Source organism: Letharia lupina (genome assembly GCF_014066315.1).
Source record: "Letharia lupina isolate WasteWater1 chromosome Unknown contig_4, whole genome shotgun sequence".
In the NCBI taxonomy this organism is placed as follows: domain Eukaryota; kingdom Fungi; phylum Ascomycota; class Lecanoromycetes; order Lecanorales; family Parmeliaceae; genus Letharia; species Letharia lupina.
The window spans coordinates 39,044-145,826 of record NW_023502973.1 but is presented as its reverse complement, the minus strand read 5'-3'; the positions used below and the strand labels follow the sequence as shown (position 1 = coordinate 145,826).

The window sequence follows — 106,783 nt, the reverse complement described above, 5'->3', positions numbered from 1 at the left end:
ACGATGAGGGGACTAAGGTACCGAGGAGATGTGAAAGTCGACGGTCCGCCGCTTCAAGCGGACATGACACATGATGAAAAGCAAATGCTCACGTTTCTGAAGCTAGAAGCTGACCGCCAAATGGCCTCGCTAGATCCGCACGAGGGATCAGAAAATCGGCAACACTATACAATCGCGTGGTCAACGCTTCACGCCCACCAGGCGGCACTACCTAATGCCAGCAGTTTTCTTCGGGGAAGCTCGCTCTCATCGATATTCATGTCCCTAAACGGTGCATCTTCATCTGATGGTAGGACGAGAGGAGCATGCAGTGTTCCGCCGATCGATAGCCTGTTTGGAGAAGCGTGTTCCAAAACATCCAAGGCTTGTGTTTGAGCAGTGATCTACATCCTAGAGTTGTATATCAGGATCTGTGTGCGAAGATTGGAAAAACCGCTCTCGATTTCTTCTGGCGGGCCAATTTGCTTGCCTTTGTGGCTTGGGGCGCTGTGTGTGATTTGAGGTGAGAGGAGCGATCGAGGTCATAATACAAATTCGGTTGCGCGTCTTTGTTCTCTATATTATATTTGCGGGAGTCTCAGGTGACAGCATATCGATCGATCCCCTCATGACAATACTTAGCTTCGGGTTCAAAATCACACACAGCGAGATGCTATTCTTGGAACCCCTCAGGGGTTTGGAATTCAGGGCTACCAAGTCTCCAACTTGTCCTCGCAGAGACATAGGCGAGATCGAGACTCAATCAGGACGACGCCACAAGAGGCAGTTAAGCGACGAAGAAGTCAAGCTTTCAGACAAGCTATTGTAGCCAAAATTGAACAGACACCTTGATTCATACAAACGAAGTCGGAAAAGTTCAAGAGAGGCGCGAAATGTCCTCAGCTTGTCAAGATCGATGGAATATGCGTCCGAGTATCTCTACCGCGAGATCTCAGCCAGCCACCTAGGGTCTAAGAATCATCTAGATGCAGGCGTTTCCAAGTCGGCGAAAGGTGTTCGCGAAAGAAATACTAAACTTCAGATTTAACAATACTCTGAAAATTTGTTATACGAAGTGCCTGATAAAGCGATGCTACGACCATTTGGTTATCGATCTTACGTAGCTAAGGCGAAGTCTACTGGGAATGGTGCTGTCAGGGGCGGTGTTTACTAGTATGGCAAAGGGATAAACTGCACTTGTCCACACAGGTGTTTAGAAGAACGATATAATACTAGAAGAAATAGGTCGGCATCAAAGACTCAGAGTCAATCATTTCCAGGCTTGGAAGCCTCATTAGTGTTTTCTTCTCCATACACAGTAATCATACATACCAACATCTCAAATCGTCAGACTACCAGCAAAGGTATAACTCCCGGCACTCAACAGCCCCGTACTCGTCTGCGCATTCACCGCGTTCAGAAGTGTCTGCCACATAGCAGAGCCCCTCGTCTTCGGCGTGATCTGCGTCACTGCCGCCGCGACCTGCGCGCTCTTCCACCCTTGCCAGCTCGCGTCGATCTGCTGCAGATACTGCGCTTGCCACGTCTGATAGCTACTTTCCCACTGCACGTTCGCGGCACACGGGCCCCTGGCGCCGCGTCCGCAGGCTCGGTCCAGTTTCGCGTAGAAGGTCTTGACGCGGTCGGAGACGGCTTTGAAGATGGCGGACACGTTGGGGTCTTGGAGGTAGAGGTACAGCGCGGAGGATTCGCCGACGAGGGCCAGTTGGGCGGCGGCCATGGTCATGGTGGAGGGGGTATTGCCGCCGAAGAGTTGAGCTTTGAGGCCGTTCAGGTGGTTTTCTAGATAGACGAGTTCGCTGGTGCGAGTCCCGCCGGACATTTGACTCATGAGCTCGTCGATGGGTCGGCTGCCGGCGGTTTTGATGCTGCCTCCGGCGCCAAAGGTGGTGACGGTCCATTGCTGGCCCTGGCCGAAGAGGATTTGGTTGATGAAGTTGGCGCAAACGTTCCTGTTGTTGACGGCGAGGTAGGCTTGCAGGCCTGCGTTGTTGGCTGCTAACCATCGGAGGAAGATGGCGATGAGTTGGAGCTCGTAGATGTGCTCGGTTGCATAGCTTGCGCTGTCTGGGGCCGTGGGTCCTTGGGTCAGAGCCCAATTGTAGGTAGAACATCGGGGAAGTTGGAACATGTAGCTGTAGTAGGGACTGTAAGAGTTGCCGTTGCCTGTTGTGCTGTAGGAGTTGTAGGATGGGGCGGAGAAATCTTGGCCGCATATTGTGATGTCCCTGGTTGCGGAGTTCGCTCTTGGCTCTATCTCGACAAAGTCGGCGCTATGAAATCTTTTCCTGGGTTTGGTGGTGGTGCTGTTGTCAGTTATGGAGCCTGCGTACTGGGCAAAAGGATCGACTGGACCTGGCGTTGGGATTGGAGCAATTGTAGAATCAGCACAAGCGACACAGGCATCACAGGTCGAGGCTGACGCAGTTGCCGAGGACGTAATGGTAGAAGAGGCGCTTGCAGACATGACGGACGATGTTGCAGCGGAAGAGCTACTCGCGACTGGAGCACTTGATGGAGCGATGGAAGAGCCAGCAGCCGAGCTCGCGGAGATTGTTGGAGACGCCTGTGTCCCGGACGGCTGGTTGGCCGATGGTTGCTGGGCAGTTGGCTCGGGACTATCAGGGCCTGCGTTTTCGATTGCTTGAGCGGTAGCTGCAGCGGCTTCAGCGGCGGCGAGCTCAGGAGCGACGGCCGCAGCGATGTCAGCGAGGGCCTCTGCGGATGCGAGAGTTGCTGCAGCCTCACTCAACGAACTGAGGACTGTTGCCAACTCAGCGCTAAGAGCTGTGAAGGCGGCTGCATCTGCAAGGGCCTTTGCCGCTGTGGCAGCTGGACATGTCTGATTAGCGAGTATTCCGTAAAAAGTTCAATATGCCATTCGGAAAAACAATTATACAAACTACATAGGGCATATCCAGGGGTGCTTACCATCTTGAGCGGCAGAAACTGCCTGTTTTAACGCAGTTTCGGTGTCAGTGGTCGGATTTTGGGAGAATGCTTGTGCTGCACTACTCGCACTTGCAGCACCCGTTACTACACCACCTACTATACCCGGCAAAGCGGAGCTTTGCACAGCGCTTGAGCTCGCTATTGATGAACTTGGAGTCACCGAGCTCGTTGCTGTGAGGATAGGAGACACTAATGCGGATGAAAGTGCGGAGAATGGAGTCGTTGTTGGTGGTACCCCAGCAGACGATAGCGCAGAAGATGCAGAACTCGATGCCATGGTTGTCGCACTGCTTGATGGGAGGACCTGCGCACTTGGCGTAGATGACGGTGGGACCGCACTTGACGAAGGCACGATGGGGGAAGACACTATGCTGCTGGACGTAATTTGCATAATCGACGGGGTGCTGGAGGCCGCGATGCTACTGGGAGTAGCCGTCGCGGTGCAATACAGCTGCGGTACGACATTGTAGCCAGAAGGCACAACGTAACAGCCTGCGGGTATAGTTATACAGGAATCGCCACCTTCCCCAGGGCCATAGCCTTGGCAGAATTCGCCTGTTGTATAATGTCAGCACGGGTGGGATAAGAATCAATCTCCCTATGAAATTGGCTGTCTGACCTGGACCCCAAGAGGTAGTGAGTGTCGGCGCTACCTGAGGAGCACTTGAAGAAGTCGGAGTCGGGGGCAATATATGGCACCCAATCTCTGCTAGTTGTTGTTGGTATGAGGAACACTGGCTCCAGCACGACGCCGATAGGTCCTGATTCCCATTTTTGCAGCAAATCTGTGCAGCACTGTCGATATCGTGGATTAGCGCTCCTCTCTTCACAATGCGTCTGAACTGAGAGGCTAATTAATGGCGCAAATGGAAAGAAGGCAACGTTTCTACAGGTAAATTGATACGAAATAGCAGGACTTGCTCCAATATATACGTACCATTGTTCCTCACTCGCTTGGGCATTGACAAAGGGGGATAAAAGTGCAGCCAGCAGAGCGAATTCTACAATGGTCTTCATGGTCCCGAGAGCTGGCAATGAGGGCCGAATCCAGTGCCTGTCGGGCTGTGAATCCAGGAGCGACAGATTCTAAATGGAGAGGTGCTCATATATCAAATGCCTCGCTTCAGATCTTGCAGATCAAATGCGTAGTGCCTTGAATTCACCCAATTGTCATTCATGTGCGGATCATAAGTGTAAGACTGTAGATGAAACGACGGCACTTGTCATCATATAGCAAACAACATGATGTGAGCTGAGCGGCCAAGTAGGAAGATTTCCACCTCTCCTTTGCGGAAAGCCTAATAAAGTGAGGGTCTTGGACGGAGAGTTCTCTCGCGGCTCAAGCAAGTCCTTCATGCTTTCGGCCCCATGGCATGAAGGACGCCTCGACTGCATTGTCCTCCATCTGAATTCCCAGCACCAATCACATTGCAAAGACGAAAAAGGCTGTTGTTGTTTTGGGGGCGACGAGCCGAAAAATAGCGGGCCGCAAAGGCGCCGGCCTGTTTCATCTTTCCAGCTTCACTATACCTATCGCTTCAATGATGTCGACCCCTCTCGCTGATACCATCATTGCAGTGGAGCAGTCGTCTCAGTGATAATGCTTCACACAGGTCCCGACCGTGTAGTTGCTCGAAGCAGTGACTTCGTACCTCGAAAGTCCTCGCTTCCGGTCGCCGACAACTCGCCGACCAGAAACTTCAGCCCCCACTTCGGTCGCAACCGTGCCACTGTTTGGTGAAACCGCGCTTCTGAAGCGGACCGAATCGCATGACTTCGCCAAGACGATACCCGATATCTGACTGTCTGACGTGATGACGGTGGCACACGACCATATAGGAGTGGGTGGAAGTGCAGGCAGCAGAGTACAAGTAGGTGGGAAAAGAGAATATCTTACTAGTCCAAAGTAGTACTAGCCTTGGTCTGCTGAGCGAAAAAGGGGTTGTTGGCGGTTCATTTCGCTACTCACATCGCTTCCTAGCAAGACGGCCAGTACACCATAGCCCCGTGGAAAATGAGAGCACGCATTAACACGCCAAGCCGGAGTCCAGTCGGAGACGGGTTTCAAGCCCGCACATCTAGCCCGAATCGTCCGCGGAAAGGGTGACTTGGCAGTTATCAATGGCACGCAGTAACTGAGACATTGGCATCAGAGAATGACTTCGAGAATCAGACTGGTTGTTGATGCAATATGAGATGAAGTTTCTTTCGTCCCTCTAAAAGGGATGAGTGCTGAAACTGAGCCTTCTCGAAAGATTTTGACGACATCAGAGGGTGATGCTTTCATCACCGCTGAGGCCCTTCCTAGTTGTGAAACCTGGCTTCGAGGGACTGTCTACTATCGAGTCTTAAGCTAAAGGTGCCTCACGTTGCGCGTGGCCTTTGTGCTCTGGTGAGTCTCATTTATTAATATCTTGCGAGTGAAGGTGTAGCGGTGTTGGGTTTGAGTTCATATTCCGTCGATATTCAACATCGTGGCCATTTCCTAGCAAATATACCATCCAATCATTCACTCGCTCACTCACTCACTCACCCATTCACTCCTTCACTGTGCACATGGATCTTGCTTCTCCTCTTGAAATGAGTCCCTTTTGCTTTGTACGAGCAGCGCATCTCGCCCACTCGGAATGAGTTTTCCTTCGTGTGGCCAGCTGAGCATGCTTGCTTCCCTCGCAACACAAGCCAGAAAGCGTCTCCAGACATGTCAATATCCAATTCTCTTGAGAAACTGCAATGTGTCCTCAGCAATATCCTCCAACCTCGTCTCGAGCGCAAAATGTCCCGTATCCACAAATTTCACCTCTGCCCTCGGCAAGTCCCTCTTGAAAGCCTCCGCACCCGCTGGCACGAATGCAGGGTCGTTCTTGCCCCATACGGCCAGCAGCGGTACCTGTGATTCGCGGAAATAAGCTTGGAATGCAGGATACATTGCTACGTTGTTACGGTAGTCATAAAACAGAGCTAGTTGGCGATCTTGATCGGCTGGGGTCTGGACGTTCTTGAGGTAGTCGTATGTTCATGCGGCCGGGTTGACGAGTGGCAAGTCATCAGATGGGACGCCGGACGTGTATTGGTACACTGTGGCTTCGAGGGTCAGGACGGCGTTGCGGATGATTTCGTGGTTCTGAGGCGAAGGCTCGGCCCAGAGCGCTTCGATCGGGTCCCAGAATGGATGGCCGAGTCCTTCGACGTACGCGTTGCCATTTTGAGAAATTATCGCTTTGATGGATGATGGATTGCTGAGAGCGAGGCGCAGGCCGACTGGGGCACCGTAGTCGAAGATATACAGGGCGTAGGTGCCGATGTCGAGGGCGGTGAGGAATGCGCTGATTGCGAGAGCTAGATTGTCGAAGGTGAAGTCATGTTCTGGGGGGAAAGATTGTTAACCCGAAGCCGGGGAGGTCGGGCGCAAGGACGTGGTAGGTGGTGGATAAGAGGGGGATGAGGTCGTGGAATTAGTTTGAGGATGAGGGAAAGCCGTGGAGGAGGAGCAGAGTGGGGAGAGTGGGAGAGCCGGCGGAGATGTAGGAGGCTGTGGTGTTAGGAGTGATGGCGATGTTGTTGTAGGTGGATGGGTTGGATAAGGGGTTTGTGGGAGCCATTGTGTCTTTGCCTTTCTTGTTTATGGGAACGTCTTAGATATGATTAATGTTGGAAGCAACAGCACTGGACTGAGTATACGTACTCGTAATCATGTTTTACTAAGCTTCTGACGTCTTGTTGTTCTGATGAGATTCCAATGTTTCCTAATCATGACGGGCTCTTGTTCCATGACTCTTTCAGCAGTAAGAATAAAAATCCGTATGGCCCCAGATCTTCTAGGCATTGCAGACTAATGCAATGTCAAAGGATGACGGCAGAGACTGTTTTGTCAGCAGACTATCTCTTCCTGGCAGGAACTTCCGATATCATTGGGAGTCACAAGGGACGTGAGCATGGGAGCGCATTCCCATTGTCAAAGCAGTGGTCTTGCTACTAAGAAACAAGAACTGGAGACGACGCAATCTACGTGTCCAACGGAGTGTTTTCCCTATGTGCAACTTCACTGGCAATTTTGCGCGCAGGCGATGACTACGACGTGCAACTCGCTTATGCGCCGGCCGAATGGCCAAATCATGTCTGGTGGTGGACGAGTGGGACGAAGGAGGCAATTGTTCGGGAGGCGGGGAAATTGGGTCCAAAAGGGTTGGTGCTGCTGACCACGAAGAGCGGAGAGCAGACCCTTGTGGCCGAACGCGGTGGGATGCGCAACTTTGTGCGGGTGGACAGGGTGAAGAGTCCGGTTCTGAGGGTTTGGGGGTGATCGACGAAAAGGTGCGTACTACGAATGTGTTACAGCGAACGGGAACGAGAGAGATGGGTCGGGAAGCAACGGTATCTTGACTTCTCGTAACGATTGCTCGGATCCTGTGGTCTACGGCCATACTGGACGATCGTGATGGCTAGGTCGTTTGTCCTCAAGCTTCTGTGGGAAGTGTGACCCAACATGCTATACGATTAGGATGGAGGCGAGCACAATTGTGTAGTTTAGAAAGTTGTTCCTTTTGTCGTTTCGAACCCTTTTTTCTTTCGATTTTGTTGTTCTTCATTTATCGTTATTATCATGAATACCTTCGTCTCGACCCCTTTTTGCTAGGGGCGCCCCCCTACAAGATGACAACAAATATAAGGGTAAGTTCGACAGAAGTGTCAGAAGCCAATAGAAGCTAGTATAAAGCAAATCACATGAAATTACGTGAAGGACCCAAGATGTCATACACCACATGTGCTTTGTGTGTTTGTCACAGGATCTATTGGCGTAGTAATTGTCGAAATAAGGTTCCCGGCCTCCTCCCAGCCACCTGTTGGAACAACCACCTAATTCGTGAGGGGTATAAATACTGGCCCAGGGGAGTCCTGAGATAGACGAATTCATGCAACCTACACACCACTCTTCCTACCATACCTGAATTCTGACAGTAATGCCTACAACCGTTGATTATGGTGCCTTCCCTGTGGGGTGTTCAAGCTACTACTTAACACAGCCAGCTGTCCTATACGGCCCAGTTCATGTACCCGAAGGAGCTTCAGAGACAGAGGAATGAGCCTGGCCTGCAAAGCGCCATCTGATGACGCCGAATAGGCGGGGAAGCAGACCAGAGAAGATACCCCTGATAGCGTCATTGTCAAGATGAAACACACTCTCATGGTCCAGCTCAACAGAGCCCAGCGTCAGCCTCGTCTTCCTTTGGGCTTATATTCGTCGATGACCGCGGAGATGACATTGCATTTGCGCCTGCAGGTTTATGCAGCTGAACAAGCCATCTCGCGTCGCGGACCAACAGAAAACTCGCCTGCTTTCATGGCCTCCAATAATGGGCCAGACCCTAGACTAAGGAGTAAGGCTTGTGGTTGCCTAATTTCCGCCTTTTCAGAACCCCACTTCAGGCATAAAGGGATAGTTATAGCTCCTGCACTAGCAAGTTCCAGTCTCCTGCAAAAGGAGTGCGAAAGATGGCGACCCTCCCAGGTGCAAACAGTCTGAGAATCCTATCTATTGATGGAGGCGGCGTCAAAGGCTACACTGCACTGCTCATACTGAGAAGAATCTGTCATGCCATGAGGGTAGAGGCCAAGAAGGAGGGTATCGATCTCGCTGATGAACCCAAGCCTTGCGAGGTCTTTGATCTCATTGTGGGCACATCGACTGGGGGTCTAATCGCCGTCATGCTTGGTAGGCTCCACATGACTGTTGACGAATGCATCCAACAGTACGAAGCTCTGAGCTCGCGTATCTTCGGGAAACGGCAGCTGGGTGGTCAGGTCGGAAGACTTGCCAAAGGAATGCTCCACACGCCATTCTATGACACCGATACTCTGCAAGCAGCTATCAAATCAGTGTTAGAGCAGCAAAAAGTGAATGTTCAGGAAGATTTCAAAGAGGAAGCGCCAGTCTGTAGAACGTGAGAACCTTGATGGTCACTACGTGGTTCGAAGAAGGCTGACCAATACAGTATTGTTTGCGTGACTCGGTCAAAGACATCCGCGCATGACGTTCTGCGGAATTACGAATCCGAAAATCCAACGCAGGTGAACTACAAATGCACGATATGGGAAGCGGCAAGCGCCACGGCAGCAGCCCCCTTGTTCTTCAGAGCCGTCAAGTTCAAGACGGGTGGAGAAATCTGGTGCGATGGAGGACTACGCCGCAACAATCCTGTCAACGTAGCCCTCGAACAACTCGGACTCGAGGCTGAGTGGAAGGATAAGCCAATCGGGTGTGTGCTCAGCCTTGGAACCGGCGCTCCCCTTATCAACGAAGTTTCCAATAATCTTGCGAAATGCCTCAAAGGCTGCGTCGCCATGATGACCGACTCCGAGGACACCGCCGACGCATTTGCTAGATCGACCCTCGGTCAAGATCTAGCCAACTCTCAGCGGTACTTCCGTTTCAGTGTCGCCCAAGGCATGGAGTATTTGCAAATGGATGAATTTAAAGAGACAGAGAAGATGAATGCTTTGACAAGTCGTTACCTTAGCAAGATCGGAAACGGTAACGAAGTTCAACGATGTGCAAAATCGTTGGTATGGCCTGATCAACATCGTTAGTGTAGCCTAATAGCGTAGCGTCTGCGGCGATGTTGCTAAGTGTAGTTGCAGGGCAGAAAAAGGTTGAAGATAAGCCGTCGCTTCTGCCGTATCGTCATTGCCTTCACTTTGTCGACCGAGTGACGTACACGGCAGAGCTTCATCGATTTTTCGATAAAAGTGTTGCCGGTCAACAGAAGTTCGTACTCTGGGGTCCTGGGGGTATTGGGTGAGTCAAATGGCTAGGATACGGTGAAGGGCCCTGACAGACATAAAGGAAGACTCAAATCGCCCTACATTTTGCTCAGTCCATGCGATCAAAACTATCGGTCTTTTGGGTCCGAGCTGACAATGTTGCCAATTTCCTCAATGACTTCCCCCGAATAATGGACCAGCTTGAGCCCTCAAAGACCCATGTGAGCAAGAGCCAAGATCGTCCTCTCTTAGCACGAAACGTCACTGGCTCACTGCTAGACTGGAAAGGGACCCAAGTTCGTGGCTTCTTGTACTGGACAATGCCGACGATTACAATCTGTTTGTTGAGAAAACTGGGGCGGGAAATGCGATTAACAGCTACGTTCCTAAAGAAGGTCGAGTCCTCATCACGACACGAGACCCTCGATTCCGTGGTACGGTGGCTGCTGCCAAAGATGGCTTGCATGTCGAAACAATGGACACAAGCGAAGCCAGAGATCTGTTCACGAAATCAATCCCGCCCCATCTTGCCAGCCAAAGCTCCTCAGCTATGGTGGACGAACTGTTGGTATTACTCGGCAACCTGCCGCTAGCTTTAGCTCAAGCTGCCGCCAACGTCACTGACCAGCAGCGTCCAGTGCATGAGTACATCGCTGCTTATCGCGACAAACGAAACAGAATATCGCTAATGGCGCAATCTGTGATGGACGTGGGGACAGAGGACTCCAGGACAAGTCGCCAATCCATACTAGTGACCTACGAAATATCGTTCGAAGACCTTGAACGCGATCACCAGTTATCCGCTCGCTGTCTCAATTACTTCGGATTTTTCCATTGGCAGAAGATACCAGTATCTTTCATCCGCGCTCTGCCCGAACTCGCAGAACTTGACGACCAGTCTTTCCGTGACACGATAAAGCATCTTCTTCATTTGTCTCTGATAGAGGAAATTTCGTATCACGACGGCAGCGAGTACTCTGTTCACCCTATCATCCACGAGAGGATCTCAAATCGACTGTCTCCCGAAGACAAGAGGTCTTATTTGAGCGACAGTGTCGCAGTCATATTGTCTAAATTTCCGGACTGGGGATTGGATGATTGGCGCAAGCATACCGCAACGTTGCGATACTTGCAATCGCACGCATTGCTACAAGTCAACTTCGCCACAGAAAATAATCTGAAGAGTGAAGCTCTAGCTCTTCTAAATGTGCGCTGCGCTGTATTTCTGAGGGTTTCCGGTATGACGTTTGACAGCGTACAACTAGCTACACAAGCTGTCGCGATAGCGCAAGACATTTGCGGCCCTTACCATTGGCTAGCCATTGATGCCTGGGTCGAAAAAATTCAATGTCTAGTTGCGGATAGTCACTTTCGAGAGGGATATAATGAGTCGAAATTTGCTATGGAAAGATTAGACTCTGCCAAATTAAACAATGAAGCCATGAGCGATGAAGAATATCTGGAATTACGCGCGGACGTACTGCAAGTGAAGCGCATCGCTTGCGAGCGCCTCGGTGAGTATAAAGAAGGGGAAGAGACTGCAAATGAGCTTATCGTCTTGAGCCGTGACTTACCAGAAGATACTGAACTTAATCTCGAATACCGGGCTAATTACCAATTCATACCCCGAAACTATGAATCCTTACCGAATCATACCCCTAATTACTGAATCATACCCCTAGGGGTATGATTCAGTAATTTGCCATTACTTGGGGTATGATTCGGTAATTTGCCATTCATAATAAAATCCGCAAAGGAGAAAATTCGCGACCTGGGCTATCCGACCATAGAAAAGAGGAAATATCTCCGACCGTATTCAATGGGTGACCTAGCAGCTTAAATACATCAGACGAAAGCCGAGCGGGTGTTAGCAGCAGCCCCCACGGGGGCCCTATCTAGGTCCAAATAGGGGTGTCTGGCTGTCAAGCGCAAAAAAAGCCTGGTCCCGGGTGTGTCTGCGCTTGACAGCCAGACACCCCTACTTGGACCTAAATAGGGCCCCCGTAGGGCCGTCGCAGGGCCGTCGCAGGGCCCCCGTGGGGGCTGCTGCTAAAAGTGGGCTAAATTTGGCCCCCCCAGCCTGTCTACACCCAGTCTGTGACTCTCACACACACTCTTCACTCCCAATAGCCTACTAGCTATCTCTACAAGTAGGCCATTCAGATAGGCCACTATGGCAAGTTTGGTAAATTACCGAATCATACCCCAAGCAATTAATCCTTACCGAATCATACCCCAAATTTTGGTGTAGGGGTATGATTCAATAATTAGGGGTATGATTCGGTAAGGATTCATAGTTTCGGGGTATGACTCGGTAATTAGCCCCTCGAATACCGTTATAGCCTTAGCGTTTTTCTATTCAAGCAGGGAAAGTTTCAAGAAGCTCAGAAAATGAACAACGAATTGCTCATTTCAATGGATGAGCAACAGCGAACGGCACACAAGACGGTTTTCTTGACTACCTATGCCCTAAAAGCAGGGATTCTGAGCGGTATGCGACGAGGATCAGAGTTCGAGCCAGCTGTGATCTTAGACCATGACAAAGAAAGAGCCATACTTCAAATCTTCCGGCATGTATTCGAAAAACACTGGGATCTATTCCTGATTACAGACCAAGTTGTTTGGACAAGTTGTAACAATCTTCTGGGTGAGCTGAGCCAGAAAGGCGAGACGCCAGAAGCGAAGGGTATCTTGATGAGAATAATGACCGGAGCCGTTGAGTCAGGGTTCCGCTTGGAAGGCCGCATGGTGCAGAAATTCAGCACGACTCTGATGTACGGACTGGAAGTGATAGATTCGCTTCATGGGACTGAAGATGCTCGCCAACAACCGCCAGGACTACCGATCGCAAATCTCTTTGTCCAGATGATAGAGCTGGCCGGCACTGCATTGAGAAGGCACTGGCGTGCTTCCCGTCTAATATACTACTTTGCTATCCTTCTGTCACGCCTTGGCGACTCGCACAGAGCAGAGGAGTTACTCTGCGAAGCATTGCAAGACAACAGGTTGGAGGAAGATAAATCGATGAAAGGACCGATTCACTACAACCTCATGTTGGCGATTGCACTACAGGGACGCATAGACGATGCGAGGCGCTATAAGAATACCCATCTCGGTCTCATTGTCCCCGAAGAGTCTGAACACGGCAACTTGGAGCAGCGATTGCGGGAGTTTAGGGATGAGAAAAAACTTCACGACAAGGCAAAAGGCATACTCGCTGCTCGAAACAGCAAGGTGCCGGAAAGTTGGTGGACTGAGAACAGGGTAGCGCTGAACAGAGCTCAGCTTCACTACGGTCTTCTGGTACCTGCGACGGCTGGAGAGGATCGAGGTCCATATGGAGGTGCGTCGGAAACGGCAGAGAAAAAGCGAAAGCAAAAATCTTGAGGGTTGGGGGGTATCATCGAAAAGCTCCACAGAACTTCTCCTTCCAATCCACATGACTGAACGTCGTGTCTCTGAGAACGATGACATCGGGTGCATGTGCCAACGCAGTCATCAACACCCTAACATACGCACGATGTTGCCTGCTTCCAGACGAATAATGACTGTACGCGTTGATGTTGTGTGACATGCTCCCTACAAGGCACACGCCCTGCGGTGAACTTGGAAAGCGCGAGACTCTTCGAGACTGGACAACATACCCATCTCAGGCACTTTGACTGCGCTCCTTTGGATCGATCCTACACAGGGATGCTTTGGGAGGCCGGAATTGTTTGTTTCCCGTCTGACCTCGAAGCGCGCAACCTATGTAGCCATGATCAAGACTTGTATAGGTACCGAACCCTAAGCGGACTCGGGCTCTGAACATCTCTACAAGCCTGATACCAATTGCAGGTGTGGTCCCTGATGCAACTAAAGTAGTAGCGGCGACCAGCCCAAAATGTGTGTGTTTTCGAAGCCGGAGGGGCGCCCCTCTAGCCATAGAAAATAGAGTGGGACTGTTGTTGCCCACTCGGCCACGCAACCATGTCCGCATTAGGTACAAAACTGGCTAAAGTACACGTGAAAAGCCAGGGAAGACTCCCGCTGCCACCGGAAACCATTACACTCTGCAGCATTACACCAGACCCTCCCCTTTCGTCTTTTGTCCGACAGAGTCCAACTGTGTTGGATTGCACATACCACAGGCGGATCTCGTAGCTGGCCGATCAGCCTACAGTAGATGCTCGGTGACTTCAGCTGTGGGTGTGAGATGGGGACGGGATGAAAGGAAGTACGAAGTTCAAAAGTGGCGGTTTCCAATCTTTTAGTTGTCCCGTTCATGAAAGACACGCACCACATGCATCAGAGTGTAGATAGTGGTTGGGCCGTCTCACGCCGGGGATTGAATTTCAGGCCTAGATAGAGGCCTGAACAGGCATATTTCTCGTACCCCAGCGCAAGAAAACTCCCACGCCTATGGTATAGACCTGGAGTGAGATGATAGCTATATACAGGTGTGGATGAATAGGACGAAAAGTATATAGTGGCTCTGAAAGAGCCGGCATCGCATGAAGAGCCATTGACAGGTGTGAAACAGATGGCTATACAGCTCGTACTGGACACCTGTCTCCCACCCGTTGCAGAGGTACCGACAAGGCCCTGAAACAGGGGCGTATCATGTGACCCACTAACCCCAAGTCCCACTGTGGCGAATAGTTCCTCCCTATCAATAATATCTTCGTTACACACCGCTATTGACTTGGTCTAGCACGGTTCTAACACCATCATCAATGTAAGCGGCCAAGATTATTTCTACTCAGACTTATTTCCGAACAGGTTTCGTCATTCGTTCCGCTTGTGCGGGGGTGCCCACTATGATGGAGTACTATATCCCCTCTCAAACCTCGCAGCACCTGTGGTTTTTACCAATCTTCTGCGTCGGAGCGGCGTCATAATCGCTCGAACTCCGGTATCCCATGCCAGTACCGTCTTTTGTCACCCAGTCAATCGTGTACACATACCGCGCTCGTTTCTGAGGATGCGGTCCTCAAGCTTAGTCATCTTAATATGTATATGTTCCAAAATCTGCGAATCGTTTACAACTTGCCAATCAAAGAACCTATCCCGGTTTTTTGATCCGTGATCAGACGGAATCGCAGGAATGATCCTTTCCAACAATCATGTTACTTTCTCCAGAAGGTATCGATGAACTGTTCCAGATGATGAGGCGAGAGGATTGTCAGGTGTGTGCAGGCTCTACTGTCACCCACGAGGCTGCATCACCGCACCACAAGCAAACGCCGCCCAGTCATGCCGCATGACATCACGGGCCCTCTGATCTCCCTCAGCTCGGCACAGTGCGTCGCAAAGAGGTACACTGCAGCAGATGTAGGGGCGGACGTGGTCAGGTGGCAATCTATGAAGGTTGAGATTCCTGTGGTCCCGTATTCAAAACAGGCAGGTATGCTGGAGACATGCTCAGACGACAGGTCTCTGCAGGCTGTTGAACCTTCGATTCAGCAGTTGAGGCGTGTTTGAATAACCTGCAGGTGGACCAGAGTGCTTTTCAGGATGTACAGTGGCTACGTCAATGCATTGCCATTGATGTTACGTAAAGTTTAATTGATTTTGGCCACCAAGCCTCCTTGATACACCACTGCACCGTTCGCAGCTATTGCCGTTTCTCACACAGAGCCGCGAAGAAATACAAGGCGCACCCTACCGCCACGGCCGCAAGCTGCGAGAGAGCGTTTGCCCCAGTCTATCGGGCTCCACCGTTCATTACTTCATTCCAAGACTTTCCCGCGGCGTAGCCAGGTAGCAGTCAGCTGGGTTCCGATCAGATTGGCCTTTCCGAAGACGAGATTGCATAACCAAGGCGAAGCCTCTGCTGTTGCAATTTCCGAGCAACATGGCTAGCAGGGGCTAGCGCTGATGTGATAGCGAGGCAAGGGAGCTGTGCTGTGCTCTTGCTTGTGCCGTGACCGGTGAAGCACAGCCTAGAGGAATGATCGTTTGATGCTGATAGAGATTAGGAATCGATCCAAGGAGATACGTTGAAGGCCGTTGGTTGCAGACCGGCGGCGGGGTAGAGGTATTGAGAATGGTGGAAGCTGACAGAGACATCTTATGTGTGGGTCGATGATGGTTACGGTTTTCAAGCTCTTCTTTCGGAATAGGGGCTCGTGTTCCTGCGGCGAAGTATGAGAATGAGAGGTTTCCCTAGGGTATAAATAACACGTATGGACCACCTGTCTTGCAATAGACCAGAAAGCATCCACCCTTTCCGTCGAGAAAATCATCACACCTTGTTCATTCCCGAAGCCATTCAAGCTATTCTATCAACAATGTTCTCCTCCGCCATCATTCCCAGTCTTCTTCTCGGCCTTTCACAGATCCACAGCAGTATTGCTCAACCGGTGAATGCTAGTAGCGTCACCGTCACCCTTGCCGCCTCTGATCATTTCCCCCATGCCAAGGGCGACTTGAGCCCGTTCGACGTTGACGTCAACTACGTCGGTTACAACGCTAGTACCCAGTCATGGCTCACGAGCCTCAACCCAGCTTCTGGGGCTAGCGACGAGGAAAAGGCTAGGATCATGACCGAGGCCGCCTACGCGAAGCCATTCGATGCGAACGACCCAGACATGACCGCGGACGTCAACTCCCTGTTGGCCACCATTGCTGGCAATGCCACCGCCCTTGAAAAACGTGACGGCTCCTCCTTCAAGGTCGTTGCAGGCCACGCGGTCAAATGGGCTGCCTGCGCTAAGGTCTTCGGCTGCCTGAGCGGCTCGACTTGTACTTTTACTCTGAATGTTGGCAAGGCACCCCGCAGCCAGTGTCAGTCCCAGGGCGGGTCGAACTGTTGCATCAGCTGGTCCGACTACAATGTCAGGTTCGGCTTCTTCACTACCACGTGGACAACATGCAACGACGAAGTCACGGCCCAGCAAATGAGTACGGCCTCTTGCGAGGGTTACGGCAGCTCGTCTCAAGGCGGTGATGTCTGCCTCAGTAACCGTGCCAATGGATGTACCTAGGTATATCGCGTTGTGACTGAGTAGCTATGGAAGAGTGCGGAAGGGGGTTTCAACAACTCATGTGCAGGGTCGGGGATGGAAAGTGTTTCGGAGGTGGAGAAGTGTTCGCTCATTGCCGGGTATAGAATGATAGACTGTTTGCCATTTGCATGTATCTCGGATATATAGAACCATCGTTTGTGATCGACACTCGCGCACAAGTCCCCATACACATGATTGCTTTCCCAATGTGCGCGTTTCAGAACAATGGTACCCTGTGACTTATGTGAAATCCCCTTGCGCCGACGACATCAACTATGCCTGAACTGGAGATGATAAGCCAACACCGCCCCACCGCTGCTTCCGTTGCTGCACGATGCTTACTGCTTCTTCCATCCCTCCCTTGCTCTCACTCTTTACTCCTAGAGTTTGCGTCGTCGTTCCTAGTCTTTATAATATCAGCACGCCCGCACGACGGGCATTGCTTCGGAGGGATCGCTTTATCGGAAGACCTCGGTGCCAACCACTGTACCATCAGCCATGAAGTAGCGGCGAGCGCGAGCAGGTAAAAGAAGACGAGGACGAGGAAAGTTTGCGATGGAAATGCTTGGAGCGAATCGGTCACGAAACCGAGAGCGTCATGGTTTGTTCGCCGGGTGTCGATGGAAGGCGATGCGGCCATTTTTTCGAGTATCGGTAGGGATCGATGGGAGAAAGGGATGGTGTGGCGGTGTTGGTGAGGTGAGGACTGCGAAAGGCGGAATGCGTAGATGTTTTTATGACGGCGAGGAGCGATTACCGGGACGGTGGGATTGTCCATCATTTAGGCGTATGTGTTACGAGGACAGGTTACCCAACGGAATAACAAAGGGCCGAACAGTGGTACTGCTATGACCATACTTGTAGAGACTCCTTGCCACAGTAGGACTGGGGGTTTGGTGATTCCACATATTCGCATCTTTCAGCCGTTTCAGCGTGACTATTCTAGCGAATATACATTTAGAAAAAAATGTACGTATACTACCTCATCTATAACTGTTATTTATTTAATCTAATTTCTTTTAAAATTATAATAGTCTTTACGGTTGATTAAACAACCACCAACGCTATGGCCTTATAATGGACCCACTAACCTATAGTCCCACTGTTGCGACAATTGAACCTTTTACAATGCTACAATCATATAGCTTGATAATAGCTACTCTAAAGTTTGTTAATGATATGGGGTTTTAAGCGCTCTACAGTTTGCCCCTGAATCTGTGATTCCTCAATTAAGAAATGTTTGGGCTATCTTGGCCGTCAACAAGACATCTAGAAATTGTGAAGAGTGAACACTTTTTGAGGATTTCGACTTGGGAGGTTCAGAACAGTGCGTATAGGATCGAGAACATTTCCAATAGAGAATATACTAGCAAACTCCGAGGTGATGGCCTAATGAGAGGTTTAAGCACGTTAAATAAAAATTATTTATTTATATATTTTTTTTTTTTTATTTTATTGGGGTTATATTTTTTTTTTTTTTTTTTTTATTTTATATAAAAAATTTTTTTTAAAAAAAATATTTTTTTTTTTCCCCCCCCCCTTTGGAAAAAAAATATATATATATTTGGGGGGGGGGGGGGAGAAAAATATTTTTATTTAAAAAAAAAAATATTTAAAAAACCCCCCCCTTGTGTTAATAAAAAAATTTTTTCCCTTTTTTCCCTCCCCCCCCCTTTTTTTTTTTTTATTTTTGAGGAGTGTTAAAAACCCCCCACCCCTCCTTTTTCCCCCTACCCCCCTATCCCACATCCCACTGTTAACAGATGATGCTGTAGTCTTGTCAACCCAAAACAATTATAGCATCTTGTGCACACGCTAATACATAAAGACCAGTGGACCTGCACCAACTCATACCGCAGCTCACAATCTTGATTCACAAGTCGTCATTCCTAGCTCATATGCTTTCCTATAACTCTTTTCATGAGGGTACAGAAGAACATTCCGGCGGATGTAGCGCCGCAGTATGCCTTTGCTATGAAGCGTGACGGAATCCATGCTGCTCTCACAATGCAATGTAATGCTGAACTGACTCGGAGAACGAAAAAGCTCAGCTCCTCGCATTGTCAGTGTAGATTATACCTCAAAGAAGGCAGGTCCGGACGTCCCGGACGGGCGAGATTGTGGCGCAGTGCAGCTTTCATGCGAGTTAACGGATATGATCTGAGGATAGCGAATGGTTCCTTGCTCCTCGATGTACGCCGCTGAAAAGCGGGGAAGGTTATTGTGTTGCCGCCTGAGGAAGCATCGTCTTACATCTTCGTGCAAACTGTCATGGCTCAGCTGAATCTTTTTCCCTAGAGATCAATCTTCTTTTTGATTTTTGCCCAATCCTGCAACTGTGCACTCGACCTTCATCTTGTTCCCATCATGGATCTATATTTGAGTGAAATGATTATCCTTTGCTTCGTACTTGGCCTATGTACGAGCCAACTAGCGTCAAGTGAGTCTCTTCCAGCGGATTCAAATTGTCGGCTAATCACTCCATGTAGCTGCTTCTTGTAGCACTTGTAGTGCAACGCTGATGTGCACCGGCTGCGATGTCAACGCAGATTTGATTACCATGAATAGTACTTCTTGGGATTATGGCAATCCTGCGATAGGGTAGGACTCCGGAAAGACACCGCTACCTTGTGGCTAATACATAGAGTCCACAGGACACCATACCTGAATGCCTACCTTGCCATCACGGCATACTCTATCACCACAACATCATCAACGTCAGGGAATTGTGTCAAACATGCCAACTCACCGATCCCATTGATTACCGCCTACACAGCCAATATCACATCTCCATTTGATTTCTTGAGCTTCTTACCTACGTCTAGTCTAGCAGGGCTAACAGGTGTGGCGGACGATGTACTCCTCTTTTCTGGATGACGTATACTCTTCCTTTTTAGCCACTGAAGGATTGGAAGGTTGTACTGCTTCAATACCGCCGTCACAAAGCATTCCAACGTTCGTGGGAGCTCGAGCAGCAGTCTCAGCGACAGTAGCCTCTCCGGCAACTCCAGCGGAAGGCTCAGCGGCAGTACACTCAGCCGAAAACCTGACTGGGAGCTCAACACCAGGGAGCCGTGGCCATCCTACGCAAATTATCATACTCTCTGTTGTGTTACCAACCGTCGGAATCATGATACTTCTGTTCTGCTTCATCATCGTCCGTAGATACCGGAACAAACGAAGCCAGGCAGCCGACGCGATCCATCCAGAAAAATCATCCGACGCGCAACTCTACGTGGATCAGAAAGCAGAGTTGGAAGATGAAGAACGGAGGAGGCATGAACTAGAAGCCGAAAGAACGAGGCATGAGTTGAACGGGGAAGACACCATATTCGAGATGCCCGATAACGGCCACTCACGCATGCATTCAGCGTCGTCCCATAGACCCCACGAGCTGAGAGGAGCGGAACATTCACAAGAACTCGAAGTCCCAAGCAACGTCTGAGTGCTCAGTAGAAGCCCGTTGACGTTGTCAATCGGAGCCGCGTTTACAGCACTATCCAGGATACTTGGGATCAGACTTTGTGAAGGAGCACGAATAGGAGAACCACTCAATCATTCACACTCTGCATACATCATCAACATCAGCATCATCGAAAATCAACACCTGCTACTCGACTATGGACAGCGTCAGTCCAAAATTTGTCAAAATAAGGTTCCCAGCCTCCTCCCAGCCACCTGTTGGAACAACCACCTATTTTGTGAGGGGTACAAATACTGGCCCAGGGGAGTCCTGAGATAGAATAATTCATGCAATCTACACACCATTCATTCTACCATACCTGATATCTTGACAAAATTTGGTCCAAAGGAAAGGCCTTGTTCTCAAGGTTGATATGTCAAATAGCACCGTGACAGTATCCAGCGTTTTGTGTCCACAGACGTAGGCATAAACTGACAGAACCCTGCGGCATCAAAGACAGATCTTGGAGTCTTATTTGCAATCGCCAAAAATGCATTATAGGCGGAAGAGAATCTGATACAGCGATCGGCGAGGAGTGGGTAATGGGGGTATGAGGGAAGCGAGTCAATGATATGGGTCCTGGGAGGCACGATTGGAATGGCAACGAAAGAATGAATCAAGTAGGAGACGAGGTGATAGATCGTACGCATCCCGTCATCACGGTCGGTAAAAGCTTGGGAGGCGCCATCAGCTGGGGTGAATCGAATCTAACGATAATCTAACCGACAGTCTTCTTTTTCCTTTTCGGGGCTTTGTTTGCGCGGCATCTGACCATAACCTAACCGACGCGACGAACGCCGGCGACGCGGAATCCATCGCCCAGCACGGCGTCGAGGACCACATCCGGTGGAGGCAGACGCCGGCACCTGCGCGGCTTGTCGAAGAGATGGGACGGTCGCCCTTGGGGGAGCTGGGACTGGGGAGTGCGAGGGTGCCGGGCGGGGATGGATGTTCCATGTGAAGAGGTTTCATGGAGAGGGGGTGGGAAATGGGCGAGGTCTGGATTGCGGGTTGGTCTCGGTGTGGTCTTGGGCTCGGCTTCTGCTCTCTGTGTCATGGATCCTTCTAGAGGGTCTGGCTGTTTGAGGTTAGATTGCTTTGGATGTTCTTCTTCGAAGCCGCAAGGTGCGGGGTAAGGTATTTAGGGAGCAGGCCCGGACGAGATAAAGTACAGTAAAGTTCGAACATCTGGTGTGTGGCAATATTATGGATTCTAGGCTATTTCGGGTTGCAACATCATCATCGGCTTTATCACCAGCCCAAGTGCTCCTCCATCTGCTTCCTTTACAAAATCCTCTTCCGTCTGTCTTCCCCTTGTCCGCCTCCAAACATGAACCCGAAGCGCAATTCCATCCCGGTGCAACCACGCCTGAAGCAGTTTTAGGGCCGGAGATGGTCAATGTCGTTTGTGGTGTAGCAGAGGCACCCGAGGCGAGCAGAATGTGCGCCGGCGACGTCTGCGTTAGGGTGGTTCCATACGGCGTGTGTCCGATTTATTGGTGTCCCTTTGTTGGAAGTCGGACTCATCATCATCATGCGATCATGATCGATCATTCATAGCATCTCATGTCGTAATCGTACTTCTCTCAGTAGTAATAGTCATCGTCCTTGGCCGGCAAGGGCGGCGCACCCCTGGCGGTTCGCGACCTGTTCCGCCGCTCCCGCTCCTTCATGTCAGCCTCGTACAGGCTCCCGCGGCCGGAGTGGGAGTGCTTCTCGCGCCGCGGTGTAGGCGGCATGGCGGTCTCGAGCATCGGCTTGCGGATGTAACGGGGCTCCTGCGGGCGTCGGTGCTCGAAGGTCGGCTGCATCACCCTCGGGGCGACGTGGTACGTCTCGTCGTAGCTGGCGGCGGGGACCCTCCGGCGCAGGCGGAGGCCGCGTTCCATCGCCTTGAGCAGCTCGCGGACGACGGCGCAGTCGGCCGGGATCTCCATCTGCACGCGGCGGTTGCCCTCGAGGTCGACGACGGAGAAGGTTTGGCCGGCTTTGTTGAAGACGTACTGGGCGACGTCGAGGGCTCGCTGGTGGCCTTTGGAGCAGAGACTGCCGCCTTTGCGGTGGACCTCGTAGGGGTGGGCGCAGGCGGAGCAGTGAGAGGCGTGGCGGGCGAAGGTTTTCATGACGTAGAGCTCGTCGTCGTGGGGTAGACGCGAGTAGGTGGCGGGGATGGGCGCGAAGCCTACTTGGCGGGGTGCGGAATCCATTGTGGGTTCAGGGTGGGTTGGTTTTGGTGAAATCGGTGGGAATGATGGTGGGGTTGAGATGTAGTAGTACGTGGTCCTGGTGTATTGGGGAGACACCTTAAGAATCGGCGACAATGGGCTGGTTAAGTAGACGACGCTCGACGTTGTTTGGAGATAATGATAGCACAGGTAACACAGAATGATGTCACACAATCTTTGATGACGACGTGAAGGATTGAAATATGAGAGGTCGTGTTTCGAGGCCGATGTTGTTGTTGGTGACGAGGAAAGGATCGGTGGGCGAAGCAGGATTTACTACCTTGGCCAACACCGTGTGTTATGTTTGCGTTTGAGGAATGTTAGAAGATGAAGAGAAGAGAGGAAAGAGATGTGCGCGATTGGGAGATGATATAGAAAATGAGAAGTATGGAAGAGAAGTATGTAATTGATGCCTGTTGATCCAAACTTGCCTAGCTTCGAGTCATAGGCATCAATGGCCCTATGCATGCTCTAAGGCTCTATCAGGTGTAGACACCATCAAATGCCAGTTCGCACTAAGGTCAGCTGAGACTCATCAGTGGTCAATTGACTCAATTGCTGCCTTGCGACTGGCCGTTCCGTCATCCGTTGACCAACTATCGCGCTTGGCCTTGTGGCTTCGCAAGCTGTGCTCAAAGCCACCGGAGTTCTTCGACGTCGAGAGCCCATCTTGGTGGGGGGCCATGCCCACAAGGCTGGGGAGAGGTGGTCTCGGATGGTCGGTGGCGTGGTAGCATTGAACGTGAGCATCGCATGAATTGATTGAACAATTGCAAGCTGCGCCTACTTGTTGCGGGGATGTTGTGGATTGTGGGAACAATTATGACTGTTGGAAGTGACGCGAATGGCAGTAAAAGTAGGTAGTAGAAAATGATGATGGAGGGTGAAAATGGATGGAAAGTGGGGAACAGGAATCCATCGCTTCATACGCTAAAAGTTTAAGCGATGTACTATACTACTTTGGGAGTGGCTTGGCTGCTAGGGTGGGATCCAATATGACTGCGGGAAAATGCCAAGACTGTCCATGGCAGCTGAAGTCTTGCCGAAATATTGAAAGGTTGAAAGGAAGGCAGACTCGATGATGACAAACATAAAATAAACACACACCGAGAAACGCTCTCAGCACAGCTGTATTTCTGATGCTGCTGGCACACGCGGCCAATTAATCTATCCTTCTGACTCTGTCAAACCGCCAGCCGTCAGCAATTGCTTTCCGCCAAACTGTGCTTTGATCCTCTCCTCCCGCTTTGTCTCGCTCCAAACCGCCGAAGTGACTCGATGCTAAAATGAATGCGTCATCCGATTACGTCTTCGTCTTGATTGTGCTAATACTTATCTTCTCAAGTCTGAAAAGACCATCAGGCTTCGGCACACCTATTCATCTGCTCACCTGTTCATGTTTGCCGAAGCAGGGGCCGGCATGCAGAACAGAAGACGTGTCAGCATCTGGCAGCCATGAGTCTTGATCCAACACCTTGCGTTTGGTGAGTCCGATTGTGACAGCCTTGGCCGTGCCATCTCCAGACGTGACGGCCAACGCTGCAGACTTTGAAACAGTGTACGCGTTGCCTCGAGGCTGTTGCTTGAGCTCCAACTTTACCATCCTTTCCATCCTTCGCGGACCCTTCGATCGTCTTCAGCCTCATGACATCAGAGTCAAACGTGTTGTAGATGCAGCTTTGATGAACATCTGAGCCTGAACATGTGGTCGTCATCGGCGATCTTTGGCCATACTTACCCCAGCTTTTCGGGAGATTTGGCTGCTGTGAAGGACGAGGTCTCACATCATCCTCCCGAGGGTTACAATGCATGACCTTGTTGCCTGACGCCCTGTTTCTACTGTGCCACACCAACCTTGGCAAGAGGTCATGTCCTCCAGGCATCCACACTCAATCTTCCAAATCTCGCCTCTCCCCCCAAAAAAACGCCATCTGTAAAAAGTCTTTGCGAGTTCCACCGGATCCATTTGATCCGAGGGGTGACGGCTAAAGTGGTGTTCTGTTATGCCGTCAGCCTTCAGCATGAAAGGCCAGATCCGCACGGCAACTCTGAAGACGACCTTTCGTTTGTACGCTGGCATAGCTTGAATAAGTGATATTGAAAAAGCACCGTCATCATCTATTATGTTTAGAAACGCAATGCCAAGGTCACAACCGTTCTGTGAGACCAAGACAGCTTGGACCTTGAATTTCATGCACCAGAGAGCTTGACGGATGGCCGTTACATTGGTACAGGGATCCTGTCTGATGCTTTGAGGCTAAAAAGGGTAGAAATTGGCGGACGTCATCTGTCACATCCTATGTGCAAACAATTCACTTCATCGAAACGTCTCATAGCACAAAGTTATTTCGATCACTTTCCGCTTCTCTCTCCGTCTCAGATCTGGTCCGTCTCAACTGGAGCAAGAATCACGCCACGCTTCATGCCTAGTATTTGAACATATCCGCTTGATGATCCATATTTCCGACAGAAAAAGCACAATCTAGCAGAGGTCACATACAACAAAGAACATTGGCAGAGCGATCATTGCCCAAAAATGGCAGCTGCCGACATTCTCTGTCACGTCCCCTACATTGCCACCCCTGTTTCCTCGAGGCTCCCAGAGATTGAGAGCCCTTCACCAAGGCCTCAAAAAAGTATGGAGAAGGAAATTCATTCACGCATAGGTCTTCACGGTTGCAATGTCTCGTTTTTAGATCTTTGAAAGGTAGCTTCGAGCTTTCCACCAGAGTACCGCGGCGCTTGATGGCCAAAATTCTATGACATCGAAAGCGTGGACGCGATGTATCCCAATGATTGCGCTGGATCCATTTCATCACTGAACAATGAACTCGCAACCCTATGCACGTATCAACTTGGTTGGGTAGTTGAACTAACCCCGCAAACACGGCTTGTTTTCTAACCCGAGTCTGTACGTGCGCAGGCCGTCGCTCTGATCCGATCAAGCAAGTGAGCTCGCCACTTTTTGGGTGAGTCGCATCACGTGCGCTCAACCAGGCTCACCTCGGTTAAATAAGCTGTACAACAGAGTTTTCGCTTAATTAATCCGCACCCGCGAAACGCGAAAAATCGCGAATCCCCACCAAAACACCTTCAATACCCACATTACCATGGGACGCACCAAGGGTAAAACTGATCTTTCAGGTCCTAAAAAGGGTGTATTGGTAGCCCTCAGCAATCTCAATAATGCATCAAATCGTCAGATAGCCAAGGCCTACAAATGTGACGAAAAAACGGTTCGAAACACCAAGAAACGCGTCTCTGAGGCGGAGAAAGAAAATATCGATCCACTTTCTTCAGAGGTACACCAACGACGTCCACAGTCCGGACGACCTCTAGCAATCAATGAACGGCTTCTACGACGTCTCATTAGACATGCTACCAAGAATCGATTCCAGCGTCGCAAGCCTTGGGTAACGATTGCCCGTGAGGTGGGATGCATGGCCTCTGCAACAGCCATCAATGCAGCATTCTCCAGAGCCGGCTATGGACGATATCCTCCTCGATATAAGCCCCCACTGTCTCCAGAACAGAAGCAAAAACGTCTATAATTCGCTATTGATTGGCTGGAGAGACTACGAGGCAAGGAACATATGGTGGTTCATAGTGACGAGACATCGATCCGCGTTGGAGAATCTCGAGGGCAAATTTGGGTCACACGGCTTTTTGAGGAGGCATACCACCAGGATTGTATAGATATACGATACCGTGGCTACACAGAAATGATGTTTTGGGGCTGTTATACTTCGGAAATGCGTGGCCCAAGCTTCATGTTTACCAAAGAATCCGCTCCAGAAAGACACCATGCCCAGGAGGATCTCAATAGTCGAAACTCCGAGTACCTGGTCCAGCAACAGATTATCCAGGAGCATTTCCTAGCGGAGCAAGCCAGAAAACCCCCAAGTCGGCGTCTTAAACGCGTTCCAAAGCCTGAGGGTGTACTGCTTGAGAGGAACAAGAATGCCAAAGGAGGGATCGATTGGTATCGGTATCAGACATACATTCTATTGCCTCGATTGATCCCATTCATTCATGAGGTAATTGCCAAGTACGGCGAGTGTTTTCTGGTTCAAGACGGTGCTCCCAGTCATAATGCGTGGCAACAAAAGGAACTTCTTGAAATCCCGCATCTTACAGTCCTTCCATGGCCAGCAAACTCCCCTGATTTGAATCAAATTGAGCCATGCTGGTACTATTTGAAGCGGAAAGTCTCGAAGAGACCATACGCACCTAAGACTAAGGAGAGTACGATTGAGGCTTGGGACGATGAGTGGCAGAATTTAGATATGGAAAGAGTGGGCCAATGGTGTGGGAAGTTATGTAATCGGATGGAACGCGTGAAGGATCAACAAGGTGATAATAAATTCCATGGCTAGCAGGTGTACTCTACTATCTAATTGACCCATATCTCAAATTTGAAGTTATTTTATCAAGTGGTTATGGAATAATAATAAAAAATGAATAATGATCTCAGAACTGTGACGCGGGTGCGGATTAATTAAGCGAAAACTCTGTTGTAGGTAACGCATCTCGAAAACGTCCCCTAGGGACCAAAACCGAATCCCACATTTCCTCCATCCCCACCATCGATGCGAAAAGGGTCAAGTTTTAACGACGACACTATTCATGGTAGTGCTAGAATGCCGCATTGCGGGATGGCGCCATGCCAATTAGCTTGGCCTCTGTATAGCGGCAGCGCGCCTCCCCTCGAGCGACTCCCATCACGTACTCCTCATCTACCCTCCTCATCTGCTCTTTCTCGAGACTATTTGCCTCGTCAGACGCCTTCTTCACGCAAACTCTCTTCCGGCACTCCTCGGCTTTCGCTGCCGCCATGGGCCGCAAGCGCAAAACCGCCGAACTCGCACGCGAGAACGGTTTCGACGACAACGAGACTTTCGCCGATGATGCTGAGAGCCTCAAGCCTATGACGGGTGGCGGCGAGGGTGCTTATAGGGAGGCACTGGAGATCTGGGCCGAGTCAGTCTCATGACCATGTTCCATATGCATTGGGATTGTTGTTTTGGTTTGATTGAGAATGAGTACGCTAGAAGGGGGGTAAGAATAGAACTGAAATCATGTGGTGCTAAAATAGACTGATGAGGGAATGACTTCGACGTGCCTTGGCTTGGGCTGACAATGGCCGGAATTGTGACATATCCCAACTGCAAATCGACAGAGTCAATATAGCCACAATGCGACCGATAAACTTGAACAGTGCTGCTTACAGAGCAAATTGTCGTGAGGTGTTATCCGAGTATATTTATAGAACCGAGCTCTTTCGAAAAGAATATCAACCGCAGACGAAGTCTGAAGCGAGCGCCCAAATTCTGCATCCGATGGAACCAGCCAAATACGGCGGATGACGCGGATAATCTATAGACCTGACGAATACTACCGGAGAATGATCACGTCTTCAAAGAGCAACTGAGAAGTTACTCCATCGGTGCATACAGAGGATGATACTAGGAAGTTGGTACATCATTCGAAGAAGCGGTTCTGGTACCGTTTCCGATAAATACTGCGGAGAGGAACCTACCTTGAAGATTAATAGCTGTGAATAATATGTACTACTGACTAATAAGATACGGCTAACTGTATAGACGGATAGTTTCCTATCTCGAATCTAGCTTCACCATAGGTTGTTGTCGAAAAACAGTCATTAAAAACAGTCATTAGCGGATAAGTAAGCTCCAGTTATTCAATGAGCTTTGAATATCAGAGAATCGGATAATTGTAGTGACGGATCGAAAGCGACTAGCGGAAGAAGAAAGGATCCGATTTTGTTGGATCACGCAGCCGCATCGGTCAAGCAGGATCTAGAGCGGGAAGAGCAGGACATTGCAGGGACGGTAAAATTCCTTGTGACGTAGGATCGTATGTTCTACGGATGGATTCGTAACCCTGTTGCGACCCGTGCCGGATCAAGTCTATGGTGGTGTGTGACCAGGAATTTAGTAGATAAGGAGGTCTATGCTATGGACAGTGGTATGGGATAGGTAGGCCGCAGGGACTCTGCCAAGAGGCGCTAGTTCCGGATAGGAAGGAGTCCAGCATGTGGTGAGTAATTAACCGACTCAAATTTGATCTGAACTCTTTCAGTGGTGGGGAACGGGTTGGTGCGAAGACTCCATTAGGTAGCGATATATATTTGAATTAGACCAATCTCACCGAGCCGAAGGTCCTCCTCGGTCAAAGTATCGAGTGAGCTTGGGGCCAACGGGCCAGAATTTTTGTCACCTTATCGCGCCACTGATATAGCAAAATCTCGACTATAGCGGTCGCGCGCCCGACAAGCCGTCCGCTCCCACGCTCGACCTCACCCGCCGCTTCAACGCCGGTTCGGGCACAGGACCTCCCCTCCCCCACCTTTCCCCTGAGCGCATCGTTCATCAGCCCGGAGCCCCTCCGCGTCGTCCCGTACATGTCGGAACCGAACCGGTGCAGCACGTGCGCCGGGATACCGGCGGAGTGTCCCGACTGCTCGAATCGGGGGGGCGCGGCATGATGTGGTGGTGGTCGGTGAAGAGCCAGGGCACGCCCTTTCCAGCGGAGGGGCTCGTTTCAGGGTTGCGTACCACAGTTGTGCATTCCTAGTGCACCTTGAAGTGCTACCGCCTTATGCCTTGTCGTTGTAGACGGCGACATCTCTCTTCCACAGTCAAAGCTTCGACCCGAAGATCAGCGCTTCTCACCATTCCATCGTGGCGCTGACACTCTCCTTCTGTTCAGTCCGTTACTATCATAGCAGATTGCTATTATATCCCTGCTCCGCGACTCTATTACCTACCTGGCTGCTTGCCCTACCCTACCTTTCTCTGTTACCTACCCTGTTAACTGGTTGCCTGCCCAGCTATTTGCCTTGCCCTACTCTTTCATCTACCCTGCTCTTTCACCTACACTGTTCTGCTGCCTGCCTGATTCTGTTTTGCTCTCCGTCCTGCGACTCGGCCACCTGCCCCTACTGCGTTAGGTGCCTAATATCTACCCTACTGCCTAGCCCAGCCTTTGCTCTTTTGTGCTTGAATAGTTGTCTCTCACTTCCTAAAGCAGAAAGTCCTAATATCAACTGTGGATGTGTGCCGTTGATTCGGCCTCGTAGTGACTGAGGGTGAGAGAATGCGACATCAAGCATTGAAAGCTTCGCCATACAGATTGGAATCCAGAGAGTGTGCAAAATTCTGGAGACCCTTTCTCGGGTTGTGCGATAAAGACCAGACATACGCTGGTAGTTCCACCGAGTGAAGGAGATTAGAGAGGAAGAAAGCGTCCGATCCGTAGCTTGTTTCCATGAACAAACAAATAATGAGAAATACCTCCCGCGGGTAGGAGAGGTTGAGAAATGCTCGCGATGCAAAATAGAACTGTTATCGCTGGCCTACAGCTACTACCCCAACGCACACGAAGCGCATTGGCTTCGAAAAAGCAATCCCAGATCAGCGTACGTTTATTCTGATACTGACTAAATCACGTAGGGGGAGTTGTAGCTCTCCGTTAGAGCAAGGGGCTGAAAAGGTCGTCCCTTATAGGTAACCCCGAGTGAATTCAACCGAAGGCTACGGAGCTCGAATGGGTCCCTTCCGTTCAGCTGCGGCTTACCCTCGCCTCAGCCTCGCCTTACCCGGTGCGGGTGATGTGTATAGCGGCGCTGCTCACCTTTCAGAACAGGAGCGGCATTCAACGATATAGCGGCGCTGCTCACCTTTCAGAACAGGAGCGGCATTCAACGAGGTAGTGATTGGGATTAAGCAATGCTTTGCTTTTTGATTACTTTGGAACGAGTAAAGGGAAACAGTGCTGTGCCAAGATTCCATCATGGTACGAGAAGCGACCCGTAGAGTAATCTAGCTCAGCCATTCAGCGGCCCTAGGTAAGCTTGACCCTCTCATCTGATGGACCCAGGCCTTTCTTCATGCTCTTGCATGGCATTGACGTCTTCAGGCTCTCGTGAATCGAAAAAGTGGATCCAGAATTGGACTGAGTGCAGCGTTGGTTTCTTTGCATTACTAATCCTTCTCTTACGAGTGCTACGGGTCTAGTCTAGATCAAAAGAAGGCATCTCTCCATCATACCTTAACCCATCCATCCCATTCACCCCACAGTCCGCATTCAAGCATACCATCCACTCACAAACCTGTCGTCATCGTCATCGCAAAATTCGACTCCGCACAGGCCCGGAGCGCCGCATCCACAGATGCAGCTGCCGCCCCCCTTGACAGTGATCGGCGCCCCGCCCAGCAAACAGTCCTCCATTCTCCGCGTCTCCCTCGTCTCCTCCGCCGTAGGCCGCTCACCCGAAGCCGGTGGTGGTGATGGATGCCGTGCTCTCGCGAGATGGGCCCGAGAGATTCGCCATACCTTCCGTCAAGCGAGCCACGGGCCGCGTTCCTGCATCGAATTCGCCGCCCCCCGTCCGTGCCAGACGTTCACTCAGGCGCGTGTACCACGCCGCTTTGTGGAGTGTCTCTCTGTCGAAGCTGGTGCCTGCCAGGAGGCGCTCGAGCCCGATACGATCGCCAATGGTGACGGAGGGCAAGGGACGAAAATCGTCGAACCGGGTCACCATTTCCGTGTGCAGGCGCGGAAAGGTCCGCAGTGTGCGGCGCCATGTCGGGGTCTCGGTCGCTCGCTCGGCGATGAACCCGTCGAGGTCTCGCATGCTGATGATTGTGAGGGCTAGGTCGTGGTTGGCGAGGGCGGCGCTGTCGGCGGATTGTTCGATGGTGCGGACGACGCCTTCGCAGAATTGCATCCACATGTGGCGTTTGCGCTCGTTCGTGGCTGCTTGCTGGCGCCGTTGGTCGTGTTCGGTTTCGGCGGCGTTGAACATCGCGGCGACGCCGTTGTCTTCGTCTTCGGTGGGGCGGGCGGCCAGTGGTGGTGCTGGGCTGGCTGCCGCGGCTGGTCTGCGAGCGGCTCTACGATCGGCTCTACGATCGGCTCTACCGGCAGCTCTGTACGCGTTGACCAGTTCTTGCAACCGCGCCTGAAGCTCCAGTTCCATCTCTCCAGGTCTCCACAAATCCAAGCGACTGCTTGTCTCCAGATATCGTCTCTGTGCCTCCTCAACTCGCAGCGAGCCTGCCGTAACGTCCTCTCCCTCCCTCTGACTGATCGTCGAGGCGGGTCTCTGGCCACTGCGTTGTGTGGATGGAGGCAAAGAAGAAGCCGTGTCGTCAGGTGTTGACATCTCCGAAGTCCTTGATTCGTTCGTCGCTACTGTCTGTGGTTCCCCAACTGCCTGCTGCTGATCCCAGGCCTCCTCAGTGGCGACCACTGTAGAAGGTAGAGGTGCATTTGGAGCCACAGACCCCGGAATTGGGGCGACTGGGCTCGTGCTTGCCGTAGCATCAACCGGTTCGGCGGCGACGGCTGTCGGATCTACACCCCCAGTCGGAAAGTCGTCCGGAAGCCGAAGCCATGACGGTAAGTTCTCGGGCTGAAGCCACGCTGGTAGTCGAGATGGTCCGCGTCGTTCGTCTCTGCCGACAGACGGGTCATCTGCGGAAATTCTGACAGGCGCAGCCGTGACTCTCCTCCTCCCAACCGGTGCCGTCTCCCGGGCCACGGGAAAGTCCATCGGATCCCAGTCGTCGAAGATCGGCTTCCGGCAATTGGGACAACTGTTGTTGCCGTCGCGCGATACGGGGGACAGCCATTTCAGGATGCAGCCCATGCCGAAGGTGTGGCCGCAGTCGAGCCTCACGGGCACTTCGGGGTTGTCGCCGCGAAGGAAGGGCTCTGAACAGATGGTGCAGTCCGTGTCCTTTCCGAGCTCAGATGAGATCAAGCGGCGGGTCTTTGCGAGGAATCCGTTGAGCAGGACTGCCGCTTGGGCGTTGAGATGTTCGTCTTGCGCGTGTAGCTGGTCCTGAACCGAATTTGGTGTTGAGGTGTGATTTGGGGTCTGAGGGGCGATCTGAGCTTGGTTTTGCGTATGGTGCTGGCTGTCGCCTGGATCTGGAGAGTTTCCGTTCATGTTTGACGCTGAGTTTGAGCCTGAGTTGATGCTGGCTACTTGTGGGTGTGACGATGATAAGAAAGAGGGGAAACCTGAAGATCCGAGAGTCACGAGCCGAGGTGTTGGCGATCTAGAGCTCTGTCGATGAATGACATTGTGTTGGTGCCTGAACAACGACAATCAGAAGGGAAGGCAGCCTGTTTGTGTTCTGAACGGACAAAGAATTTGATGGCTTCGCGATAAGACCATTATCCTATGACATCCTTTCTATTTACTCACGTAGCGCAAGTCATGAATAATCGATTTGTGTATGTATGTATGGAAGCGAAAAAGACACATGCACAAACCGACAGAGTTGATCCGTGCTTCTGAAGCACCAAAGGTAAGGAGTATTGACTGACCTTGGCATCACTTTCATCTTCACCATCCTCGGCCTCCTATCAGCGCAGCGTTGATGACAGGTCCGTGTCTGTGCATCAGTGACGTAGTCGAGCATTACTTGTCTCTGCATATGTTTTCAACTGGGATTGAGCCTTCTCACAATGTTTCTCAGTACGGAGGAGTGGTTTAGGCAACCTGATCAGTAGGCTGGGGTTTGATTTTGTTATTGGCATTCCTTGTTTGGGCACTTGTAAAATAGATGTCCTATTTTCTGGCAAGATGCCGTTTTTGGGGATTAGTCTGGTGATGGACAAGGGGGCCTTCGAGCAGTCTGTGAATCGATGTAGTAGTAAGTCTGTATGTTAGAGATTATGTCAGGATGAATTAAGCACGTAGTCATCTAGTCTTGACTGAAATAGAAGGGCTCGTGAACGGCGGATTAGAAGTTCCTCTAGAAAACAATTTTCTGACCATCTATGAGTAGCACCTTTTCTATCCGGAGCAAAATCTTGAGACTTCAAGATGGAAGTCTGTGTAGAGTGCCACTTTGAAGCTGCGAATCTTGCCAATTTCATCTGACCACGTTTCCAGAGCCCTGAAAAGTCATTCGTCTTGATCAGCAGCCTCGAAGTAGAACTTGTTTTTTTTGGAAATACTTATTTTCAATAACGCTGTGATCCAGTAATATCTCAGTGCAAGTCTATCCACATTTTAGATGTAGAACATGGAATCCTTGAGACTGCGCGAGAATGAGCGTTGCCTCCTCCAAGAACAGTATCGGGCTCCATTTGGTAATCAACATACCTCTCATGAACCCCTGAGCGCCACGGAGCGTGGTTCCAGTCGAACTCCTTCCCAGCGTTGCGACTGATGAAGTCTGCGAGATAGCAGCGCGCACGCAGACAAATCAGATGTGCGTAGTACGCTGGAGGGCAGACCGAGACGGCTTTTGTCGCTCGGCCCTGGAGATAGCTAAGATTGTGGGTGATCTTCTCCAAATGGTTGGCGCTGAGCTTGTTAGTGTCTTTGATCTCATCGAGCAGGACGACATAATGGGCTGGTTTTGTCTTCCTAGGGTTAGCAGATATTCGAGATTGGTGAAAGGGAACTTACTGTGCCCTGTAAAGCTGCATGGGCGGCCATATAGAAATCCCAGCCTTTCTGCATCGTAATGCCTCTGTCGACCACGGTACCATTTTGGATATTACAGTTGTGCTTCTGGTCCGCCTGTTTCTTGTTCGTAGGATAGAACCGCGTGTGATGATTTTTCCCCACGACGAGAAAGGTAATCTTGGGTTGTGCGGCATCTTTGAAGACCTTCGCACAAGCATTACGAATGGCTGGTATTTCACCACGCCGAACAGTCATATACTGACCCTCTGATACTCCTAGTAGAGAGCATCATTTGTCAGCGAGACTCCCTCCATGTTGATCGTTGTACTTACCATCACGGTAAACGACGATATTTTCCAGCAGTTGCCCTGGGTTCTTCGAGACCCAGTATTCCAACCGCTCCTCCATCATGACGTCGAGGCTCGAGACCATCTCTTTCTTGCTTTCCTGACAGCATATGTTTCCCGGCCATTGGCCGAAAGTTGCGTCGATGCTGGCGACCACTCCGGCGATACTTGGAGTGCCTTTCATGGAGCCAGGCGCTGGATGTGTTACGTCGATACCCACAAGCATTGTTTTCCCATGCCTCAAAAAGCCAAGGTCGCCAGGAGAGATGCACTGATTTGTACCCCCAAGCTTAAGATTGACCTTCAGTGCGACATTGGCAAAGTAGCTCGGATCTTGTTTCCGGAGTTTGTCCATTTGGACACAGCTACTGTGAATGCCTGCACTCTGAAGTCAGCATGGACTTGACCGGAGAAAAGGGCAAGGCTGGAAGGCATACCATATACTTTATCGCCCCAGAACTTCACTCTTTCACGAACCCAAGGGGCAGTCGACGGTAGAACGACTAGGAGCACAGAGATCTTTCTAGCTCTGCACTTTTCAAAGGTTTCCCGGAGCTTCAAATCGACGGTATCTTTGTCCAAGATCGTATTGAATGCTGGAACAGCTGGTCCGGGAAAAACCAGTGGTGCATTGACCTTCATACCACATGACCTGAGACCAGCTGTCAAGGCTTTGCATTGTTGCTCGAATACCGTCGGGTCAATGTCGGCTGCGGCACCGATCCTGAGCATTGTCCAGTCTGCAAGAGTCGCAGGTTTCCATACTGTCTTGTCCTTCATATTCCAGGAACCACATGCAATCCTAGCCGTACTGTTCCCAGAATACATGACTCTCGGAGCTGTGAGCACTCGTCCAGGCACCGCAATCATCTTGGGGTTGACTGTCACCCCAAAAGCAGCCTACGAAAAGCTATCAGTCTGCGAAAGCCCAATCAACATCAAATGTAAGGACCAGGCAAGTTTACCAAGTTCTCACACGTGCTTGGGAGCACCCCCAATAGACCGAGACCTCCGTCTTCCGCCATAATACGTGAAGCGTTTTCAGCAGGCGGACGCGCCGCAATGGTGATCATTCTGGCGAGTTGAACATCGTTCAATTGCCCACGGTACGGCTGCCCTGGCATGACTGTGCAAAGCTCAGGAGGTATCCATACGGGATGGTCCCTCGTTCCTGAGCATTACATAGTTAGCACGTACATCATCGTCAATTTTCAAGACATACCGCAATTCAAGACATAAGCCGTGGGATGGCTTAATGTCAGGCCGTACTCTGGAGAGGTGTCAGTCCTCTCTCGCTAGGTCGCAGTAGGAAACTTGCCTGTATGGAAATACTCTTTTACACTTATCTCTGCTGGGCGTCCGAAGCGCTTGAACTTGATCTCGTTCGAATCTCCAAGGCTGATCTTCTCGCTCCCATCATCAAGTACCGTCTTGTGCGACAGACCGACAATGGTTCTCACTTTCGAACTCGGAGCCCCGTCCGGCGCTTTCATGTATGACGTTTCGACCCGCAATTTCCCTAAGAAACGTTCCAAAGCTCGCCAATCACCAGGAATCAACTTTTGAAAAAGTTGAATCAGCTCGCGTGCGTTGATCGATTTGTAGAAGGGGCTGCACTGAGCATTGAGATTGAGGAGAGTTCTTGAAGTAGAGAACCGAGTACTGGAATAATACCCGCGGACGGCGATCAAGCCGCCCAGAAGGTCGTAGTTGTTGACTGTATCTTGGTCGGTAGGAAAGCGAAAGAACTTGTTTTGGCCCCCCTGGTAAACGCCGGGATCTTTGTTCGGGTGGCTTGCCATGATAACATTCAACGTTTGCACAGGCTTCATGTCTACTGGACCTGGGTCGGCGGAGTCGATAGAGTCAGCAGGGCCGGACATCATGTAGTGCGATAAATCATCCGAGGATATACTTCCGGCAAGCGATATTGTGAGCTTGAAAGGTCTGTCCTTGGCATACACGCGACCCTTTGGGAACTCTGTATCGTAGTACTCTATGGCGAATGTTCTGGTCTCGCTAGACCCTAGCGCAAGCTTCGCCGATGTAACAACAAGTGACGCATAGTCGGTGGCAATCCCTTGGCCTAGATCACTCAACTCTGGGACATTCTTCAAAGCCGTAGCCATGAATTGATAGCGCTGACGTTTGTTGTGCAGGCGTTCATCAGTACTAGCCTCATATGTGAAAAACTGCTGGGCATCGGTCACAGACACCACGAGATAATTGGCTAGGACTGTAATTGGGGCACCTTTGTCTCCATATCCTGGTCGAAGAGGCAAATCGGAATCATCCACGGATATTTGGGCACGAATAGCTTCCTGATATCCCTTTAGATTGGCGTTCTCTTTACGAGTAATCTTATCATCGACAACAGCGGCTTGTCCAGGCTGTCTATGGAATAACAATCATCAGCAAAGTAATAAACAGTGATAGCAGAGATGACGCACTGGAAGATATTTTGACCATTTGAGGTATGGCGGTCTGTTCCGAGGCCTCTCAGATCCATCCTTGGTGGTCAACTGCGTCTATCAAGGTGGTTAGTCACTAACATTAATGATGACAAGAGCAGACGACAGACTCACTGCGAGTAACAATCAATAACGTAGTGCGAGATAGGGTGAGGGTGGAGGTGGAATGGCAAAAAGTGAGGTTGCAGAAGAGGGCTTGCGTAACCTTAATGTTGACAAGCGAGCAAGGAGTATGTTGACTTATTAACGCAAGGATAGATCTCGCGGGTATTAAATTCACGCCAGAGCTGTCAGTTAATTTGCTCGTTGCTCATATGTGAGGGAGAAGTAAAATTGATTGTTCGATTGTGATGTGATTTTGACGAGGTGATGTTCTGCTTAAGATACTTTAGGTATCTTTGGTGTCCAAGTGAGTCAGGAGCTATGACTAGTCCGCTAGCCGAATTGCCGAGCTGAATTCTCAATGAGAATTCTTGGGAGCTCTTAGAGGGACAATAGCTGCAAAACAAACAGGAATGTAAGAACGAGGATGCAAGAAGCAACAATTATGCAAGACGAACGAGGATGATAGAGTGAGGAGAGTGTGATGAGATGAGTTAAGGAAACATGGAAAGAAGATGAGGACAAGGGATGTAAAGAAGATGACAGCTTTTCAAGTGTGAATGAAGGGATCAGATCAGGTGCTGAAGTCTTGGCGACGGTTCTCTAAGACAACAACTCACGCAGTTGTCACACAAACAAAATGGGAACCACTGACATGCAGACGGGGCTTGATGTCTTACTAGTCAAGGCATTGCTGGCATATAATCAAAAATGTCAAGAGGAACTGCATGCTCTAGCAAGTCAGCAGATGTGACCAGAGATGATACTCTAAAGACGGCGGCTTCGCTTGCTTGCTGGCTCAACAGACGCACATGCCGACAAAAAGCTTATAGCAAAGCCTTTGGCCCTACATTTACTGTTTGAATCAATACCAGCAGAATGGTCTCTCTGACGGCTCGAATAGCTATGAGTAGATCCAATCCATGGGGACTGGCCCGAAGAAGACAAGTCCTGCCATCCTCACCTGTCTAACTCATCTGAAGCTAGATCTTGACTACACTCGTGCCAGCTGTATGCATGGGTCTACTACCATAGATGTAAATCAGTGGTCGAGGTTGTGGATACCAGACGCGCTCAACGCGCTCTCCCAATCGCAGCCGAGTCATTCTCAACCTTGCGCCTGCAGTGCGTACATCTCAGCACCAACAATAAAATCACCAGCCCAACCACCAGCAAACCAACCTTTGCCCATTTGCCCTTCACACCAGCAGCCATCATGGCAAAGAAAGGTACCGTCTACATCCCCTCTCCCACTCCTCCCCTTACGCCCACAGACAACAGCTAACGACCTGCTCCTCCGCAGCCAAATCCCGCACCATAGCCGTCCGCCTCATCTCCATGGCCTTAACAGGCTACTATCGAACCCTCCGGCGGCCCCGCGTGCACAGGCCGCTTTCGATGCTGAAGTACGATCCTGTCGGTACGTTTGAATTTTCGCTTCCTACAATAGATGCTGAGGAGGGTCTGGGCCGAGGATGGGGGGGGGGGGAGATCGAACGGATACAGTGGCTGACAGGTCCCGCAGTGAAAAAGCAGGTCCTTTTCCTTGAGCAGAAACGCGGTGGGAAATGAAAGGTTGAGGAGTAAGGGACTGGTATATACTATGGCAATGTGGGTAACGGAGAGCTGCCGGCGCGTGGGGAGGCCGTATGGTGAAGTGCTGTCGGAGGACTAGGCCGCAATGCAGGTAAAGGGAGATCAGACATGGCGTTGGACCGTGATGCAATGCAGGGGATACTACGGTATGGCATACTTGGTACGATGTTGGATCAATGACCTGATGTCCGTTGGACAAGCAAGGGTTCGAGCTAGTCTACTTGCCAGATGCTATCTGTCTAGGATCAATGCAGCTAATGTACAGCATTTGCAATTACACGCTTCCTCAAGAATAGCTGCAGGAAATGTACTGATAGAAGCTCGGGGTGTTAGTTGCAATGAGCTAGTATAACGGTGCCATCATCAACTAGCAAATGAACGATATGGATGATGCAATTTCGCCGGGGCAATATCGAAGGACTAGGTGAAAAGTAGGCCTCGCACCGGTGTTTGTCTGTGGCTTTAGGCTTGAGCGAACCGTCGGGTAAACTTATCATCTAAAACAGAATTTTCTCAGCATAGTCCAGAAGCTTTGGATTGGGCCTCACCTTTCGGAGCGCTTGATTTTCTCCTTGTCATCTTTCGGCTGCGACCATTCAGAAAGGGCGACTGAGAGTCTTCGATGATTGGTCCAAGGGCCTTCGCCTGCTTAGGTCCAGCTTTTTGCACCTTACTTGGCCGAACCTGCGAATTTGTATCGTTGAAGCCGGCCGCAACAATGCTACGTTTTCCTTGTCTAGGATCTTTAACGCTGCCCTGTGGCTTGGTTGATTCTCGCGTGATGCTCACTTCTCTATGCGAGCTTGGAGTTTTGGTGTCATGACCATGAGCGGTGACTTGAGTAGGAGAGGTGGCTGTTGAAGATCTGGGCATCGCGTAATTATGCCCAGCTTCGGAATGAGTGCGCGCCTGCGACTGCGAGTAAGACTTATCCGTGGTCCCAGAGCCGGTATGTGGTGTAGCTTCGCGGAACGATCGTTGCTGTCTTCGCTGCGTCTCAGATACTACCGTTGTATGGAATACCGAGTTCCGGGAGTAATCGTGGTCTTTGGCACGGGAACCGGCTCCAGGAGTAGATGGGAACAGGTGAGATATATCCTCACCAGCTATGGTTTGAGACCCTTCTCGAGCATAGCCGGCAAAAGGGTCATCCAGAATTAACTCGTCAAGGCTTACGAAGGCTGACTTTTCAGATGGCTGTGAATCCTCTACTATTGGCGGTCGGTTCGCGAAGTGCATAGAGGATTTGGGAGTCGCGGGCCGCACGTAAGAGCTTTGACCCATCGAGGCGTGCTGGGAGTCTCGATGCTGAGTATCTATTCTGTGAACCGGTTGCGTACCTCGAATAGAAGGGCTTTGCCCAACAATCCTAGATGAGCTAGGCCTCGTAGCCTGCGTTACTTGAAGTGCCATGATCTCCAGATCCTTGGCCTTTACTTGATCGTTCGCCTTATTCAACATGGCCTGCAAGCCCGAATATTCGTTATTCTTTTCAGAAGTTCGCACGTTGATTTCCTTCAGATGAAGCTGGAGAGCCTTCCTTGTCCCGATAACAGCCTCTTTCTCGCTCCGTGCCTCTTTCAGCAATACTTGCAACTGAGCAGTCTCCTTTTCTGATTTCTCTTTCTCCGCTTTCAGCATATTGACTTGTCTGGTTACGTTCTTTAACTTCTCTTCGGCCGGAAACTTCTCCAATCTCAGCTGCTGGATAGCGTTCATGTGCTCGCTTTGCATATTTGCAATCTGCATGTTCGCTGCCTTTGATAGCTCTTTTCTCAACTGCTCCCGCTTAGCCATAGCTTGGCTCTCGCTCGTTAGTTTTTCTTCTCGCACTTTCGTTGTTTCTTTGCACGCAGTCTCGAGTTGTTCTTGGCTAGTAGCCAAACGTTCAGTCGATTCTCTAGCGTCTGTGGAACTTTGCTGAAGTTGACTGGAAAGATCTGCAGCTTCTTTCCTTAAACTGACGATTTCGCTCTGAAGAGTTCTATTTCGAGAGTCAAGCTCCTGGATGTGGAGTAAAGCTTGTGAGGCCTCTGTAGGTTGGCTGTGACCTCTGGCTGCAACAGTCTCTAAAGTCACAATCCTTCGCGACTGCTCTTGGTCTTTGAGTCGAAGAGCTATAACTTCTCGGCGAGCGTCCGCAAGTGAGCTCTCGGTTGCCTGTAACCGTTCTCGAACAGTAGCCCTCACCTCCCGAAGGTCGCTGATTTGTTCTGACAAGGCGTGTTCAGAAAAGATGTTACCGCTTAAGGCCCGAAGTTGATCCTGCACAGCCAGCGCAAGCTGCTTTTGTCCTGCCTCCATCGAGTTAGAACTTTCCTCGCAAGCTTCGACGGAACGAGCAATCCTATCTTTGTGTTAGTATGGTTATGATCGACTAGACGAAAGGCACGTACCCTTCGACAAAGCTGTCCATATTATCATTGAGCTTTCGGAGGTCTTCTGGCTTGACAGTATCCGCATTATGAAGCTTTTGCAAGATTCTGAAGCATTGCTCTAGCATTGGCCCAACCTGGCCATGGGACTCTGACTCTGAATCTTTGTTGGGCGGGACGATAGACTGGGCCTGGTGCAACAGATCGTCGATTTTGCTAGTGATAGTATCGCGATGGCTGGTGAAGATTTCCAATAATCGCCCATGACTGGCAGTGATCCTGGAAATCTGATCTTCCAGTCGGTTGCTTCTCTCTCGTTCGGCCATAAGCAAACTTTCGTCGCCTCGAAGCTGGGTACTTTGATGTTGTACAGTCTGGGCAAGATTCTCGATTCTATGACGGGCCTCGTCCCCAAGTTGTTGGGATCTGATGCGCTCATGCTCTGCTGACTTCTGGGCATCCTCCAGTGTATCGTGTAGTTCCTTTCTGGCTAAGAAGACATCCTCATGCTTTTTGTGCAAGTCATCCGCATCCTCTCGAAGCCGCTTGTGATCATTTGTGAGGCCTTTGACATAGTCATTCAGCCGCTTAATCTTGCTTTCCCAGATCGGCTTGTTGGCCTTGAGTCTTGACAATTCGGCAGTCTTCCGAGTCTCACGTTGTACGACCTCCTGTAACTGACCAGAGAGATTAGTGCTCATGTCTCGTAATTCTTGGATTTCAGCCCAATTCTGGTGTTGTGTAGCCCTGAAATCTTCGAGCTCTTGCTGCCCTTGCCTTCGACGATACATGAGTAGTTTTAGAAGATCATCCTCTGTATAAGTTTTCTTGGGCGGCGGAGGACCAACCGTAGCTGGGCCTGTCGTGGTCTTTCTCCGGCGGGATTTGGTGACCTTGGGAGTACCAGCCACTGAGGTCAAAGGATCCTTGGAGGTCTTGGCTGAACGGTTGTGCATGTTCAATGGTGGTTGATGAACGACTTTCACGGTTTCGGCGGGACTGTGATCGGACGCGAGGGCTGTTGTAGTGGGTGTTGCGTTTGGAAAAGGCACTGGAAAAGGATCCTGGAGCACTGGTATATTGTTGGTTCCGGCTAGATTATGACCGGACGCGAGAGCTGTGGTAGCGGGCATTGCGTTTGGAAAAGGCACTGAAAAGATATCTTGGAGCACTGAAGTATGATCATGCTTAGATGAGAGGCCTCGGTGAGCTTCGACATTGACAGCATTTTGAGCAGCTTGAGTGGTGTCTGGTAGGGGTGGCGACTGATGGGAGCGTGTCTCAGTGAGGATAACGGGGGTTTGCTTCGGTCTTCGGAAGTCGAGTTGTTGAATTGGCTTGGCTTTGGTGAAGGAGAAGCCAGCAGCGGGGTCTTTACCTGAGGAGGCTGGTCGAGTGAGCACCTTTATCGGTGCTTGCTGAGAGGCTTGTTGGGAGGCTTGTGGAGAAGATTGACCTGAGCCTCCTGAAACGATGCCCTCGAGAATAGCTTCATCGGTTTCAGCCTGAAGCCTACTGTCGACATGGCCTTGAGGGCCTATATAAGGGCCTGAAAGGTCAGCTATACAGCGATCGATGCTATTGAGACGAGGTACTTGCCATGTTCAGTGCTTGAGATAAGCTGTGTGGGCCAGTCATGATCGGTAGCTTGCCTCCATTCCTCGTCGTAAGCGTGGTTAGCCTCTAGAGTTCGGGGTGGAGGGTCATGGGAGGCAGCCATGCTTGCGACGTACTCCCAAACCCTGAGGCGTAATGGTTGAGACTGTCGAAAATGCAGCAAACCGAGAGTATGGAGATGATATCAGGAGACAAGACCAACATTCATCTGAGGAGCTTAGGAATCTCCGCCAAGCTTTGCCCAGCCTCGCCAAGCCAAGATACGTAGGAGATGGGTCTTTCGTATGAGCTGGTGCCGGGGGTTGCATGTCACGCGGCCGGTACAGATATGTGCAAAGAAGAGATTCACCTCACATATTTAAGAAGCAAATACGGCTGAGCCCTGTAGAGATCTCCTCTCATAGCTTCGTTCGTATTCAAGAGCAGATGTATGAAACATGAGAAGAGCGCATATACTTCCCAACAGCTGAGACCGCGGACATCAAGCGCTTCCAAGACTCCATCGTTCCAGCGTCGTTACAACGCCAACTCTCGTACAAGCATTTCCATGATGCCAGACCACGTTCCCATGTCTCATCACTGAGCATCGGATACAGGATCTTGCTCTAGGCTGTCTTCTTCCATGTACTCCACACCCCAATCAAGCTGCTCACTGTCCCAGCCAACCCAACGATGCCATCATCAAGATTCGCATAGCCAAGTGCCGCGCTGGGAACGGTAAGATCGCAAAGATCCGAGATGAGCTGGAGGTTTGTGGTGTTGCGCTCCCTGTTGTCGTCGTCAGCCGTCTACCCATAATCCTCAAGGGCACTGGTTGGAGGCTGACTTCTTGATCTTCTTACTCTCCACGACACCCTCCCCCTCATTCTTATCGATGCTCTGCTCCCTTTGCCGTAGCTGCCACAAAGTGTAAAGCCCAGCAATGGCATTAAACGACAGCCCAGCAAACCACGCCCTGTAAGCCTCCTGCTGTAATCTCTTCGCGCTCGCCAAAGGCCGGATCCCAGCAGCGTCAAGCTATCGACAGTCATCAGCTCCTGCTTCATCCTATCCCCTCCCACAAAGATGCAAGGTAGGCACTCACATATGTAACAGCATCCAAGCTTAAGTACATCGCGTACCCCAACTGCCTCCCCACGGCACAGTACTTCAGCACTGGATCCATGTTCTTGCTATCGGCCGCCACGGCCGCGGCTTTGAAATGCTCCACATTCTTGCCCAGACGTAGCGCTTTCCGTGTGAGACCGAATTGCTTTTTGATGGCTTCGTAGGGCGCGATGAGCCGGGCAGGGTTGTTGGTGCGGAAGAGATACCATGCGTAGAAGCGGGAAAAGTATTGAAGGGTACGGAGGAGCTTATCACGGCCAACTGTAGAGAGGAGGGTGTTAGCATTGGGCCGACGGCTGAGGTTCAACGCTCCTGAGTAGAAGAATCCGAGACCCACCTGTTGTCGCGACAAAGCGCAGGTAGTGTGCTACCGTGGGGTGGTATACAACCGCGTCTGCTACCATCTTGGAGGATCAAATCGGTGCTTTTATGGGGCAGAGGAGAATCTGTTGTGTGTTTTCGCTGAAGTTCATCGATGGGCAATGCCATTATGACGGTAGCTTGTGGCCGGACGGGTGGAGACAAAGCGAAATTGGACCTCGGCTCAAATTTTGGCCCATTGCCCAGCATTTGGCATACAATTGTTGCAGCTGTAATTTTGCATTCAATGGGTATCATATTATCGCTATGGTACATCATATTTTTCTAAACACATTTCCACTGGCACTTCTCCTTCCCTTGTCCCGTCTTCTGTCTGTCCCTGTATTCTCCACCTTCTGAGCCTTCATCTTCTTTTCCGGGGCAAACGTGATCTCCCGCTCTCCTACTACCGTACTCGTGTTGGTTTTTGTGGATTTACTCCGCTCAGCTCGTGATCCAAAAGAGCGGTCTCGGCCTTGCTGAGGCTTTTTCGAGGATGTGACTCGCATCTGTGGCTGTTGAGATCGGTGACCGGATCTCTTGTAAGAGACCGAAGAGATTCGTCCACTGTCTTTGGTCTTGGGCGCCTCCTCCTCTTCACTAGAGTCGTCAGAGTCGGATCTAGGTATCTCCGCAGTCGCGTCTTCTTCCACAGCCGTCAGCTTGCGCTCGTTGTCATTGGTAGGCCCAATTGGCGCTGGTTTCGTGCTTGGGTTCAGGGACTGGAACTCTCGCGATCGCTCATCGATGGCAAAGTCTTCGTCTTGGAACAGCTTAGAGAAACGGGGATCTGCCAGTAAGCTGCCGGAGGGCTTCTCCTCCGTACTAGCCGTTGCGGTGGCATCCTCAATCTTGTCATCGTCTCCACCCTTCTCGAGTACCTTGTTCGCTTGCCTTCGTTCTTCTCGATCCGCCCGCTCCATTATCTTCTCTGCCAGTTTCTTGTTGACCTTGGCTGTGACCTTCTTGTTGCCTCTGATCCTGCTCTCCCTCTCCGTATCAATCTTGTCCTTGACTCTTTTGTTTCGCTCTTCTTCCCACACGAATGGATCTGCGATGAGCTTCGCTTCTTCGTAAAGCCGTTGCGCCACAAAGTAGCCATGCATATAGGGGCGGAGTAGACTGGTGGTCCCTACCAAGTGGGCGAGATTTAGCGACTGGAGCTGCTGCATGGTCAGGAATTTGTAGTTGTCATAAACGTCACCAGCCTTCTGGCTGGTGTACGCGTTAGGATCATTCGGGTCCTCCGCCATCTCCTCAACGAGATTGTCAAGGAACGAGCACCATTTGGGAGCTGGTCCAAGCTGCGGTATCAGGAAACTATGTTGTTGCCGTCCTTCGTTCGCAGTCAAGATCATTCCAGAATCTTTGCACCATGCTACTGAGTTGATATCCACAGCAGGCTCCACAGATGTCCAGGGCGATCCATCTCGTATATCCCAGATTTTGATGATCCTTTTGTCTGCTGAGAGTATCTTGGGTTCAGCGGTCTGTGCCCGGGTTGAGGTTGAGGATACAAGGTAGATGAGCGTTTGTATTGGGTACCCGTAGCCTTGATCTTTCTTCAGTAACGGAGCACGTGAGCGGAGATCGTAAAGATGAATTAATCCTGTGGAAGATCCCGTGGCCATCCCTAATCCAGAGCGGTCGAACTCCAACGCTGTGATCTCCTGCCTTCCATCGATCGGGTTTGCCTCTCTGGGGCTCTGCAAAATGCCAACACGACCTCTTGAGCGAGGGTCCCAAAATTCCACAGTACCCAGTGATGTTCCGAAAGCCAGCAACCCATGCGATTCCCCTGCGATTGCAGCAGTGTTGACGCTTCCCGTGCCAATTCCACCCTGCAGGGCACCACCACCGCTGGATGTGAAGTCGTCACCACCAACCTCGACTTCATATCCTCGCATATACCTTCCCGCTTCCAGATTCAACCTGAAAACTTCCCCATTGCCATTTTCATTGACCCCGACAGCGGGTATCAGTGCTTCCGCAGATCGCTTATCATACTTGAGATCTCTCCCATATCGTGGCAGCCTGGTGGTATGATGGCATCCAAGTGGGGTGTGGAATTCGAGGGAACGATCTGCCTGCAAGTGTAGAGATTTGGAGTAGTCTGTGGATAATAGGAGGAAGGTGGTATTGAGAGATATCGTATGGCGAGCGAAAGACAGTGACAAATGGGGTAGGTAGTGGGTATGTATCTGCGGCTTATAGGTTCCTGGCAGGCTATCAGTACTTGTTCTCTACATGTGGTACAAGCACGATAGAAAGCAAGCATACAGTATTATCGAAGACATACCCGTGCTCATCACCCATTGTCCGTCGTCGCTTACCCTCACACACTGACTGGATTCGTCGAATTCGAAGTCCTGGAGTAGCTCAATGCGACTGGCATACTCGGGATCATTTTTGAGACTCCTTTTTCGTTTTCTGGCCAGCCATTCGGGAAGAGGTCTCGCGGTGGAAGAGCCTGAGATGGTATAAACTGGAACAGCAGAGTGATTGCTGATTTTCATTGCGGCGGATGCTTCAAAAGCGTACCTAGAGCGCACAGAACGTGTACAGTAATATCAAAATTGTTCAGAATCTTTTCAATGCAGCATCATGCATGGCAGCGGCTGCACCCGGCGCTACTTTAATTTTCGAGGCTTTTCCGAACCGAAGATCTGCGCAGGGTCGCGGGAGTGGGAGTGGGTCCTCCATTCTTGGAGTCGGAGATCAACATTGCTCGAATGCACGCCATCCTCCCCACCAATCAATCGCATTGTGCAAAGAAAACCTACCTTTCGTAGTCTTCAGAATGTGCCTCATCTGTCCAAGGCGAAGCACTTCTACAACACACAGCTATTCTATGAATTGCTACAAGTCGCAGCGCCGATTGGCACATGAAAGGGGGCATGGACTTCCCTAATGACATAACCACCAACGTCTTCAGGGTTGTGAGTATTCCATAATTCTCTGACACTGCTTTCAACTGCTGACGTTTGTTTAGGGGGACATTAAGGAGATACATTGGGCCGTCTACACCAGGAGGCCCAAGGATGGGTCAGATTTGCAGAATAGTCCATCTAACGAGGATGAAGATGATTTAGCACACCTTCTACAATTAGCGGCATGCACACTGCGCGAGAATGGACGTCACGTTACTCTCGACAAGGATAAAGCTGGCTTGTGGGTCTTCAGCCTGTCCCAAGCTCTAGACGAAGGCACCGCTCAGAGTTTAGGTCTCGATGGCCTCGAATGTAAATCATCTGTGTCTCTATACGAGAAGCGTCCGCTGATTCAATTGAGAAGGTACATCCGCCGGATCCGTGCATTCAGGAGACTTGGTCGCTGCTTCAAGCTCTAACGCGTCAGCTCTGCCTTCGATCAAAACAGCGCGCTCCACCCAGTCAGCCGCTGCAGCCATTGGAGAGCTGAACACACAAGCTTTCGGCTCGAACGCTGGTTCAAATACCCAACGGTCGATCAATGAGCCGGGTCATAAGAGAAGGGAAGCATGGGGTGCTAGTCAGGAGCATTCTATCCTCGAAGTCTACTCAAAGTTTATCTCTGCGGTATCTTATTCTCTATCGCGTTCTTTGGGAAATGGAAAAGGATGGATACAAGTCGGGCCCGACGCCTGTATAGACATGCGGACGCTGGAAGATGATCTCTTCGACTGTTCAGAGCTACAGTCATGGGTCGCCACGACAACAAAAATATGCTTTGACGTCAAGTGGCTTTCATCCGGAATTCTGTTGATCTCAGTGTTCCAAGTTCAGTTGCCAAGGCATATAAGGATGTCTACAATAATTTCAAAGGACGGAAAGTCCGCAAGCTTGGCTGTCGGAGCGCCTCTACTCCTCTCGCCCTTTGGTATCAGGTGTCAATATCTTGGAACGGAAGACCTCCCAAACAGCGACGTCCAGCGCAAGTCAACTGCGCAGGTAAAGGCTTCGATATTATCGCGTCTAGGACTTGAAGGCATAAGGGATGCGCGAGACGTAATGTGGATCCAGGTGCAGATGGGACGTGAATCAATCGGCTTCGTCGGCCCGCCGGTGTCACTGTGGCCAGCCGATCTTTGCTTCTGTGGGGATGTGATGACTCCACACAGCGGCGAGGATGGCGAATCATTCAACAGGTGTATCATGGATGGCTCGATTGACCCTTTGGAGGAAGCCGAGTCATGGTTTCTAGGAAAAGCCGCGCGCATGGACTTGTTGCAAGCCAGGGTGCGGGAAGAGAATCAAGGAGCCGAGGAAACGAAAGATGTCGAAGACACGGAAGACGAAGACGCTTTGTCTCCCATCGAACTCCCGATGGATCAAGGCATCACTCCACAAGATGTGAGCGGAATTTATCCCACACCACCGGATGGACTACCGTTAGCACTTCTAGGTTCATCAAATCCTAACGATCTTCAATCCGGTGACTACGATGACGAAGACAAGGAACTGCAGCCAAGCGATGGGGGGCGTGGAGACTATGACGGACAAGGAAACGACGACCTCTTCGAGGACATGGACATTGACATGTTCGCATCTAATGGGCTTACTGAAGCAGACTTCAGTTTTTTCGATGAGCCGGGTATGATGGACGAGGATTTGCGGGAGACAGGTCAAGTAATGACCCTAGACGATACCAACGAGACCACAGACGACACCATGGCATTCCATGAGCAGGGTTTGACAACGACGCCGTACGTAACACGTGACAGCGGGTCAGATCGAAATATTTCCGAAGGTCAAGAAGATGCAATCGGCGAACAAGGTATGACACCCTGTTACCAGACTGCTTGTTCCTCTAGCGCCCATGTGAGTATTCAGGGCTTAGCTCACCCTCAACAGAAAGCGTTCGGGTGTTACCGATGACCGATAATAATCGGCCCGACAAATACTATGAACAGGCTCTAGAATCTACCGTCAATATTGGAGATATCGACTATGGAGCACTTGAGCAACTGAATCTTCGGCATGGAACAACCCATCAGGACGCCCATGGAAGCCAAAGAGGCTCTTTTGAACATGTACCGTTTCAAGGATCTACATTCAATTTTGATGACAAGTACAATATGAAGGGCCGATTCGCCTTTGACGTGGATGAGCTACCAACACACCCCAAACGTGGAGATCGCCCCTATCGTGAAAACCATCTTTCCAAAATCAGCTTCTGTCCGGAGAAGTCGCCAACGGAGGATAGTGTGAATACAGGTGAGTTCGCACTCTCCAGTCCATGGAATTGAGCTGTTGCCAACATTTAACGAAGCAGATGACGAGGAGAACGACAGTCCAGCCCTGGAAGACGCTGATTTTCACGACGTAATGAATCTTTCTTTGGAATTACAAGCAGAATCATCACGAAAAAGGAAGCGAGAGCAAAATGATGACAACGACCACCCTGTGACACCATCATCTTCAGTTCATTTAGCAAAGAGCCTGGCAGGCTCACCTCAGAATGAATTAGACGAGCCTATGTTAAGTTTATCGGAGCCAAACGCCTTTGAAGAGACAAAAGATATGGTAGATCTTGACCCTCAAAATCATATACATTCAACCCCATCCTTCACAGGTCAAGGGCAGGCCTTCGTTGGAGTGGCTCAACTGATCGCACACCAAGCAGTATCTGGAATCCTTCAATCCCAGACCGAATGTTTTGGAGAAACAAATCTAGTGGGAGAAAGTGGACCAGACCGATCGCTTCAGAATACCATGACACATTTGTTATCAACATTCTTCCCGGCCAACAAGCGTTGCAGCCTCAAGGAGTACGTCAGTCTTGGCGAGAAGAACTCGGCTAGTGTCTCGAAGGAGCAAGTGATATTGAATCAAAGGAGCCTTAAGCCCACCCACATGGCCGGAGGACTCACCGCCACGGGACAATCTATCTTCAAGCTCGACAGTCCTTACACCCGCGTTCGACGCAACGGTGTGTCAATCGAAATCTCGGCCTCCGCACTCTCATTTTGGGAGGAACTTAGCTTAGGACCGTCTCATGAGACCAAAGACATCGATGTCTTTTGCGTGTGTCCAAAAAATAAGTACATTGCAGAAGGGATTATGGCTTTCCTCAACATGATCAAAGGCACCTATCAAAGCTGTAACCTGGGCTCACATGACCTCGGCGCGTCTCTTGCTGACAACAGCAAGCGTGTTCTCACCGTGCCCATGGACGCGAGGAAACCGGACAATTTTCTTCAAAACATCGCTGTCACTTGCGAGGGGCTTGGTGCCAAACTCCCGGAGCTCGGGCTTCAAAGCGGCACAACTGTCATCTACATCATCAACCCTTTCAACGATCAGCAATATCTTCCTGGACTTTGTGACGCCTTGTTACGAGTGCCCAGCGCTTACAGTGCGGCGCTAGAGAAACGGCGGCTCGAAAGGCACAATAACTTGGTAATGCAAATAGTCCCGCTTGACCTGGTATGGAGTCAGGAACGTATGGTCGTACCATCTCCCGCAGTTTACAGAAAGCTTGCTTTCGAAGTATACAACAACTGTGGGTCATCTGAAAGCGACCACAACCGAGAATCGTACTTCATGGGTACACCAGCAATCCGTCTGGCAAAAGCTGTGCCTAAAACAATCGACTTCAAGCTGGGTTCGGAAAGCTCGGCTCTGTTCCTGCAATCAGATAATTGTGTGCACGTGTCTTATACTTGGGATGCCTCCAACGAGTGGCTAGCAGCATGGTGGACAGACAATCTGGGGGTTCTCTCGTGGCGTGCCTGCTACTGTCTTGGGAAGAACGAGGAGACACCGTGGAAGCCGTTCTATGAGTCTTTCAAAGAGATCTTGGAGACTTCTTTTGAGATGCTACATCCTCCGAATGCCCCCTGGCGACTCTTCATATGCAAAGATAGCCCAATTGCCAAGATGGAGATTGATGGTAGATACTCAAACCTCCTTCTCCACCTCTGTGTCGCAGAACTGACGTATTTAATAGTCTGGTTACAGGCACTCGCCGATTCTAGCAGGCCGTCGACCTCCTGCACAATTCTCACCGTCGATGCGCAACCCCTCTTGGCTTTCCCCTCCTCAGACCTCCAGATGAGCTCTTCCGATGTGGGTTCTGGCCCCTTAGCGACACCTGGAGCTACGCCTCATACAAATGCCCCTTCGCCGGACATCTCAGGTCTTGGCTCGACACCAGCAGGAAATCCCGCGCAAGTCGGGACACCGCCAGCCAACGCCGCTTTCGGTGACCACGACTCAGAAGCCAGACTGATTGATGTCACCGACGAGACTTGGGGCGTCGTAATGGACGGCACCCTCGATGACTTAAATACTCTTACTTACCAATCTGCATCTATGGCGAGCGGATATCTGGTCAAAAGAGCTGGACCGAGAGATGAGGATGGACTGATACCGCTGGGCGTGAATCTTATTCATGGGCAGAAGCCGTACAAGGCGGTGCTGAAAGAGGTGCTGGGAATGTACAGGAATCTGGGTACTCTGGCGAGGGTGAGAGGCGTTGTGGATCCGGTGAAGAGTGTGTTGCCGTTGCATGTTGCTGCTGCGAGGAAGGCATGGAAGGCGCTTAGTGAGACGATGCGGTATAAGCCTGAGTGAGCAATGATGACTGGAACACTCGGTCAACGAATGGATAACGGGTTGTGAATAACTGGTGCACGCCGTCAATAAGATACATGGGAACGACGCTTCCTCCTATGCCCTTTTTTCTCCTCTGTGAAATGCACCGCTATGAGTCTCTAAAATCTTCTGCGATCCACTGCGCTGGGTCCAGACCACACTCTAACCACCGTTGGGTCCACCTCATGAAATTTATGGAGTAGGCACCGAGCTCCCCTCGTACATCCTGGCTGATCGTGGCAGATGTGTCCGAAGACGCAGTCCGGTTGACGGCATCGTGAGCCACGTCCACAAGGCAGGTTCTTCACGTTGTTTCTGAGGACCACAATCTCCTCGGGGTTCAATTTAGGTCCGTGGCGGAACTTGCAGTCCTGTCTAAAGCCCGGATTGAGGGAGACGCAATTGCCCATCAAATGGTAGAAGTGACAGAACCGCCTGACTTCCATGCGATCTTTCATGCTCTCTGACGCGTCGTAGTCTTCTTCTAAAAGGGGAGGGTCGACGCGCTCGTCGTTGATGTTCAAGAGGACCGTCTGGTTGGAACCCCAGGTTGATTGAGGCTTCGCCGGTCGCGGGAACCGAGTCGGTAGAGGAATGGAGGCGTTGGAAGCGGCTTGCCATTTGGCGAGGGCTTCGTCTTCCCCTGTAATTTCATTCGCGCTGGTCTTCTCGCCCTGTCTCGTGATACCGCCGGAGCCAGACTGTGGTGGGAAATCCTGCATGATATCGAGTTCCTCGGCTAGTCTATCCGTTTCTTTGAAGGGTGTGGACCGGAATACGTGTGGGAATTCCACTGCGCTGAAGGGTAGACCCCCGAAGTATATGTCGTCTTCGTACGACTTCAGCAGAGTGATACTGAAGGCGGTGATAGGGTTGAAGGCATAAGGTTCCAGTGTGACTGCGTAAGCCCTGTTGTGACAGCACCCGAAGATCAAGTGTTTGCATTGAACATTGTTGACGAAGAGGTGGAACATTCCTGCTTCACAGTAAGTGTCTGCTTTCGGATAGTACAAACCAGGGAGAATCAGACGTACCTTCTACCTTCCGCGCTACCTTCCCTGGGTCATTTCCCACGTCTACAATAGTAAAGAGCGGCCGTGCTTGTGTAAATCCAAGCATGAAGCCTCGTACGTCGCCATTGAGCAGAGGGATGTCGGCACTGACGCAGCGAGCCAATATGCCTTCTATGTCGATGTAGAAGTGTACCATAATCTCCCAATACTTGGCATCCCCAAACTGTTGGAGGTAGTTCGAGACTTCGGTCCACAATCGGTCTGCAGCCTCGGCCCCTCCTATCTTCCCGGATTGGAGGAGATCTTCGTGAATCTGTAGCAACGAGTAAGTAAGTGTATTCAGGCTGTGACAAATAGTGGATATGCTGACTTTGTAACCTTTTCCGTCAATGAGAACGCAGACGTAAGGATTGATGTCCTAAGAAGACTGACGTTAGCAAATCTCACAGATGCTGCTCTAATAGAGAGACTTACTAAGGCTTTGCGAATCTCAAACAAGCTCCGCTCAGCTGCTTCCGCCCTTGGGTTACCGCCCGGAACACTCTCTTTCAATGTCCTCTTCAAGTCCAGATTTTCTTGATGGAGTTTCTGTTCGGCAGGATTAACAGGCTTCAAGGCGAGGGAGGAAGTTTGCTGCTGGAAGAAGGCTTACAGTGAGAAGCTCATCTCTTTCCATGTCTTGGCGATGAATTCGGCGTAGGTGTTGAGCAAAGGCATCCAACTCATCTCGTCCATCACCGCTTGGAGCAAGAGATGGCTCAAGATTCGGATAGGGCACTCTGCTGTTGGTGCGCTGCGTCGCGAAGGCATCGTAGTCTTCGTTGTGAAAGGAGGGATCGAGATCGTCTGTGTCGTTCTCAAGAAGCGACTTATCATTGTAGCTTGCCCCAGTGGTCGGATCCTGATGGTAAGATTCGTAACGGGAAGCTTCATCGCGTCTATGCTCGTCTTCATCATCATCATCGACATCAGCATTGTAATCTGCTTCGTCCTCAACACCTGAGGTAGTGCCTTGTGGGATGCCAGAAGCTTCGTTGTCGAAGAATGGGTCATCGTTGCCCGAAACAGCTGAAGCTGTGGCCGCAGTGCGATCGGGCCTCGCATGCTCCGAGACCGCGGGGCTGCCATTGATGAAATGATACTTGTAACCCTCCTCCGTCGGTGACTCGAGACTCTGGTCTGCGAAATTATCCAACAAATCATCCATCGCGAAAGACGGTGGAATGATGGGATCTTGATGGGGTTAGAAACCTGGAAATGAGGGTGGAAGAGGGAGGAAAAAGGGAAGGAGCGAAGATGGTTGCCGATGTCGCGGATGAGATCGAGCTGAATTTTGATGAATCGATTGACAATTATGGTGAAGAGAAGCGATCAAGCAACGAATGAGAGCCAAGTTCAACGCCAATTTGACGGAAGACCTGGCATTTCACTACTGTTTTCCCCTGGTATCAGGATGTCGGAGCTTGATGGGTGAGGATCTACGCTGTGCAGTAAACGGGAAGACGTGAAAGAAGTTGGGGGAAACAGATTATCACGAAGGCCGAGCGAATGTCGAATTAAATCGAGGAAGGATCATGTAATTATTAGTTCCTTTTCCTTGAGACTCGGAGAATTGAAGTTTTATTCCCTTGTCAAAGTGCCGTATCTCAATGCAAGGCGCCTATGCTTGCCGCTTGCTCGCCAAGACATGGGCACGGATTTGAAGCTTCATAGGAGAAACCTCTCGATTGATCTAGCACCAATTCATTGCAGGGTAGCATGAGACAAGCTCCTCCAGCCAAGCTCTTATACTTCTTCTGAGACTTTCGGAAGCTAGTACTCGCGCCAGGCGATAGCAACAAGATCCTCACATCCGAGGGATTGCCCCCATATATGCAGCATTGGAAGACGCTCTGGATATCGCGTACATGGCAGACCCTCAAGGAAGGTCCGCTAATCATGGTTCCAGGACCCTGCGACTGAGGAAGGTGACTCTGCTTCTAGATGGCTGTACAAAATCAAGTGCAGATGCTGTAGTTGTATTCATAGACATTTGGGAGAGATGTAGTGATATCTCGTCTGACCTCGCTTGGATCCAGCCCGGTATTTGGCTTTCCAATCCTTAGATTTACCTACTACAGAACTTGTACTGCTGGGAGTCGATGATTACAGGACTGCTATGATTGGATGTATTACGTTCTGAGTAGGCTGGAACTTGAAACATGTCTGCTTCTGTGGCGCGTGCTGAAATACCGTTTCCAACTGCTTCCTTGCTTGCTTGGTTTACAAACGGGACCGGGCCAGATGCCACACCGGCTTTTGATTCAATCATCATCACTATCCGAGGGTTGCACACCCTCTCCTCCATCTTCAGGCTCGTGAGCCTCAAACACCCTGCGTGCAACCTCATTTTCCTCAATTCCTGTGAGCTTCTCCTCCTCCGCGAATGTCTCCCCTCCTTCACCCCCAAGTAGCTTTGACTCCTCCGCAGGATCCAGATCCCCTGCATTCTTCGCCAAGGTCAACAACATAGATTCGCGCATATACCGGCCCATGGTAGCGAATGGTTTACCGGTCGGTAATTCAGCAGAAAACTTCTCCCAACCTGGCTGACGATCCCTTTTGTTGCGGAGAAGAGTCACAACAAAATGGTAGTACAGGAACCTGGACGCTGGCCGATTATCATTTTTGAATGAGACCTCCTTGCCGTTGAGGTCCTTCAAAGACACTCGGCCCATATCAGTGTGCGTTGCTGCGAGATTTGTGATCTGGATCTTCCAGCGTAGGATAGGAGTTTCGCTGGCGTCAACTGGTGTGAGAACGAAGTTACCATTGTCGAAGGCTCGCTCAACGGTATTGTGTATGAGCAGACAATTATCCGACGTATCTAGCCTTGATCCAGAACCGCTTCCAAAGATGTAATCAACCAGTTCCGGGCCAAGTGCGTGAGGCACAATCTGAGCAGCCCGAACGTTCGTCTGGTCGAAGTAATCCTGTGAAATGCAGCACCAGATTTTCCCCATGACTGGCGCGTCTTTCTTTGCTTCATAGACTGTCATCGCAGTCTCCTTCATATGGCTCTGCACTTGGCTGGACCTCCTGCGAGACTCGTTTGGATCCTTGTACAGCGCCAGAAGTGTGTAGATAAATGCGCCTTTAGAATCCGGGCCGAGTCTCAGAACTCTACCTTCTTTCTCTTCCTGCTTTCTCAGCTCTTGATTCTCAGCCCATAGATCGCTTCCGAAGCTCGCGATCCTCTTATTGGTCTCTCGGTGCTCTTTGCGATAATGATTATCGTCCGTCTGACTCTGCATATGTTCATGATCTAGCCAGGACTTATGCACTCTCTGCTCCTCAACCTGAATTTGTAAATCCTCGATTCTCAGCTTCCTGTAACAAATTGGCTGCTCTTCGAAAGATACTTTGGAGAGCTTGCGTTTCGTTTCAGCGCGACTTTCTTTGAGCTGAATTCGCTGGCTCTCTAAAGCTGGTTTCGATGAGGTATGGAAGGGAATTAATAGAGAAAAGCTTGCCATAACTGCTGAATTGGATATTGGTGGGAGGCGTAGTGAGGGGAATAATGAGTACAGCGGAGACTTTTGACTCTGTATTTGTGATGCATTGAAGTATTCTCCGGTATGCAAGTGAGCTTCCGAACGATTTGAGTGGTGATGTCGCTTCCTGTGTGGTTCGTCGTAGCAGAGTGTGATGAGATGTGAGGTTGCTAAAATAATGGAATATTCAAACTTGGCGAGTGATTAATGCTCGAAATTAAGCGGAGGGAATAAGTCTTTTTCAACCGCTTGGCACTACGAGAATGATCGAGAGCGCCAAGGATTCATTACCGGTATATATTCTCATGGGAAGTGAATATTGTACTAAATACTTCAAAATCGTTTCGAGCGCAATCACAGAGCTTGAAAACAATTCCACCGTCATTGATGCATCCAGTTGGAAAAGACATCGATATGTTGATACTCTACTGTCCACCGATTACCATTCCAGACTGACGAGGAGCGCGACGGCGGCGAGGAAAAAAGGAAATAGAGGGGGGAATACTGGGCATGAAGGAGCGGGGGTTGACCGGTGATGGCAAAGTACCTAAGGGTTTCAGCATTGCAAATCGCAGCCTGCTGAGGTTTGTAGTCGAACTGTGCCAGCACTCAAGGAAAATAAGGATACAATGCATAGCTTGAGGCAGTGTCTGTTGGCAAAATGTCCAAAAGAGGAGGGTTTGATCTCGGGAGTACTAGTATGGTCACCTGTTCACTCAGAGACGCGGCTGCGTCAATGGCGCTTGCCGGTAGTGCCGGTAAACATCCCCGTGATACGTGAATTTTTTCACACTTTCAGATGCAGGTTTCACCACAATGCTATCATGGATTCAAGCTGCAAAGGATGTCAAGGAAGTCGTTTGTTGAGCTAAAAGCATCAAAGGATCTAGGTAAATTCACCATCTTCCAGTGCTTTTGTGTACGATTGCTTGACGCAAGAACCAGTGTCTCAATTCTATCTTATCTCGTCTTAAGGGTCAACACAGACTGCATCTCGGAACCCTTAGTTGTACTGGAGGGGCGAAGCCCATGATGGTCCCAACAAAGACAAACCAAACCGGGACACCCGAAGACAGCGTGACCAGGCCCAATATCAATCACCTACCATCAGAGCTCCTTCATATGATTTGTGTCTACCTCGAACCCAGAGACATTGCAACGATACGCATTTTGGATAGAATTATCGCGGAAGTGGGCTTGCAATACCTCGTCTCCCAAATCCACCTCATACCCAAGCCCGACAGCTTCGACAGATTGTTGGCCGTAGCTGAGCATCCGCTTGCTAGCCGTTATGTCAATTCACTATTCTACGAAGCCGACCTCCTAAGGTCATTTCGCCACCCTGAGGAAGACAGGGAGCTCTGGGAAAAGAGCCTCGTTGGACCGAGTCACGCTAGCCCGCTGGAAGAAGTTCAGGATCCGCATTTCGCGTCAGCTTGCGGTCATTTGCCGAAAAGGTACAATCGAGGAACCTCGGCTGTTGTCTTGAGTCATCAACAACATTACACGAAGCGAGAGTTACAACGAGCATACCAGACATATCGAAGCTATCGTGCTGAACAACATCGCCTGAATGAGTCAGCCGCTTACGAAGAAGCCATGGTGAGGGCAATGAAGCGGCTTCCACACCTGACGTCGATTTTCATCTCATGCGAGCGAGGCAACACCAATCACTTTCGCGCAGCTTTCGAAGCCGGACTATGCGAAGACGTGACATCGGACCCCCGCATGGCTGACCAAATCTGCGCATCACAATTAAGCCTTCTCCTTTCGGCCGCCGACAAAGCCGGTTTACAGATCAAGAAACTTATCTGCGGCTCGTTGGGTCAAATCTTCTTGAGTTGTTCGCTTGAGCGCCTCGACGCCATGCAACGAAGCATTCAATCTCTTCATAATCTACATCTTTTCTTCTCTCATATCCCCTTGGAGTTCGATTCGAACGCCGCGTCCAATCCGCACGGCAGCAGCTCAGCTAGGGCAGATAATATGCAATTCGCGATGTCTGCGCCCAATCTCGAAACCCTTTCCATTCGCTTCGATAAAGACCGCGCCCTCGATCCCCCTGATCTCAAACATCTCGTTTCAGACTTCCATTGGTCGTACTTGGCATCTGCAACTTTCGCCAAGATGAGCACCGGCTCTGAAATCCTAGTTGGCTTCTGTGACCGACATGCCGGTACACTCAAAGACCTTAGCTTGACGGATATCAGCTTATACAGCGGTCGGTGGGCCACGACGTTTTATGAGATGCGTCAAAGGCTGAAGCTCGACAAAATGGCCCTTGCGGGGATTATTCAAAGCGTTGAGGGGGACTATTGGAACTTCGAGATCGGAGACCACACAACTAAGCTGATGATTGAGCGCTACATTGCCTATTCTGACGAAACACAGAGAGATCTATCTCTTGGACGGTTCATCATGGATTTTAGACAAGCTCTTGCAAAGCGTTGGGCGCCACATCGGCCGAGTGGGCTGTCCGCTGTCGCTTGAATTAGACCAGGTCTGTCCTGCCTCGCGTAACGGGACTTCAACAGCAATACCGAGACACACTGGTGGGCTCACTCACACTTGATGGCGTCAGCATATGGCTGAACTCGATTCTCCCGGCGTAGCATGATTCTCTGCAGGGTGTGATTCTTGTACAAATATCAGGTGCCCATCTTTTACTGTAGGAACATTGGTTTCAGTACGAGCTCGTGACCTTCCTACGTGGCCTTTTCGCGGTCTGTATCCCAAGAAGCAGGCGGAAAGCATAGCAATCCGTCATCGAGATCGCACGAAGTAACAAATCAAATATGGCCATTTCAATGCAGGAAAGTGACTGTTGCTCTTAATATACCACATTTCACTCTTTCAGTTGGAATAAGCTCTGTGTACTCTAGGTAAACACTCTCCAGGAAGCTGGAGAAGATCGAGCCTGTACAGTGGGTCTTGTCTTCAGTTGGTTTTGTCGACATCGAGCATTTCTCCTTGCTTCTACCTCAGACTGACCAAGCGAAATGGAAAACCAAAAGCTTCCGGAAACTTCGACCTCAGCCTTATCCTAACCAAAGTCACCCGTTGAGAAGCCACCCATAGACCCGAACAACCTGCCAATTCTTCACTCAACAGCAATGCGACAAACAAGCCTTCTTCCTCGGCCGCATCGGCAATGGTGCTGCTGTTGAACTGTGCACCTTCTCCATTACCCTCATACCACTCATTCTCCGCCTTCTTCGTCACATTCGGCACGGCATACGCCACAATTCTAGCCCGTAAGAAGCAACTGGCTAGGGTGCCCGCAAGCCTTAGCATGACTGATGGCGTGGAATTCGACGTATTGGCTACAACTGTCATGTTCGGTGTTCACATCTTTATTTTTTTTCTGCAGTAACTCGTCGTCCAAGTACAACACCTTTGCGGCGATCAGCGCTCGGGCTAGGCTGCATATGCTGGCCAGTGGGTCGTGACTGGTGTTATAGGTGTTCTGGACCAATGTGCTTCCCTGCGTTCGAGGTTTGGAAAATAAGGTCCTGCCGTGGTACAGTTTCGTGCTTGCTGAGGCCTGCGTTGTGTTCCGTCCTCTGATCGTGATTGGTGTTATGCTCATCGTTCTCGTCAAGGGTCCCGCGGCCTGTGAGAACTGGCGTCATTTTTAGCGGATCCGGGAGAAAGGAAAGAAGGCAGAGAGACTGGACGTGGCCTGCGTGTCTGATTCGAGGTTCGGGGATCTGTAGAATGATCCAGGTCGCGCTTCAACTGTTGCGCCCTGGGATACATTTGCTCGAGGCAGGTCTTAGGAAGAATGGAAGAAACCAAGAAGGTCGAGCCTCGAGTCGAGGTCACCCTAGTACCGAATTTGTCTATAATGTATGAATGTGTATCAACTCCATCATCTTCTCCTTTAGCGAGATCGCCGAAAATGATCGCGAATGCATTGATACGCATTAGTGCAGTATTACTCAAGGTTAGCTTATTTGAGAGCGTACCGTCTTTCCGAGATCCAATACTTGTTGGAACCATCAAAGTGCCCCAGTCCAACGACTAGCATGCTCCGGTCGCGATATCAAAGCCTACAATTCAAAGCCTCAGCCCGAAGCGAACAGCAGCCACGGAGTGAAGGTGGTGTACGCAGTCGATCTCTGCTCGAATGTCAAGTGGTCTCATTTCTCTCGTAACGCACGGCCATATTCGCCCGTGGCTGTTCCAAAGAAGCGTATGGCGCTTGTGGCTCAACTTATCTTGTCGAGGTGTGGTGTCTTCGTGCCGCAAGCCGAGAGCTCTTTGGGCTCGCTGCTAATCAGCCGTATAATATAGGTGGTCCGTCTGTAAGACTGCGGATAATCTGCCCTTCGCAGCATCGAGCGTTCGATATGGTGCCTCTATGATTTGCTTTGTACCGTATCATGGCGAAGTGGTGTGAAGATTGCCATTTTTCTTATCTAATTTTGTAGTGTCTGTGGTACCTGTATCGAGATCCCGATTCTGGATCTTCAAGTTGTGAGTCTGATACACTGCCGTTATGCTACGAGGACGTACGTATGGTGACTGATTACGGACCAGAGACATGAGTGTTGCTATCAATTACCAAGGACATAATGAATTTGAAGTGACTGAGTCGCTACTAGAATATGTAGATGTCTTGAGTAGATATGTGCCCTGTGCCAACCCGCGATTGAGCGACGCCATGGCAAAATTGTGCCAATATGTCAAAGTAGTCTGTAGCCTGATGAACTCACGATGATGAGCTTGTACGGGGTCTCCTAGCTACCCACTCCTCTCGATATGAGTATAGGAACAAAAGAAACAATACCCCCCAAGCAACAAAACCCCACAAGAATGGTTCCCGGTTCATGCTAATGCAGGTCAACTGCTAGACATCCGATTGAGAACGTTACAAACATCCACCATCTCACTCTTTTCCCCTTGGTGCCTCTAGTACGGAGCGCTCGAACACCCCCAATCAAAATTACAGAAACGTCGCATATGCTGAACAGAATGAGACTGATAACCTCACCCCCCTCAACCTCAGATAATGAGTAATAGCAAACGATGTACACTGCGACCGTGACGGGGAGGGCAAAGCGCCAGAACTTTCTGAATCTGAGGTACGTCTGCAGAAGCCATCGTACGAGGGGACCAGCGATCAGTGGAAGGATTATGGTCGCGAATAACAGCGGCACCGACAGTATCGCAAACCATCGAAGGTCCCATAGAAGTGGAGTCGAGTCGTCTGCACTGCTGTTCGACTGGGTGCTATTTGACTGAGTACTATTTGACTGAGTGCTGTTGTTTTGACTATTATTGGATGGAATGCTGCTTGAACTGGGGATGAGGGGGGCTGACGTCTCGGTAATGTTCATGCCGAGAAATGACTGCTTGAAATCAGTCGACAGCTGTAGCGAATACATAAACTTACTCACGGTGACAAAAGCTAGCGGTATATATACGGCGGCAAGAAATGTCAGTAAAGAAGAGTTGCGTGACTGTAGGCTATTTTGAGATTCGATCTACGGTCAGATTGTCAGCGGACAAACATAGTCTAGGGGTGTCCTGTCTAACATTCCCTGCACTCACCTCTTTTTGCAGGCTATCAATGGCTGTCCCACGAATCGCAAGTTCCTTGAGAATGTAATTGAAATCGGCTGTCCGAGCGCCCAACGTCTTAATCTCTTTGTCCAGGCTTTGTGGAGGCGGTGCTAGTGATTGGATGGTCTTGATGACATCTTCAAGTTGCTTAGCGTCTTGCCTCATATCGAGCTCCGCTCGTTTCCTGCAATCATTCATGTGTATCAGATACTGTATTTTTTCAACACGAGGATAGGCGCGGCCCTCGAATGTCTATATCTTCATCAGCACATTTGAAACTGGATGCATGATCTTCTTCGTATGTCGAGCATACCAGTCTAGTTATTTCTTTCGAGGTACATTGCAAGAAGTCGACCATGTCTGACAGTATCGTTTCACACACCGCCAATATCGATCGTGCCAATTCAGTAACAGACGACCAGGCTTCGGTGGCAACCTGCTGTCGGGCAACACTTTGGTGTCGATTCCGGAAATCACACAAGGAGCGAGTCTCTTTAAAGAGAAGTATCATCCTCAAGTTTTGCGGTGTTTCTGTGTTGACAATATGCAATTTAACGAAGGTGAACGGAGGAGGCTTTCGGTAAGGCTGCCAGATGTAGGTATCTAAGTCACCACTGTATCTTGGAGCTTTCGACTGCCAGTACAAAGTGAATTCGGTGGGCAGAGGGTTCGAAGTACCGTCCATGGCATCTGTAGTCTGAGTCGGGCTTGAGGCCGCAGAGCCACTTTGGCTGTGGGGAAGAGGGCTTGAGGCCGCAGAGCCACTTTGGCTGTGGGGAAGAGCGCTGTCTGAAAGCTGGCTTGACTTACCCTCAGACGGTAGTGTCACAGATCCCTCCACTTCTAAAGAGGGGTGCTCGGCTGCTTCTGCAATACCACTTAGCAGATCGGCGGAAATTTTCCAGCTTGGCTCTTGAGAAAGAAGGTATGCCAAAGCCCTACGGGGTACTCCTTTGAGTCGCTCGATGTGCGAAGGCATGAACGTAAGTAGCCGGTAAGCGGGTTCGGCGTTGGTGGGGGCATTCTCCACTGTACATGAGCTGACTCATAAGTCAATCGGGTACAACGACTGACGCATTTGATAAGAAAATACCAACCACATCACGAACATATTTTCCCATTGTACGTTTGACACCATGTGTACCCAGTCCAGCCAGTCGTCTAGTGTTTTGTCATTTGCTGAGAAGTCCCGTCTTTCAATTACTGGACGACTTTATTAGCAGAGACAACCTGGCGAAACCAGCGTTTCAAGGACTGACTTGTACTGGTCCCTGGAGGTAATCGCACAAAGAGGTCGAAGATATTATGAAGCGGAAGCTTGCTTCGACGGCTAATATGTGCGTACTCATTCAAGAAGCGAGTACCGTTTCTATGTTGCTTTGCCGCCGCAGCGAGGGCGGCATCGACCTCGCTACCCCCTTGAAAGTTGCTGGGATTCCGCCGAAGGCTAGCAGGAACCAGATTATACAAAAAGCGATGAGGAGCCTGCGTGTTGGGTTGAGAATGGTCATGAGCAGACCGCTGGGATTCCAGAGTGGGCTGACGACCAGCAAGACGGGTCTCTAATGGTTGCATCTCCATATCACAGATAGGCAGTTTATGACAGGAGTTAAAAAAGCTTCGTTACGTGCGACAGTCGATGAAACTTTTCGAGAGAATTCAGTGAAGGGAATAAAGTTGAGGATGATGCGATGAGAGGGAGAAAAGGGGGAAGCAGGTATAGGCAGCATGTTGCCCCACACCACCTTTGTGGCGAGGCTGTAGGATCGATGATTTGCCGCCCATGACAGAAACAGCATGAATACCATTTGTAATGTTCATAGCCAATCATTTCATATTCATACCTCTCACCAAACTTTGGGTGTGAATGTGTAAGATACCATTCCCCTGGGGTATGGAAATGTAAATTACTATTAACATGTAGATATAAATGGCAAGTGTATGTAGCTAGATATTTTCTAGTAGGGTAGAGTATATTTAGGCTGGGAGCGTCACTCAGAGGCTATTTGGCTACCGGCTTGGCTCGAGTTTTAGGGCTACCTACCCCATCCCGCCCCGAAATCCCGCCCCGAAGGCCAATTCCTATGCGACGTTAACGCGCCCCACAAGAAAATTATCGCGATTCTGGAGTCCCAATGGCGCTGACGTTAATGAGGGGTCTTTACTCGGATTTAGTTGAATTCTGAAAGTAGACCCTTAGATAGCAATTCTACGCCACTATGGTAATCACAATATCATACCCCTGTAGATGGTAACTCACAATTGTCTACCCTTTTGGGGTACGGAAAAAAGTGAAATATGGGGTATGACTTTGGGGTATGAAAATGTAATTTGCCCTCGACAATACAAGTGAAGTTTCCGAGTCGAATGGAATAGAATGGCGGAGACCCTCAAAGGGTACCATTATGTGTCCGGTGAAGAACCTTAGGCAGTGAACAATGTCTCACCGAATGTATGTGAGAAGACTAGTCTTGATAGAAGTACTTCGGTGTAACAGTCTTCGCTTTACTGGATTTGGGCCACGGTGTGGCGGTTTCAGCCTCGCCCTAATCATCAGATGCGCAGTACAAAACTACCTACACCCGTCCCAAACCAAGGCAGATCATGGACACTGGGCCATTATCTCGTCTTGTCTTCAACTACACTGATCATGGACGATGTTGCTGAGTTCTTTTCCCCTGAAGCTTTGCGCCTCCTTGAAGAGTCTGGCATCGACCGTGAGACAGTTTTCCAGCCAGACAAGCTCCCAGTCGATCACACGTCGTCCACTAGTCCTGCGCAATGCGAGGCGCAAACGAACCAGAATCCACTCAGTTCCCTCCAAGGTATTCCCGGATGCTCAACACTTCCTCTTGGAAATCTTACCAAACCCAAGCGCAAACGTGCAAAGTTTGACATCATGGCTCATGCGAAAGTTGCGATCGTGCGGAAGAAAGGGGTGTGCTTGAGATGCAGAGCTCTGAAAATACCGGTGGGTTTGCAACCCTCATGGTTGCCCTTCATTAATGATTTTTCCTAGTGTTCTGGATCTTGGCCTTGCAGTTCATGCACTTCTAACAAACTCTCTCGCTACGGTCGAGAGCCTAAACATCAATGGATGGACTGTGTTTCATACTCCCTAAAAGACTTTGACGTCTATGCTCGAGGTACCCTGAGTTTCCCATTCACTGTTGAACATCACTAACGGTACAGTCTTTCCGTGTAGCCAGGAGCAGTACGACAAAATCATGCGAACCTCTGATATCATCCTGATCGGGAACACAAACCATAAATTCGACCCAGAAGTCCACTGGGATCTTGGAAGCATCGCCTCGGACTGTGCACAGTGGGTCCTAAATGGAAGAGCGAAACCCAGGTCATATAGTCGCGTCTGGATGTTTTCCTCCACCAGGGCGGAACTTCTGCCTTCGACCTTTGTAGACGGTAACCTCAGCAAAGGGCTTCGAGTCTTAGCTGAGACCTCGTCAATCCTCCGCAAGTGGCGGACGAACACCAGTTACTTATACTACAGCTCTTCGGACCTTTGGAATATTCGATCATTCGCAGGCAGCCAGGTATTACAAGGCCTGGAACGTGCTCTGAATCTACAAAGACTGGCAAATGCTTCTGCAGACGTTCTGAAGGCACCGTTCTTAGTGCTTCTTAGAACCACCATTGCTGTAGGGTACTCGACTTCAGTGTCCCATTCAGATGAGGTAAGCCAGTCTATTCATCTCCAGCCTCACTGTAACTGATGGCCAAAAAAGCGGCTGGAGTCACCCTGCATCACGGGGAACGCATTCAGTGAAGCTCAGAAAAATCTCCTTCGCAACCTTGCCCACCACATGATCCACATCGCAGGGCGAGCTCAAGTCTTAGACAGCCAGAGAGATAATTGCCATACCTTCGACCACGCTTACTGTCTTTGGAGCAGAAAAGCTGTGTTCGAGTGAGAAATTGTCCCAAATGATAGCCCCAGAGAGCTAGAAGAAGATTTAAGACCTTTCGCCCACTTCTGCTCAGCACACAACACTCAAGGACTCGGCTCCACGGATCTGAGTGGGGAGCCATCACCGCTACTTTCTCAAAAAACTTCGGCTCCCTCTTTGATCTCACTCTCAGACATCGTTTCTCCCGGGAATGCTTTTTACAGACCAGTACCCCGAGTCACCAACGCCACCGAAAATTCAATGCTTGGTCGATGTTTCTCTTGCAACAACGCACTTGATGTCGAAGGCTCATTTCGACCTCGCCTTTCCCTTTTTCTTGATGTTTCAGCCGACGAAACTTCGGATGATCTTGGTGATTCTGCACTACTCGCAACAGTGGGACTGTGGGTTAGTGGGTCCATTATGAGGCCATAGCGTTGGTGGCTGTTTGATCAGCCGTCCCATCATTATGCGATATGCGATATCATTATGCGATATGCGATATGCGGGAGACAGGTGGACATGGCGAGTACTATTTGTATGGCCACTGCACCAGTAGTGGGCTCTTCATTCGAATTATTCTCTTTCAGAGCCATATCATTATTCTCCCTCCCACCTATATCTATATATAGCTTTATTTTCACTCCAAGGCATATCGCTCAGACATGGGAGTTTTTCTAGCGCTGAGGGGCTTTTCTGGGCTATTGGATGCCCAGAAAAGTCTTAGCTGCCCCGGTCTAGATATGCCCAATCATATATCTACATATCTACTTGTGCATGCGTTATTTCTGTATGGCCTCACTGTTTGCGAGCACTACAAGGCCAAACGGTTCTGGAACTTCTGGATCTTCAGGCTTCGCCAGTCACTTGTTCAACATCTTATCCAGAAGATGGATGGAGTTGGTCGGACTCCCATGACCTCCTAGTAGGCAGCCAGGGCGGAGTCTCCGAACCATCATCTAAGCCAGGTCTGGATTATCCCCCCACTACTAACCCCCAGAGTATGCCGGGGATGAAGTCTGCTCCAAGTCCTTCAGCGCTGAGATCGCCGGATATGACATCATGTAGGATAGTGTCGTGTAATTCATGTCCTTGCAATGTATCTAGTATGTCTACCCTCTTCATTCCTGTACAGACTCAATTGCTTGAACAAGTATTGATCTTAGACTATTGCCACGCAGACACTTTGTCCGGGGAATTTGATTTCGCTCCATCGAAAGATCCTTTCCCCCAACATTGAACCTTACAAGACCGCCAAAACTCCGACTTCTCCCGTGAACAGAAAGCGGAGAAGACCGCGCAATTTAGAGGACAACTTGGTCGCCGCCCGAACACGACTAGGGGGTTCTTGCATTAGATGCCATCATTGGATGAATGGCGCCGATGTATCAGAGTGCTACGGCACCCTTGTGTGTGATAGATGCGGAGTTCAATGACGTTGAGCGAAGGATCAGGGGTCAATCCGTTGCGAACATTCTTGAGACGGCACCCTTGTGTGTGATAGATGCGGAGTTCAATGACGTTGAGCGAAGGATCAGGGGTCAATCCGTTGCGAACATTCTTGAGCCGTCACGGTGCCTCTAGTACCCAGCCGTATGAACGGTCGGAAATGGGAGAGGCGGGCGAAGCTGTCCAGACCGGTTTGCCTGTTGGGAGTGACAATGTCGACTGTGCCGAGTGCCTAGAACCTCGGAGCCGTCGGCATAGAGTCAAAGACTTCACGAAACGGATTCTTGGGAGATTGCTAGTTTAAGCAGCCGAGTGATGGGGGAGGTGGAAGTCGCTGATCTCGGCCACGATAAAAACTCTTCATTCGTGTAAGCATTGATTTCAAAGGCCGCGCTTTTTATCCCTCAGATAAATAGGTACTTTGGGCCGCACCGGCAGTAAAGCTAGATCGTTCAAGCTAAAATTGAATCCCGAGCCTCCCGTAAGCAGCTTCAATGTCCTCACTCGACCCCCTCGTCCCCAACCAACCAACTCGGCGTCCAAGCCCCCAACGCCCTGATCCCACGGCTGCGCTTCCCCATCGGCTCGTCCAGCCTGACCAGAACCGTCGGCTTGCACACCATGACTCTTCCCTTGCCGTCCGTGTGTTCCCGCACCAGCGCCGGCGACACGACGAGCATCTCTTCGCCGACGCGGCCGTCGTCACCGACCTTGAGCATGCTGTCCGGTCGGACGATCTTGTGCGTCGTTATGTCGACCATGCTGCAGTTTGGGATCTCGTGGTGGTAGGCTGTAGCGGTTTTGCCGGGGTCGCGCGTGAAGGGGTGGAAGGTGAGGCGGTAGTCGGTTGTTGAGAGGCGGAGCTTGGTGGCGAGGTGGATGGTCGGCTGGATGATTTGCTTGTGGAGCTCGGCTGAGTCTGCGTCGTCGTCGTTTGGAGAGGCCGAGGTGAGGGCGGAGAGGGCTGAGGATAGGGTTTGGGATGCCAGTTTTGCCTGTCGGCTCTGTTCCTCGATGAAGCTGTCCATCTTGAGTAGACCTTGGAGGGTCTCGGACCTCCAGTTCCGCAGTGTCTTTTCGTCTGTGCTTATGTCAGTGGTGTGGGTCAAATGCCAAGGACAAGGAGGGTAGAAGTACCTCGACATGGCTCAAGCTGCTTCATCCCTTCCTCCATGCCCTGCAGTAGCGCAATGGTGCGTGCGTCAAGTCCGAAGAGATAGACGTCGCTACTCAGGATGAAGGTCCGCAGATAGCAGTGGACAAAATACCGCAAGAGCAATGGCTGCGAACTGGGGTATTTCTTTGCGAGCCGTAGGTGGTCAGGGGTTGCAAACATCCTCAGCATCTCAGGTAAGCCGTCCACTGTTTTGATGCTTCCGAACTTCTCTTCCAACACCGTTGAATCTTCAGTTTTGTCATCGACCCACCCCGCAATCTGCTGGTCCAGGTTTGAAAATTGCTCGGAGATCTCATTGTCAGATACTTGGCTTGTAGGCTGCAGCCGGAGTAGATCGTCTCTGCACTCTGTCAAGTTAGCGGACAAGTCCCTTATCTGTCTCTGCAACTTTCGCGCTTCTGCTTCGAGCCGCTCCTTGCCATCGTTTGCCTCTCGGGTCTGCTCAATCAGGAACTCCATATGGGTTTCTCGTTTGTGGCGCTCATGTTGAAGGTGGGATATGTGGTTCTCGAACATCTCGAAACGTTCGTTGTACTTGTTTCTCTCACTCTTGGAAAGCTTTTCTCCACGAGCTCGATGGTCCTGGTAAGCTTCCTGCAGTAGGCCATTTTGCTCGCGGAGTTGTGTGTTCTGCTCTTGCGATTTGGCAAGATGGCGCTTGATATCCCGCAATTCGAACGACTGGTCTCTGTTCTCCCGACTTGAAGAATGTAGGTCTCGTCGTGCGTCGTCGTAGGCTTTTTGCAGGTCGCGATAGTCTTTTTCTAGTGGCTCTAGCTTTTCTGACTCTGTCAACTTGGCCGGCTGATTAGGCTTCGTTGTTAATAGAGCAACCTTCTGAGAGCCATATGGTCGTGATACTGAGGTTGTACTCTCGTCTGGTTCAGGATTAGAGACATAGAATCAGGTGCTGGCTAGACAAGACATCTACCGTGGGACATGTGCAGCTCATCCTCGCTATTCGATGGCGACTCAGCAACTTCTTCAGGACCGGCGTTATGGACGACCTTGTACCACGTCTCCGGTTCTTTGGTTCTACTGTCGTCAAATCTAGCAGCCATCATCGACTTTTCAAGCGGTTGCAACTCCTGGGTTTGCTCCACGGCCATGGAAAACGACAAGGAGAGTGCTTCAAAACTACCAGACCAAAAGGCTACAAGGCGCCGTATGTCTCAGGCGCATGGCTGAGAGTGCTAGTTTTTGTTTGCTGTGGTGCGTCAAGTCACATGGTGCGCGATATAGAATCAGCCTGGCAGCCTTATGCATCATGCACTGCGCCCCCACTTTTCTCCGGGAGCTAACAGAACACCATAAGGCTACCAATCTGAACAGCCAATAATCCAATCATGAATGCTCAGGTGTTGAAGGCCATGCCTACTTGCATTGTCGCAGTAGCTTGATCCGGTAGGGGTTTCGGTCTGCTAGGGCGATTGCCGTGCTGCATTTCGGAAGCTTCTTTGTGCTTACCACCTTCCAGAATCCGCAGGCTGTTGAAACCAAGGCTTATTGCTTTCGAAAAGGCGTCTTTGCAAGGCTCAGTCACGTTGATAGCCTCATGGTAATGGAAACCCCGCCCGTTTTAACTCAACCGACCTCTACATCTGCTCTTCTGCAGGACACCATTATCTTCTTGTGAACACATAAAGAATAATCCAAGCTCTATCACAGTACCACTCGGTTCACGGAAACGCCGACATGGAAGAAAAGACCACCTTCGAGGCTCTTGGGCAGGCCGCTTCGGGCTTGAATATCGAAGACGACGCCACGGCTGACCGCAAGATCCTCATCGCCGTGGATTTTGGCACGACCTTTTCTGGAGTTGCTTGGGCTCAGACACGACGTGTACGGGTTTTGTTTCCATTGGCAGTGACCATTTCAATGCTGACATTTGGAGTAGCCCGATGTGCAGTCTGTGATCATCCAGTGGCCTGACTCGACGAATGGCGGCCTTGAAGGGGTGAGCAGTGATAAGGTGCCAACGTCAGTCCCAATTACTTTCAGTGTCCCTACTCGTTGTCGAGGGAAAACAAGCGTGAGCTGACAGAAATGTCAGTGAGCTCCGATACGAACAGGGCCAAGTGAAATGGGGCTTCCAAGTCGACGACTACGGCCTCCGCCACCAATGGTTCAAACTTGATCTCGATCCCACCCAGAGCCGCGGAATTTCAGACTTGAGTCGTCAGTTCCCCGACCAGCACGCCCTCCCACCGGGCTATAGCGCTTCAAGCGAAAAGCTCTGCACCGACTATCTCGGAGCCCTACGCGCGCATACTGAAGAGGTACTCAAATTCAAACTACCCGCTAGCATCATTAAAAGTACGCCAATCGAGTACATCATTACTGTCCCGGCAGTATGGTCAGACTCGGCCCAAGCCAAGACCCGCCTGTGTGCGGCTGCAGCTGGAATGGGCAAAAACATGCAGATAATCTCTGAGCCTGAGGCTGCTGCGATCTATGCATTGCATGCAATGGATCCTCACAGCATTCAAGTCGGTGATACTTTCGTCCTCTGCGATGCTGGAGGTGGCACGGTCGATTTAATCTCGTATACTGTGACAGAGCTGAAGCCTATTTTGAAAGTCACAGAGGCGGCTATGGGCACTGGAAGGCTGTGCGGGAGTACCTTCCTGAACCGCATTTTCCAGAAGTCCTTGGTTGACAAGCTGAGCTTGAATGAGGAGTGGGACGAGGAGGTCGTGGAAGATGCCATGAAAAGATTTGATTTGGTCACTAAGAAGGCATTCCGCGGTGGGCCTAGCGAGGAATTTGTCATTCCCGGTGAGTCGTCTCCGGCAAGTCTTCGATGAAGTACTGACTGTGATCGATCAAAACAGTCCCCGGACTGGCCGACAACCCGTCCCAAGGCGTCCGAAGGGGCAAATTTAAGATGAACGGCACCCAAGTCAAAGCAATCTTCGATCCCGTAGTTGACGAAGTCGTAGCACTGGTCCGAGGTCAGATTGCAGCCACCCAGAAGAAAGTCAAAGCGGTGCTCCTCGTTGGTGGTTTCGGGCAGAACGCTTATCTTCGCGAGACTGTTCGTGCAGCTATTGATCCGGCTATCGAGGTCATGCAGCCTCCCAATGGCTGGACTGCGGTCGTTCGAGGCGCCTTGATGAAGGGACTCAGCCAGTTGGAACCCGATACGGAGAGAGTCAAGGTAGCCAGCAGGTCTGCGAGGAAGCATTATGGTACGGAGATCATGAGCAAGTATGATAGCAGCAAGCATGCCAAGGCAACAAGCTGGTGGTCAATATCCCTTTCCCTTTTCTCGTCAGATGCTGATCATGCCAGGGATGATTACGACGGCGAATTCAAAGTCTGCGACATGTCCTGGTTTATCACCAAAGGCAGCCCTGTCACCGAAGACCATGCCTTCATCCGCAAATACCACAAAGTCTGGAAGGTCTCCGAAGGCCCTCGCCAAATTGTCGCGCAAGATATCCTCATGTTTGCAGACCCAGAGGAAAAGGGTGCCCCTATCTACAAGGATGATGGAGAGGTTAAGCACCTGGCGAGACTGACGGCGGATCTGAGTTGCATTCCAGTCCGTGAGCTGGTGCAGAAGTTGGGCAAGGATGGGAAGATGTACTATGTCATCTATTATGAGATCGAGATGACGTATTACTCGGCGCAGACGAAGTATTGTCTGGTGTACAAGCAGGTCAAGTATGATAGTGTTACGGCGGAGTATGTTTGAGAGATTGAGTCACAGAAAGGGCGATGATTGATTGCTTTGCTGCTTTTAGTAGGACGACTATTCAGCAATTTTAGCAATTTACATTTTTCGGCATTGATATATGAAATCCTATGTAGCTTGTGGTGTATGGGGGGTCCAAGACAAGACGCTGCGCCTCTTGTCCTCGATCGCGCATGGCTCAACTGCGCGCTGACATGACCGTTAGTACAGCTAGCGTACATCTCCTTGGTATGGTCCAAATGTTCGCTACAATTCAGAATTCGCGACCAGAGGGTGTACCCCGTCTCAGGAGCGCTTCCGCACCCGACATGGGTGGTCGATATATAGGGTGACTCTCAAAGCGGGGTAGATTAGCTACCACAAAGTCAGCGGAAAATGTGGCTAGCACGGAACGGTGGTTTTATACTAGTGTATTGTGCGCTGTTCGAGAATTTAGCTCGATATGTCGCGTTTGTGGACGACGTGTTGGGCCTCGCGCGAATGAGCGCCTTCATGCAGCAACAGCCCTATAAATCCAAGTGAACCAGGCTAGGGAAGCTATCTAGACTCAGGATACCGCCATAAATCGGAGCTACTTTGTGAAGTGTGAGATGAGTGAGGATTCCAGGATCCCCATTGATCAGAAAAGCTTGGAGCGAGCAAACAGCCGGTGCGGAATTTTGTGCCATCGGTAGGCTCTTCAAGTGGACTTTACGAGAATCGTGTCCGTCCGTGACGTCTTTCAGCCACAGCCGATTGGAGAGCAGGACTGGCCGAAGTCGATCTTAAGCTCAGAGAGGTCACGCTGGGATAACACATCGCTCATCTTTAGACTAACCTCAGATCTCAGCACGATGGCCTTGAATGCAAATATTAGATAGAGGGTGACAGCTCCCGGCCGTCGATCAAGACCCGCAGGACAGCTGTTTCTGACATGGCATGCCCAAGCAGACATGGTACAGTGACGAGGAGATGGAGGGACGACCGATAGTAAAACTCACATGGCCAATGATTAAAATCTCTTTTTGCTCGACTGGAAGGGCGACCAACACAGTTAGATCTATCACCGAGAGTAGTGAATGGTCGGTAGTCAGTAGCCGGTCGTCAGTCGTCAGTCATGTATGAGATGTCTGGGTAGCAGATTCGATTGATAGGCGTTGATGCCAGAGGGTGACATTGGTGACAAGATTTCGAGCGCGCTAGCAGACGCTAAACAACCCCCCGCCGCGCACGAAGTCTTGGCGTCTTGGCATTCATCTCCGCACGCCCGCGACCTCCCTGAGGCTCCCTCCTACTCCTTCCGCACCGTCTTGTGTTGTCTGGAAAGCGCTCGACATTCGCCGAGCAAAGAACCTGCAAGCGCAATTAGATTATTATAACAAGGACGAGAGGCACGCATTTGCGAGTAGTAACTTGCACCTCGTCGCACAAGTCCCCGAGAGGAATAGCAACAATGGTAGACCTGAGAACAAGTGTGGTGACTCAAGGGTTGGTCCATAAAATGAGTCCACTCATTCGTCTGTTCGTCCACAGCTAAGGTCCAGCTCCATACAGCTGAAACGAATTTTGGAAATCAACTGAATCGGAATGGTAACATTTCATCCACGCTGAACCGGCCAACACCGCCAGCTTGGCTGTAGAAAAATCCAGCTTATTGTTCGAACTTTCTATTAATACTCATCGTTGTCGTCGAGGATTCTCAGTTAAAGTAGATATCATATATTCAGCTTTTGGGCATGATTGTTTCAAAAGAACAAACGGCAAGATCGATGGGATGCTGAGTCAGATGTTTAATTGGGTGTGGTCATCCTGAAGAGCTCACTGTGGATGTTCCCCGACTCTTTGAATGTTCCATTCCGTAGGTCTGCTGTCGTTGATCGATGGAGTTTCGCGTTTGAGATAACTTGGCGAACCCGATTTCACAGGGTACAAGTCCCAACACTTCCAGTCTGAGCCGAGAGGGCTGGGATCCCAAATCCCTCGTGTTGTCGAGTATCACTTCTACTTGATGGTATTAGACATGAATCATGCTCTGTCTTCGAACCCTATCAATCCCAGCCCTTAGACCCAAATATAGGCCACTGAGTCCTCCACCGTCCCATGCACCGTCTGTCGAGTCAGACGCATACTACTCGTTTCCACCCCCATTTGCACGTTACCCCCATTTGCACGCTCTTAAAACCGATAAATCCGACGCAACACCAAAATGCCTACCTTTCACCAAATTTGTATGGCAAACTAGCACAATAATGATGATCTTTTATTTCTATTCAGGCTTAAGATCGGAGAACCCAAATCACCGTTTTTTGGGCCTTATCGGCCTATCATGTCTTAAAAAAAATTATTACTACCTCTTCTTCTACCTCTTCTACCTCTTCTTCTACTACCTCCTCTTCTTCTACTACCTCCTCTTCTACTACCTTCTTATCTCTTCTATCTCTTTCACCGCTTCCACCTTTTCCACCTCTTTTACCTCTTTTATCTTTTCCACCTTGCTGCGGTGAAGCCTCTAATAGAGCCTTCGGTGGAGTCGGTGAAGCCCGCCACTATGGCGGAGCAGCTCCTCATCTATCTCGCTGTTGTTGCTGTAGTAAAGCGAGATTTAGTGATATTAGTGGGCCTGGTGTGGGAGATGCAGTAGCCTTTTTCCTGACAGGACTTCTACCTCTCTTCGTGTCTTCAAAAATAGCTGGTCCGAGATAACACCTACTATGCCAGGCCTACAGATGGCGACTATGGTACCGTAGCATTGGCCATTATGGTAGACTATGGTGGTAGGCTATTTGAATGAGTGGTAGTGGTAGCCATGGTAGTGGTAGCTATCTATGTCGGATTTATCGGATTTAAGAGCGTGCAAATGGGGGTAACGTGCAAATGGGGGTGGAAACGAGTAAGCGCCAACTGAATAAAGTGGGTTGTCCCTTGGCTCGCGAGAAGATCCCGAGAATGATTCGCGGTGCCAGGCTCGGGAAAGGTAGGAAGAGTGAGAGTATGAGATAAAGTAGTTGGCGAAGTCGGTCTCCTTGGTCCAGACCTTAATTTTCAGCAGACGCACAGATCATATTGTAGCCCACCATAAACCAACGGGAGGCATCCCGGGGGCCAACTGGGGCCGTTGTCAGGCCCGCTGCGGGCGCTTTCAAGCTTTCTTAGCGTATCCTGTCGCGGGTTTCGCCCTAGCGCTACACCCCATTTCTTTCTTTCCTTCTTTCGACAATCTTGGTCGATGTAAACATGAATGATAGAGGCGCAATGGAAGGACAAGTAGGGACTTGATTTGTTCCCAGGCACATATTTAGCTATCCAAGTACGTTCAGCCATAAGATTTCGGCCATGTCCATAGACTAGCCCTGTAGATACTAGTGCGATTGATAGGCGAATATCGGACCACGAAGCGAATCCGAATTCCATTCACTGTCAGCTCAATAGTGTCCCGTGGATCGCTTTAGTCAATGACCTTACCATTGGCCATGAGATAAGCCAAGATTCCTAACCTTTGATCCTTCTATACTTGCGGTGAGCAACGGTGTAGAAATCCAACGGGTTATGGGGTACGCAGGGTCCGGCCGTACCCTCCATCTTCCTCCATCTTTCGATGGCATTGGACCCCCGATCGACTTCGTGAAGCTGCATGGTCGAGGCAACCTTTACAATCTTACCAGGGTTGATTGATGGTGCACGCTCTTCAGCATCGGCAAGCAATTCGTTCGCCCTCTGTAATTGTGATTGGCTTCATGAGGCGGAGCAGGACCCGTGGTGTGCGCAAGGACTCTAACCGAACATGGGATTAGTGTCCAAGGCTTCTAATCATGCATCCGTAGGGATGAGGCCCGAAGTTGATGAGTCGGTGGTAGCTACGGGAACTGTCAGCATTACATTTTCCCGTCAGGTTTCCCGTCTCTTGAAGCGCCTTATTAGGCTGCGAACCCTCACAATTATTGTTTCCTACCTTCACAAGGCTGCGATCCCTTACAAGTCTTGTTGTCTACCTATATATCTACTCTTTATGACGCAATGTTCGGAACCTTGCGCTACGATGCTCAGAACGACGATACCCATTTTATTGAGCGAACCACGGATCCTCTGAACGGTAAAGGTGAAGGGCAAAGACCCCGCTACTCCGCATGTGACAAGTGCCGAGCGAAGAAGGTTCGTATGCGCGCCATTGTCGCCCATGTTTGATTGGCTGACCATTCCTGTGCCTGTAGCAAAGATGCGGTGGCCGACGAGATGGCTGTGAACGATGCCTACGGACCTCAAGTGAATGCGTGTATTCTTTGCAAGGCAAAGGCCGGGGACGTCGAAAACGCAACGTTACCAAGGATAAAGGCTTCAACATAGGAGACTCTGCCCTGGATGCCGCGAAACCATCTACCGCAAATAAGCCTCAACAACCAGCGCCCGCCGAATTCACACAAAAGATGGAGGACTTTGCAGATGATACTATGGGAAGCTTCATGCCGGTTAATAGTTTGGAGAATGATATCCCTACACCTGGTCTTATTCAGAGCGACATGCTGCCGGGTTTCGATGGCCGAACTATCGACGACTATCTAGACAGCAACTACATCTCGACTCTGCCATCCCAACAAGACTTTGATCCAGACTTCTACTTCGCCAGTCACTGCGAATCTCTTGAAAGCACGCCTGTAGACTCCCTGTCAGGTATGTACTTACGACTCAGACAATGACAATTCACTAAGTTCCCACAGATATTTCTTCGGTCTTCGAGCAGGCTCAATTACTCCCATCGCCGTCCGACTTCGACTTGAACTCTTATGTCTCCCGATCACCTTTATCGCCACTACATTCTTTTTCCGACGGTCTACCAAGTCCACAGTCGACACCACAGGCACGTCCAGCAACCCCATCCAGCAAAGTTCACCTAAATAAGGATGGCCCGGCAACTGTCATGCAAGATAATTGCCGGTGTTTGAGCATCATGGTCATCCTCCTCGAAGACTTGGAAACCAAAGCCAGGCACGTCGATACCGCCGCGCTAGACTCAATCCTCGTGTCGCAGAAGGAGGCGCTGGGCCGCTGCAACTCTGTGTTGGATTGCTCAACCTGCTTTCTGCGCTCCGAGTATGTTCTACTACTAGGAATGGTTACGGAACGGCTAGCCTCTCTATGCGAATCAACCGTGGCCAAGTATCTCGACGACATGACTGACGGCACTCCGGTCCGGGAGAGTAGTGCAGACGGGAAACACCACGCGCGCGAGAATCCGATGGATGACATCAAGGTGTGCCTCGGTGGCTACGAGATCGAGACGCCAGATGAACGTGTCGGACTGGTTCGAATGTTGATCGTTATGCAGCTGCAAAGCCTGCGGAAGTTCATGCGGAAGTTCATTGAGGGTGTGGCGACTGCGGTTGCCTCGAGGAGAGAGGGCAAGACGCAGGTGCTCAAGGTGCAAGCTGCGGAGCAGAGGCTCGCGAAGCTGATGCAGAGTATCCGGGAGTCCTCCAAGACCTGAGAGTGTTGGAAGAGGATGCGCGGGTCCCCAGGGCGGTGAGACTCGCCAACGCGCATCTTGACGACTGATGAAGGTTACGAGTGTCGTGGGTACAGGAAGACCCGATTTCGGTAGACTAGGGAATGCAAGAGTAAGACTAGAGGAGAATTGAGAAGAGAGGCGCGGGAAGCAAATTCCTACCCCTACAACCTCGGCCCAGAGTTCTTCTTGTATGCGCTAGAATCTCAGTTCGGTCTAGGGATCGCACCGTCAAGATCCTTCCCGAGCCGATGTCACCCTGAAGGCCGAGGCTTCGGACTCCGGTCCCGAAGAAAGCTCAGGGGTGGGGGCAGGTGTGGAGGTGACTCCTATTCTTTTCTTTTCTTTATTCAGTCCTCATACAGTAAGGAGTTTAATCTGGGGGCCCAGCCGTTGATTAACGACATGTTGATGAAGAGACTCCGGTCCAATCGTTTTTCATAGAGGTTATGCAGAAACCGTTGTAGTCCATGGTTTGTAAGACGGTGTCTACCTTGTCCGCGTAGCGAGGTAAGGGAAGTGCGTGGCACGATTTGATTAGGTCGGTCAAGGCTGCGCCAAGTGTTTAGTGACAACAGTATCCGGCATCTCCCGGCTTCGACAAGACCCTTCATCCACATGGCTCTACTCGTAGTTCTTGATATCATCCTCACAGACGATCTTCATGGATTATCCGTACATAGTAGTTGCTCGAGACCTGCCCGATGGAACACAGATCAATCCTTCAGGTGTGTTGCTTGCATACGCGTATCTACCCGGATATGCAATCTCTAAGACCGACCAATCTGGGGGTGGGTTTTAGAGGGGTACCAACCCAAAAACTCACCCCGAAACCACCGAACCCCGGGCGAGTTCCCCCGCCCCGTTGCGCGGCGTAGGGCTGGAGATTTCGGACTGGCTTTTTTCCACTATTATATAATTTTACCAATATAACTTCAGTTTTCAACATTCATGAAGTTTTGGAAGTCTTATTTTACGCTTCATACTTTTAATTTAAACTCTTTTGTAGTACGGTTCTGGAACGACGGATTATGAAGTTTTGGATTCATTGGAAGAGATTGCATATCCAGGTAGATACGAGTACACCTCTTGCATCTCGCACGGGGAGCTTCTTCGAGAGTCCCGTGGCTTCGGTGCATTTTTTGGTGCAAATATTAACATACTGGGCGGGCTCTTGCTCAGCCTTTGTATCTCCGTACACACTGTATGACTTTATCCTTCAGCTGTATCATGTATGAGTGCAGATTACTGCTGAAGAGGAAGGCAAGACGCACCGCCAGCCTCAAGGTTGGTGGCACTTGGAGTTGCGGCCAATCCCGAAGGCCGATAGTTTGGTGGTTTTCTAACGGCTACTGATGGGAGAGATGACTGTGCTGACCGGGCTGGATCCTCCTCTTTTCACGGTAGCTACGAGTGGAGAAGGAGGAGTTGAAGACGGAGGCAGGCGTTGACAAGGCAACGATGCTTTCCACGTTTCCGTCAAGCAGAACATGAGCGTATCTCTCTCCGAGGCTTCAAGGGAGGGGCAATACTCCAGCCGGCTTCTGATATTCGGTTCGCCGAAGATCACCCGACGGCGGTAATTTCTCAAATGACGGATCGTCGAGAAGGGTCTTGGTACGAGACTTTGAAGAATGATGAAGCGCTTCGAGTTTGTTGCAGTGAATTTGTTTGTAGCCGTTGTCGGTATGGAATCTTGGCGAGTCGAGTGTTTCTGTGTGGATGACCGAAGTCCCTGCCCATGTCACATCGGCGCAGTCACACTTCAAATTAATACGATGAGCGCTCACCACTTCGGTAAAGTCTTGGAATTCATATGATAGATTTCCCGATACTGATGATAACTACTTCATCTTTATTTAGCTTGAACATCTACATCGGTCGAGTGAGAGATTGTAAAACATTCCCTTGGTTGTAAGGTATTGCAAAAGCCGGCCGGCAGCGTAAAGTACTTATGTAGAAATTCAATTGAGGAGAGGACACTAAATTCTCTTATCTAATCAAGAGTGGGGCGGATACTTTATCTTATCTCCGCCACCATTCAAATTTGACCAGGTGACCCAAAACACCAAACTACATTACCGAAACACGTCACTCATTCCCAACCTTCCACTTGTTTCATCATTCACGAGCCAAAGACCTGAGCTCGTTCTAACTTGTGTCCAGCATGATGAAGGCATAGGATTGCACTCTCCAAGCAATTATCTAACTATTATGTCAAGCATCCTCAGCCTCAGCAAGCCTGCCTCTCTCGAGCACGCGTCTAGTGGCCTGGATCGCGCCTCATTTAACGTCTACGACGAGGCCGACCGCCATATCATCGCTCCACTGCAGGAGCACCCACGTAGTCCCAGTCCTAGCTCCAGTGGTAGCGATGGCTACGACGTCGACGGCGACCAAGGAGAAGCCGATACAAACCCGAGGAGCTTTGCTAATGTGCGACGAGTCTCTGCGAAAGTACGATCGAAAGTGAAGATCAAGACACACAAGCTCCTGCATACCTCCCATCAGCAACACGCTTATCAGTTGCCCACAGCTCCTGCTTTGGCACCGGCACCCATCCACGATGGCGATGAGGACCGCCTTTTTCATCCTGTACCAGAGCATAAGGGACCCCAACTTAAAGAATTCCTTCACAACCCGGTCGATACTGTCTCATCCCTACTACATGGCGCAAGTGGGGCAAAGATGGCTGATGTTATGGACAACCAAGTCATAGCCCACGGTGCGGATGTGAATCTGGTCCGGGTATACGATAAGGCGGCGGCTGCCGACAATAAGGAGGAACAACAGTCGGCGCTGGGGGAGTTGGAGGATTTGAAAAAGACAAGACAAGACCAATACGTTAGATGGACAATGGATCGCCATGTACTCAAAATTAGAAGAATACCGCCCCTCAATCTACCGCGGCCGCAGAAGAAGGACTTCCGAACAGGGGATCAGGAGAAAGAAGGCCAAGTCAACTGGGCCAGTTACAGCCAGCATGTACGTGCTTTTTCAAACAGTGCATGCGCACTATCGTGCTCTCGAATTAGTATGACGTCTTCGAAAAGGCTCGAATGCTAAATCAACGTCCAGCTCGCACGTTTTTATGCCAGGCACTACTGTGACCAGTACATTGACGAGTCCCCAACCCTACCTTCGGCAAATGAGGACGCCATCAACACTAGTTTGGAAAGGTTCCTCATGTCATCAACGCCGTATCAAGTGGTCCTCATGAAGATTCGGCACATTTATCGCTGGGATGACCCTGTGGAGACCGGCGTGTACCTTGGATCCTACCTCTTTTTTTGGGCCATCGGTCATCTTGCAGGCGCTGCGGTAAGCTTGAAAAACCATGTCATGGGTTCAGGATCACTAATGCTGATGGTAATCCCCCCAGGTTCTTGGCATTATGTGGCTCGTGCTTATGCGACACCTGTACCCTCCAACGGCTGAAGATCTCCGGGAAAATATTGGACGGTCTGAGGACGTTGAGCAGACCGCCACGAATCTCACTCAGCTGATCGAGCAGCATGGATCTCGTGGGTGGATGGACGCGTTGATCAAAGAGCTGGGACCGAGATCACTATTAGCACTGGGCGATATGGCAGACACTTTGGAAATCATGAGAAAGTAAGCAAGGACTGAGATTACGTGGTGACCACGCGCAGGCTTTTCCTTTTCCCATCCTGCCTGCTCATCCTTCCGAGGTACTGATACGTGCCACTCACAGCTTCTACCAATGGCGGAGCCCACCCCGCACAGTGTTTTCGCTATCACTTCTCGGTCTTGTTTGGCTGTTCATCACCACCACACCTCTCTGGCTGCTGGTCAAGATGTCACAACTTGAAGCCGCCATTATGTTTTTCGGGACATTTCCAATTGCGAGCCGCATGCCACACTATCGGCATGTTGTATCGCCATTGACATGGTTATTTTGGAAGATACCCACAGATGGTATGTGCTCCAAGTCCCTTTGCCTTTGGATCTCAAAAGCAACGCTGACGCTCTTGACTGCAGCCGAGTGGGCCATAGCTCGCTTGCAAGTGGAAGCCAGGCACAGCAAAGATGCACTGCCCACAGAGCCCTCCAAAAACGTTGAAGGCGCGTCAGATAAGACGACAATGCCTTCGAAGGCCGATGACGAGACCGAACCTGCAATAGATATTGGCAGATATCATTGCACGTGCCAAAGCCATCATGGAGATCTTCACGTCAGCTCAAGTGGTGCTCGCTACGTAACTGCAGTGAGATCAACCCTTCTATGGAAGCTACGATTTGACAATTGCAAGACCATACGCAAACATTCTGATAGTGGGCTGATTTTCGAGCTCATGGATGACAGCGAGTTCAAAGTTATGGGTTTGGCGCTTAGGAATGAAATCTTCACTCAAATAATTGGCTATAGTGGCCTAGCATGGCAGGTCATTGGATGACAAGGTTGCGGCGATAGCAACGTTGTCTGTGATAACCTGGAACGACTGAGCAGAAACTTGGTGCCCAATGGTCAGATGTCGATATGCAAAGATCGAACCGACCAAAATCAGCGACGGTCAAGTCGATGGGTGGGCGGAGGCTTTGTGCTCTCCATGGCCCTTGAACCATGCGACTGCGACCGCAGAGCCGAGTGAAGCCACGAAGACTTGTGTAAGAGCTGCACAACCGTGCTTCCTTGCAAGTCATTAGCGCGGAAGGAGAGAAGAGATTCTGCGAATCGTTGGGAAGCACAGGAACTACGTTTCAGTAGAGGGGCGCCGACCAGCGTCGGTTTGCCGTCTGGTCGCTGTATTCCATAATGGCGCATCATGTGATCTCTTTGCCCACTAGATGCAGAATGAAATGCAGAGGATCTCTCCTCTGGTTGGAGGTGCCGCAAACCTCGGTTCTAATTCTTCTGGAGCGATTACTAAAGAAAGCCGAGGACTTTTTGTGGTTTGTCATGCTTAAGGTATGACGTGCTCTAAAAGGCCCCCCAAAGATTCGACCTATCTACCAACGACAAGATTATGCTTACTACCCAACACAGACTGCAGGCTGACCCTCATCTCACACGCATATCCTCGGTTGATTTGCATGACATTTATTTCTTGGGTTTCTGGCCGAGGGTCTCCCAAGAAGGCGGGGAACCGACACATTTGTCTTGGAGCATGTGTATTCGATTCCTATGTACTTGCTAGTCAAATCCCCACAAAAGCCCCATCTGGTCTTCCCATACCTTCTGTTTCAGAGAGTCCCCTTTTCCGTAAAAATCAATCCGTGCTTTTGTTTACCGCCATGGCCTCAATCGCGGCGCCTGAGGGTGGGCAGGAGTATGGACGTAGGTTGATACCCACACTAGTCGATGAAATGGCGGCTTTCACTCCGGATCACGTCTATGCTTCGATACCCCGCCATCAAGACTTTACCGGTGGCTTCGAAAATGTTACCTCTCGAAAATTGGCTCGCGCAGTCAACCGGGCTGCCTTTTGGATCGATGAAAAAATTGGAAAGAGTGCCAAGTTCGAGACAATCGCATATCTTGGTCCAAGTAAGGCAGACATGCTCGGGAAGGATGTTGCTAAGTTCCATCATCAGTGGACCTCAGATACTACATCGTTGCGGTCGCCGCTGCGAAAGTGGGCTACAAGGTGAGTTCAGTCGCGGAATCCTGTCTGCATATTATTTCGTGAATGTTAAGCAGCGCGAGCAGACTCTACTGCCGTCACCACGAAATAGCGTCGAGGGTCACTTGGCCCTCCTGGAGACTACGAGTTGCAATATCTTGATCAGCCCTGTGGAATCGAAGGTCGACCATATCTTATCAAAAAGAGATATGCGCCACTTCAGAATCGAAGGGCTCAAAGAATTCTTAGGCGGTGACTTCAGCGAGCATTATGACTACAACAAGACGTTTGAAGAGGCTGCGCAAGACCCTTTCATCATAGTCCACACATCCGGATCCACTGGACTACCGAAGCCGATCGTCCTGTATCACGGCGGGGTGGCAGCTGTCGACAACCAACACCTGATTCCTCCCCTAGACGGATTTGATGCCCAGATCAACATTTTTGAAGGTGGTGTCCGCGTCTTCACAAGCTTGCCTCCATTCCATGTAATGCAACGATCCCCACATGATTCTGCCTCTGGTATGAGAAACCGTATTGATCAATGTCTAGGCGGCGGGTATCCTACAGACCCTATTAGTCGCTCTGTACTTCGAAATCACTACGGTCTGGGCTCCCACTGGTCGGCCTATCAGTGCCGATCTTATCGACGACCTACTTGACAACGTCAATGTGGACCTTATGTTTCTTGCGCCATCTACATTGGAAGAACTCAGCCAGTCGCAGACTTCTCTCGAGAGATTAAAGAAGCTCAAATCCATTCAATTTGCTGGAGGTCAGTCCCATAACGTCTAGGGTTCCTGGAATGCTGATGTAACACGAATAGGACCTCTCGGGAAGACTGCTGGTGATACCATCTCGAGATATACTAATGTCCTTAATGTGATGGGATCCTCAGAAGCTGGGTTTTTCCCGCTACTCAAGAAAGACCCAGAAGACTGGATCTACTTTCATTTCGATCCTAGAATGAAAGGAATCGAGTTTCGGGAAGTTGGTCCTGGGTTATACGAACAGGTCTTCGCCCGTCATGACTCAACAGACCCTTTTCACTGGTCGTTTTACACCTTCCCTGATCAATCCGAATTCTCCATGAATGATCTTTACTCGAAGCATCCCTCAAAGCCGGATCTATGGCTTTACGAAGGAAGATCCGATGACGTGATTGTGTTTTCTAACGGGGAAAAGTTTAATCCTAACGATATGGAGGCGACTTTGCGCTCATGTTCAGGCATCTTTGGCGCTCTTGTTGTCGGGCAAGGAAGATTCGAAACAGCTGCTATTTTGGAGCTTAGAGGCGTTCCGGACACGGAAAGAGCCAAAAAGGAAGTCCTCGACGGTCTCTTGCCCTATGTCACCAAAGCGAACGAAGTTGCTCCTGCCTATGCTAAACTTGATCTTGATCACATCTTCTTTGCGAAGGCCGGGAAACCTTTGCTGAGAACCGATAAGGGCACGGTGAAGCGTCGCGCTACGAATCAAGCCTACGGAGAAGAGATTGATCAACTATATGCGGACGTTGCAGGCTTTGGGAATTCGTCAGATGCTGTCCAGCTGAATCCTAGGGACCAAAATGCATTAAAAACCGGCATATGCGATATGTTGACTGAGATGGAAGGGCTTCAAAATATCACTTTCGAACAGAATTTCTTTGCTGCTGGCATGGATTCGCTGCAGGTGATGAACCTCGTACGGCAGCTTCGGTCTTCGTTCAGGGACCATGATGGGGGAGCAGTAGCGCACCTCATATCACCAAGGATGATATACTCCAACCCTACCGTCTTCGAGCTTGCTGCTGCCGTAGAGTATTTGGCAGATCACGGGGAAGCGGCATCCGAGGGCTTGGAAGAAGAAAGGATTGGCAAGATGGAGGGAATGCTCGCCAAGTACTCTGGCGATCTCCCACAACCCAAGAACGACACCATTCAGCGCCAGGAGCAAGGTTTCGCGATTGTTCTGACGGGGAGCACGGGCTCGCTTGGCTCGTATCTCTTGGATTGCTTGCTAGCTGATACTCAAGTGGCGAAGGTCTTCTGTCTCAATCGAGGAGCCGATGGCGAAAGCAAGCAGAGGAATGGCAACAAATCACGAGGCCTAATGACTGAATGGGGAGAAAGAGTCCACTTTCTGACCACCGATCTCAGTAAGAGTAAATTAGGGTTGGATGCTGATGATTACAACATGCTTGTCAAGGAAGCTTCGTTTATCATCCGTATGCAGCGATCTCACTCACTACGACAAAGGACTAGCTGACTTGTACTTATAGACAATCAATGGCAGGTGGACTTCAATCTCAATCTGGAATCCTTCGAACCGCACATTGCAGGGGTTCGGGAACTCATCAACCTTTCAAATCAGTCACCCAAGAGCCCACCGATCTTATTCACATCCAGCATCTCCACCTTGGGCAACTGGGCAATTCAGTATCCCGAAGACAAGGTCCCTGAGTCAGCCTTCTACGATTTCAGTGTTCCTTCAGCGATGGGCTACGGAGAATCAAAGTACGTAGCGGAACAGCTGCTCGAGAAAGCTGGAAAGAGTTCTGGTGTATCAGCGGCCATCTGCCGTGTTGGACAACTCGCAGGCCCTGTCGTCAAAGATGGGATTTGGAACAAACAGGAATGGCTGCCGAGCGTAAGTTCTAGTTGTGGATTGTCTTCGCAATCACTCTTCACGAAGCTTCAGAAGCAGTTACTGAAGTACTTGTATCTCTAGCTTATAGCCAGTTCCAAGTACCTAGGCAAAATCCCAACAACCATTCCCGGCCAGGACACGGTAGCCTGGATCCCAGTTGACACCACCGCAAACGTCATAGTCGATCTTGTCCTCTCCGACATCAAAGATGAACCCTCAAGTGCAGTCTGGACCAGATACCACAACGTCGTGAATCCACAGCCCGGCTCATGGGAAGCGCTCGTCCCTGTCATCACGAAACATTTTGACGAGAAGATTGAGCCTGTGAGTTTCGAGTCTTGGCTCGAGGCACTGAAGGCCACGGCGTCAATGACCGATGACGTCGCGAAGAATCCGGGTATCAAGTTACTAGAGTTCTTCGCGCAGATGGAGGCGGGCGGGTCGGAGACTGAGTTGGAGACCAAGCAGACGGTAAAGAGAAGTCCCACAATGGGCGAATTGAGCGCTGTGGGGCCGGAGTGGATGGAGATTTGGTTGGGTCAGTGGGCTTTTTGAGGGAGATAAGTGAGGTAATGGGCATTGATGATGACTTTACGAAATCGTAGAGCGGCCGAGAGACTCTTCGTAGAAGTGCTGATGAGCTGGTACTTCGATTGCTGATCTCCTGACATCTACCTTGGCTCTCACCCAGTGCCGGCCAGCGTTTCTCTTGGTTACCCCTGTCTCTCCATCTTTTTGTTTGTATTGAAGCTACTTGGACTGTGAGGTCCGCTCGCCGCGATGGCAAAGACAAAAAGAGCCCTGTATAAGCCGGAGGTGGCTCATCTTCCGACTCAAGCAACCTCACGGTGACGAGTCGCGCCCGTTCTTCTTCGAGGCAACCATCATCTACTAGGTGGATGATGAAGGGAAGGCATTTGTTGACTCAAGGGTTCAGAGCTTTGCATTACTAACAGCAACATTCGATTTGTGGAAGGTGACATCTACGGCAGCGCATATTGCGCTAACATCTTGCTTAAGGGGAGGCTCTCGCGCATCCCCACGTTGTTTCCACCCTGTTTCACAGTAACGCAAAGGCGCATGTCGCGTTCGCAGTCAAAACGTGGCCATCAATAGTTGTGTCGCAAAAATCATTCGAGGCTCAGTCCCATGCTTGATGTAGGGCATTTCGTAATACAGCTGGACTGATGAATTTCACTCTCTGTATCTTACTTCGTTTCCTGTGAAGACTTTATCGTTTTTTGTTCCTCGATATGTGGCCCTTGTTCCAAGGCCTTCCTGTCTTTCTTTTTCTCACCTCGGTGATTTCGGTGTCTCTTCCTCCTTCTCTAGACCTCCTCACCCCTTCAATCCCCACGTCCTCCAATTTGACCGGCCTCTCCCCTTCCCTCTATGGGACCATCGGGAATCCGCCATATATCAAACCATACTGCAGTGCCTCCACATGTCTCGGCCGCGACATTTCCAAGCCCAGTTGTAGGAACGCTTGGAAATGATTGATCGCTCAACCCGAGCCCTGTTCTTCCGCGCCGATTCGGTATTTAAGCGATGATAGAATCTGTGCCATTGACATTGCTCTTGAACTGGCTGCTATGGGCGATGTCAGTAATGGGCTTATTATCTCGACGTACGCGAAGACGATTTTGGATGAGTGTGTGGGTGAGTTGAAGAAGGGAGGATTTATCTAAAATTTGGGTTCGGCTAGACCAGTGACTTATTATGTACGCTAGCTCCTCGAAACGAGCTCCTGATATACATCAGAAGCTACGAGCCTTATTTCGACTGCGACAATGATCCCTTCAAGCCCCCTCCATCGGAAGCAGTGTGTGATAAGGTGCTTTCCTACCTACCCGCGAGCACAAAGAATAGGCCATTTCGTACCCCGCGAACGTAGTGAAATCGTTCTTCCGAGAGTGACTACTGGTGAGTGGAATTCCCTTCCGATTTCGCGCCTGGCTTTCGCGTCGATCCAAGTGGCTGACGAACGGCTTGTAGACAGGCAGGATCCCACTTCCTGCATGATCGTCGTCAGCATGACGCCCAGCAAGTTCGGAACAGATTGGTTCGAAATCTGGGCGGCTGGTGTTGCGGTCAATACGATGTGTATCCAGCGTGGCTTCTCCGGTACGGGACTCCATTTGGGTAATTTTCTTGAGGCATAGAATGGATATACAGTAGGCGTGGGTTGTAAAGTTCGCTTATTTTGACGCAGGCGATAATGAACCAATCAACATCTTTCTCAGCGCTCAGAATGATCCGTCTGGTCTGACGCTGGGAGGGAATGTTACGACATCCTAGGTTTCTGCAAGCGGGGACAAGGGTGGATTTAGAGGTCGTCTTCCTGTGTTGTTAGAGCACCTCCAGCCTGAGATGGAAGAGGGGTGCATGGCAACTTTCCTCAGGGGTTGATCACTCCCACAATGGACACGGGGGGCCCAACCAGGGACAGTCTTTCCCTGAGAGCCAGGCCATGGTCTTCCAACCTCTTTAACTCCGATCGGAATTCGTGCTCTTACAGCTAATTAGGTCCACTTCTTACATAGCCGTAGCCGAGTCAATCTGGCTTAGCATTCCTGAGGAGCAGCTGGAAGCATGACAAGTGGTCATGCGTGCTAGAAGACAACGCACTGCACTGCACTCACTCATCAAGATGATGTTGGCGGAACTACTCCCATAGCAGGTCGTAAATGGAGTCTTGGCCGATGTCATTGGTTGAATTACATGACCGAAAGCAGCTACAGCTACAACTGTAATCCCGTTACCCCCCAACAACTTCTCGAACATAGGGCGCCTGTTGCACCTCCGCCTGGTCTACGGAGATTGACACGTAAAGTCCTGCACATCCCAAGAAAAGGGTCCAGATGTCGGGTATCGCCTCGTCCTTCAAGCGTTCCCTGGACATTGCGCTTAGAATTATCGTATCACACTTGGCCTGAGCCCAGCTTAGGCCCATAACCCATTATCGGCCCAAAAGATGCCCCCATTGTACAATCTATGCGCTCTCAGGAAATAATACTAGGGTCTTCAGTTATAGGGCTGCCTTCCGATAGTAGGGTTAGGGCTACCTTAGCGCTAGCGCTGTGCAGGACTTTACGTGTCAACCTCCGTACAGGTATTCTGAATACTACCAGACCATTTGAACAGCCATCGGCGCTCCATGGAACGGAAGATTCCCCTCAGGAACGCTGGGAGCGGGCTCGGTAGTCTGTAGGGAGATAGCATGGGATTACGCAGGTTGATTGCCGACCGATGAGGTACTGTAGCGCGTTCAATCATAGCTCCCGTCTCGGAGTCTACCTTCCCTGCTGCTGTTTCCTGTCTTGTGATCAATGGCATTCACCACTTTTGCTTACCATCTGCGGAGTAACTGTGTTTCTTTCGCCCACACACAATTCCATCTTCCCGATAATCCTTCACAGTAAGCATTATAATTTAACAGCTGGTCCAACACCTTACGAAAACTCCTTATCAGCGCCAAAGCATTTCTACAGACGACCTCGTCCTCGTCCACTCCAGCACATTTCAGGAGCGAAATTCCCAGAAGAGTCACTACTCCCTTTGCCGTCTCGATGGACTTCCATTCAGCGCGCGAACGACATGAGGCAGCCTCCATTTTTGGTTTGGCGTCGGAAAATAACGCCCTGATACCGCTAATGAGATCGCCTTTCGCACGTATAGCCGCCCCGCTCCTTGATTTGGCTGAAATCAAGCATTTTCATTTTGCGTTCTGTGATATCTATACATGATTCGATACTTAGCTCTTCTCAAATATTCGCTTTTTTAAAAATCTAAATTGCTATGTATGGGACTTACTTTCCGTGTCTCAGTCTGCTGTATCACTTGATGTATGTAGCAATGGGGAATCCTACTTGCAGCGAAGTCTTTGGCAACCCTACCTACAACGATTGCGAGGAACTTGCTACAGAGCTGAGCGGCGGCTGGCCAGACGAAGAGCCTCGACCCGACCGACACCTGCACTCTTTCACAGTGCCCGGCGCCGTGATCCCATCTTGGGTCAGCCCGCATCCTCGCAATCGAAGAGTCACTCTGCCCAGATTGGCATCTGGAAATTAGTCCGGCAGCCAGCCTCGCGAGCTGGTTCAAGCATTCTGAAAATATGTCTCTAGGTCCGGGATGCACGCTGTCACTAATGCCTCTTCGATGGAGTAACGGAATGGTGTCTGTCGAAGTAGGGTACTACTATTCGATGTCACTTCCGGCCCAGTTGATAATGCTGCAATTTGTTCGATACAAAGGACAGGGATGGTTCACTTATATAGGTACGTGAAGTCTTAGAAGCAGTATCTCTTCGACTAGCTTAGCTCCCGGATGGTCAAGGAAGAGTGGTGATCATGAGTGCTTAGGGACGACACGCAGCCTTATACTCAACTTTCATGCGCCAAAACCCCGCTTCGATAAAGCCGTTCAGCAATGGCTCAAGACCGATCAAGCATCATGTCAAGATACAGCTGCAGAAGAGCGTGAAGCTGGAATGGTATCCGAGGAAGCACAAAATGAATCTTGCGCAAATGACAACGACTTTTGGAACTTTTTGGAGGCCATTGGAGACTTCAGCGAGCTCGAAGAGCCAGAGACCCCAGTGGCTTCGGCGCCTCCATCATGTGGCGAATCTTGCTGGGGTCTTGTCAACCTGTGCGGCGCAAGCGACGGATGTCGCTGCATTGCGGACCCATTCCAAGGTGTTGGAAGCCGCTATTACACCGGGACCTGCAAGCCATCCAACTTTGTATTTGACGGCCGCCGGCTCCACGAGGTCTCAGTCAATGGCACAGATCTCGTTCACGTGACCTCTAACTTCACATCGGCTTCAAGCAATCACCCCACCAGCTTATCCCTGCAACTGCACATTTGTTTCCGTGGCTTGCTGCGACGTGCCTAGTGGTGTGGTATTTGAAGCACCAGATCTGAAGCTCGGCGTATTAGAGCCGTCGCAGTGCCGCAATGCAGCGAGTGGCGTCTTTCAGACTTCACAATGATGACCATGATTCAGCGTGGGTACCAATCTAGACTACACATATGGCAGGACCAGGGTTTTTGATCCATTATTCGCACGGACCAACACTTTCTTGGTGTCGTTAGTGGGAATCTGGTAGGCGATATATCGAAGCGACAGGCGGAAGATCAGGTATTTTAAGATCATCCAACCCCGGAATAGACTGTTCTCGTTCTGGAATCCGAAGACGGAAAGATGAAGCTCTGTACAACCTCTGTTCTCGCGATCTCTTGCCGGAAGTGCAACCGCGCTAACATCTTTCGAAGTGTCACCTTTGACACCTAGTCTCGCTCTCGTGTCGCTAGCCTCCTCATCGCTTGTCCCTAATAAGATCCTACGGTTTTAGGCGCGACGGCTAGACTCGCCAACCGTACAGGCGTTCAGTTTCTCGGGCAAGTACAGTCTCTCGGGTAAGTTCAATTGAGCCCTCTTGCGACAGAGATACTTGATTAACAAATCTCCTACAGCTACAATCCTCCTAGCGAACCTTTCAAGTACCACGTTCCCATTTCAGACCTCAATATCACGTTCTTCGAGTACGAGCTCTATCCCAGCCGCAACGAATCTGTGGTCTCCTCCTACAAAAAACGCAGCAATCCACGACACCGTTTCCAGAGAGTATCTCCAGCTCATCGGTCTCTATGATCTCGCGTACCTTGGCGAGTTCGTAGATGACTACAACTATCATAAGAATGTCTCGGCCGTGGATGATATAACATGGGGTTCATGAACCACGGGGCTTACCGGCATTAATTGGTTTGTGGAGAGGTACAAGGGTTGGGACTTCTTGTTTGAGGTCTTTTCGGTGGTTGAGACAGATGAGCAGAAGTTCGTCCGGCTACTGGGTGAGGGTCATCTGTGGATCCTGGATGAGCTGCCACCTTCTGACCATCTGGTGTAATGGGACTGGATACACGCCATTTGGATTGTATCGCCGAAGTCGTTACTCGTAAGACACGTGATGGATGTCACTGACGATAGCCTAACTACCCTTACAGCCTTCATGATCTCCGGAGAGAGAGAGAGAGAGTGGGCAACTTCCTGATACGTTTGATTCGATGATGGATGCCGTCGATCTCGGTAAAAATGGATCAGCCCGCATGAAAGGCGGATCAGCATAGCCGCTCCCAACGCGGATTTTCGTCTCACAATCTAAGCGCTTGTTCGCGCCCCGTTTCTTTGGGGCTGTCTGTCCGTCTATATTATCCCTTGGGAAACGTTCTATGTCCACGTGGACCACAATTCTATAATCTGTATTGGAAAGGCGCTGTTCATTGCCCTAGCATTCTCATTCGAAAGCTACTGTACCACACAAGTCCTGCAGTCAGGATGACATTACTTGGTGCCGCTATTCGGCTGGCCATTCTATTAGCACTTAATTCCTTCGTCTCGACTCTTCCTGCACCATCTGGTACTCTCGATACATTGACCCCCTTCTGCTGCCCCAAATAGACCATCGCTAACCTTCACTAGCCGATACCTCGCCACCGTCCCTCACGTTGGCGAACCAGTCCCTAACATCTGATCGTACCCTCACATCAACCTATTCTGATGCTCCCCCTTTGCTGATCGAATTTTGCGGGACTCGCAAGCCTGAAGTCGAGCGTGCACTACTTGCCGCCAATCGCGTCGCAAATTCAGCCAGACTCGTCGTCGGTGCTGGCATTGGGAGTCCTGAGTACAAGGCCATGTTTGAGAACAATGCAGTACAACCTCGGGTCGCGATATATCTCAAAATGATCTACGATTACCGTGGCTCGATAAATTTGAAGCCGGCACCTCAGAGGGTAACCGCGCCACGGATTGCCTGTGCGACTCCCGGCTCAGCGAAGCTATACAGTTACTTGGATTTGGGATACGATCCATGGCAACGGTGCGCAGCGGCTGCTGGGGGAGCACCTACGGAGGCGTTTTATGCGGATGGATCGGTCTACATATTCTTATGCCCGCGCTTTTTCCAGCAGCCTTTGGCGCCGTTTGGAAGTAAGTGCCCCGAATTGAGGGGTAATCTGTTCGCTGGCGACGTCAGTATCTTCTATCGAAATTACCAGGTGTACACGCTTTTCTACGAGTTTGTCCGGCTGTATCTCGGAACAGCGAGCCTTAATAGTAGCAGCATTCCGAGGGAAACTTTCGACTGGAACCAGTGTGTCGGTTATTCTCTACTTACTTCGATCAAGAATCCGACCAACTACGTGCTCTTTGCTGCCCGTAGGTTATCTTTCCATTCCAGAGAGGTTATAATGCGATCGTAGGCTGACAAAAACCATAGTGGTGGCACAAGGATGCACTGCGGTACCAGATCCTGAGAAACCTCCGTTCTCAGACACGCGATCGTTGGTTTCTTTCAACGCTTCAATGTCAGCCGTAGCCACTGCTTGAAAACCACTCTTTATGCGATACTGTTATATTGGCACGGTCCTCCGTGGACCCGTCTAGAGTCTGCTTAGGTCACCCAATCTGGAGGGCATTGAAAATCTATGCACATAATGAAAGCTATTAAAGCTCGTGGATAGGAGTACGGAGTTGAGAACATCTGCTTTCGAACCAGAAGTTTGATGTGTCATTATCTTCTCGGCCTGTGATACCCTCTATAGATATTAGGAAATCGCGAAACTTGGCAAGCTTCACCTCTACCTCGGAATTTGATCGTGTGAACCTCCTAGCCCAGCCTTGTCCCCAATGGCTTTGACGACTAGCCCGAGGTACGAGAGTGCTGCGAGTTTGGGACCGAGCGGTGTTTGTGCTTCTGCTTCAAGAGCGCGCGGGAATGCTGCTGACAAAATTGACTCTTGGATTCTATTGCTAAATTGGCTGATGTTGACGGTAGATAATGATTTGTTGGGTATAACTGCACCAGTCACACATTGACAGGAAAGAAGAGATTAGAGGTCGGTACGTCATGAGACTACTTGTACTGTACGCCGCTGTAATGATAAGTTAGATTGTCTTTCTCCAGTTTCTCTACTCGAATACTTCTGTTATTGCCAGTTTCAAGTAGCGTTTCCGGTCTTGAAACAGCGAAAGCGGTACGCGGTGATGGCATCCCAGCGCCTTTGAAATTGATTCAGGGTCACCAGTATGTACCTTCGGCTATCGCGTATTTCAACATCTACATCCGCATCCAGAAAGCGGCTTGGGTAATAGAAACTAAGATTCCACGAGGCTACTGTTGTATCTCGCCTCGTTCCCAACCAGACCAATTGGACTCTCGCATGCGCAAGACACTATCAAACAAGGACACCTGTTATCCTCCGGCACGCTGGTATAACCAGTACTTCGCTTATGCTTATATCAAGCTCTGTCCATCCGACATCCCATACTGCGGTATCACTCTCGGCAGCCCAGGCGCAAAAACTTGTTATCATCTTGTACGAATAAGGCGGAGAACCGCGAGAAGGGACTCTGCGCCTCTTTTCCGTCCGTGGAACACCGAGACCACCCTATACCCCTGCTGGAGCATGGTCAAAGAAGTTTTCATCACCCTTCCTCCATTAACATACTATACTCAGTATGCAGAAAGACCACGGAAGACCCCAATCAAGATGTTCATTCTTCAGCAGGCTGCAAAGTTGCTACAATCCCCATTTGTGAATCTTATCGGTGCCCAGCGGCTGCCACTTGTTCTTGAGTCGAGGTAGCTCAGGCTGCGGCGTCAGACACACTTACTTCGATCCGCAGAGAATGCGTACCTTCGTCTTCGATGATATCGGGTGAATACATCGACAAGTAAGTCCGTGAGCATCTTCGAGCGGACATCCGAGACTTACATGCCGTCTTCGCGCAAACGAACTTGGGCTGAAGACTTGTCGTATTTCTATACTACCTAGGCTCCCGTTTCGAAGAAAAATTGAGGTCAATCTGAAGGAAGGACTGTCCTCCTAAACCATAGGAAGGGTTTCGCAACGGCTTACGAGTTTTCTCTGCAAATCATTGACGAGGAGAGTTCTTCTGCTCCGGCACGGCTAGCAGCAATGGCTCAACCTATGTGCGGCCAACACTGTTCGGCTCTCGTATCGCGTTCAATTTCACACGCATAGATGCCTGCAAGCGCTAAGACAACCATTTCAAAGCTCTCTTCAGTGATTATCTCTTACACTAGGGTACGAGAAATATGCCTGCTCAGGCCTCAAATTGGGCCCATTCAGGCTTACTATCCCCAGCGGGAGAGCGGCCAACCACTTGTTTACATCTTGTATAGCCTCTATTTGGAAATCTGACGTGTCTTCTTGATATATGGAACAACTAATCAGGGTTTAACTTCGTAGAAGTTGTCAACCTTGGCCTCTGCTAGACAAGTCTCACACGTAGTGCGGTAGGCTCTACCTACTACAAAATGAAAATCATGCGATTCTTGCTCGCGTGGTCGCAGAAGCGGGCAGCAAGACCGTTGTGCATACCGTGACCACGGGCAAGGAGAGCAACGGGCTTTTTATCAGCATGGGTAGCTTTGATAGATTAGTTTATTTTTCGCCTTCAGCTCATCTCTTCCTTTCAATCCACAAACCCGAGAGCCATAGTAATGCGCAAAGCAAGTTTGTGACAAGTCCTGAAGGGGTTGAGACGCAGAAGAAAGTCTGGGTAAAGATTGCGGAGAAGCTGGAAAAGATTCAGCCTAGTACTACCAAGGAGATTTAAGGCTTCACCCATGATACAGTGTCATCAGCTGGAGGACACAGGCGGCAATGTTACAACAAACACATATCCCCACAATCAAACACCAGCCCGCTAACCATGAACAATACTGGACAGCTTGTCTGGAATGGTCCGATGGTCAATGCCAACAACCTCCGCGTTGCATCCTTTGAGGGCAACTCAGTACTGACATACTGGAGCGGCTCTAGCGCCCCAGGTGCGAATGAATACGGCAATGTAATCTTTCTCGACGCTACCCATAATGAAATTCTAAACGCCTACCCCAAACTTGGACTTTTGACGCCAGACAACGTTCCATGTTCTTGCCAGGCTGATTTCCATAAACCCTTCGTCACAGACTGAAACACCCTTCTTGTTACAGATTAAAACGCAACAGAACAGACTTGTCCTCGATTGATGGTTCATCTAATGGCTGGGGTTTTGACCGCCTATTCTTCGAGCTTGATCCTAAGAGTGGGGACATCTTATTTCGATGGAGTGCTCTTGAGCATGTTCCTGTCAATGAGACCAAGTTGGGTTTCGCTGGTAGAGGGGGCTTCAATCAATCTGTCCCGTTCGATTGCTTCCACATCAACTCTGTCGTCAACATTGGCAAGCAATTCTTGGTGAACAGCCGACATTTATGGACCACCTATCTTATTGCGGCAGAGGGCGACATAGAGTGGACTCTACAAGGAGGTACTGGTGGCGATTTCGGTGCTTTACCACCAAACGGACATTTTTTGAGCAAATGAGTGTTTATTTCCCTGCTTTCTAATCACTCTATATGCCAGACATGGATGCTTTTCGCTTAGATGACGTGCTGACATCCAACGACAATCTTACAGTGGTGGCAACATTTTGCGCGTCCTCATAAAATCACGGAAACCTCAATCACCGTTTCTTACTTCAACAACTTCAACGCCCTGGACATCGCCAATGATACTCACCCAAACAATGGTCTCGCACTCCAACTCACAATTTCACCAAACAAGTCTAGTCCTCCTGTGGTTATCAACGATCTCTCCGATCCAAACGATCCTATTTACCTGATTCATAAGGTTCCAACACATTTCTACCCAATGGCGATATTTTTGTGGACTATGGTGAGATCCCCGTCATTAAGGAGTTTAGCTCTAGCAACCGTACTGGCGGCACTGTTCGCTGGACTTGGAGATTTGGCTTGGATAATCTCGTGCAGAGCTATCGGGGATTTAAGGTCGAGTGGCAGGGTTTTCCCACTACCAGTCCCGACCTTGTTGTCGACGGGTATGGCAAGAGTTGTCTTGCAGGTTATGTGAGCTGGAACGGCGCAACGAATGTTGAGGAGTGGGCCATCTACGAAGGATGGGCCCACGATAAGCTCTCGCAGGTCAGCCGTGTTGGGTACCAAGGTTTCGAGACCGAATTTACAGTTGATCGGACATGCGCACAGTGACGCCAGTGGCCAATGGAGAGTTTTCAATCGGGTCAGGCGTTGCGTGCACTTCCCCCAATCGAACAAGGCACGATTGAGAGAGTCTGCGCATTTTAACTAGCTACAGTTCATGGGACTTGAAAATCCTACGTGGGGTAGAAGTACTATGCTCCTTGAAATGAAAAACAAGGCTCACAAACATCGAAAGTCACCTTCCAAGCGGTGATTGCGCGAAGAAGAACGGTCAAAATTTCGCGACCCCGGCTACTAACCTGGGACTAAAGCTTTGTAAGATGAAGCAAGCTTGTGTGTGGTCGAAATGCGCCCTGCCCTCGCTATTTTGAAGTTCATCGACTGCACAGTCATCATCTCTACGTTCTTTGGGACAACACAACCTTCTTATCTATTTCAGATACTCATTATCTAGATCCAGATATGAGGACCTGGTGTTCTGAGATGACTGCGCGTATTTGGAAACATTCAATTGCATCACCGGACAGCATACCAAAATCTTGGCGGGAGAAGCTCACGGCTTCGACCATCCCCATTTGAATGCACCAGCTAGATTCAACTGGAAGCCGTTCCAGAGGACCTCAAGAGACTTCACATAGCACCGTACCAATGCCAACCAGGCTGTAAAGCATCCCCGCCAGTCTCAGGACAAGAGACAGATGCACTCTGTGGTCAGAAAGCTTTGCAGCTTTTAGTGTAATGGTGTCCGAGAGACACTCGGCGGGCTAAATACCGATTCATACCCCAAAACAATGAATCCTTACCGAATCATACCCCTAAGTACTGATCCATGGCCCAATGTGGTATGATTCGGTAGTTTGCCATTCATGGTGGATATCGTAAAGGAGAGGATCCTCGACCTGGCCCATTCGACCATAGCCCGACACTCGGCGCCGAGCTTGAGTGATGATGCTGACAGAAGTCTGTACCAGTTTGGAATACCGGGATGACACATCTGTAATGGCTATCAACGCTGAAGGCAGAGTTAGAAACATCTAGCGCTATTAATGGTCCGGACCGTCAAGGTCCTCCGCCACCCCAGATCTACATTCGCGCTTGCGGCGGGGGTGGGCGCTGCATCCGGAGATACTGCTGGGGACTGTTCAGGGGGTGATGGAGGCGGGTGTGGAGGATGCGGTGGGTGCGGATAAGAGAGTAAGACACGACCTAGTCTTTTCCAAGAATGGGAAGAGTCACAAATCGTCGGGAGTTGATAGAGTTGAACAAATACCGTTGGGTGCTATGCAGTCGCAAATCTTTGCATGGAGGATCCAGAGATGCCGCTGGTAAAAAGATAGCGTCATCGTTGAAGCAAGACCTCGCTTGACAGAAGGAGAGTTTCGCCGTTCGTCCCATCGAGGAGCGGCGTATTAGTAACGCGCACAATCTGGATAGATGAGGTAGGAGTGCGGCAGCTCTCCGGTGAGGTTTTGTCGATACTGCTGATGCTGGCGTGAGGATCTTAGCCCCTTATGTTTTGACCCCGTAGCTCGACGATCGTATACCGAGAATGAACGCGACGTTATCGGTTTCTACTCCTGTATTTTATCTCCTGCGTATCTATGTGATGCTCTCTGTCGCAATCGCAGACCATGTGGTGCAAAGGTGATGGCAGAATGTGGAAAGATTCGATGGTATCACAGAGTATTTCCAGAACTGCAGTCACCGGCGAGATGTCGCCCTACTTGCGTATCTCCCTCATCCGGGTTCCTCAGCATAAGCAGGACACGGAGAACTCCGGGAATGTTCGGCTCGGAGATCGATAGGATACCGAACATGCTGAAGGATTGCCAAGGCCAGGAGCAGCGCATCCAATGAATCTTAAGAGCAATACACCACCTGGAGATCCTGACGTAGTCCTCAGCATGCGCCTCAAGAGCATGAGTCTTAAAATCGATTTTTCTTTAGCTGAAAACTTTGCTTCGGAAAAGCTTGAGCCAGATCGACACAGTCAGACTGGGAATATTTTGAGTCGGAACCATCACCAATTGATTCTTGGCAGCACCAAGATGGCGAACGCCAGACAGATTTACCCAAGAGTGGGTGTAGAGGTCATTTGCGCGTGTCAAAGCTTCTGTACTGTAAGAGAAACTGATGTCAAACAGACAACGACTGAGCTCCTTTTCGCCGCGGCGATAATCACGGCCTCCGCGCGAACAGCAATCCGAATTAAATTTCACCGGAGGCTGTTCGCAGACGACGCGTTCTTGTTCGTCGCCTGCTTGGCACTCACTGCAATGTTTGCCACTGTTCTCTATTACACATCGACTACATATACCGCAACGGCTATTCTGAGTGGCCAATTGCGGGAAGGATCGACAGTATCACCAGCGAGCGTGGATTTGGGTGCAGTGGTCTCAAGATACCGGAAAGCCCAATATATTCGGGCATCCTTGGCTTGGCTCACCATCTTTGCGGTGAAATTCTCGTTTTTATGCTTCTTTCGCCCCTTAACCGACCGCCTACCGAGACTTTTTCTGTATTGGAGAGTGGTCGTCGCAACAAACATGCTTGCGTTTGTGTATTGTGTTGCCTGTAATTTCCTCGGTTGCTTAGGATCTAGTGATGATACTTGTGAGTGGTGGTGTCGATCTCAGAGACTCTCAGATAATATTGATTGATATGTAGTGCAATGTCTGACAGGCTCGGGCTCCCAAAGACTGGCTTTCATTATTGGATTCGCGATAGCACTCGACGTTCTGACTGACATCCTAAGTATGTGTAAATCTGCTTCATGACACAAGGCAAGGCTAATTGAGTATGGCTGCTTGCAGTAGTCAGTATCCCGGTGTACATTCTCTGGAAGGTGAGAATGAAGCCGGGTCAGAAGTTGGGTATTGGAGCCTTCCTCTGTCTCAGCACCTGCATGATAACGGTTGCGTGTGTGCGACTTTCCGGTACTCACACTCATGCCAACATCCTTCAAAGCTGGGAGTATTTTTGGCTTGAGGTCGAGGCGTGTGTTGCCGTGTGTATGGTGTCTGTTTGTGCTTTTCGCTCAGTCTTCGCCTCGAACGACCGGAGAGCCAGGTCCAAGAAAGTCAGACCATGGTATTCCTCGACGGTGGCAAGACTGAGAAACCGGGATAAGCTGTCTGAGGGTATTCATGACCTGAACGATCTTCCAACAGTCCCTTCAGCTACAATGTCTGGCATGCGAACATTTATTAGATCGAGTAAACTCGGTTCAGAAGCGGATGGGGATTACAAATTCCCTAATCACAAGTTCCTAAGCGGCAGTCAGGGTGATGCTTAAATGAAGCATAGTATGTTGACAGTGTTGTGAAAGACAGGGTTTGTGTATTCTAACCTGGCGTTCACTCGATAATACCATAATTTACGGTTTACGCTGCGCAACGGGGTGGGGAACCTCGTCCGGGTTCGAGGTCTGAGTGGGGTCAAAGTGAATTTGAAAGGTTTCTTCGAAAAACCCCGACGATCTCAGCCTTGAAGCGAGATTTGGAGATGTGATCTGTTTTCTTGTTGATCTCGAAGAATAATCTATTAAGTAGAATTCAATTGTCGAAACATTTGTGAAATAGTCTCTATGATACGGCTTCGAGACTTACATAATAAGCATCAGAGTCAGAAAGATCGTAGCATCATCATCGCATCTCGGATTGCTTAGCGCCCGTGCGGCGTTTATTTAAAACAAATATCGTACTCAAGACGGTTTTTAATGTTGGGTCGGCCGAAGATCACCCGAACCTATTCATGCTCTGATAACTTTCTTTTGGCTAGATATTGAGGAATAATCCTGCTGTAAGACTTATTCACGCGATCGAGTGCTACAGGTTTCGTATAGAAAGTTCTGTCACAGCTGCTATTACTGTTCAGATATCGGGACTTGGGTGTATCTAGGGTTCGCTTACTGGCCCAGCATTAAAAACCGGCTTGAGTATCGAAAGATTCTTAGATCAAAGGAAGGTTAACTAGAGGAAATGAAAAGTGTATAAAAAGCGCCTTTTAGCTGCTAGTAACGTTAATAATTGCTACTGCGACGAACCTCAAGGATCTAGGAAATTTGAGGTTGACTTGAAAATCCACTAAGGAAAAGGACAAATGATCACGCTGGGTTTATCATCGGCTCGGTCAAGATTACCCTCCCTCCAAGCTCTCACCCTAGTGGTAGTAATAGTAATGGTGGGGTGAGTGCGAGGCTCACAGGCGACCATAATTTGGATCTCCAAGTGTCCAACATTCGAACTTACTTAGACGACGCCAACTGTACTACAACAACAGGGGTGTCTCGTGTCACGGAATGAGAATGCAACGCCAACGGAACTGACTTTCCCTTCCCGGCTTCCCCTGGCCGTTCCTAGAGCATGCACAGTCCGTCATGAGCACGAGGCTTTGACTTTGGTGCCCCTTTTGGGCCATTACGGTATGCCTTCCGTCGAAGCTGCCCTTCTTTCCCCACAGAAACTTGCGACGACAGCATCCGGGGCATAATGTCTGGCAATGGCAGCAACAGCAATGCCTATGACCAGACTCGCGTGCCAGGCCTTTACGCTGCCACAATTACATTGGCAGTTCTGCAGACCATTGCTGTCGTAGCACGGTTCGCTGCCAGGAGCATTTCGGCCGCGACCTTCTGGTGGGATGACTATACCATTGTCCTTGCGCTGGTGAGATATACGAAATCGTCCCGCACAGTTACTCCCAGAGACAAGCTCCTGGCCTTACAGTGCCTCAGATTCTGGACTTTGGGCTCTGCGTCTGTTACTGGGTCCCAATCCGAATTTGCAACTTTGGCCGTCATACTCAGGCATATGGCGGTCCTGTTACCGAGGGCGACCTTATCATCTTTTTCAAAGTAAGCCCAGCTACTGGCCTAGAACTTTACAGAGATCCTCCATCTGACGTTCCTGCCCGAAAAGTCTCAATTAGCGCTCCAAATCCTATACTTCGCCACTGCCTGCGCCATCAAGACATCTCTCATCCTCCTATACTACCGGCTTTTCGGTGTGGTTCGATGGTTTCGATTGATATTGGCGGTCATGTGGCTGATAGTGCTTGCCTACTTTGTGGCAGACACTCTTGTCGCAGTATTTGAGTGCAGTCCAATTGCATACTATTGGGATAAAGCGATAAAAGGGGGCAGTTGCATTGACCAAGACGCTTTCTACCGATGGAATGGAGTTGCGAACCTCCTTATCGACTTCTCGATTTTGGTATTGCCGATGATGATGGTCTGGCGGTTGAACTTGGATACCAGGTCGAAAATTATTCTCTCTGGCGTATTCCTGCTCGGTACACTGTACGTATCCTCTTACGTTCGTTGTCCCCGCCTTTGAAAATATCAGACAGAAGTGAACTAAGCTGACATATCGTTCGACCCACAGCGCTTGTGTTGCTTCCATTGTTCGCGTCTGGGCCTTCAACCTGGCAAACTTCGACGATTTCGAGTATACCATTACGACCGCCGTAATCTGGACCGTAGTGGAGCAATCCCTTGGCATAATCTGCGCCTGCCTGCCTACGCTCCGGCCTCTTCTCTCCCGCTTTGGCCTTTTCACGATTAAATCCACCTACGTTTTCAACTCCAAAAACACAAATTCGCGCTCCGGTGCCGCCATTGGGCTTAGTCATTTAAGTTCGAGACCAGGATTCAGTCCATCAACGGATGTTAGCAACGCTGCGGGTTTTGCGAGGTTAGACGAGGAGAATGGAACGCTAGAGCATGGCAGTCTAACGACACATGCGGTGAGAATGCCCAGTGGCGATGTGCCGCAGGTATCAAGGGGGATCCCGAAGGGGCAGACTGTTGAGCAGCATTATGATGAGGCCGATAATTTTTGACGAGCGAGGCGCATCCAACCCGGGAACTAGGAGGGCCAGCAAAGGCGCTGCGGAGTCAAAGGCTGGATGCTCAGTGGGCACCTGCGGATCCATGACGTCGGATGCCGTTGTCGTGAGGCTGAGCTTCTCGAGTGTTATATTTTGGTTTTTTCTTCATTAGACACAGTATGGTTGGATAAAAAGCCTATTCCAATAACAAGGCAGCTTTCCTGGATGAACATGTACGTGCGAGTTCTATATGTAGATATTAAACACTATTTACACTGTCTCAACCATGCTTTCAGACCTTTTCGCCTTCTTGGCCAACGCAGCCAATATTTCACTCGCCAGCTTCTCCGCGACGGCGTAGATTGTAGCCTGCGGATGCCCCGGCGGCAAGAAGGGAAAACTGCTTGCATCCACCACTCTCAACCTCTGAATCCCGTGCACCTTCATGTCATGTCCCACAACGGCCTTTGAGTCGCTCTTAGGCCCCATCTTGCATGTCGCAGCCGCATGCCATACCGGCGCCAATGCTTCTTTGATGAACTCCAATATCTCAGCATCGGTCTGCACAGACATGCCAGGGATCTTCTCCGGCCCAACAGTTATTTTACTAACATTGGCCCAAACCTGCCTCTGGCGCTTGAATGCTGCAATGGCCACCTCGACATCGCCGGGATGGCTGAGATAATTCGGGTTGATCAGGGGGGGATCGGCCATGCTGGTGCTATTGATTGTGACGTTGCCCCTGCTCAGGGGCGAAACGAGCGCCGTCGCCACCGTAGCGTAGTTATACCCATCTTCTGGGTCCTCGGTCGCATAGTTCCTCTGATATCCCAACACACCGCTGGCAGGGAGGAATTCGAGATCCGGCCAGTCAGCTGGGAAAGTGTCGTTGAGAGCTTTCTGAGTAGCGTGGGAAAGCTGGCTCCGATATTGCTCAGGTAGTTTCTCCCATCCCAGCACCTCGATGCCACCAATGGTGAGGGGACCAGCGTGCATGGTTTGATAGGCTTCAATGCCGGCAGCGGCGGCGGCGGGGCTGTTGAGACCCGCGGAGTTGGTGACTAAATTCACGGGGTAAGACGTGCCCCAAAAGACGTGGTCCCAGAGATTTTGACCGACGCCTGCGAGAGACTTGACTATAGGTATTCCCAAGCTTTTGAGTGTCTCTTGCGGCCCAATGCCCGAGACCATGAGGAGTTGCGGAGACTGGAAGACACCTGCTGAGATGATGACTTCATTTCGGGCGCTCAGTGTGTACGAGCTGCCATTAACCCCCGAAACACCTTCTGGGGCGACGAGGACACCTGTGGCCGTCCTTTTGTCAAAGAGGATCTTTTGTGCGAGGGTATTGTTGTAGACCTTGAGAGTCGTGTTTTTCAGCGCAGATTGCAAGAAACTGGCCTCGGAAGATGATCTTGTCGCCGTTGTAGGGTCAATAGTGGAAGGAACGTAGGCAGAGCCTATCAATTTTCCACTTTGAAAGCCATCAATCGGCGCCTGCCCCACCGCTTGAAGTCCCACTTGCGCCCATGTTCCCCAAGGGTCATCATAGTCGCCGAAGGAGACCTGCAATGGACCACCGGTCGGGTTGAACACTGACGGATCTTGGACGTTGGAGCTGTTGGGATATGCAACCGAGCGGGCGGTAAAATTTACACTCTTTTCGTAGAAGGGTAGGAGGTTGGGGAAGGTGTAGCTGCTGTCGCCAGTCTCTTTTGCCCACTTCTCCGAGGACCCCAGTGTCTGCCTGTGGTAGTACATGAAATTCCGAGCAGAGGATCCTCCCAGTGTTTTGCCACGCGCGTAGTGCAGGCTTCGATTATTCGCACCCTGCATATGCGACTATCAGCGACGGTCATTGTTATGGCATTTCCCGAGTCTCATAGCCTACAGATTGTGGCGTGGTAACGAAGCCCCAGTCCACAAGGGGATCTGTGTCGTTAGGCGCTGTTCCCGCATACACGGTGCAATATCCGGGCACAACGGTGATGTTGCCATCGTCAGCTTCATAGAACCCGCCAGCTTCGATAACTGCGACGGTGATGTTGGGATTCTCGGCCAGCCGAGATGCGACAGCTAAGCCAGCCGTTCCTCCTCCGACGATTATGTAGTCGTAGGTCGCGTCGACGCCGGATGCACCGAACGATGTGCTTGGATCATTAGGGACATAAGAAGCAGGAGCTGCAAAGTGCTGCACCGCGAACAGAACAGGGCAGAGGAGTAAAGACAGAAGATGCATTCTGATGCAATTGGGTATGGTTCAAAAAGGACCACGTCGTTCGACATTCGACATGTTGTCAAGGAGCGGGAAACTGATTCTCAGGGTAGGTACTCGAATGTTAAGGTTTTTTGTTTGATTGGAAGTGCGGGGACTAGACAGGGTCGATAGCTGTTGGTAATTCGGATGCTGTCCGGTCCAGGCGAGCAAGCTTACCACCGCCATTATCATTTCATAATTAGCAGGAGTGTCATTCTTCCGCCAATCAGCATCTCCAAGTTACCAAGATCTTGTGGAAATATGAGGTAAGACACTTAGTTGTTAACTATAGAGTTACTATGGAGGAAAGAGCGACTAGATACGGACACGCTAAGGCGTGTCACGTGACCATGTCACGTGACCGCCAAGACGCCAAGAGTCACGTGATCCGAATTTCAACACTCCCCTTCGCACGTATCCTCTCATAGGCGAAACCGAATAAACACGAAGTTTAATGCTGACGGTATCAAAACCGGGTAGGTAAGGTGAAATGACTTGGTCGATTTTCGCCGGGTTATTAAAGTGAGTTAGCGCCGGGTGATTGAGGTGAAATCCGAGCCGGATAACTAAGGTGAGTTAGTGCCGGGTAGCTAGCGTGAAAGCACACCCCTTACACCTTCTATACCCCTATCCCCCCCTATGTGGACGAAATTAAAAAACACGAGATTTAAAGTTCGTAACGTCCAAAACGGGGTAGGTAAAGTGAAAAGTCGAAATCTGAAAACGACTATGTCAGACCAGTCCCCCACCAAAATTCGACCCAAATTCCACTTTTTGTCAAAAAGCGGTTTTTTGGAAATTTTATTTCCAGGCCATCTGGTGCACACCAAAAATCGACCGATTTGAGGCCGGAGGATATATGTGGGGGTGGCTGAATGAAATAATTGGAAGAAATCCTAGGCCGTTCCAGGTGACTGGTTCTTGGTAATAGTGGCTGGCGGCGGCAAATTCGAGGTGCAATACCCGAGGCATTGGTGACGAATAGGTATAAGTCTCTCGAAAGAGCCCTGGAAGTTTGGTAGCGATAGTGGCAATAGCGCTGAAGAAATAGCTGTTCCGGTGTGGAATAGCGAGTTCGCTGAGTGCCAAGTCTGATATGGCGGCTCGGCGGGCGGCTCGGATAGATTATCCGTAGTGCGGGGACCAATGAAATGGCTCCCTTGGAGTAGTCGGTAACAGGCGGCTCCCTTAAATCCAGGTGTAGATGTAATAGAATGGCTCCCCTGCTAGACATCATTAAACTGAGGCTATACTGAGATAGCAGTAAGGTTATCGGCTGCCGAGGGGGTGAGTAGATACAGCTTTCACCCCAAGGGCATCCCGAAAAGCAACGAATTTATTTAAGCAAAGGGCCTTGGTAAGCCCATCAGCCATCTGTTTATCAGTGGGAACATACCGCATGTCTATAGTGCTATTATTAACCTTTTCCCGCACGAAATGGTGGGCAATGTCAATGTGCTTAGTGCGAGTATAGAACTAAGCGTTCTTTACGAGGGCAATTACGCCCTAATTATCACCGAAAATAATAATAGCTTTAGGGTTCACATCGTCGGGGCGAAGAAGTTAATTAAGTAGATTCTTTAGCTAGATCGCTTCTTTAATAGCCTGCGTCTAATCGATATACTCTATCTTATAAGTGAATAATATTACAATAGCTTAACGCTTAAATAATTAACTAATCGCGTCGCTCTCTATATTAAAGAGATAGTTAGATATAGATCTTCGAGTTATATCGCTAGCTTAATTAGAATCGATATAACCGATAAGTTCTTAAAGGGAGCCTTTATACACGAGTTCGTAGTGCACTATACTTCTTAGATATCGAAAGATTTAAATAATCGTATTTTAGTGCGCTAGAGTCGAGTTAACTGAGTAGCGACTTACTAATAATACCGCGTAGGCGATGTTGGGACGGGTACCGAGTATAGTATATATAAGAGATCTCACCGCGGATTAATAGTTTTTCTTATAATTTCTTTGGGGCGATATAGCCCTCTTCGGCGGGAGCCAGTTTGCGGTTGGTTTCGAGGGGTGTTGATGCCGGGGTGAGGTTTTAATAGTTAAAATGATTTAAGAACCGAGTAACGTAAGCCTCTTATCCTAGGCGAAGGATATTACTACGACGATTCCTCTTAACGATTATACCCAAGTAGTAGATATATAATCTTAAATTCGATATATAAAACTTCGCGTTAAGTCCCTTCTTAATTCGCTAAATCC

At 50.2% G+C, this 106,783-nt stretch overlaps 25 protein-coding genes across 25 annotated transcripts; 13 read left to right on the top strand and 12 right to left on the bottom strand.

Moving 5' to 3' along the window:
* Positions 1-1,318: 1,318 nt before the first annotated feature.
* HO133_007620 (uncharacterized protein) lies at positions 1,319-3,914 on the bottom strand (the record flags this gene model as incomplete). The annotated part of the gene is made up of 3 exons (XM_037298490.1): positions 1,319-2,832; positions 2,932-3,444; positions 3,890-3,914. The coding sequence occupies 3 exons, from the start codon at positions 3,912-3,914 to the stop codon at positions 1,319-1,321; spliced, it is 2,052 nt and encodes a 683-aa protein (XP_037155826.1).
* A 1,742-nt stretch (positions 3,915-5,656) lies between these two features.
* On the bottom strand, positions 5,657-6,647 carry HO133_007619 (uncharacterized protein; the record flags this gene model as incomplete). Its single annotated transcript, XM_037298489.1, has 3 exons — positions 5,657-5,941; positions 5,987-6,318; positions 6,638-6,647. The coding sequence occupies 3 exons, from the start codon at positions 6,645-6,647 to the stop codon at positions 5,657-5,659; spliced, it is 627 nt and encodes a 208-aa protein (XP_037155825.1).
* Positions 6,648-8,445: 1,798 nt separating this feature from the next.
* On the top strand, positions 8,446-13,101 carry HO133_007618 (uncharacterized protein; the record flags this gene model as incomplete). The annotated part of the gene is made up of 5 exons (XM_037298488.1): positions 8,446-8,883; positions 8,971-9,484; positions 9,592-9,748; positions 10,003-11,269; positions 12,037-13,101. 5 exons carry the CDS (start codon positions 8,446-8,448, stop codon positions 13,099-13,101), a joined length of 3,441 nt encoding a protein of 1,146 aa, XP_037155824.1.
* A 2,885-nt stretch (positions 13,102-15,986) lies between these two features.
* Positions 15,987-16,682, top strand: HO133_007617 (uncharacterized protein; the record flags this gene model as incomplete). The annotated part of the gene is made up of 1 exon (XM_037298487.1): positions 15,987-16,682. The coding sequence occupies one exon, from the start codon at positions 15,987-15,989 to the stop codon at positions 16,680-16,682; it is 696 nt and encodes a 231-aa protein (XP_037155823.1).
* A 2,581-nt stretch (positions 16,683-19,263) lies between these two features.
* On the top strand, positions 19,264-20,148 carry HO133_007616 (uncharacterized protein; the record flags this gene model as incomplete). The annotated part of the gene is made up of 3 exons (XM_037298486.1): positions 19,264-19,304; positions 19,358-19,545; positions 19,601-20,148. 3 exons carry the CDS (start codon positions 19,264-19,266, stop codon positions 20,146-20,148), a joined length of 777 nt encoding a protein of 258 aa, XP_037155822.1.
* A 1,604-nt stretch (positions 20,149-21,752) lies between these two features.
* Positions 21,753-22,373, bottom strand: HO133_007615 (uncharacterized protein; the record flags this gene model as incomplete). The annotated part of the gene is made up of 1 exon (XM_037298485.1): positions 21,753-22,373. One exon carries the CDS (start codon positions 22,371-22,373, stop codon positions 21,753-21,755), a length of 621 nt encoding a protein of 206 aa, XP_037155821.1.
* Positions 22,374-25,501: 3,128 nt separating this feature from the next.
* HO133_007614 (uncharacterized protein) lies at positions 25,502-25,942 on the top strand (the record flags this gene model as incomplete). The annotated part of the gene is made up of 1 exon (XM_037298484.1): positions 25,502-25,942. The coding sequence occupies one exon, from the start codon at positions 25,502-25,504 to the stop codon at positions 25,940-25,942; it is 441 nt and encodes a 146-aa protein (XP_037155820.1).
* A 4,739-nt stretch (positions 25,943-30,681) lies between these two features.
* HO133_007613 (uncharacterized protein) lies at positions 30,682-32,370 on the bottom strand (the record flags this gene model as incomplete). The annotated part of the gene is made up of 1 exon (XM_037298483.1): positions 30,682-32,370. The coding sequence occupies one exon, from the start codon at positions 32,368-32,370 to the stop codon at positions 30,682-30,684; it is 1,689 nt and encodes a 562-aa protein (XP_037155819.1).
* A 1,074-nt stretch (positions 32,371-33,444) lies between these two features.
* Positions 33,445-36,702, bottom strand: HO133_007612 (uncharacterized protein; the record flags this gene model as incomplete). The annotated part of the gene is made up of 9 exons (XM_037298482.1): positions 33,445-33,472; positions 33,538-33,800; positions 33,847-34,121; positions 34,179-34,571; positions 34,631-35,093; positions 35,159-35,364; positions 35,416-35,444; positions 35,526-36,587; positions 36,644-36,702. The coding sequence occupies 9 exons, from the start codon at positions 36,700-36,702 to the stop codon at positions 33,445-33,447; spliced, it is 2,778 nt and encodes a 925-aa protein (XP_037155818.1).
* A 2,173-nt stretch (positions 36,703-38,875) lies between these two features.
* On the bottom strand, positions 38,876-42,457 carry HO133_007611 (uncharacterized protein; the record flags this gene model as incomplete). The annotated part of the gene is given in 3 exon segments (XM_037298481.1): positions 38,876-40,709; positions 40,759-42,315; positions 42,333-42,457. 3 exon segments carry the CDS (start codon positions 42,455-42,457, stop codon positions 38,876-38,878), a joined length of 3,516 nt encoding a protein of 1,171 aa, XP_037155817.1.
* A 502-nt stretch (positions 42,458-42,959) lies between these two features.
* Positions 42,960-46,337, bottom strand: HO133_007610 (uncharacterized protein; the record flags this gene model as incomplete). Its single annotated transcript, XM_037298480.1, has 6 exons — positions 42,960-43,122; positions 43,181-43,371; positions 43,439-43,722; positions 43,799-43,855; positions 44,123-46,039; positions 46,121-46,337. The coding sequence occupies 6 exons, from the start codon at positions 46,335-46,337 to the stop codon at positions 42,960-42,962; spliced, it is 2,829 nt and encodes a 942-aa protein (XP_037155816.1).
* Positions 46,338-46,718: 381 nt separating this feature from the next.
* On the top strand, positions 46,719-51,377 carry HO133_007609 (uncharacterized protein; the record flags this gene model as incomplete). Its single annotated transcript, XM_037298479.1, has 6 exons — positions 46,719-46,760; positions 46,814-47,063; positions 47,116-48,576; positions 48,654-49,016; positions 49,072-50,694; positions 50,752-51,377. The coding sequence occupies 6 exons, from the start codon at positions 46,719-46,721 to the stop codon at positions 51,375-51,377; spliced, it is 4,365 nt and encodes a 1,454-aa protein (XP_037155815.1).
* A 140-nt stretch (positions 51,378-51,517) lies between these two features.
* On the bottom strand, positions 51,518-53,618 carry HO133_007608 (uncharacterized protein; the record flags this gene model as incomplete). The annotated part of the gene is given in 5 exon segments (XM_037298478.1): positions 51,518-52,374; positions 52,433-52,724; positions 52,782-52,829; positions 52,886-53,047; positions 53,064-53,618. 5 exon segments carry the CDS (start codon positions 53,616-53,618, stop codon positions 51,518-51,520), a joined length of 1,914 nt encoding a protein of 637 aa, XP_037155814.1.
* A 1,096-nt stretch (positions 53,619-54,714) lies between these two features.
* HO133_007607 (uncharacterized protein) lies at positions 54,715-55,926 on the bottom strand (the record flags this gene model as incomplete). Its single annotated transcript, XM_037298477.1, has 1 exon — positions 54,715-55,926. One exon carries the CDS (start codon positions 55,924-55,926, stop codon positions 54,715-54,717), a length of 1,212 nt encoding a protein of 403 aa, XP_037155813.1.
* A 1,050-nt stretch (positions 55,927-56,976) lies between these two features.
* On the top strand, positions 56,977-58,434 carry HO133_007606 (uncharacterized protein; the record flags this gene model as incomplete). The annotated part of the gene is made up of 1 exon (XM_037298476.1): positions 56,977-58,434. One exon carries the CDS (start codon positions 56,977-56,979, stop codon positions 58,432-58,434), a length of 1,458 nt encoding a protein of 485 aa, XP_037155812.1.
* A 2,790-nt stretch (positions 58,435-61,224) lies between these two features.
* HO133_007605 (uncharacterized protein) lies at positions 61,225-62,491 on the bottom strand (the record flags this gene model as incomplete). The annotated part of the gene is made up of 3 exons (XM_037298475.1): positions 61,225-61,248; positions 61,501-61,764; positions 61,826-62,491. 3 exons carry the CDS (start codon positions 62,489-62,491, stop codon positions 61,225-61,227), a joined length of 954 nt encoding a protein of 317 aa, XP_037155811.1.
* Positions 62,492-67,369: 4,878 nt separating this feature from the next.
* HO133_007604 (uncharacterized protein) lies at positions 67,370-69,155 on the bottom strand (the record flags this gene model as incomplete). Its single annotated transcript, XM_037298474.1, has 3 exons — positions 67,370-67,950; positions 68,007-68,924; positions 68,978-69,155. The coding sequence occupies 3 exons, from the start codon at positions 69,153-69,155 to the stop codon at positions 67,370-67,372; spliced, it is 1,677 nt and encodes a 558-aa protein (XP_037155810.1).
* A 586-nt stretch (positions 69,156-69,741) lies between these two features.
* On the top strand, positions 69,742-71,746 carry HO133_007603 (uncharacterized protein; the record flags this gene model as incomplete). Its single annotated transcript, XM_037298473.1, has 5 exons — positions 69,742-69,888; positions 69,944-70,026; positions 70,100-70,824; positions 70,881-71,295; positions 71,341-71,746. 5 exons carry the CDS (start codon positions 69,742-69,744, stop codon positions 71,744-71,746), a joined length of 1,776 nt encoding a protein of 591 aa, XP_037155809.1.
* A 3,993-nt stretch (positions 71,747-75,739) lies between these two features.
* HO133_007602 (uncharacterized protein) lies at positions 75,740-77,204 on the top strand (the record flags this gene model as incomplete). Its single annotated transcript, XM_037298472.1, has 3 exons — positions 75,740-75,874; positions 75,934-76,390; positions 76,438-77,204. 3 exons carry the CDS (start codon positions 75,740-75,742, stop codon positions 77,202-77,204), a joined length of 1,359 nt encoding a protein of 452 aa, XP_037155808.1.
* Positions 77,205-79,436: 2,232 nt separating this feature from the next.
* HO133_007601 (uncharacterized protein) lies at positions 79,437-81,640 on the top strand (the record flags this gene model as incomplete). Its single annotated transcript, XM_037298471.1, has 4 exons — positions 79,437-80,207; positions 80,301-80,543; positions 80,605-80,837; positions 80,938-81,640. 4 exons carry the CDS (start codon positions 79,437-79,439, stop codon positions 81,638-81,640), a joined length of 1,950 nt encoding a protein of 649 aa, XP_037155807.1.
* Positions 81,641-82,478: 838 nt separating this feature from the next.
* HO133_007600 (uncharacterized protein) lies at positions 82,479-85,993 on the top strand (the record flags this gene model as incomplete). Its single annotated transcript, XM_037298470.1, has 7 exons — positions 82,479-82,731; positions 82,779-82,831; positions 82,885-83,295; positions 83,360-83,582; positions 83,634-85,016; positions 85,071-85,438; positions 85,520-85,993. 7 exons carry the CDS (start codon positions 82,479-82,481, stop codon positions 85,991-85,993), a joined length of 3,165 nt encoding a protein of 1,054 aa, XP_037155806.1.
* A 5,788-nt stretch (positions 85,994-91,781) lies between these two features.
* On the top strand, positions 91,782-92,834 carry HO133_007599 (uncharacterized protein; the record flags this gene model as incomplete). Its single annotated transcript, XM_037298469.1, has 3 exons — positions 91,782-91,863; positions 91,926-92,663; positions 92,725-92,834. The coding sequence occupies 3 exons, from the start codon at positions 91,782-91,784 to the stop codon at positions 92,832-92,834; spliced, it is 930 nt and encodes a 309-aa protein (XP_037155805.1).
* A 2,352-nt stretch (positions 92,835-95,186) lies between these two features.
* HO133_007598 (uncharacterized protein) lies at positions 95,187-96,525 on the top strand (the record flags this gene model as incomplete). Its single annotated transcript, XM_037298468.1, has 4 exons — positions 95,187-95,304; positions 95,490-95,713; positions 95,936-96,193; positions 96,289-96,525. 4 exons carry the CDS (start codon positions 95,187-95,189, stop codon positions 96,523-96,525), a joined length of 837 nt encoding a protein of 278 aa, XP_037155804.1.
* Positions 96,526-100,967: 4,442 nt separating this feature from the next.
* On the top strand, positions 100,968-102,318 carry HO133_007597 (uncharacterized protein; the record flags this gene model as incomplete). Its single annotated transcript, XM_037298467.1, has 4 exons — positions 100,968-101,144; positions 101,183-101,332; positions 101,355-101,776; positions 101,862-102,318. 4 exons carry the CDS (start codon positions 100,968-100,970, stop codon positions 102,316-102,318), a joined length of 1,206 nt encoding a protein of 401 aa, XP_037155803.1.
* Positions 102,319-102,576: 258 nt separating this feature from the next.
* On the bottom strand, positions 102,577-104,545 carry HO133_007596 (uncharacterized protein; the record flags this gene model as incomplete). The annotated part of the gene is made up of 2 exons (XM_037298466.1): positions 102,577-104,136; positions 104,198-104,545. 2 exons carry the CDS (start codon positions 104,543-104,545, stop codon positions 102,577-102,579), a joined length of 1,908 nt encoding a protein of 635 aa, XP_037155802.1.
* Positions 104,546-106,783: the final 2,238 nt, after the last annotated feature.